This window comes from Miscanthus floridulus, chromosome 10 (assembly GCF_019320115.1).
Source record: "Miscanthus floridulus cultivar M001 chromosome 10, ASM1932011v1, whole genome shotgun sequence".
NCBI lineage: Eukaryota > Viridiplantae > Streptophyta > Magnoliopsida > Poales > Poaceae > Miscanthus > Miscanthus floridulus.
Window position 1 is genome coordinate 10195149 of NC_089589.1, and position 144179 is coordinate 10339327.

The following is a 144179-nucleotide window of genomic DNA, read 5'->3' on the forward strand; positions in this document are numbered from 1 at the left end:
ACAAAACACAATCCCTGCAGGAGTGGCTGTAAGCCAAGTCTCAACAAACCCTCAGGGAGAGTGCTCCCACTCTCCCTAAAGGCTCGGGGCCTACTGTCGGGTACCATAAAATGGGGTACCCCGAGCGTACACAAAAAGAGTCACTTAAACCCCATCAACAACAAAGCTAGAAGATAAGTCGTGGGTTAACCACCGGCCCCGTCCGAGCCCACCGGCTCTCCGCCTCGCCTTAGGCCTCGCATGGGAGGTCTCGACGCCCTGACGAATCTCCGCCTCGTGCGAGGCCTCTCGCGGGAGGCCTCGATAAGGAGCCCAATCTCCGTCTCGCCCGAGGCCCCGTGCGTACAGCCTCGAACGAGACAGCGATTCTCCGTATCGCTCGAGGCTGGCTTGGCAATAACCCGTCGCTCCCGCCTCGACCAGTCTTCCCAACAGCGCGTCACGTCCCATCAATGCATCAACCACCCCCGCAATCTCAGCCGGACGACGGCTCGACACCACGGAGTGGCCGACGGGACAAGGAGTCGCATCAACGCCATACCGGCTAGGACAAGGCGCGGCGGGGATTACCGGCCACTGTGTTCTGGCACTATGCCCACGATCAGCGCCTGCACTACACTATGCCCCATAACCCCCGCCCCAAAGACAACGCGGCATGGGAAGTCTAGTCCGGGTCATCATCGCCTCAGAATCAGCGTACAAGATCAACCGCTCCCTCCGAGCCTCGGCACTCTACGTCAGGGCCTCGGCTATCTCGAGATTCATGTCTGCCGAGACCCCCCACGACGGTTCGGCCTAGGCACCAACCGAGCCTCGGCTTCGCGCACAGTCAACCTACAGTGACCCGCACGTCGACCGTCACGCCCACTTCGAGGTAGCCCTGGAGCTCCCACGACGCATAGGATCGGATGTGACCAGCGCGTCGCCCCAGTACTTCAAGGACGGACCACTCCGATGGCCACGCCACCATAGGAACAGGCTACAGGGCTCGGACACGCCGCCTCCGGTCGCACAACGCCGTGTAGTTAGCACACGTACTACCCTTATCCCCCTTCAACTATAAAAGGAAAGGACCTGGGCCATTTCTAGGAGAGGAACACACGCGCGCACAAGCAACACTCTGTAACACGCACGTTTTCCCGCTGCCTGAGAGCAACGTCTCAAGCAGCCCGCACCGCTCCACGCCGAGACATGGGACTAGCTCCCTCTCTCACCCAGCTTGTAACCCCCTACTACAAGCACTCCGGTGCAAGGAATACAAGATCGACCTCTCAGACTGGACGTAGGGCACCGATTGCCTGAACCAGTATAAGCCTTGTGTCTCTTTGCAACACCATCCGGGATCGGGAACACGCAGTACAAATTCACTAGTTGGTTGAGGACCCCCGGTCCAAAACACCGACAACTACCATTCTCAGGGACGCCCATTCAAACAAAAATGAAATTTGGGCAATGCAAATTGAACCACTGCACTGACATTTCGATAGTTCTTCCTGGAGCACTTGAAAAACCTCCTTCCAATGTTATACTCAGACTGCGTGGCAGTGGCAGCAAAAACCCTCATGTCCTTGCAATCCGGGCACATTATCAGTGGCAACCCGGTCACATCATCAATTGGTGCCTGCAGCTTGACAGCAGTGGGTGGAGGTGCTGTAGCAACAATAGCAAGGGGTGCGGGTTCACCCTAGCTGCGGTTGATCACCGAGTGCGAGCAGTAGATGACGATGCCTGCGACATGAGCCTGAGGGAGCAGGGATTGATTAGGCCTCACACATAGGCAACGAAAGGGGGAAAGGGGAGGAGGATGAGGGTGGCACTGCCACAATGGCACACCTGGGGACTCGGAGCACGCTGCCGGCCAACGAGATGGAGTCGCCGCTGGTCACTGAAAATCCGCGCTCCGCCGGGCGGCCTTGCATTGGATCTGCACGCTGGCTCTGCGGTTTCACAAATTCTTTTGAAGACATAGAAATCTGTAACTCAAGTCAGTGTGAGTTAGTTATCGATATGTCTAGGGTAACGATTATTTTATGACAGAAGATCTCTCTATGTTTCACATCGTTCCATTATACTGTTAGGGATTGTAATTTGTGCATACGCACAAGAAGCACATTTATTTAGATTGGATACACAGTGTAAGCTAGGCACACCAGATAGATGGTCAGAATTAAGCTAACAAAGTCATTATAAGATCAATCGATGAGAGAGATGGAGAGCATATATACCTGGAACTTGTCGCGGGGGTTGGTGGGCGTGATGACGATGGCGTCGTGGAGCACTGTGAGGCAGTATGCCTCGTCGGCGTAGCAGAAGATCCTGAAACAGCTGTTGCTGATCTTGGCCTGCTGACAGACGCGCGCATGCAACCCCCGTCCGTCACAAGTAGCTAGCTAGGCTTGAATAATTTCATTGATCCAGCGTCAACTGAGCGAGCGTCGACGACTGTAGCTAGACTGTGCGACCAGCAACCATTTTGGCTACGCTACGCGGCGGATAAGCAAAGCATATTCCCACACACATCGATCTCATCCTCATTCTGTACCCATCCATTTGTTCTTTGTTTGTTGACTTGACATGGGCAGCTCATATTCGCACTACCGGAGACGGCTTCTTTGCTGAGTGTCCTAGACTTTGTCGAGTGCGTTTTATCGGGCACTCGGCAAAGAAGCTGTTTGCCGAGTGCCAGAGAGAAAGCACTCGGTAAACAATAACACTCGGCAAAGAGGTGGTTTGCCGAGTGTCAGGACAAGACACTCGGCAAAGGATTGCCGAATGTCTTATCCTGACACTTGGCAAAGAGGCTTATTTGCCGAGTGTCAGTCATTTTTTGACATTCGGCAAACCATATTTTTTTCACTTTTGACCTCCAAACTTTTTCTGCAGTCCTCATACAATACCTGGTACTCCATGTTCCAATGTGGCACATTTCTTGGACTTTTTCTATATTTCTTTAATTTATTTCATTTAATTGAATTTTCTTGGATAATTCAAATTATAATTGCTAGTCATTCAAATAATGAAAAAAATGAATGAAAAAATGATATTCATGTTATTTAGTATAATGTGAGGCCGTATCCAGGAACAGACCATCAATTTCGAACATCTTGTTCATGAAACATGACCACGAACTTATGATCGGTTGTTTTTAAATTCTATAAAAAGCAAACGAAGTCCGAAAATCATGAAACTTGTCAAGATATCATATGTGGAGGCTGTGATAAAAAATTACGAAGGTTACGCGCAAGTTGTCCGTACGATGCAAACGAAGACCGAAAATCTTGAAACTTGCGCGAAACTTCTTCGGAGATTCTTCGGTTTGCAAGCATAGTACGTGACAACTTGCGCGAAACCTTCTCAATTTTTTATCACAGCCTCCACATATGATATCATGACATCTCGACAAGTTTCAAGATTTTCGGTCTTCATTTGCTTTTTATAGAATTTAAAAACAACTCGACCGTAAGTTCGTGGTCATGTTTCGTGAACAAGATGATCGAAATTGGTGGTTTGTTCCTGGATACAGCCTCACATTATACTAAATAACATGAATATCATTTTTTTCATTCATTTTTTTCATTATTCGAATGACTAGCGGTTATAATTTGAATTATCCAAAAAAATCAATTAATTGAAATAAATTAAAGAAATATAGAAAAGTCTGAGAAAATGTGCCACATTGGAACATGGAGTACCAGGTATTGTATGAGGACTGCAAAAAAAAATTGGAGGTCAAAAGTGAAAAAAAATATGGTTTGCCGAGTGTCAAAAATGACACTCGGCAAATCAGAGCCTTGCCGAGTGTCAGGAGAAGACACTCGGCAAAGGGATTTTTTTTTAAAAAAAACTCTCTTTGCCGAGTGCCAGTCTGGGTGGCACTCAGCAAAGAATTTTAAAAAATAAAAAAAATTACTTTGCCGAGTGCCAGATCGGGGGCACTCGGCAAAGGGGTGATTTAACCCGCCGGCCCAGCCGGCCCACACACACCGCACACACGCACACACGCACGCCCGCGCCAGCGCCGCCCCCCCCCGGCCACGGTCGCGCCGCCCGCGCCAGCGCCACCCCCGACCGTGCCCGCGCCACCGCCGCCGCCGCCGCCGCCGCCCGTGCCGCCGGAGGAGGAGGAGAGGAGGAGAGGAGGAAGAAGGAGGAAGAGAAGTAGGAGGAGGAACAAGGAGGAAGGAGGAACAAGGAGGAGGAGGAGGGGGTGCCTCGGCAGCCGTTGCCACATCCCCGGCGCTTCCCCAGCCGTCGCCTTGTCCATCGGCGCCCTGGCCCCTTCACCACCGCCGCCCTACGACGCCCACTAGGTATGCCCTACCGCCGTCGTCGTCGTAGTATTACTAGTAGTTGCGGTAGTAGTAGTGGTAGAGTAGCAGTGGTGGTAGTCGTAGGAGTTGTAGTAGTGGTTGTGACATTGTTATATCTATGTGGTTGGATATAATCTTGTGCATGTCGGCCATCGTGCCGTTCATATATATGTGCATGTCGGTCATCGTGCCGTTGGTTTTCTTGCAGGTTTTGGAAACCTCACCGTGCAGGGGAGGTGCTGCCAAAATTTTGTATTGATAGTTGTATGTTTCTTTTTTTGCAGAGAAGAGCCCGTCGGAGCGGAGCCGGAGTACCTCGGCGACCCCGATCACCTTCCTCGCCGCTATGAGTCTGCCTGCACCGTGTCGCCTCACCACTGCACCCACCTGCCATGGCCCCGCTAGCCTGACTCCACTGCCACCCTAGGTATAGCCCCTCTTTCCGTATCATGGTCGTAGATCACGTAACCTAGTTAGGCGTCTCCCGTTCGAAAGAGATACGGTTGGAAATATACAGATATTTCCATATCTAAAACTGTATCTATTTCGAATTGTCCACGTTTTTTGGACAGCCCGCGGATGCGTAGGTGGGGTTAGTTTCCATAGTCTGCTCTGATCCAAGACAAAGTTTCGGCATCATCTCCCTATTGTTCTCCGGATACACACTCTCCCTGGTAGGACATATTTGAAGAACAACGGGGAGGTGCTGCTGAAATTCTGTCTCGGATAGGAGTAGAGCATGGAAACAAACCTCATCTATGGATCCGTGGGTGAGATTAGGACCTATCCTCACCTATTAGATAGTAGGAACGCCGTGTAGATGCTATTGATGTTTATATTACTCGCCGCTATATATGTTAGAGGATGGAGGACTGAGTGGATGTACATGGGCCACGCAAGTCAGGGTCAGGTCACCAATGAATGGATCGACAAGACCGATGCTTTCTTGGAACGGGCATTTGGCGTGGCTGCTAAAGGAGTGAGTAAAATTTGCTGTCCCTGTAGCAAATGTGCAAACAGGAAAAGACAAACAAAGAAGGTCATGGGGGAAAATCTTTGGAAGAATGGATTTACGGCAGACTATACCTAGTGGGTCTACCTTGGTGAAGTCGATCGTATGAGAGAGGAGGTGGTGAGACCATGCGTCGAGGATTATGATGCTGATGCCGGGGTAGCAGACATGTTAAATGACTATCACGAGGCACAGTTCGCTGAAGGACATACGGAGGAGGAGCCAGAGGCAACCGCAAAGGCGTTCTACAACATGTTTGCTGTGGCACAGAAACCCCTTCACGGCCAGACAAAGGTTTCTCAATTGGATGCCATTGGATGCATAATGGCGTTAAAGTCCCAGTATAGCCTGAGTCGAGACGCCTTCGATGGTATGTTGAAAGTTATTGACAGCCTGCTTCCGGAGGGTCACCTTCTGCCAAAGAGCATGCACGAGTCACAGAAACTCCTTCGTGCACTTAAGATGCCATATGAACAGATACATGCTTGCCCGAAGGGGTGCGTCCTATTTAGGAAAGAATACGTGGAAGCAAAGTACTGTCCAAAGTGTAAATCCTCTAGGTTCCAAGAGGTAGATTCTGGTGATGGTCAGAAGAGGCAGCTTGACATTCCCATGATAATCCTATGGCACCTTCTGTTCATACCGAGGATCCAATGACTATACATGACCGAGGAATCTGCAAAACAGATGACATGGCACAAAAATGGCAAACGATACAATCCTGACAAGATGGTACATGCATCCGATGGTGAAGCATGGACCCACTTTGATGGCATTCATCATGAGAAAGCTAAAGAGTCTCGTAATGTACGTGTTGCGCTGGCAACAGATGGGTCCAATCCTTATGGAATGATGGCTGCCCCATACACATGTTGGCCCGTGTTCGTTATCCCCCTCAATCTCCCCCCCCCCTCGGCGTATGCTTTCAACGACAGAACATATTCTTGTCGTTGATAATTCCTGTACACCCGAGGAATAATATGGGTGTGTTCATGGAGCTTGTGATTGATGAATTGGTCCATGCTTGGGAGGAAGGGGTATGGAGATACGACCGAGCTACAAAGAAAAACTTCAAAATGCATGTTTGGTACCACTACTCCCTGCATGACTTCCTGACGTATGGGATATTCTGCGCCTGGTGTGTTCACAGGAAGTTCCCATGCCCAATATGCAAGGAAGGTCTGAGGTTCATTTGGTTGCAGAAGGGTGGCAAGTATTCATCGTTCGACAAACATCGGCAATTCCTCCCTCTTGACCATGCATTCAGACAAGACATCAAGAACTTTACGAAAGGTGTCGTAGTGATAGACCCTGCACCACCAATAATGACGGGTGCCACGGTTCATGAACAGATAGATGGTCTCATGGTCAATCTAGAAGGTGGTTTTGTGGGATATGGTGAGCAACATATGTGGACTCATAAGTCAGGCTTGACTCGGCTCCCCTATTTTGATGACCTTCTCCTTCCACACAACATTGATGTAATGCACACTGAAAAGAATGTCGCCGAGGCACTTTGGGAAACAATCATGGACATTCCTGGCAAGTCAAAGGACAACGTTAAGGCTAGAGTGGATCTGGCAACGTTATACGATAGACCAAACCAACATATGAAGCCTCCTAGTCGCGGCAAGACATGGAGAAGGCCTAAGGCCGATTTTGTCTTGAGCAAGCCCCAAAGGAGGGAAGTACTAGAATGGATCCAGATGTTAATGTTCCCTGATGGGTATGCAGCTAATCTGAGAAGGGGAGTGAACTTATCTACTATGCGAGTCTTAGGGATGAAGAGTCATGACTACCACATATGGATTGAGCGGCTTCTTCTGGCGATGGTTCAAGGCTATGTCCCTGAGCATGTCTGGCTAGTGCTGGCAGAGTTGAGCTATTTCTTTCGCCAGCTTTGTGCCAAGGAGTTATCTTGGATCGTGATTGCTGACTTGGAAAGAATGGCACCTATGTTGCTTTGTAAGTTGGAGAAGATCTTTCCACCCGGCTTCTTCAATCCGATGCAGCATTTGATTTTCCACCTCCCATATGAGGCACGAATGGGGGGCCCATGCAGGGCCGTTGGTGCTATCCAATCGAGAGATGTCTAAAGGTTCTTCGAAAGAAATGTAGAAATAAATGCAAAATCTAGGCTTCCATTACAGAGGCATACATTCTGGAGGAGGTGGAAAACTTCACAATAACATACTATGGTGACAACCTCCCTAGCGTGCATAATCCACCTCCTTGTTACAATGCTGGCAAAAATAAATTGAACCTCAGCCTTTTCCGAGGGCAACTCGGAAGCGCAAGTGCATCGACCCCCAAGACCTTGAATCATGAAGAGTGGCACCATATCATGCTATACATGTTGACCAACCTTGACGAAGTGGCGCCGTACATGCAGTAAGTTCTGAACGAACTTGTTAAATACGTCGTCACTATTCTAGATCCAACCCCCTTGTTTCTTGTTGGTACAGGGAATTTCTTCATGAATTCTGGTGTCAATCAAGGGATCCTACCCCGTAGCAGCTAGATACCCTTCTTAGACAGGGTGCGAGAAATGGAATGTCCGATTTCATTTCTTGGTTCAAACGGAAGGTACTATCCAATTTAGCTCGTACTTAGTTTGATATTCCAAGTTACTCGTACGTGCGAATAATATAACGATGTATCCTGCTTGAGCTTGCAGGGCCAGAGGGATGCGTCTATGCATGCCGAGTTGAGATAGGTTGCCGATGGCTTTGCCTATAGGGTCAGGTCATTTTCCTGTTATGACGTGAATGGATATCGCTTTCGCACAACAAGCTACGAGCAGAGTCGGCCCAATCGAAGAACCACAAGTTCCGAAGTTTTTACGCCCGGCGTTGATGAGGTTGAGTATTATGGAAGAATTGAAGAAATATACGAACTCAAGTTTCATGGTTCCCAACCTTTTAATCCCGTCATATTCAAATGCCATTAGTTTGATCCTGAAGTAACGAGACGGACATATTCTAATCTTGGGCTAGTTGAAATTTGACAGGATTCTGTCTTACCAGGAGACGATGTCTATATTGTGGCCCAACAGGCCACGTAAGTTTATTATCTCCCATATGCGTGTTAAACCAAAAGGCGTCTTAAGGGTTGAGATATTGTGCACAGGAGGACGCACAGGAGGACGCGTAGGAGGAGGCACAGGAGGATGTGTAAGAGGACGACGATACAGCAGGGGGTTCCACTTCCTCTAGTTCGTTGAGCGTCTACTTGCGAGGTCCCGCGAGCCCCCTCAGCGACTGATACCTCGTGAGAGATGCCCGCTGATTCGACCCGATGGGGAAAAGTAAGTAACTTTAGATGTTATCACTACTTTATATGATATGTTGAAAATCAAAATAGAAACTAATAATTTTTCTTAATCACTTGGGCAGGAACTGGACGATTGTGGAGAGTGGAGGTGCTCACACACGCCAAGTCAATGGCATCCTCGGTCTTCTGTGCAAGGAGCCCTTCCCTGGACTGGTTGAGTACACCGAAGTGACGGGGCCGGCCTACTCGTTTGACCACTACGCCGCCACCCCCGATGCCACAGATCAGGACCACAGGGTATTCAACAACAAGGCAGAGCAGGTGAAGCAAGAGCTGTGGGTAAGTCTTCCTCGCACTACATTGCTCAATACATCGCATTCATTGGACATTCTTGAAATAATGAATGGATACATCATGTTTGTATGCAGGATTTCTTTAGATGTCAGGACGGACATGAGGCCAGGGCAGATGCGGTGGCTACCAAATGCTATAAAAAACTGGTCGTGGACATGCATTATGAGGAGCGCATCCAGGCCGTTGTAACTTACCACGGGACCATCCTTGAAACGAAGGTCACCAAAAGGGACGCAAGAACCATGACGCTGACCCGGGACCAGTACCTGCAGGTAAATACAGAACATTAATATTGATTCCTTTTGAGATTAAGTAGGCTTAATTTCACCTTCTGATATGTCATGTACTTGATGGCCTATAGATGATTCCTTATTGGTGCGCCGCGCATCCCCGGTGCTGGGTACAGATGGTGGACAAGTGGTGCTCACGTGAGTGGGAGGAGACGCACAACTTGTGCTAGGAGCGGTGTTTGATGATGCCAGGTGTAGCACACCATCAAGGCAGCCGTAGCCTCAGTAGATACGCAGAAACATGGGTACGCGAATTCATTTATTTATTCTAACGCTCAATTCTGCACGATTTCTAATCATCTTGTTGTTTTTCTCACAGTCGGCGTCACATGGTGGCCAGCCTTGCTCTATCTTCAAGGCATTTGCTATGGCCCACAAGGGCAAGGCGACGTCCGACGTTGACTACAACCCGAAGGACGGGCCTGAGGCGTACAGCAATGCGACCGTCCACAACCGCCTCAGTGAGTACACATCGATGGCAAGAGAGGTCCATGGGCCAGAGTACGATCCGAGCACTGAGGACCTTGATGGAGAAGTCATCATGAGGGTGGGAGGAGGCAAGAAGCAAGGGCGGTACTGGATTGCCGGCGGTGCAATCGACTCGGCCGCTACTCCCAGTCTCTCCTAGATTCAAGCAAGAAGCACGAGCACGAGCCCGACCATACGACCTTGGCAGGACACTTCACACCACCGAGTGGAGGCACTCGAGGTTATTCCTGGTTTATTCATCGTTCATTGGTTTTTTCATACCTTTCCTTTGCATTATTGTAACATTGGGGTGAATATATTGTAGGCCCAGCTAGAACAAGAGAGGAGGATACAGGAGCAGATGCAGGCGTGGAGAGGGCAGAGGCCGAGCGGGAGGCCTAGCAGCAAAGGATGGCGGACATTCTTCAGTACATGCAAAGTCTTGGCGCCGCTACGGGTGTAGTTCCGCCACCTTCGCTATTCGCTCCACCTCCGCCTCCACCTCCTCACTATTCCACTCCTGTGAGTATAAATATTTTAGTTTGTATGTTCATGCTTACGGTCAAACCTAGCGGAGTGTGAAAGTTTTATTCATGTATGGTATATATTTATCTTGTCTCACACATGCAATCTCTTCTCCTTTATGCAGAATCAATCGGCGGCATCAAATGATCCTCATGCTTCAGCGAATCCTTCACCAAATTAGTCTCATTGGCCATCTTGATGATGATACTTGTGGTTGTTAATGGTACTTCTATTTGCAATTGTGGTTGTAGATGATGGAGCACTTGAATTACTTGTGAACTTATTTGTGTTATATTGTGAGACATGCGACGTTTGTGATATATATGTGACGTTTGTGATATATATGTGGTGTTGGTGATATATATGTGCTGTTGATGATATATGTGATGCTGGTGATGTTTGTTATATATATCTTATGTTTGTTTGGATGGGATGTAAAAAACAAATAAAAAAGGCTATTTTCAGTCACTTTGCCGAGTGCAATGGCCATGACACTCGGCAAAGTGACTACCTGGAAACATGCTTTGCCGAGTGCAAAGGCCATTGCACTCGGCAAACATCATAGATTTGCCGAGTGCCACGGGCAAGGCACTCGGCAAAGGTCGCCTATTTGCCGAGTGTCTTGCCGATGGCACTCGGCACAGCGGCCACCTTTGCCGAGTGTCTGAGTCAATGGCACTCAGCAAAGCGGCGACCTTTGCCGAGTGCTTGACCTTAACACTCGACAAAGCCGCCGTCACGGTGGCGCTCGCTGTCATGGTGACTTTTCTTGGCCGAGTGTCATATTAGCACTCGGTAAAGCCTTTGCCGAGTGCCCGATAAAGTGCACTCGGCAAAGAGGTCTTTGTCGATAAACTGTTTACCGAGCGCCCTTTACCGAGTGTAACACTCGGCAAAGGCTTTGCCGAGTGTATATCGGCCTTTGTCGAGTGCCTGAGGCACTCGGCAAAGAAGCTGAATCCGGTAGTGGTCGGCGGGGGGCCCGAAGACGGTGCCCACGGTGGGGCCGAAGACGGGGCCCGGGAAGTGGGTGCAGAGGTAGGAGAGGAGCGAGGGGCGGTCGAGGCGAAGTGGATGGGTTTGTAGTGCCTGCCCTAGGGCAGGGCACGGGGTACGACGGCCGAGGGCCTAGGCGGGGGAGGGGCCTAAGCCTAGGTATACAAACTCATAGGCCCTATAGTCCATTAAGCATCATCAGCAAACTAATGAGAAGACAGAAGAGAGGCAGAGAACTGGCCACGCGGCCCAAGAAGACAACGTCGGCTTTTCTTTCCCAGGCAGAGAAGAGGTGAGGAGACACGCCGCACACTCCTCATCGTGACTCACAAGTTCGCAACGCCCGCCGACGCACGGACGCAGAGCCGGCAAGCCGTGCCTCCACGGAGAGCTGGACTGCCGGGGATATGGACACAGCGCACGACGGCAGCGACCAGGCAAGGCTCCACGACGATGACATCTTGGTTCCTGCCTTCTTGCGAATTACGATCGTCGATCAGTTGTTTCAGTCCATGTCCAAGCCCTAGGTTTTTTCTTTGTTCATTTTTAATCCAAAATAATTATTTGTACATTATTCTAGACTTCTAGTATTTTGTACTCATATAGTCATGTTTTTCTTCTAATTTAGCCATTTAGGTGTTAGATTAAAAATATATTATTGGATTGTTTTTGCTTTGCAAGTAAAATTAGCGCCTATATATTATAAGATTTTAGAGGGATCGTCGCAACGAGTTCGTCATAGGGCCCTCAAAATCCCAGAACCGGCACTGTGGGTTTGCCGGTGCTCATCTGCCCGATGGCGGTGGTGGAGTTGGAAACGGAGTCGGCGGCGATGTAGGCGGTGTGGTCGAGGAGGACCCAGCTTGGGCTCAGCCCGCCGCCTTCCTCCTCCTGGATTGAGAGGAGAGGCGGAACGAGTTCATCCATGGGGAAGGAAGGCGAGAATCCGATCAGATACGACGGCCTCCACTCCACTACAGCCCGGGGGATTTGGGGAGATGGGTTAGGGAAACAAATGGGACATTTGGCTGGGGTTATTATTCTAAAGAACATATGTTCATTGTACGCGGATGAAAAACACTGTCCACTCTCTCATAAATTCCTCCCGATTCATCTAGATTCCTCCAAATTCCTCATAACGAATAGGCCCATTGTCTCTAGACCTCTAGAGACAAGAAGACTTAAATGATAAGCAAGTAACAATATTGTGAAGTCATGGTTGTTCATCTAGAAGGTTTGTCAAAATAAGCATATCTCTATGGAGAAAGTTAAATCTGCCCTGCAGGGCATGTGCCCTCGCACATGTGACCGTTGGATGAAGATTTCGTGATCTGTGCCTCCTTTACTCCAGCTCGAAATACGAATCTATTAAACTTCAAATACCCCGCGATATACTACGCATATACAGTGGGCCCCCACACATGATTGGGGCTGACCGGTCCGGCGTGGGTTGGTCTTATCCTCCTCTCTCTCTCCTGCCTTTCTGTCCCAACTCCCAACGAGGAAACAAGTCTCCGTCGCCATCGCCGGCTCCGACGCCGCGTCGGTCACCGCCTGCAGCTTGCCGCCGTGCCATAGCAGACACCACCAGTCACTTCTTCCCCATTCCTATTGCCCTTCCTTTCTTTTGAGCCAAATCGCAGGTTCACATCTCTTCTCCCTCTCATCTAATCACAGGTCGCCGCTACCGCCGCCGCCATGGTAGCTTTAGGGTCGCCACTGCCGTCACCGTCGTTGCCCCTACGAGATGTCCCTGGGTTACTCTACTGGTGATGTCGTTAAACCCCTTTTTTCTCTACTGCTCTCACCCAGATCCTACGTTTCTCTATTAGGGTTTGTTCAAATTCGATTTTTCTTTAACTAGTTGGCACGGATCTCAAAAACAGCATCGAACGGCTGCATGTGTAGGAGCATGAGCCCTCAAGGGCAAATTTTTCGCATCCGTATCTCTATGAGAGCAGGTTTCAAGGGGCTCAAAACAGCATCGAACGGCTGCATGTGTAGGAGCATGAGCCCTCAAGGGCAAAATTTCCGCGTCCCTATCTCTACGAGAGCAGGTTTTAAGGGGCTCCATTTCACTAGATACAACCATTTCGTTTTACCCTATTTAACACAAAACCGCTCATAGAGCCGGTGAAGAAGCCAAACCAAACAAGATTAATACGGTTGGTCCTCTCGGTCAAAGGTAGGGAGGAGGGGCCGGGGTACGTAGCCCAAACACCAGCCATGCACACATGCATGGAACGGATGGAGGTAGGCCACTTCAAATTTGGAGCTAAATTAAACAACACACGCATAGTATATGGCTTATCCATGAATCTCTCTTGGCCTTACGCCTACCACAACATCCGCTATTTATAGACAAGAATCAGAAATTCCTGACGTCCATCTTCTTGGTTATTATATAGACTATATATTGCCTCTCTCAGCACTACCCAATTGCTTGTTAGCATAAACAAATTACATACACCTAGCAATGGCGGCCAAGATCCTCCTCCTACTCATGGTCGTCGTCGTCCTTTCCGCCGCCATCGATACGGTATCAGTGCTCGCGGAAGAAACCGATCCGCGGGCACTGCCGGCGGAGTGGGCGACTGCGAAGAAGTACAAGGCCACCATGGACGTGAAGACGCGCCAGGCATTCGACGGCGTGGTGGCCGCCGCTCCGCCGGCGAAGCGGTCCGAGGCCGTGGAAGCCGTGCTGCAGCAGCAGCTCAACATGGACATCTCCCTGGGCAAGGCGACGGCGTCCGGCGACGAGAACAACTTCGTGAGCGTGGCCGGCGCGTACGAGAAGGCCGCGGACGCCGTCATCGCGGCGTCGCCCGCGGGGAAGCTGGGCACGATGGCGTTCGCGTTCAACGGCGTGGTGGCGCCGGACCCGGGCAGGTGCCCCGCCGTCGACAAGGCCTTCTGCGAGACGTACGCCAAGACGGAGAAGGCCTTCGCCGGGGTCATCGCCACGGGCGACACGCCGCGGATCAGGCTGGGGATCACGGACCTGGTGCTCAAGCAGAGGCTCGCCACCGACGCGGCCATCAACAAGGTGTACGCGGAGGGGGACAGGGACAGGATCGCGAGAACCCTTGCTGCCTACGCGAAGGCGGCCGACGCGGTCGCTGCGGCCGCGCCTCCTGAAAAGCTCAGAGTCATGGAGCTGACCTTCTCGGCGGTGGCCGCCGCCGCTCATCTGCAGGCTGCTGCTGGTGGTGCTGCAAAAGCTTAATAAAGCTTAAGGTAGAGCTCCTGCATGCAACCACGTACGTGCTAAGGAAGATGTGTTTCGATCAGTAAAAAAAGAAAAGAAAAGAAAAATCCTATCCTGTGTGCCGTGTTTTTGTTATTTCTTCTTTCCATTGCTAGAGAAACGGTTTTCTTTGTTTGGCATATATAAGCGGCAATACATGCATGCATGCACCTGTAGTAGTGTGACGATAAAGGTACTACTCCTGACTTGTGTAATTGTAACAGAAATGCTATATCACATCCATGTCTTTTTGGTTGTGTTGGCACACGTTTTTTGTGGCCGTTCCATGGGCATTGTGTGTCCTTGCGTCTGTCTGTTTCTTTCTCTGATTTGGATGGCCCACCTTCGGTACTGTTTTAAATTGGGAGTCACACCTGTCTGGCTGCCTCATTTCCCCATCGTCTTCCTCCCTGCAACGCTCTCCCTGGTCGGAGAGGCGATTCTTTCTAGGTTCATTGCTTCTGCTTTTTCTTCCTTCGATTCCATGGAATCTTCGTTGTTTGGGTTTGCAGGATCTGCATTCCTCTGGGCCACCGTCGATTCCGCTGCTGCTGAGTCATCCTCCCGTGTCCGCTGCGTCGCCAGCGACGACGACCACCGTGGCGAGGTGCTGCAGCCGGCCCGCCCATTCAAGTCCGCATGGCTCACCCCGCCTCCACCTCCCACGTCACGCTGTCGCCCCCCGCGCTGTTTCCTGTACCACCGCCCCGCCTCAGCTTCTGTAGTTGGTAAATCCGGCGCTGTAGGTACCTTGGTGATTCGAAGTCATACGTGAAGTCATCCATGGACCCGGTGCCGATGGCCCCTTGTTTAGTTGTGATATGGTTGCCGCAGGGGTTGTGGCTATTGATTTGGTTGCGGCTAGGGGTGCGGGGGCGCATGGGCTTTGTTCGCAAGCAGGCATATGATCGTCCGCGGCCGTGGTTCCTTGCTCTGACGGCAGGTATGGCGGCTGGGGGCGCTTGGTTGATCCTTGTTCAATGTCTGAAGTGGGTGCATCAGGCATTGGTGCTTGCCCAGCTGCTTCCTGATGGATATACTCTGGGCGCATTACACGAGCGTAGCTCGAAGTGGAAGGTCCGTGAACATCTAATTCAGGTTCTGGGCGTACTGATGTAGAGCATTGACGTTGTAGGAAGTAGTAGTGCTAAGTAGTATGTTGTGTGAATGTGTCAATGGTGGTGTCTGCTTGGTAGCCTAGGATTAGTACTTGTTAGCAAGAGCTGAGCTGAGCAAGCAGTGATCTAGAATGGCTGCTACTTTCAGTTTCAGCATTTGTTGCCCGTGCGTTTTGTTTGGCGATGAGTTCATTTTTTGGTAGCTCGGCTCAGTCTCATGCATGCTGCTCTGTAACGGTAACGGTATTGTTCTGCACAAGTTAATAACTGTTCTGCACAAGTTAATAATTGTATTGTATCACTGATCTATTTCATTTTGAATTTGCTAAAGGCAGAGATGTCATTCTTGCTATTTAGTTGTAGAGACCTTTTACAATGGTTGGGATCGCTTCCTATCGTCTCCCATCGCCTACGCAAAATAGTCATTTTTGTTGATTTTATTCGTCCAAGGGCAATACGGTCATTGCGCACACCCCTCTCACTCCAACCCCACGCCCCCGCCGCGCCCTCTCCCCCCACGCCGAACCGGTCCGACACTAGAAGTTTTTCAAAAAAATGAAGAAGATGATTTTCATCTAACTATACTACTTGAATCATACACCCCCTAACTGTACTGCTCAAAACATTTTTTTTGCAATTATGCATTTACCCTTTTACCCTTCACTAAAAAAAGAACTACGAAAAAGGAATTACCACTCCTCTATTTGGGGTCCTAATCTCCTCAATTTAGGAGGCGACGTGACGCATATGGGCCCACCGACCATAGACACACCTATCGCCTCCCATCGCCTTACTCCCATCGCCTCTCATCGCTTTCTCATGTTCTGGGCAATGTTATCCTAAACGCTAAACGATAAACAGTCGGTCACCATTTGTTTAGCGTTTAAACGGTTTAGTCGGTGTTTAAACGGATTAAAACAGTCTACACAGTTTTACACAATCTTACCAAAATATGCATACTTTTTGATGTAAAATCAATTATTGTAGCATTTATACATATTTATCCAAGTAAAAATCAATTATTTTGGTATGTATATATATTTATGCATGTGAAAAGAACCAAATAAAGATATTTATGCATGTAACATATCAAGTGTACATATTTATAAATATAATAAACTTAAGTATACAAATTTATCCATACAAAACTGAACTAAATTTACCTTGTGTTCGTCTAAACAGCCGTTTAAACAACTGTTTAGCCTGTTTAATACTGTTTATGCTGTTTAGACCGTTTTTTCGTTTTTTGACCGTTTAAACGATCAACCGTTTAATTTTCGTTTACCCCCTAAATAAAACAGTTTACCACCGTTTACCATTTAGTGGCCGTTTAATCGGCCATTTAGGCCGTTTAGGCGAACACTGGTTCTAGGCCCACCAACCATAGACACACCTATCGCCTCTCCAACCATTGTAAAAAATTTCTTAGTTTATGCTATGATTATTTCTTTCTTTGAAGCCCAGTACCAACTTCAAGCTATTTATGATCGAGCCATATATTATTTGTGTTCATCGATTTTTAAATTGTCAAGTTATTGAACGAGCATCCAGTTACTATCTTTCTCAAAAATGTATTTCGATGACACTTGTTGCCAGCAGGGTCAATAGTGTAGACAAGTTTTGCAGCTGTAAGCCTATATTGGAGCCTGGGACAAATTCCACATGACGATGCTGTTGTGCTTGTTCCCCATGAGCACTCTATTTTCTCTATTTAGTTTTCTATATGTGCCATATGGGATCAGCTATTTGGCAACAACATTTAAAGGGAAAATGTGATTACAGGTTTGTTTATTTAGGATGCTTAGTTTAGTTGCTGAGGATATGAAGCCTGCTGGATGAATGCTTAAGGGCTTTGTGAACCACGGATGAGAAAGGGCATATGGTAGTGAGAATTGTGGCATTTCTTAGGCAACTGTAATTATTTCTTCCAATAACTCATCAACTCAAAGTACATAAAGTGTTCCGTAACATTGTTTCAGCATTGAGTTAACTTTGTATCTCTTGTTCATACTCTTATGAATATTTTTCAGGTGCAAATTCAGGTAGAAGGAAGAGGAAGAGGAAAAACAACGCATCACAAACTTCCAATCCTGATAGTGTAGCTTCTAGGACTCGACGTGGACTATCTCAACTTCTTGGCAAATCCCCTCTCAGTTGCAGAAAATATGATGATGTTGAGGTCAATGTTCCTACATCTTATTCATTTTCCCTTAGTTTTGTATTTTCTAAATTGATGGATCATGTGCATTCAAAATTTTCTTTTGTTGATTATGTTACTATGTTTTGAATAGTGATTTTAGTTTAAAATTATTTTCCTGAATAATGTATTTGTGAATTTTAGGCAAGTGTGCTGGATCATACTAGAAATGGAGGTATAAAGGATAATCCTATAGTTGTTGAAGAAGCCCCATTGTTAACTTCTTTTCTGTCAGATGACCTCTCCTGTTTTACTTTATGTGAAATCAGTTTAGGTACCTCCTCTCATGTATGCAGTTGATGCTTACCAGGCATTAGTTTTGTAGCTATCATCTTGCATACATGAAGAATCATGGAATGATTCATGTACATCCTCATTGCTTAATACCACCCTTCTTCAAGCTTTCAGTCATATGCTTTTTTTTCCACCTGTCCACTATCATGTTAGACTTTCTATTCTACACTTCTTGTGGCCTTGTAGGCTGTTTGGATCTTCACTATTGTTTTGAACAAGTCAACGGGAGCATGTGATTTATAGATTTTAGTTGTTTGATTGACTGATCAGAAGCAAAAGATCGTTTTTCCTTAATTTAAAATTTACTGAATGTCATAAATGGGATATCACTGTTATTGTTGTAGTTTGTGTTTTGTGCAATCTATTCCCTAGGATCTTTAGAGTGTTTTTTAGGGAAACACCATTATTTTCCAAGCATACATGCAGCTTGGAAAATATGCTCAAGATACTTTTCAGTTGGTTTGGTCATCTGTTTATTGTGATTTGTGTCTGTCCATACCTAGTTTTTGTCCTTGTCGTTTCATAGAAAAAAGTTGTCTCTTGTGATTTGTGCTAACACATCTTGAACTTTGTTAATTGTGATTTGTGCCAACACACATCTCTTATTTGTCCTTATCTTTCATAGAAAAAAATGTTTCATGTGATTTATGTTAACACATCTTGAACTTTGTTAATTGTGATTTGTGCCAACACACCTCTTTTTTGTGCTTGTCCTTTCATAGAAAAAAATGTCTCTTGTGATTTGTGCTAACACATCTTGAAATCTGTTAATTGTGATTTGTGTCAACACACACCTCTTATTTATCCTTGTTCTTTCATAGAAAAAAATTGTCTCCTATGATTTGTGCTAACACATCTTAAAATCTGTTTATTGTGATTTGTGTCAACACAGACGCACAAACTCAATTTTGAGTTCACAAAACCTCACATGTTGGAAAATATGCTCTAGCTACTTTGTTATTGTGTTGTTGCAATACTATAGAAATAAGATGCATCCACAATATACCACTTAATTTTTAAGTGCTCTGTTACTAATAATACCTGTTGTTGATGAAAATCAGACAAATAAAACATTCGGTTACACAATTGCAATCACCAACAATGTAAATTGCAGCTATTGGCCACCGTAATTGTAGTTCTCAGCATATTTAATTGTAGCTCTAGGCATAATTTAATTTAAGCTTATAACATCATGTTCATTAAACAAATTACATAAATTAATTGGCCACTCAAATTCACTGTATCCCTCCTTCTGATTGATAAATTTCGCTTCCATGTGTTAATCATATTTGATTTCTGTGTCCTCAGTGTTTTGTTGCTTCAGGATCAATGCTACCATTTGATGTTTCCTTCCTCTCTTTTTTTGGCTTCATTGGGGAGCCTACAAAATATTATTAGTTCACATAAATAAGAATATGTGCATTTTGATTCAAATTCTATTTGTATGTACTGAAAATTTTTCTATGCTTCTTTGTTACTTGTGTACCTGTACTACCTGTGTCATTTGTTTTCTTCTTTTTCTTCTTTTTTGCGGCCACCATCTTCATCTTTACTTCTTCTATAAATGGCTTGATTATCATAGTTTAGGTGGCCTTCCCTTTCTCTGAATTTTTTCTGGATCATCTATTTTAATCTGTTGACCTCTAGTTTCTCTTGCTATAGTTTCTGCTTCTTCATTCTCTTGCTAGATATTCTGTGCTTCACCTGTTTGTTGAGCAGATAACATTTTATCTATATTGATTTTCATCTTGTCGAACTCTGCCATAAGGTATTCCATAGCTTCCTCATTTTTTGATGATTTTGAATTCAATATTGTTGACTTCCTGGATAATATTGAAAATTACACTCCTATTGTGTTGAATTTACATAACTTATATGGGTGTAATTTCCATATGTGTGCATTGTAATTTTTGTATACTTGCAGTATAATTTTTACATGTCTATTCGTGTCTATCTGATTATCTTCCTATGAGTTTCTGATCTGTTCTAGCATAAGTTCAGTGAAGCCTCTCTGCATTCAAATATATTCTAGTTTAGTAAGAACCTTATTTATCTTGGCATTTTTAAACTAAGCAATGACTTGCTCACCTTTTTGTATCTGTATGTATTTGAGAGGTCGACATCAGAACCAGCTGCATCATCCATAGTTTAAATGCTCTATACTACTTCCTACTTCCAGTATCAATTTTGCCCTATTGTTTACCTGCATTTAGAAATAAATGATGTCATTAGTATAAAGTTGGAGCATCAATTATATGTAGGAAATGGTGATTGAGCACTTGGCATAGAAAATGGTGATCCAGCAGCATGCCAGGACCATTTGTATGTCTGCAAATACTTGGTTGAGGAACTAGGGTGTGATCGAAATATGGCTGCAAGTGGAGGTTCATGTGAAGGTTCTTTCTAGCTTTTTTGTGATTTTGGAAATTGTATGCTCTCATATGTGTAATTCTTTGGCACCTGGCAGTGTGAGATATATAAATTGCATTTTTATGTTTTTCTTTTGTAGGTGCAACATCGTTGGTGGCCTCTGCACAGTCAGGTTTTATATCCACTGTGAAGTATCTGCTTGATCATGGTGCTGGTCTAATAAAAGCAGATGTAAAAAGGACGAACAGTTCTACACCATGTTGTATGTACATGTATGTGTCATCAAGGTTTTTTAGTCATGCTTGTGTGGTTGTGTGCCAGTTTGTCTTTATTTCTATGTACACCATAGAGTGGTTTTGTAAGATGGTGCAAAAGCTAGCAGCATCCGAAAATAGTTGGGTGCTGCTACATGCTGCTATTTACCTAATCCTCTCTATTGTGTAATGCAATGCATGGGAAGATGTCTTTGTGTTGGTTTCTTTGTCCTTCTGTAGGCTTGTTTCTAGCCTTTAGACGACATCACAACCCCAAATGTTGGACCCGCTCCTTGTGCACAGTGAGCAACTAGGGTCACGCCCTGCTGTTGGAGCATGCACAAGCAGCAGGCCATCTTTGCCATCCTGAATGTGTTTATTGCTCTCATGATTACAGATTCTATGGATCTAGGTTGTCCTAGTCTTTGATCTGAGCTGCTATTGTTTTTTGTTGTTTTTTCAGAAAAATAGATTCAAAAGATTGGGATACTAACCTTTGCTGATGAGGTATGGATCAGTCTTGCAGTGCTTCTTCTTGAAATTTCCTGTTCTTCTTCTTTGCAATCTGATGTCTGCCCCTTTCCCCTGCTCTGCGTGAGAGCCTTTCCTCACGCACAGCATATCTGTTTTTTTTTTTGCTTTCCTTGTCTCCCAAGTCTGTCTGCATGGGCCTGAATGCTTCTCTCCCACGCATAGAAATTACATCTAACAACAGCAACAGATCAGCTCTGCGTGGGCCTTTTGTGTGAGCCTTCGTTTGCTGTTACAATTGCATCAGATTTGTTTCCTTTTTTTCTTTCTTTTTTTCAGCCATTGGATTTCAATCTAACGGTGGTACAATTCATGTGCTACAGGTTCCTGAAACACACGAATTTGGCTCTGTTGGAAATCGGGTGTTCTACATGCAAACAACAACCGAGTGGTAGCTTGTGGTAAAACACACGGTTTTTTCTCTGTTTGAAATCGAGTGTTTTATAGACAGCCAACAACCGAGTGCTAGTTTCTACTAAAACACACGGTTGTACAGTACACAGACTCAATTGTAATATATACAAACGAGTTTGTGTTGCTAGCCATTCTCTTTGTTGTTTTTATTTTTGTTGTTTGGGGGTATATTTTATGCATGTATATATGCAACTCGCGCCCCGTCGGAAGTGGGTCGGGGTCTGTAAGGTTACATTTACATATAATAACCTTCACAAATCTCGTCGAGAGAAGAGTATAGCAACAAGATATTCATATGAAGTTTGATGAAAACAAACTTTATATCAAAATTATAGTCCTTGATGCAATCTAAAACTTTGTAGTTGAGAAGTTTTTGATCCGAAACTGGTTAGAATCCCAAAATATCTTACTATTACTAATTAGAGGCCCCAAGCAGAGTACCATGCTAATTTTCATCAGACGCGTTAGAAAAAAATTCTTTAAATTCTTACAATAATTAGAACCATCTGACCTTTAATTTTGTAGACTCTAATAATCATTATCACCAATAATAGCTATTGGATCTATTGCAATTTATTATATTATAAAAAAAATACCTACCACTGTCGTTATGAAAAAATATAAAGTAACCTCCTAATTTTGCATCTAAATTACCCACCTCGCCATTATGAAAGTTAATTCAAAATAACCCCTAAATTTGTATATAAAGTACCCACATATGTCATTATGAAAAATAATTCAAAACAGCCTTCTAAATTTGCATCTAAATTACCCACATTTGCCATTATGAAACATAATTCAAAATAACCCCTAACATTGAATTGAATCTAAATTATCTATCTTTCCCATTACAAAGATAATTAAAATAACTCTTAATTTTGTATCTAAACTATCCACATCTGTCATTATAAAATATAATTTAAAATGCCCCCAAATGATTTTATAGCATGGTAATAAAGACAACAATTACTTGGTAACTTCATAATGCAAATGCAAATAGTGCAATGCAATGCACGAATTCACTTCTATCCACATATATTCCAACGAGAGAGAGAGCTACAACCATATATATTGCTCATTTGAACATGTGTTGCTACACCAGTACTTACGGCACCAATCCGGCTACGGTTTTTTCAAAAGCATCTCAACGGGAAAAGTATGCAAATGCAATACTGCAATATATGCACATTATATACTCCAATACTCCATAGTTCATAATTGAATAGAACAATACCACAAGCTATAAAATAGCAATCTCCATCAAACTAAATAATTAACTTCAAATTTCAGTCGGCTGGTATGAGTTATTGAAGTTTAATGGGAGGCAATTCAAACAATAAAACCAAAGCATATGGGCCACGACGCCATGTTTACTTACCTTTACCAATAATAATAAAAAAGCTAGACATGCTCCAGTAGCAAACCACCTCATCACAAGCAAACCTCAGTACCGGCACCATCATACAAGCAATTACCAACAATGAAGAACAAACTAAAGTGCCCAAACCAGTTCATGCATGCATCTACCGTTGCACTACCTTTCATGACATTAGACTGCCTCTTCTCTTTTCATATACTTTTAACCATACATCCAAAATTGCAAAATTTACCATGTAAAATAAAACTTCATTATCTATAACATTGTTATAATAAGATCTAGCATATGAGATCTCCAAGATGGCATAAAAAACACTGAACATTTATGACAACCAAAACATAACAACAAACTTAATTGAACATTTATGACAACCAAAACATAACAACAAACTTATAAAATTCATAACTGGAGCTATACTCATTCGAAAAATGTGTTCTTTGCCATCTAACTATTTCGTGAGTTTGTTTTTGGCCATGCAACTCTAAAATCAGAATACTTTGACCACTGAAATATCAGTAAATGTTAATTTTGGCCATCTAGCTGGTTTTAGATGTTTTTGTTGTACTTCCGGGGAAAAAAATTTATGATTTATTTTGTACCTCATACATATAGTTTTAGGGACTGAAAATTAATAGATGTTGAGCTGGATCTGGCCAAGGCATAGAGAAGTTTGTTCCCATTTGGTATGCCAAATGAAAGTATAGTCTACTAAAACAATTTAAAAATATGTTTGGTCGATGTATCTAATGAGAAAAGGTAGGGGATTTTCTTTTATTGCTTTTATATATATATATATATATATATATATATATATATATATATATATATATATATATATATATAGATTGGTTGGTCTTACCAGTCTGAAACTTGCAGATTCAGATTTTTAGAATCTAAGGTTATTTCTTCTTTCTGTGTTATCATAGAATTCTTGTCCCTATGGCTTTGACGGCGTACGTCGACACTTATGGTGGCCACTGCCATGGAGGTGGGCGCGGCAGCGACACACAGTAGCATGCTGGATACGCTATATATGTGACATGGAGGCGAACTACAAACACCAAAACCTGTAGTATGTCCCTTACTGGAAGGACAGAGTCATTAGTATATCTTCTGCACGCATGCACACGGCACAGGCATGTCCATCGACCATTGTTCGTTGACCGATTCATCCTTTTGCCTGTGGTGAGACTTCAGCTACTCGCCGGAGATGCTCAACTCAGTGGTGACGACCAGGCTATGACGCCAGCTCCAGCGCTAAGTAACAACATCTCCGCCTTCCGCAATCGACATGCAATTGGAATATTGTGAACTAGACTTAATTCGTATCCAGATACAACTCGCTAGCTAGTAAACACGGGCCAACCGAGAGGAAATCAATTTTTATTTGTATTTTTTTTTTAGTCCGGATATGGGCATCTAATCCGAGATTTTGTTCAATGTTAATGACGGACGAAGAGCAGATAGGACGTCGACGCGAGCTGTTCTAACTCATATGAGCGCGTAAGATGAATCCAAGTCACATACAAGACATACACAGAGACACAGAGGGAGTGCAGTTTGGTAATAAGTAAAGAATGGGGCGGAAGAAACACTCCACTATATATCCATGTAGTCAGGGGGAGGTGGACGAAAAAAGGATGAAATTTTGGTTCTATATTGATATAAACTAGTAAAAATGCCCATGCGTTGCTACGGGGGACGTATAGTTTATAGTCTAGTCACTTGGATGACATAAAGTTCAGAAGATTTGTTCAACAATCATGTCATACGTTTTCATTAATCTTGAAATCAAACTCTACAACATGCCCGGACATGCTCTACTCGAATTCATATAGGTAAAGGACGTTTGAAGTTTTATCCAATGATGGAGTCATGCATTTCAATTTGTCTTGGAATCAAACTCCCCACCGTATCTTAACACAATACTCTAACTCATAAAAGTACGGGAGAGAGCAAATGATAACAAAAACACTAATATTTACTCAAAATATATAATAACCTTAATTTTCATACTATCCAAGTGTTGGTATAGTTAAATATCTATTTTTGTGACTTACTATGAGGACCCATAAGAATTTGTAGTTCATGTTATTAAGCCCAAAAATATTTATGCGGTCGACCAAAACAGGAAAAAGAGCATAGCCGAGGGAGATTTCTATTCATATTCATATTTTTTTTCTATTTGGATTATAATTCCTATTCAGATTACTCGGAATCGGAGAGATCTAATTGGATTATAATTCCTATCTATCCAGACTACCTTAGTAGTCATGCATGTTATATAATGAGAAGGGCTATATGTGGTTTCCATATTCATGAAATTAGTTAAGGGAGGGCCGGACGAAAAAAAAAATAGACTCTCGAGAAAAGATAAAAAGAAAAGATAAAAACAGAAAATGACCGGCTGCAGGAACCGTGGGAAACACGGGATAGACAAAAAAAAAAAAAAAAAAAAAAAAAAAACTGACGCAAACAAACACAAGACGCACGGACACGGCTGAGCGGGCCAAAAAAATGCATGGACGTTTAACGCACGGACGCGGACGCGGCGAGATCCTGGAACGAGCGGCCCAGCGGCAGGACGGACACGGCAGACGGACGCCAAAAAAAAAAAAAAACTACGCACGCAAGACGGACACGGCAGGAGGCGAGAGCAGGGCAGGGCATTCGGTGGAATCGTGGAAGTGTACTCGGATTAGGATTAAGTTGGATGAAAAATTATTAGTGCCAGAAATTTTGCCTCTTTAGTATTAGGTACAGAGGTACAAATACAGATACAGATAATGGGCATGACTACGATCTACAAATAAAACACTAGGAACAACTATAAATAAGATCCAAATAACTCCAAATCTAGCACTAATGTGAACCTTATATTTTTAGAAAAAATCAGGTGCAGGTTTCATATTTTCTGATTAAAAATAAGCTAGTTACAAATTTTAGAAAATAAATTAGCTTTTATTATTTTCAAATACAAAAGCACCATTGAAAACAACTAGATGGTCAAATTTGTGTGGTATTGATAGTTCAGTGCTCAAAGGTTTCCAGTTACTCCTCCTGAAACATAGTGTAATGTGACTTCTAAAATTAGAGAAAACCATAATTTGAGGAGAAACACCTTAATTGGGTTTAATCTATAGATACATGCATCATTTGAGAGTTTTCTTAAGTTGTCTTAAAATAGTTGGAATGCACTGTATTATAGGACGGAGGGAGTCAAAGATAAACCTTACTAAAAATAAAGTAGGTGCAGCTTCTGTAGAAATATGATCAAAAACAAACTTGGACGACAATAGTTGTGTGACCAAAAATAGAATGGGGACAATAGTTGTGTGACCAAAAATAGAATGGACTTCTCCATATTAAAGAATAACATTTTTCCTAAGCATACATGTAATAAAGATTGTTTCTTTTATACACTAATGTGCTGGAAATACATGGAGGTCGGCAACGTGGTTCGTCCTCAAGACAGGGGCGTGAAGGAGGGGCATGAACTATGTATATGCGGTACCCCAAAAGCTAGCACGCAATGCATGGAGGTAGCTAATTTTGGACCCCAAACGTAACATAAGCTCACCCACGAATCTCCATTGGCCTTAGTTACGCTATATATATCAGGATCCACTATTTATAGAAATGCCATCCATGGTTAAAACGGCTGGCGATTGAGCAACTCATCAACGTAGCCCAGCAAAACATCATCTTCTTCTCTCCCAATCAAGTCCTAGCGCAGATATATTATGGCACTAATGGCCAAGATCCTCCTACTGATCATTGTTGCTATTACACTCACCGCAGAAGCAGCTCCAGACTCGGCGAAGCTCAAGAGGGCCTTCGATGGTGTCATGGCTGCTGCTCCACCAGTGAAAGATTCCGAAGCCGCCGAAGCCGCCGAAGCCGCCGTGATCAAATTCTAGCTGTTGTCGCTCTGGCAGAGAAAACAGGAGGTAAGGAGAAAGTTGTAAGGGCATAGATAATTATTAGTAGTTATCTGCTAATAATTATCTTTTTTTAATCCAAACAGGTATAGATAATAGACTAGCTAATTTTTAGGTGGACAGCTAGATGACAACTATCTCACTAATTGGATCAAATCAGATAATAGCAACTAATAGGTGCACTACCAGAGCAGAACTTTTTTCTGACGGCTAAAAACCGTCAGGAAAGGCATGAAAACCGTCAGGATTGTTATTCCTGACGGCCAGCCATCAGGAAACTACCGACAGGAACAACTCGACAAGAATAACAGACTAATCCTGATGGCTGGCCGACAAGAAACTTCTCCTAAACGATAGATGACGGCAAAACCGTCAGGATTTACCATCAGGAATATAAACCGTCAGGAGTGTCTTCAACCTCTCCTAACATGGCTCCTGACATGAATAATAAATTATCCGACAGGAATCTACTATGGACCAAAAAGCTTTACAATAACCATAATTGTATAAAATACAATTCTAGCATGTATGTAGGCACATGTTACATGCATTCACAAGCCATGATATACATTAACCAGCATTCACAAGCTGTGATATATACATTAATCAGCATTCACAAACCATGATATACATTAATCAGCGTGTACCTATATAGGTCTTTCCCGGCCGACAGGAATAATATAGGTCTTTCCCGACGGTTTTCTTGGCCCGACAAGAACTATACCCTGTTCGTATCGGTTTTTAGAAAACCGTCAGGGATATCTAGAACCGACATGAATAATCCTGAGTTAGTTGTGTATCCAAACACCCTCCGAGCTAGATAACTTGTCAATTGTTAGCCAGCTAATATTAACTACGTGCTATTATTAGCTAGATAATTACTATCAACTAATGGATCCAAAGTCCAAACTAGATCTTAGGACAGGTCGGGTTACTCTCGTGCTTCGTGTCGCTTCAGGTTATGACCTCTAGATGCGCGAGGCACGTCATGCAGTGGTGTGCCGGCGCAACAAGTCCTTCCTTTGACACAAGCACGACTCATGGCATGTTGGTTCGCTTTCGTACCGTGATGATCCAAGCACAACCATCGGAATATATTTGCTTCTTTTTTTATCCACTCATGATACAGAGAAAAAAATTATATGGACATTTTAATGGTTTTCATAATTCATTAAAAATTTATAGGAGAGGTATGACAATAAATATAGACAATTGCGTAATATAGCGTTACAAGGTTTTATTGAGGAAACCTAGATAAGTAGGAATCCTATCTCTACAATCCTTAGTATGGAATCCTAGTCCTAATCAAATAGAAATAAATCTATGTCTCTCTCTATTATTAAAGAGCTAAAAAAAGGTAAAGAAAAAAAACATATGTAAACACTATAGGAATCGGCCAGTGATAAAACAACGGACACCTCAACGTACGGCCCATGTACATAAATTAATTAATTAAATTAATTGGAGTTTTTACTCTATCTCGGTTTCCCGTGTAATAATGATTAGATTTCTATTGGATCACTGAACCCCCGTGTAATAATATGATTAGATTTCTATTGAATCACTGAACCCGTGACGGATTTAACCAAACCCAGGGCCGTCGACGAGGTGCTAAGCATGATCTTTCTTCTTTCAGTGATATACATCACTTCCATCTAACAGCTCGTAGAAGCCGCTCCACCACCGGCGAAATGGAGGGCCGCCCTAAAGGCCTTAGACGCCATGGACGTGAAGATGCGGCAAGCTGTTGATGGCGTCGTCGCCGCCGCTCCACCCGCGAAACAGTCCGAGGTCCAAGAGGCCGCCATGGCGGAGAGGCTGGATGTTTCACTCGCCCTCGCCCGGGTTGAAGAAACAGGAAATGAGAAGAAAGTCGAGAGCATGGCGGCTTCCTATGAGAAAGCCGCCGACCTGGTTGTTGCGGCGCCACCGGCTGACAAGTTCAAAGTGATGAAGGAGGCCTTCCGCGCGGTAACAAAAGCAGCAGCATTATGAGCAACACGTACTTTGTTCATCGATCGACCATTCTCCATTCATCGACAAGGCAGGCAGAGACCTGGTTATTTGTCTCGAGTCTCTACGTGCGTGTGATTGTGTCCACCTCAATACAGCAGACACACACACGTTTGTTTCTCATAATATTCCTTTCAGATATATAATTGCAAAATTCAATGTATATGTTTTTTTTATTTGAAACGCTGATATGCATTGTACGTTCATTGACCTGCACGCGGTACGTTCATTGCCTGCGTAGGAGCATTTCCGTAAAAGTATTAATAACACTAACTACACTGAGCAAAAAGCCTAACGTACTACTGTTGCAAGCATGCTCTCTTTCTCTACATAAGCTCCGTTTGGTAGAGATTATTGAACAGCTTCACAAAGTTGTTTTTGCTGCTTCTATACTAAACGGGTGCATTTCAAAGCGCTTCACAAGAGAACCTCCACATGGCCTTGCAAAGTGCTTCTCTACTTACAAAATGCGCTTGCACAAGCGCGGGGTGTGGGAGGAAGCTGAAAAAACCAGCTTTGCCCAGCTTCACCGCGCTCGGATGGGCCCAGCGCGGCCTTGGGCAGATTTTCCACCATGCCAGCGCAGGCAGGATAGACGGCGCCTCGTTGGGCGGGGGCAGACTCGCTGGAGCGCCAGGGTGCAGCCGTCGTGGTGCCCTGTGCGCGCAGCTCGAGCGCCGTCAAGCGCGGGGCTCCGGCGTGGAAGAGCTCCGATCCGTGCAGCGCCGGGGGTGAGCTGGACGAGGCGGTGGCGGCAGGGCGGTGGCACAGGCGAGCAGGACGGGGCGGGGCGGCGGCGGAGGCGAGCAGGATGGGGCAGGGGTGGCGCCGGAGGCGAGCAGGACGAGGCTCCGTGCGAGAGGGCCAGCTGAATGGATAAGGAAGAGATGGAGGACGGAAAAAAAGAAAGAAAAAGGGGCATTTTTATCATTTTCATACTTTACCAGAAGAAACCGTTTTACTAAATGGTTCATTAAATAGGTTCAACTCTACCGAAAAAACTGCTTTTAGAGTCAAAGCTAACAAAAATTGTTTCATCGGTGAAGCTGAGCTGTACCAAACGGTCCCATAGATATACCTTCCTAGATAAAAAAAAAAGGAATATATACAGGTCACACATCTCCTCTGCTACAGCATATTGTGTGGTCACGCTCTTCGCCGCATCCAAAGATCAAGCAATCAGATCAGATGATGTGCAGGCAACTTAACCAACAAAATAAATTTTGGTCAGTAAACAGAGGTGCAAAGAGTTTGAGGATTTCAGACAAATAAGCATGAATTCCAATCGACAGATATCACGGGACGGAGGGAGTATATATTTTTAGTTATAGTTATATAATAAAATGGCCTGGTCTGGTTTTAGCGCAGATTGCAGCCCGCTAGCAGGTTTATTTCTACACAGAGGATCCGATATGCTAAATAAGCATGAATTCAAAGAAAACAGGCCCAAACGTGCTTGACTGCTTGGCAAAGATTTGACCCAGCAGGCCTCAAGAACCAAGAAATAGCAAAAGCCCAAAACTGCACAGCGCACACAGGCATAGCAAAAAGGATCTCTGCTCTCCTCCCCATCTCCCACTCCCAGTAAAAAAAAACAAACACTGGGGAACGGAACGGGGCGGGCAATCAGTCAGTCAGTTCCGGCTCGAGCTCGCCGTTCCGCAGTGCGCGTGCGTGTGCGGTGCTCACCACCGGAATCCGGGGATCGATGGATTTCCCTCAATAAAAATCACACCTTTTTCTATCTGCTTCCGCCTGGTGCCGGAGGGAGACGCGGATGTCTTTTCTTGGAGTGAGTTGGGGCTGCCGTCCACCGACCACGGAGCGCGGAGGCAGTTGGGAGTAGTCGCCCTACCGCTCTAGCTCCAGCAGCAGGCGCTCCAATCTAGTGCCCCTGCAGCGGCCGGCCCGGCCCGGCCCCGCCCTGGGTGACGAGGACGACGACCCGGCCGCCTCATGGAAGGTACGGCTCCGAGCTCTCTCTCTCTCTCTCTCTTGCTCTCGCTCTGCTGGACTTGGATTCCTTCTTTGGGTAGATAGCTTTCCTTCATTCTAGATCTGCCGCGGGGTTTCCCCGAGCTGTACGAGTTTGGGCGCGCCCGGAATTTTTTTTCCTCGGTTGAGGCCTGCACCTTCGTCGAAGCAGTACAATACACATGTACATCAAATTCTGGTTGGATTGCCTGTGCTGCTTTTTTATTATTATTTTTTTGCTTGATTCTTGGAGTGGATATATGGCGGTGGGATTTGGGAGAGCAGCAGGCAAAGGTTCGATTTGGTATCGCCAAGTTATGGCTTCACACCCTTAGGATCCCAACCTTTGATTTTAACTTCGAAAATGTGATGCTTGATTCAAGTCTTGTCCCTAATAGAGTGCTTGTGTGCTTGATATGGAGCGAAATGAAACCCTCTTACATACTATATGGGTTTCCTGTGAATGTTTTGCTGGTGATATGTATGCCTGTAGTATGCATAAGATTAAGTTATTTGAATGTCAGTCCAATTCAATTTGAGGATTACGCGACTCTGTTAGGTTTGAGTATCATGTGTGTGATCAGTGAACGAAATTGACATGGGTATTCTACCATGCAGAAAGGAAAGCAAGTACACTCCTGTGGATTAGTTTCAAAATGATACGACATAAATACCATCCACGCCTCGCAAGTCACAAGTGCAGTTGAACAATACCACAGTTTAGAATTCATTGTACATTCAGCAGCCTAAGTTTCTGAGTTTTTGTCCAATTCAAGCATAGATGCCATGTATGCCTGATGCCTTGGTCCGCAGCAATGCTATGTTTTTGTGCCCCCCTCCTGTGGCAGAATATAAATGAAGTAAAGGTTGCAAAATGTAGGAATGTCAATACAGTTCAGTTCATTCGGAGTACAAAGCAGAAGTCGGTATCATATATTTTGAAACGATAAACATCTACATTTCCTTTGTAACAGTGGCTATCATGGTAAAATCTTTAACACTGATAGACTATCAGGTTTCACTGTTTCTTTTTGGGTGTTGAAATATTATGTAGACTGTTGCCATTTGCTATTTGCTACTGAGGTATCAGGAGCAACAACTAAGCAAGCACACATGGACATGATCATGTGGCACAATTTCCACAGAACAATCCATCTATTTTAGTCGCTATGTTCATGTAAAGTTTTTCAGAAGGAATGAAGCATAGGATGGGATTATTAGATTTGGTTGCTCAGAATTCTGGTTGTCCCAAATAAAGTTACTACTCATATTTGGTTATTTCAGTAATTCTTGGGTTTCTGGTAATTATTGTTGTAAACTCAGGTTGGCTTGAGAAGTTGTTTTTGTTAGTAGATTGGTGATCGTTCTCTGATCCTAATTGTCATGAACATTGGGTCCATATTTAAGTTTCTATATTTTTCTTTGACCAGTATGGACTTGTTGGGTCCATATTTAATTCATGCCCATATATGATTGTACTGTTATTGGCATGTAGGTATTGACTAAAGCTAGTAGGCAATCTTTGTAATGTAACTTGTAGGTGACATTATTTTTTCTGGTCACGTTTTGTTTCATGCTAGATTTGCTATCTTCAGTACCATATTGTTTATATGTTACTCTGTTTGATTGTGCATCTTGGATCCTATAAATTCTCAAAGCCTTTATATTCAGTTACTTGAACATCCATTGCATACAAACTTAACATTTGGTAACTGAGGGATTTAACGCCATTTTTGCAGACCCAATCACCTGACCACATATCAGTCGGTTCAGTGCCAAAAAAGTCCAGTACTTCCTCACGAGGTCGGCACTGTAATTTCTCGTCATCAACATACAAAGATTTTCTCCAGAAGTTTGTGGACAGTGAACTTTTTAACTTCAAGCCTTGAAGGATTGGTTCTCTGGTCACAGTGAAGATTGTGGTTTCAGGAAGCCAGCTTTTGATGTTCCTTTCGACCTTACTGAATTACAGAATTTTGATTATGCTCTGGAGGGTGTTACTTTTCAGCAGCTAGTAAGGATGCCAAATGCTCTATATGCGTCAACATCAGATGTTTTTGAAGCTACTGCATATCTTGCTTTGGAGGATTTCCTTCATGCAGGCATTAAAGGATTGTGGGAAACTTTCTGGGGCCCTGATGAGGCAATGCCTTCCTCAGTTGCCTGTATACACAGCTCAAGTTCCAAGTTTTATCCTGCTGAGAAGGCTATTACAGTGGAAAACTCGATGGTGTTTGTGCAACTTCTGTACTGCTGAAGAATTTGAAGAATTCACAAGGAAGATGGGATCATATTGTCGTGTTGGTTTTGTTGAGACCTGATATTGGAATGGTTTCTGCACAGGGTGACCAGAAGCCATCTCCTGCAGTCTTAGGGGAGGCACTGTTCTTTGCTTTGCGTGTCCTACTATCTCAAAGCCTTAGCAGATCCTCCACTGTTCTTCGCAATTCAGATTGTATTTACTTGCTTCTTGTTGATTCACAGTTTGGAGGAGTGGTAAAGGTCCAAGGTGATTTGAACAAGCTGGATTTTGATCTGAACAATGTTTATTATGGTGCTGCTGAATGGATAAAGAAACATGCCAAGATTTCAGTTTCTTCTATACATCGAGTATGGAACAAACTTGGGAATGCTAACTGGGGAGACATTGGGACCCTTCAAGTTCTCATTGCTATATTCCTCTCAATGATCCAATTCTATGGGGAGCCTAAGTATTCTCTTGATGAACTTGCCACAGAACATAGTTCAAGGCTACAAAGTCGAAGATCAGAAAGACGTTTAGTCGACAGACAAGCTAATGGTCATGGTTTATTTCAGTTCCAACAACCAAGTTATTCTCCTGAAATTGTTGAAGTACAGGAGGAAGTAGCTGTTGATGTGAAACCACAGGAAACCTTGAAGCTTGAAATAGGGTATGCTGTATTGATGGATGATGCTTACATACAGAAAGGTTTTCAAATCGATGACATCCTAACAGACAGTGATCCTCCTATTTTTACTTCTACTCCTGTAGAAGAACCTACCAAAACCTATTTACTGTATGTAGGCTCCAGCCCTTCTCATTTGGAACCGGCATGGGAGGATATGAATTCCTGGTACCAAGTGCAGAGGCAGACCAAAGTACTGACTTTGATGAAGCAAAGAGGCATTTCAAGCAGATATATACCACAGATGGCATCTTCTGGGCGGGTCATCCATCCAGGCGCATGCAATAAGCCTAACTCAAATGGAAATTGTGGTCATCCATGGTGCAGTACTCCAATCCTTGTCACCTCACCAGTTGGTCAGACCATTTCGAATCTGATACGGAATGGATTGTTCGGTGTTGAGGAGGCACTGAGATGTTGCCATGACTGTTTATCCGCTCTTGCTGCAGCAGCATCTGCAGGAATCCATCACAGTGATATCCGGCAAGAGAATGTGATCCGTGTCAGTAATGGTTCAAGCCATCCATATTTTGTGCTTATTGGATGGGATCATGCTATCCTAGAAGATAGGGATCGGCCTGTAATGAATCTGTTCTTCTCATCTACGTTTGCGCTCCAGGAAGGCAAGCTATGTGCAGCATCTGATGCAGAAAGTTTAATCTATCTTCTATATTTCTCTTGCGGTGGAGTTTGCCCAGAGCTTGACTCGGTTGAAAGTGCCCTTCAGTGGAGGGAGACATCGTGGTCGAGGAGAGTTATACAGCAGAAGTTGGGCGACGTCTCAGCAGTGTTAAAAGCTTTTGCGGATTATGTGGACAGCCTTTGTAGATACCCAATGAACTATGACATGTGGTTGAAAAGATTGCGAAGAACAATAAATGAAGATCATGGGAAAGAGGTCGACACGTCATCATCAAGTTAATACTACGGAACATTTTCTTGCAAAATCCAGTATGTGGAGGATCAAGAGTGATCAATCCATTACTTTTTGTTGTTGTAGATAATTTATTTGTGAAAGGTGGTCCATAGGTCATAGTTGTGTCCATCGTCTCTGCGCCATTTCTTTGCCCCTTTGATAAGGGTATTTAAACAATGGGAACGTATCTGGTGCAAACCAACCATCCCGTGCAACCTTGGAAACTACGAATCAGGGCCACAAGATGCTAATCCAATGGACATGGTTAGAGGTGGGATTATTTTGCGCTTAAGCCCCCCAACCAGCCGGTCACTTTTCCAATACCCCCCTGCCCCCTCGCGTCCGTTTCTGGTTGGAAAAGTGGCCGGCTAGGGGGGGGGGGGGGGGGGGGGGGGGGGGGGGGGGGGGGGTCTTAAGCGCAAAATAATCCCACCTCTAACCCTGTCCATTGGATTCGCATCTTGTGGCCCTGATTCGTAGTTTTCAAGGGTGCACGGGGTGGTTGGTTTGCACCAGATACGTTCCCTTCAAAAATTGCAATCTGCTGCTGCTATCCTCAATGGGATCACTGTTTACTATTCTGTGCTCCCACCTTCAGCGGTTCACAGAGGAGTGCAGTATATAGATCCTTGAGGATATCAGCAACATGATGTAGTTTGTAAATGGTCTTTGGTAAATTGGTGAGCCTCTGCTCTGGTTGCCCTCTGCGATTCTGGTTCCATTTTATTTGGTGCTGTGCTAGGCTTGTGGATGTTAACCGGTAGGTAAATGCGGACCTAGAGATCGTGGTATAGTCGATTAATTTTTGGCACTTTCTGTTTGTAACTGCTCCAGAATAGATATGCGGTTAATGGTGGTGTGGCATGGTATCATTTATTTTTTTAAGTTGGCTAAATTATTTGTTGGGTGCAATGTTAATTGTTAAAGGTCATGTAAATGGTGTTCTATTGATTGAGATATCCTGCCACTGGTGTTCTTAGATCTCTGTCTGTATGTGTGTTTACAGATTTTCCCCATGCATCAAGAAATGCCTCCTAGTGGTGATGTCTTTGTTTCCAACAAGAACAACATAAATATAAATATTTTTATTAAGTTTAGATGGAAGAAAGTAAGTCTCAAATAAAAGAGGAGATTTATTATCAAAATAAAGCAACCACTAGTCTATACTAGGCCTTGAGACTCTTCCGTTTGTAGTCACTTTACATGAAGCAGAATGAGGCGCTCATCTCATCCACTTGTATGTCTTCGATCTAACTTGATTATGAGTCAAGTGACCATCTTGATCGTTGGTGACCTAAAACAGCTTAACGACAGTACCTTGAGTACGGGGATACTCAGAGGGCTTATACCAACATATGGATAAATATGCCTTTGGTGGATGCAAGAAGGAAAATGGGTTGTTTGTTCAGCTTTGCGAAAAGTATGGTGTTTGTTAAAGAATGACATGTTATGTTCAACATTTTAATTACTTATGTTAAACTACACTATTAAAACTAGACCAAGTTGAACAAACCAGTAGTCATCATGTGCAAATAGATATGCAGAAAAATAGAGGGTAAGTTAGAAAATGCAGAAAACACATCTGTTTGTGTCTGAATTACTGATCAAAGAGGATGCTATTTAATAACAATTTCCCATTCAAATCAAGTACAAAGTTCTATAATAACAACATGAAGAGGGCACGGAAGGTTGGCATCATGCATTTGTTCTTTCTCTCTTTTTTTCAGGAGAATACTATGAGAGCCCTACTGAATATCTTTACTTATAAATAAATAAATATAAGGTAAATTGTTCATGTACAAAGGTCTGAAGGAAGAAATTTTAGCAGACATCAACTGATGCTATTCTGATCGAATCTAAACACTAATTGTGGTAGAAATTTATTCGACACTCGTTCCTTCTCCATTTGGAAAGCATGGTACTAAATGGAATTTCACAAGGGCGCTCCTCTGTTCCAAACAGTGACTGTACTAAGTTCCTAAGGAGATTACTGCATTCTGAACATGCCCTTGAATGCATGATGTAACTTATTCCCAAATCCCAATGACTTCAGTTCACTGCCACTTCAGGGGGCAGTATTCAGTCGATTCCCGTCTTCCAAAGCTCTTCAGGGTAGGGAATTCATTATAAAAAGCATGATTTCAAATGGAACACAGACACAGTAGTGTTTCTCGTGATATCTGTCTGCACAGTATACATACTTTCTCTTGGTGGCAGGAAACCCCTTTGCAAACAGGGCAAATGAATCAGACGACAAACAGTGAGTAGTCACAGAGGTTAATCACCACCTGGCAGAGCTCCAACTGCTGATATGCTGAATGTCATTTCAGAGCACCTTGAATGTTTTCATAGTGCATTCATAAATTCATCTGTCTAACAGTAACATTTGGCACCTTGGATAGGTTAGCAGAATTTACCAAGCCTCAGTTACGAATGTCAGAATCGGTAATTGTAAATTGTAATGTGGCCACCAATTGGTCCCGTCAGACCTGAGAAAATGAAGATCATAAACAGGACTGTACAGATCTCATATGATCTTATAAGTTTATATATACTTGCATTTGAAGCTTGAGCCCTAGCTACTAGCTATATTTTAAGTGTGTGTTTCTCGTATTGCACACGCCCAGAAGGCCAAAATGCATCTAGTAGCAAATAGGTTAGGAACAACTTGGAACCAGTTGCAGAGTTTATTGTTGCTGGTTCTTCTTGTATGAGCTTCTGAGACATAACCAGTAAAGTGGCCGCCAAATTTTGGTCCCGTCCTCCCTGAGCTCTTTCGGGTGGTGAATTTCTTTCAAAGTATCTGAGCTCAGGTCATACACAAATGACCACTCTGTTAGCGTGCCGTCAACAGAACGTGCTTGAAGTGCCAAAAGCCATAGACATGGTTTCTCTTGATAGCAGGGTACTCCCTGGCAGAAAGGGCAAAGCTTTCGCCACGACCGAGGAAGAGAGAGTGGTCGCCGAGGTCCGTCACTCTGTCGCGGAGCTCCAGCATATTCTCCAGCGTCCATTCCGTCTTATACACCTCGGCGAAGGACGGGTGGCCGCCCACCACGCGCAGAATGACGAGCAGCAGCTCGCCGGCGCACGTCACCATCTGCGCCCCGCGCATGCCGTGGTAGTGTTGGCAGCTGCAGCGCCGGAACATGTGTCGGCTGATGTTCATGAGCCAGACGCGCGGCGGCGCCGGAGCCGGCGGCGTGAGGCTGATGTCGCAGACGACGAGGACCCACCTCCAGTCCATGTAGTATACCCTCCCCCCGTGGAACGCGACGGTCTCGATCCCCGCGGTGGCTCGCTCGGGCAGGACGCTCCAGGCGGCGTCCCCAGGCCGCCAGAAGGACTTCTGCGCCCCCTGGTTGCCTTAGAGTTGGGTCGCGACCGCCACCCAGTCCGACGACGGCGACGCGAGCGGGTCTCCGGAGAGGAAGACCTGGACGAGGTCGCCCAGGGGCGGGAGCCGGAGCTCGGCGCCGGAGGCCGGGTCCCACAGCACGAGCCGCGTGGGGGACCGCGCGCTGTCGCCTAGGGCGAGCCAGCCGAGAGACGCACCGAAGCAGTACGGGATCCCGGCCGGGGGGTCGCGGATCTCCACCTCGTGCTAGACGCGGCGGTGAGGGAGCTGCCAGACGGAGTAGCGGCCCGGTGCTGGCACTGGCAATCGGCTGCTCCGGCCCGTGCGGCGGGCCACGACCCACGGGCGGAAGGCGGTCGGGGGAGAGGTGGAGGCTCGCCAGTGCGCGCAGACCTGGTGGATGTGGAGGTGGTCGGCATCCGTGGACAGGTGGTGGGAGATCTGCTCTAGGAGATCGCCGGGGAGTGAGGACCAGCTGGAGCCGCCGGTCGCCATGCCCATCATGGCCATGGGGACACAGATGCGGGGACGTTTCATTTTGAGTTGCGACTGACTTTTCGATATTATATATAAGTATTTTTATTTATATTTATATATACATAGTCTCCATGCTTATTAGTGCTGGTTTAGTTACCAAAAAGTTTCCCAAAAAGTGCTACAGTAGCCATCGCATCGAATTTTGCGATACGTGCATGGAGCATTAAATATAGACGAAAAAAACTAATTGCACAGTTTGGTTGGAAATTGCGAGACGAACGTTTTGAGCCTAATTAGTCTATGATTGAACACTAATTACCAAATAAAAACGAATGTGCTACAATAGCCAAATTTTCAAAATTCGCGAACTAAACACGCACTTACATTATGATATCCTATAGTTTCCGACTCCGATCCTGATCCAGCTACTATTAGGAAAACAAATCCGGTTACAACCAGAAAAACGGAACCCTTATCAGCGGTCACCGTGGGTGTTGTAATTAAAACATATGGATTCTAACCCGAAAGAAAAGATCGCGGAGAAATCCTAATTCTAAATCAGTTTGTATGCGAGCTCTTACCAAACGCTAATGGCCTATAATTGGATATACCTTATTGACTTTAATGCAGAACTCCGCAGAATAAAGGTTATCAGAAGACTTAACAGATTATTATTACTCCTGTGGTGGTGGAAAGGCTCAGCAATCACATGAAGCTGAAACTAAACTGGACCAATGGTTGATATATACCATGTTTCAGAAGCAGCAAGAGAATTCGTCCATATGATTTTTCCCCATCATTGCATCATGGTTTCAGAAGCATATGCTGATATGAAGTTAGTTAATGCAATGATTAATTTTGCATGGTTTATCCTGCCTTGCATATTACAGTACATTTTTATAATAAGGGGCCGTTTGGATCCCTTCATTTTGAAGGAATTGGAATCTACTCAATGGATTAGGTTATTTGACTTAGAATTTAACATTCCACGACTTTCTCAAGCTCATAAATAAGCCTATCTCACATTTTGAAGAAATTGGAATCTACTCAATGGATTAGGTTATTTGACTTAGAATTTGACATTCCACGACTTTCTCAAGCTCATAAATAAGCCTATCTCAAATTCAAAGTGTGGGAGATGAAAATGGATTCTATAGATCACCGTGCTATTTCTACTCTACAACTTATAGCATGCTCTTAAACTCGTTTTATTACCATATAAGTATCTCCCTTGTATGGCTAACAATAGTATACAAATATATTTGATATACAACCATGTTAGCTTAATTAATCTGTGCCTAAATTATAATTATTAAAATGAATTCAATTCCAAGGATCTAAATGGGGCCTAAGAGAAGTTTTGTACTCAATTGCATATGCTACTTGTTCTTCCCTGTCCTTCCCTTCCACATTCTTTATTTTGCTGCCACAATATTGGCTTCCTACATAGTGAACTCAAATATGCAATTTTTGGCATGTTTTACAATTAGCTGATTAATGATTGTTTTTTAGGCAACGCATAGCACATCGAGAGAGGCATTTAGACGAAGTGAGAGGTAAACTCTTCTTGAGCATTTCATCGAACACTCAGAAACATGGCGATCAATCCCCTACCTTGTGCTGGTGGACGCTGGTGAAGAGGTAAGGTAGTCCCCGGCGAGCTGCAGCCTCTCCTTGGCGTCGGCCTCCGTGCCGGTGGGGGCGCGGAACTCGGCGGCGACGAAGTCCCGGAAGTGCTGCCGGGAAGCGCCGCTGCCGACGTGCTTATGCACCGCCTTCAACACCCGCCAGTACGCCGCGGCGGCCGCCATCTGTCCGCCGGTTTCCTTGGATTGAAGCGGCGTGAGACGAGGGGCGACGGCAGAGAAGTGTGTGTCTACTGACACTTAGATTTACCTGGCTCATACTACTTTTTTCAATCATTTTGGGAAAACTTTTTTGAATGATTTGAGTCACTGTTACGGTCGTTGTGGAATGTGAATTACAAGAAAGAATCAGCATTTGCACAAGCTCATATTATTACTTTTACAGAAATTCCTCCGAGCGCATCCTTATTTCCATCATGATGCAGCGTTGCAGTCTCAGCAAATCATGTTTCGTATAAGCGGCTGTTTTAAGGGGTTCAGTTCTGCAATTTGAAGCAATCTGCAACAAGTTCAAAACCTGGACAGGCCATGTTAACAGACTATTTGGGAACAAAACACTCATTACAACAGAACCTAGGAGCATGTGGCATCATTCCATGAAGTCAATGAAAGGTGAAACAATTGCACACGCATCAGTGTTTCTTGTTGCAAACAAAGATAGTATCACCATCAAGGCATTTCTTGATGCATGGGGCAAAGTAGTACCCCCACAGCCCACGCACACAGAGATTTAAGAACAGTAGCAGGATAAGAGTTTGAGCAGTTCAATAGAACATCATTTACAGGACCTTGAACATCGCACCCAACAAATAACTCAAACATCGCACCCAACAAATAACTTAGTCAAGCTCAAAATGCTACCATGTAACCTCTATTCTAGAGCAGTTACAAATTTACCAACTGATTGACAGTTTAGACACTTATCACAAGAAAAACAAAATCATCCTGAAGCCTACCAGAAATCATCCTGAAGCCTACCAGAACCGAATAAAGTGGGACCAGAATCTCTGAAGGCAACCAGAACACAGGCTCACCAATTTACCAAAGATTCACAAAATACATCATGTTGCTGATATCCTCAAGGATCTCCTGTGTGAAGGGCTGAAGGCAAGACCACGGAATAGAAAACATTAACAGTGATCCCATTGAGAATAGCAGCAGCAGAATGCAACTTTTAAAATACCCTTATATCCAAGAAATGGTGCAAAACGATGAACATTACTATGACCTATGGACCTTTCACAAATAAATTATCTACAACAACAACAACAAAAGGTAATGGGCAGATCACTCTTGATCTTCCAAATTTTGGGTTCGCAAGAAAATGTGCTGCAGTATTAACTTGAGGACGTGTCGACCTCCTTTCCATGATCTTCATTTATTGTTCTTCGCAGTCGTTTCAACCAGATCTCATAGTCCATCGGGTATGGAGTTCCACAAAGGCTGTCGACATAATCCGCAAAAGCTTTTAACACTGCTGAGATGCCGCCCAACTTCTGCTGTATAACTCTCCTCGACCATGACGTCTCCCTCCACTGAAGTGCACTTTCAACAGAGTCAAGCTCGGGGCAAACTCCACCACAAGAGAAATATAGGAGATAAATTAAACTTTCTGCGTCAGATGCTCCACATAGTTTTCCTTCCTGGAGCGCAAATGTAGATGAGAAGAATAGATTCATTACTGGACGATCCCTATCTTCTAGGATAGCATGACCCCATCCAATAAGCACAAAATATGGATGCCTTGAACCATTATTGACACGGATCACATTCTCTGGCCGGATATCACCATGACGGATTCCTGCAGATGCTGCTGCAGCAAGAGCAGATAAACAATCATGGCAACATCTCAGTGCCTCCTCAACACCGAACAATCCATTCCGTATCAGATTTGAAATGGTCTCACCAACTGGTGAGGTGACAAGCATTGGAGTACTGCACCATGGATGACCACAGCTTCCATTTGAGTTAGGCTTGTTACATGGGCCTGGATGGATGACCCGTCCAGAAGATACCATCTGTGGTATATATCTGCTAGAAATGCATCTTTGCTTCATCACAGTCAGTACTTTGGTCTGCCTCTGTACTTGGTACCAGGAGTTCATATCCTCCCATGCTGGTTCCAAATGAGAAGGGCTGGAGCCTACATACAGCAAGTAGGTTTTGGTAGGTTCTTCTACAGGAGTCGAAGTATAAATAGGAGGATCACTGTCTGTTAGGATGTCATTGATTAGAAAACCTTTCTGTACGTAAGCATCATCCATCAATACAACAGATCCTATTTCAAGCCTTAAGGTTTCGTGTGGTTTCACATCAACAGCTGCTTCCTCCTGTACTTCGACAATTTCAGGAGAATGGCTTCGCTGTTGGAATCGAAATAAACCGTTACCATTAGCTTGTCTGTCCACCAAATGTCTTTCTGATCTTCGACTTTGTAGCCTGGAACTATGTTCTGTTGCCAGTTCATCGAGAGAATACTTAGGCTCTCCATAAAATTGGATCATTGAGTGAAATATTGCAATGAGAACCTGAAGGGTCCCAATGTCTCCCCAGTTAGCATTCCCAAGTTTGTTCCAAACTAGATCTATGGAAGAAACTGAAATTTTGGCATGTGTCTTTATCCATTCAGCAGCACAGTCATAAACATTGTTCAGATCAAAATCCAGCTTGTTCAAATCACCTTGCACTTTTACCACTCCTCCAAACTGTGAATCAACAAGAAGCAAGTAAACACAGTCTGAATTGCGAAGAACAGTGGAGGGTCTGCTAAGGCTTCGAGATAGTAGGACACGCAAAGCAAAGAACAGTGCCTCCCCTAAGACTGCAGGAGATGGCTCCTGGTCACCCTGTGCAGAAACCATTCCAATATCAGGTCTCAACAAAGCCAACACGACAATATGATCCCATCTTCCTTGTGAATTCTTCAAATTCTTCAGCAGTACAGAAGTTGCACAAACACCATCGAGTTTTCCACTGCTAATAGCCTTCTCAGCAGGATAAAACTTGGAACTTGAGCTGTGTATACAGGCAACTGAGGAAGGCATTGCCTCATCAGGGCCCCAGAAAGTTTCCCACAATCCTTTAATGCCTGCATGAAGGAAATCCTCCAAAGCAAGATATGCAGTAGCTTCAAAAACATCTGATGTTGACGCATATAGAGCATTTGGCATCCTTACTAGCTGCTGAAAAGTAACACCCTCCAGAGCATAATCAAAATTCTGTAATTCAGTAAGGTCGAAAGGAACATCAAAAGCTGGCTTCCTGAAACCACAATCTTCACTGTGACCAGAGAACCAATCCTCAAGGCTTGAAGTTAAAAGTTCACTGTCCACAAACTTCCGGAGAAAATCTTTGCATGTTGATGACGAGAAATTACGGTGCCGGCCTCGTGAGGAAGTACTAGACTTCTTTGGTGCTGAACCGACTGATATATGGTCAGGCGATTGGTCTGCAAAATTATGTCAAATCCCTCAGTTACCAAGTGTAAAGTTTGTACAGATGGATGATATAATATGAAAGCTTCGAGAAACTCTAGGATCCAAGATGAGCGATGAAACGACAAGTAGCAGATAAACAATAGTGTACTGAAGATAGCAAGTGTACCATGAAACAATACATCACAAGGAAAACTGGCACATAGAAGTTACTCTACAAAGATGTCTACTTGGTTTAATCAATCAATACCTAAACACAATACCAGTACAATCATATATGGGCATGGTTTTCTTGGAGATTTTTCTGGAGGTACCTAACAAGTCCATACAAGTCAAAGAAAAAAGCATAGAAACTTAAATATGGATCCCATATTCAGGACGATCAGAGAACAATCACCAATCTACTAACAAAAATGACTTCCCAAGTCAACCTGAATTTACCACAATGATCACTAGAATTAGAAACCCAAGAAACACAGAGAATCAGAGATAACCAAATATGAGCAGTAACTTTATTTACTGGACAATAGAATTCTGAGTAACCAAAAGTAGTACTCCCATCCTATCCTTCATTCCTTCTACAAAACTTTACATGAGCATATCCCTCCACCCCCTACCCCCACCACCACCATCACAAAAAAAACAGGGAAACTTGATAAGTCTGCCAGTGCCAAAGATTGTACCATGGTAGTCACTCATGCAAGGACACTGTAGATGTTTACGGGTTTAAAAATGTACGATATCAACTTCTGCTTTGTATATATCTCAAATGACTGAAATTCCAAATGAACTGAATTGACAGTCCTACATTTTGCAATCTTTACTTCATTTATATTGTGTCACAAGGGGGCACAGGAACATAGCATTGCTGCTGACCGAAGTATACATGGGATCTTATGCTTGAACACCACACAAACTCAGAAACTTAGGTGGCTAATTGTGCAATGATGAATTTAAAATGTGGTATATCCAACTGAACTTGTGATTGGGGAGCTGTGGATTTGTAGTTTCCATAATACCATTTTCAAGTTAACCCACAGGACAGGACTGGACTAGACTGGACTTGCTTTCCTTTCTGCATAGAAGAATATACCCATCTCAATTTCGTTCACACAATCCTGATTCCTGAAACCTAAAACTGAGTACGATACATTCTCAAAATGAACTGGTCCAGCCTTGAAATACGTTAAATCTTATCAGCAAGCACACATCAGCTGCAAAACATTCACAGCCCACCTCATAGCATGCGACACAGCTTACGTTCGCCATGTATCAAGCTAACTACAAACCCCGCGCAGCAAGCACCGCATTCGAAGAAACGAAGCTAAAATCAAAGGTCGGGGTCCTAAGGGTCTTAAGCCTGCGAAAAATTGAACCTTTGCCTGCAGCTCTCCCAAATCGCACCGCCACATCCTCTCAAAAGAATCAAGAAAAATCAAAGAGCAGCACAAGCAATCCGCCCAGGATTTGTTGTGCTTCGACAAAGGTGCAGGCTTGAACCGGGGGGAGAAAAATCCAGGCGAAACAGCGCGGCCCAAACTGCTACAGCTCAGGGAAACCCCGGGGCAGATCTAGAACGGAAGCTATGAATCTACCCCCAAGAAGGAAACTAAGTCCAGCGGAAAGCGATATAGAGGGGCCGTAGTTCGTACCTTCCATAAGGCGGCCGGGTCGTCGTCCTCGTCCCCCAGGGCCGGTCCCGGGCCGGCGGTGCTAGATTGGAGCGGCTGCTGGAGCTGGAGCTGGCGCGGTAGGGCGACTACTCCCAACTGCCTCCGCGGAGCTCCGTGGTCGCTGGACGGCCGCCCCAGCCCCAAGAGAAGACATCCGTCGCCCTCCGGAAACAGACGGAAGGAGATGGAAAAAGGTGGGTTTTTTATTTCAGGGAAAAATCGATCGGACTTCTTCGGTTTCTTCTCTTTCTTTCCACCGATCCCCGAATTCCGGTGGTGAGCGAGAGACGGCAGAGCAGAGAGCTTGACTGGCTGCGACGCCCGTTCACCCCCTTTTCCTCCCTCCACGTCTCGCCTGACTCGACCCCAGTGGACCTTTTTTTTTTATCTGGGACTCTCAGAGCAGAGCAGAGCTCACCTTTTTGTGCGTGCAGGTGCAGTGCAGTGCGGTTGACGCTCCGTTGGCGTGCACTTAAATCAGGCTTTTTTTCCATCTCAAACAATATTTTTATCTTATAAATTCCTCTGGTCCTTCGAACTATCCAAATTCATTCCTCCGGCCGAACACCCCCTGAGTGTGCGTGCGCTGTAGCTGAGCTGTGCTGTTTTGGGCGTTCGTTTCGGTGTGCTCTGTTTGTTTTTAGAGAGGGACTCTCTGTTTGTTGGCTTGGCTGCAAAGATGAGATGGATTATTTGGCTATTATTTATTTAGTACGAAGTATATCCTCTGTGCAATGCTCAGCTGCTGTGGGTTTAAGTTTTGAATAATAATTTGCAGCCTTGCAGGTAGAAATTAAAAGAAACTGCCCGCCCACTGCAAGATGTAGTAGGTTTAACTAATCGAGCTACCTGCTGATGACCAATGTAATGTTGGGCAGCCATGTGTGGGTGGCGATTGAGTATAAGCCACGGAGAATTTTTTATTTATTAATGGAGATGTGTGTGCTCATGCATCACTCTCGAGGGGGTGTCTGTGTGGGTGACAAGCTGACATGCATGCCGTTCCAATAGAAGACAGCATGATAGGGGGGATGGCAAAAGAGAGGCATCACGCACGCTAGCTAGCATCGTTGAATTGAATGCAGCGTCCATCGATCCATGCTAACTAAATGGTTATTAAATTTTAGGAGCTACTAGATGGTTTAGTAACTTTTAGTAACTTTAGAGTTACCAGAGAGAACTAAAGTCCTTTTAGGGCCCGTTTGCTGGTCTGAAATTTGACTGAAACTGACTGAAAACACTGTTCTAGCTGAATTGTTGTGAGAAAAAAACACTGTTCTGGCTGAAAAAACAAGGCGAACAAGCCGAATATGGGGTAAGCCGAACATGACCTTAGTCACATTTAGTCACAGTGTTTGATAAAAAAGTTATTAAAACGACTAAAAACTACTAAATTTAGGAGCTACTAGGTGAACCAAATAGGCCCTGAGTTGCTGCTAACTAAAAGGTGATCCGCATGCATGCACGCACGCGTAGTTTTCTACACGCACAGTACTGTTGCCTTTTGAGCACGCTGCTGAACAGTAGCTAGCAGTGGACACCCCCACCCCTCACATGGACACATACACGTACGTACATATATGTACAGAGGATTACATATACGATAGTACTCCACAACTGTATGATGATGGAGCAGCCACTACTACTGGTCTACTACTAGGTTATTAGCCCTTCTGATGAGTTCTGTCAGTGATCTTTTGTGTGGTGATTGGTCGGGCACGGGACCATCATGCGCAATGATCAATGGAAGTTGTCAGCGTGTCCATGTCATGCCCTGTCATCAAACCATGGGCAGGCACAGGCAAGCATGCATGCATGGCCATCATTGCGCATTGAGATTAAGGGACAATGAGACATTAAGACACTTGTGTGTTGTATTGGGACAGATAGAGACACACACGTCAAGATCTTGGAAAGCCATCTGGATCTATATCACTTGGAAACCATCATGCTACCTAGCTAGCTAATACTGCTCCATCTGTTCAGAAAAGATGGAATTTCTAGAATAATGGTAAGTGAAACTGTTTGAGGTTTACACTACGTGAAAAACGGTTTGTAGCAATGGAACGAATTTTTTGTAGGGGCGGCTGGTGATGGAGCCGCCCCTACAGTGACGTGCTCGGGAGCTCAGACACCAGCCGCCCCTACAAATGGAACAGCAGAGGCGGCTGGTGATACGAGCCGCCCCCTACAAATGAGTCTGATTTGTAGGGGCGGCTCACTCACCAACCGCCCCTGGAGTTGCTATTTGTAGGGGCGGTTGGTGATTGAGCCGCCCCTACAAATGCCCGCCCCATATTGGGAGAAAAATATCTCCCTCGTCCTCTCGACCTCAGCCCGAGACGCCACCTCCGGTTTTTCCCTCGCGTCGCTCTCTCCCGTGGCGTCTGCCGCGCCACCCTCTGCCGTCGCCTCCGCCACGCGCCGACGTCGACACCGCCGAGCGCCGCCTCCGCCTCTCCTCCCCGCGGAGCGACACCTCGGCCTGGGCGGCCGGCCTCCGGCGCGCCGCCACGCCGACCTAGGGTTTCGGCGCGGAACCGGCCTTGGCCCGGGCTCAGTGGCGCACCGGCGCGGGTGGCCTGCTTGAGGAGGTGGAGTGCCACGAATTCATCTGTAGATCGATCTCGTCTCCTCAGCTCCCCTCTCCCTTCCGGCCTTTCCCTTCTCCTCCGCATCTTTTTTTTCTTGTTAGGGTTCGAGGTCAGATGACGGCGGAGGCTGCTTTGGTGGTGGCGAGGGCTCTTCCAGTTGCATCTCTCCTCACCCCCTTCCCTACACGGGGCACGACCCCAATGTGACCCTCGCCGCCGGCCTCCCGCACTCGCCCTCTCTTCCCCGAGGCTCGTTGGACGGCTGGGCATGGGAGGCAGCTGCTGGGGCGGCGATCGCGCATGCTAAAGGCTAGCAGTAGGCCGCACGCTGTGGCTAACTGCACGGATCTAGCCTGTCAGGATGCGGTAGCACCGCCTTGCTGGCTCGTGGCGGTAGGCGGCGGCGGCCGTGCTGGCTTGTGCCGGGAGGCGGCGACAGCCACACAGGCTTGGGCCCAAGAGGAGGCGCCGCATCTGCACTTCATCTCTGGAGATCCCGACCCATTGACTGCTCATCCGTGCGCTTCGTCTCTGGAGGTATGTGTGTACTTATGCATCTTGATTCGTTAATCTATTAATTCTAGATAGTTGGGTGAGGAATCTCACTGCCCTATGCAAACATGCAGTACATACATAGAAATTTTTGCTATATAAGTATCTTAGTTAGTCATACAAACCTACATGTTTCTATACATTGAGAATCGACAGGATATCTTACATGTATACATGTATATAGAGTGCTAGTGCCAGAGGTAACATGTTCTTGCTATGTAAACAGACTTACAGAGTGGTAGTGTATAATTTGAACTTGTTTTCTTCAACATGTTTTTCTGTTGTCTTTACAGAACCTGTATACAGAGTGCTAGTGCTTGATTATTCATAACATGCTCTGGCTAAGCACTTGGCCCTTATCATGTAATTTTAGCAATGCCATTTCTTTCAGTGTATGTGTGAGTAGCACTATTGTTTCTGTTTCTTTTATTATTTTGGATTGGAATATGTTCCTTGTATGATCCAAAGCTACTAGCATGCGTGTTCAGATAGCTTTTTGTTTTGTCCAACAATAGCCTGTTCAGATAGCTTTAAATTTGACAATTTTCACAGAGTTGATTGATCAAAATGATCCCTGAACTTGGTAATTAGTTTATACTATTGCTGCAATAGAGCCAAGCTAACCAACCTTAGTTAAAATTTTGATTAGTAAATCTCTGATTCACTAGCTTGCATCATGCAGAATTAGCACTGAGTCATTTGTGCCTAATCATTGGCTAGAGAATACATAAATGGGGTCCTTTTCCCCTCTTTTTATTTTGGAAATTGGGTTTGATTCTGAGAATTTGGGTTCCATAGTGTTGTTCTCATCATTCCAGGTTCATTTTTGGATGTCTGAATGCTGTGAGCATGAATTTCAGACCTGATGCATGCTCTTAGTACTATAGGTTGCATGCTGTCTTTTTTTCGGAGTTTCTCTTGCCAAAAGTTTCTACCTGTGATGTATATTGGTCCTCATTTACTGCTCTGAAATTGTTGTTGTTGTTGAAATTGCACTCTTTTAATTAAGTGATAAGGTCAAATGCCATTTTATGGTCCTCAGATGGGTACTCAGATGGTCTTCTTTCTCTGTGTATGCTGTATATGCCTGTATACAGAGTGCTAGTGCTCGATTATTCATAACATGCTCTGGCTAAGCACTTGGCCCTTATCATGTAATTTTAGCAATGCCATTTCTTTCAGTGTATGTGTGAGTAGCACTATTGTTTCTGTTTCTTTTATTATTTTGGATTGGAATATGTTCCTCTTTATTGAAGTAGTTCTTCCTGTGTAACTAAAATTTGTTTTTTTTTTGCAGGCGCAACTGTCTAAAATTCAGAAATTCAATATTCAAGTTGACAAGTTAACTTAGGTTGTCCTTTATGTGTGGCATAGATTTCAGCATGTCGTCACTCTCCGGCGCCATCTCTTGAACAAGACAACAGTATGTATGTGCTGCTCCAATGTTTCCATGGCTGATAGTTTATTTATTAGTTTAAATCCTTGTATGATCTGAAGCTACTAGCATGCGTGTTCAGATAGCTTTTTGTTTTGTCCAACAATAGCCTGTTCAGATAGCTTTAAATTTGACAATTTTCACAGAGTTGATTGATCAAAATGATCCCTGAACTTGGTAATTAGTTTATACTATTGCTGCAATAGAGCCAAGCTAACCAACCTTAGTTAAAATTTTGATTAGTAAATCTCTGATTCACTAGCTTGCATCATGCAGAATTAGCACTGAGTCATTTATGCCTAATCATTGGCTAGAGAATACATAAATGGGGTCCTTTTCCCCTCTTTTTATTTTGGAAATTGGGTTTGATTCTGAGAATTTGGGTTCCATAGTGTTGTTCTCATCATTCCAGGTTCATTTTTGGATGTCTGAATGCTGTGAGCATGAATTTCAGACCTGATGCATGCTCTTAGTACTATAGGTTGCATGCTGTCTTTTTTTCGGAGTTTCTCTTGCCAAAAGTTTCTACCTGTGATGTATATTGGTCCTCATTTACTGCTCTGAAATTGTTGTTGTTGTTGAAATTGCACTCTTTTAATTAAGTGATAAGGCCAAATGCCATTTTATGGTCCTCAGATGGGTACTCAGATGATCTTCTTTCTCTGTGTATGCTGTATATGCCTGATTGGAACTCAGATGGTCTTGTTTCTAGTGAACAGAATACTTACGGCTGATTGGTGAGTCATGGTCTATTCCCACTAATTTTCATTTATGACTGAGACTATGCGCAGATTTCTGTTAGAGAATCTTCACCGAGCTGCACTATGTTTCTTGCATTTGTTTCTGTCATTTAGATATGAATCTGAATCATGCTTTTTTATGTTGCCAGTTGGTGACCTGAAGCAACAGATGTGGGATGCCAAGAACATGATATGCGCAGCTGACCCACGACATGGGCGCTACCTGACAGCATCAGCCATGTTCCGTGGGAAGATGAGCACCAAGGAGGTGGACGAGCAGATGCTGAATGTGCAGAACGAGAACTCGTCCTACTTCGTGGAGTGGATCCCGAACAACGTGAATTGTAAATTTAATTTTTTTAGGCGAAAAAATGATTTGTAGGGGCGGTTGGTACTGTAGCCGCCCCTACAAATCGATTTGTAGGGGCGGCTGATGTTCCCAGACCGCCCCTATAAATCGATTTGTAGGGGCGACTACAGTACCAACCGCCCCTACAAATAGATTTGTAGGGGCGGTCTGGGAACCGCCCCTACAAATACATGATTTGTAGAGACCCTTGTGTAGGGGCGGCTGGGCAAACCGCCCCTACAAATGGTCTACAACCGCCCCTAAAAATCCTTTTTGACGTAGTGTTAGTCAAATTTATATAAAAAGATATTGGTATTTATTTATCATACTAAATAAATAAGTATCATTAGCTTCATCGTGAAATACATTTTAAATTGTATATTAATCAGGAGTCATATACATGCATGTTTGTAATGTTTCCTATAAACGTAGTCAAATTTAATATGGTTTGAGTACTCCATCTAAAAAATGACGCAATTCTAAAATAGTGGTAATCAAGTCAAATGATTTAAAATTTAAACAAATTTATCATATGCCAATATTTATCATGCTAGATTAATATCACTAGATTCATCACGAAATATATTTTTATAGCATGCCTATTTAAAGTAGTACATGTTGATAATACTTTGCATAAACTTAGTTAAATTTAACATGATTTGGTATTGACCAAATCTAGAATTGTATTTTTTTTATATGGTTTCTCGGTGGACATCTCAGTACACATCATCGTCACCACTTGAAAAGCTTTATTCCGCCCAAAGACAACTGCAATGGTCTCGGTCATAGTCAGAGCTAGGTAGCTTTATTAGGTCAAAAATGCACTAGTACATAGGAGTAGTTTCAAAAAAAAATGCACTGTTACATAAATGGCGACGACCTGCAAAGTGGCAGCACGCGTTTTGATCAGTTTTGGGCCTGCATCTAGATCGCTACTTAACTGGACCTGCTTGGCAACGAGTTTTGACCCAATATACTCCCTAAAAACATGAGTCGGGCTTAAATTCTTTTCTTCTCCAAGATGGGCCGTGTAACATTCCTTGTGTGTGCGGTTGGTCCAAGGTGTTTCCATATAATTCTGAGTGCAAAAAGATCTATTCTATCTCACTCTGATTTTCCTCCTCGAACTCTAAAACCAGACATCTTACCTCCCACACTCTCAAACCATTCAAATTACCTCACTGCTCTAGTTTGGAATGGTTTTGAAGGTGATTTTACCCATTTTAGTTAAAAAAATTTGGTAAATACCCGACAAGGTTTTAAAACCACAAAAATGTCTCCAAGCTTTTAAAAAATCAAAAAAATAATTCTAGTAATAGATTTGGATACGAAAAATCCAAATGTAATATTTAGAGCTCATGAAAATATCTCTAGATGCTTGAAAAAATAGATTTAGCACTATGAAAATGGAAAAAATATCTAGAAAAATATAGAAACTTGCAAAAATAATCTAATTGATATGTAAAAGTGTTTAAACTTTGCATGGAAAACTCTTTGTAATTTGCAAAAAGAACTTCGTCTCAATAAATGTGACCAGGTAATCACTCAAGGATTCATACCCCCTATCTTATTCCTCAATTTATTCTTCACATAATTCATGGAGGAAAAGATCCTCTCTAGTAGTTACTAGTGGATGTACGAGCATTTCGATTTGATAAGATTTGACAAGCTTGTAAACAATTAACTTCATGTCTGAAATGATCTTTTGATTCAACTAGAAATGATAGATTCATAGTCCTTTGTTTGTAGTCCTTACCTTTCTTGCTGCCTTCCACTTGGCTACAAGTCGTTTGGATGTCCCTTGGTGTCCTGACCACCACCCCTTCGTCCCTCGCACTTGCTACTCCCACGGTTCTAGCTGCGACGACTGTCGGCCGCCACAGGAGCTCCATCGTCCATCAGACCTAGTACTTGCAAGTAGCCAATGGGAAATTGGCTGATTGGAGATGGTCAAGCACAACCTTATGGGCTGGCCTAGGAATGGGAGGAATGCAGTGTTGTTGTTTTGAGATGCTCTTACTCCCAAAAATAGAGGATTAAACCCAATATATATGATACATATGAGTATAGTGGATGCATACTTGATGTATTACATAAAAGATGGGCATTTCTAAGAATACCTAGGAATCACTATAGCTTTGCCCCTGCTTTTATCCATAGCCAGAAGTTGTACGAGAAGCTTTATGGAGTGATGGACCTAGCTCTAAACGAATTGCAAAGTCCATGGGCAAAGACAAATGCACAACCCCAGTCTGAGTAGGGTTGTGCCTAGGGGAGTGCAGGCGGTGCGACAGAACAGGGCCCCAATTTCCAAGGACCCATATATAATTTCGAGACTTCAGCCAACAGGACCAGCTAATCTGTGGGCCAAATCTTCTTTCTTTGCCAAATCACTAAATATCTGCCATCCGTAGTTGCGCGTGATCTCTTTGTATTTGCTTCATTGTAACTAGAACTCATTATCACTAATACGTGATTTGTACGCACTTGTAAATGCATATGATTTTGGACGTGCAATCAACTTCATAGATCACCCAAGATCTGTATAGATAGATCCTAAGGCCCCCTTTGGCAGCGCTCCCGTGACTTCGCTCCCCACGAGAATCAGCAAAGCGCTTCGAAAGGGCTCGGTTCCGCAATGCTCAGCGTGGGAAGCGCTCCCGCCACTCCGCCCAACTTGCACTGCAGGTGGGGAGCAGAAAAACCCGCTCTTGCTCCATTTCGCTCCCTTGTCTCTCTCGTGCCCCTCCGTCGTGCTCTTCTCCACGTACCTCTCCGCCGGGCAGGTCCTCTTCATCACGAAGCTCGCCGAGATCCAGCCTGCGGCCATCGATTTTTCCGAGATCCATCCCACCACCGTCGACTTCGCCAAAATCTAGCACGACATCGTCGACCTTGCCAAGGCCGCCGGACTTGCGAAGCTCGAGGCCGCCGACCTTGCCTCCTCCTTGTGCTGCCACAAGTTGCCCTCCCTTGCCGGGACTAGGGATGGGAGCGGGAGCCGTCGAGGGAGCTCCACCAAACAACACCGGGAGTAGTGGAGAGCTGGAGGGAACTGAAGCAGTGGGGAGCGGCCATGGGAGCAGGCTGAGAGCGTTCCCAAAGGGGGCCTAAATTTATCTACTAAACTTTTAATACTTATGCAACATAAGATTGTTGACCATGCTTAGGGATGGAAAATGGGTCGGGTATGCTGCAGGTGGAGTAAACACACCCACAACAGCACTGGCAACATATTGTCAGACCTAGGGTTCAAATTTTTAGTGAAATTCCAGCCATAATTTGTGAATTTGGTTGTTTTCAAAGGCGACCAAAACTATGGATTTCAGATAGAAATACCGAATAGGATTTGTGTTAATCAAAATTCAGAAGTTAGCATCTATAATCTAGTGGAAAGCTTCCACCGCCTTGCAGGAGGTGTAAGGATCAAATCTCAAACAATTCTGTTTTTTTATTTGAGCACCATAAAATTAATTTATTTAATTTTCTTTGATCAAAATTGATTTAATTTCCTTTGAAATTTAGCACTGGTCACATCCTCCATTGCAACACCTCACAGTTGCAATTTGGTACATGCATCCTTGTCCATGGGTCGCTCATGAGTTTGGGGCACCCGTCAAGTGTGTTCATCTATATCGTCATGATTAATCAATAAGTAATAAAAATAAAAAAGACAAAAATTCCTGTATCTATATCGCACATCTAGTCATCTACCACATATCACTCATTTATATTTGAAATGGACTAAAATTTAAGACCTAAATGGCAAACATGCATGTCGTTACATCTAGACATGGATACTTGGTTACGTAGCATGCATGTTCCTTATATTTCGGGCCCCGATAGACACTCACGGGTGTGATCTAGCATCCGCACATAACCCTCATTCATTTCGGGTTCCGACTCGATGAGACTTGCGGGTGTGACTTGGCTTGCGTACCAGCACCTGCGGATTGAATTACCATACTTTACCATGTTTGGAGCATGGATCGATGGGCTAGTTTGTGTCGAATTTTTTGAAACATCTAGTAATCCCCTCCAAACTTATTTCACTCTGGTAACTCCTACTCTTCTGCTACTACTGCTAGAATAGAAGAATACAGATGCGGGAATCCATCCTGTTGTGACTTGTGAGTTGTTTTTTTGACTTGTGAGTTGTGACTACATTGCCATATCTTGCTAGGATGTTGTGGCTGTTCTCGGCTAGTGGCGCCGTGGGGGTCGTCGCCGGAGTGATCATGCCGGCGGAGGCCCTTCCAGCCTGAGGTAGTCGTACATGACCCCCAAGAAGGGCCCGAACGCCATCGTCTGCGTGATGCTGATGCTGTTCTCGCCTTGCCGCAGCAGGTAGCCCCTGATGGGGAACTCGAAGCTCCACTGCACGCCGCCGTGGATGCCGTGCCGCGTGATGGCGTTGCCGTTGCCGAACTCCGGCGTGCTGAACACGGCTTCCCTAGCCACTCTGCCGTTCACGCGCACCTTATTTCAAAGACGAGAGCACATTGTATCAGCAGATAGATATGCATGTTTGGCTGATTAGGTTACATGTAACATGCAGGTGTAACGTGAGTCTGGACATTTAAGCAGCTGCAAGAGCAACGCAGGGTGTAGGTGCCGTTTGCCACGACATGGTCGAGGTTGAAGCGTATCTGCCGTGTCGTTGGTGTACTGACGTTGCCATCCATCCTGCAAACAGAAAGATGCATGTTTGCATATATATAGATGCAGTTTTACCGTAAGGGTTGTTGTTCATATATAATAGGAGGATTAGTGGATTACCTTGTGACGTGTGCGAAGAACCAGTCCTTTGAGTAGTCGCTCTGACCAACCGTGAAAACGAGGTCATTTCCAGCAGGATGCAGCTCGGCGTACCTCTCCCACAGGCCGTACTGCCTGTACCCGTCTTTCCCCACGAAGAGCTTGCTGGCGTATCTGGGGTCGGCGTCGGGGACGAAGAACTCCGCCGCCGTCCGATCCGGGACGCCGATCTCCCACAGCGTCGGGCCCGACCTCGGGGGCACGAACACGAGGCTACCAAGGTCAACGGCGGCACCTGGCGTCACGGTCACCGTGGAGGTGTGCACGTAGTCTCCGAGGAACCGGGGAACCCACGCGTCGAGGCTGTAGGTTCCAGCCCGGACGCCGCCGATGCTGAACCGGCCGCTGGCCGTCGCCCTCGTCCAGAACTGGTAACCCTGCAGGTGTAGGCCAAAGCAAAAGCATCATAGCTTTCATCGATCAGAACGTCTGATATATGTGTGCAACAAACTTGCAGGCACGGTCACCGCACCTTGCACTGTGTCGCCCAGGAGCCAGGCTGCCCGCCGGGCGCGGCGAGCCCGACGAACGCCGTTGCAGCAGGCACGTCACCGCCCTTGCTCGCGAACGCGTCCCTGACCAGGAGAGTGCCGGTAACCGTGCCCCTGTCGCCCGCCTTGGCGAAGTCCGGCGACTCCGGGAAGCTGTACGGCCAGTTGCCGGCTTCCGCTCGCGCCTGCGCCTTGGCGTCGTCCCAGAGAGCTCGGCTGTCGCTGCCATTGTTGGGGCTGGAGTTGAGGTAGATGAACACCGGGCCCATCACCTTCTTCCAGTACTCGCCGTCGCCCAGGTTCAGCATTATGTCGATCCCAGTGTAATGCGTCCCTAGAAACACCTGACAATGCATATACTAACAATTATCAAAACATAGTATTGTACAAAAATACATAACCTTCTAAACTTTTTCTTAATTATTAGTGACCTAGAAAAACATAGTATTGCTTGCTGGAGCCAGTGTTGGATAGCGGCTACCGCTAGCTGCAGTGTGTTGGCTACTGGCCACCTTGGGGCTTATGGGAGTCACCAAGTGGGGGCCTAGGGCTGGGGGAGCCATTGATCTGAACGCTGATCGCATCCAGAGACATATCTTATATCTATGCGGTTAGGGGTGGTGGATAGGTGGTCACGGAGCATATTCAGATTCACATGGTGGGGCCGTGGCCCGTGGGTGCTGCTGCTGGACTGGGGCTGAGGAGGAGGTGAGCAAGGACAAAGCAAAAGCATCATAGCGGGATATGTTGAGCGGCGCCACCACGAAGATGAAACCTCCGCCTCCGTTAGGGTGCTGCGGGGTGGGGTCATCCTTGCAAGGCTAGTCCTTGCTGGGGGCTCACCCTAGGCTAGCAGGGCAGAGATCCGCCCCTGGTTGCTGTCATAGAGTATTGAATATTTATAATGGAAGAAATAAAGTATAGAATGTTGGGACCGAAATCACACGCACGGGTGAGCAGACTGCTCGCCGACGCTCTTGCACACACACTACGTCTGGAGTTAGAAGAGGAGAAAAAATAGAGCACACACACAGCAGAGGCATCAGCGTTGGCCGGAACTCAGCGGAGGAGAATGCAAAACTGAACTCTCTGTTTACTTAGTTGCAGTGAAAACAATATATACAACTCTACCATCTAGTCCATAGTACACTGACATGTCCGACTGCCATGTTGCTACAGTGACTAGAAGTGACAGCAGCAATGACTTTGGCATCTGCCCCTGCTGTGGACATAGTGTGGCAGGAGAGCCTTTCGGCGTCTGCTCCTGCCACATCTACAGTGCAGCAGTAGGGGAGCCCTTCCAGCGCCTGCCCCTGCCATACGTATAGAGGGAGAGCAGTAGATTATTTTACAATTTTTCTCCTAATCCTGCTGCTAACCCGAGAACCTACACCATGCCCATCATTTTCTTCAGCTCCGAGAACCGAAGACGGCCGAGCGGCTTGGTGAAGACGTCCGTTAGTTGCCGACCAGTTTCGACGAATTTGATGACGATATGCCCTCCATCGATACAGTCTCTAAGGAAGTGGAACTTGACGTCGATGTGCTTGCTCCGGTCGTAGAGAACCGGATTCTTCGCAAGGACGATGGCGGGCTGGTTGTCCACCATCAGCGCTGGTGGGTGAGCTTCCCGGCCGGTCAGCTCGCCCAGCAGCCGACGCAGCCACACAGCTTGGCACGTCGCTGTGGCCGCTGCCACATACTCCGCCTCGCACGTGGACAACACTACCACCTTCTGCTTCAACGACAGCCATGAGATTGGGGCCGACCCGAGGACGACGAGCACGCCGGAGGTGCTCCGCCGTCCGTCGATGTCCCCTGCCATGTCTGCATCGCTGAAGACAGTGAGCTGCAGCCCACTTCCACCGGTCTTGGGGAAGACGATCACCTGATCCACCGTCCCCTTGACGTAGCACAGCGGCCGCTTCACCGCGGCCTAGTGATCCTCTCGGAGATCCTCCATGAAGCGGCTGACGTAGCCCACGGCGAACGCAATGTCCGGCCTCGTGTGGACTAGGTAGCGCAGACCACCGACGATGCTCTGGTAGAGTGTTGCATCCACCTTCGCCGCGGTACAGGCATTCATTAGCTTCAGCTGCTCCTCCATCGGAGTTGCGCACGGCTTGCACTCAACAATGCGGCTCCGCTCCAATAGCTTCGAGGCGTACACGCTCTGACCGAGCGTGAGCACCTCCTTCCCCTGCTTCACCTTGATGCCGAGGTAGTAGGAGAGCGCGCCGAGATTGCTCATTCAAAAACGAGCCGCCATCTCGTACTTGAAGCTGTCGATGTCCTCCGCACGCGCGCCGGTGATGATCAAGTCGTCCACATACACGCCATCGCCGTGTGTAGAGCGCGTGATTGGATGCGCATCGCATGAACCCAAGCTCGCCCAGTGTAGCGTCAAGCTTGGCGTTCCATGCTCTCAGGGCCTGTCGCTGTCCATAGATCGCCTTGCGCAGTCGGAGCACCTTGTGCTACGCTCCCTTGATGGCGAAACCCGGAGCTTGCCTGACGTAGACCGTCTCTGTCAGCTCGCCATTGAGGAAGGCCGATTTGACGTCCAGGTGATGGACACGCTAGTCCTTTGCCATTGCTAGAGCCAGTAGCAGTCAAACGGACTCCATACGCGCTGCCGGTGCAAAGACTTCCACGAAGTCGATGCCCTTGCTCTAGACAAAGCCACGGGCGACAAGGCGCGCCTTGTGCTTGACAATGGCCCCGTGCTCGTCCCGCTTGACCTAGTACACCCACTTCAGGCCGATCAGACGGCATACTGGAGGTGGATCGATGAGCTCCCAAGTCTCGTTTTCCTCGATCGCCTTCATCTCCTCCAGCATCGCCCGTCGCCAGTTGGTGTCGTGCTCGGCCAGCGCAAACGTGGGTGGCTCTTGTACACCCACTTCAGGCCGATCGGACGAGAAGCAGCTCTGGGTCATTGAGCAGTCGACTCGCAAGGCATGAGGCCTCTATGCCGCCGACGATGTCGTCCAGCCTGCGGAACCGCACCTCCTCACCGTCGTGGAAGGCATCCATGAACTCGGTGATGTCACTTGGAGGTGAGGCGAACTCGATCGGTGTCGATGGAGTCCCCTGTTCTGCCGGAGTGGTCAGGACGACACCTGGAGTGCTTGGCACCCCGACTGCAGTGCTCGACACTAATCCTGGACCGCTCGTCACCACTCCTGGAGTGGTCAGCACCATTGTAGGAGTGCTCGGCACCAGCCTTGGAGTGGTCGGAACCACTGCAAGACTGCTTGGCTCCTCCATGGGAGCGCTCGGCACCTATCCTGGAGTGGTTGGCACCACTGCAGGACCGCTCGGCTCCACTCCTGGAGTGCTCGGCACCCCTCCCGGAGTGGTCGACACTGCCCCAGGAGTGCTCGGCTTTGCTGTTGGAGTGGTCGGCACCACCTCTCCAGCGTCTCCACCACTGTGGATGACCAAGTGCTTGACGACGAAGGTGCTGGTGAAGCCGCCAGCTTCCCCCGTGCCCAGGCTGTCCTAGTCCCAGGTTGCCTTCTCATCGAACACGACGTCGCACGAGACAACAACCTTGCCTCCACATGGGCCATAGAGCTTGTACACCTTGGTACCCTCCTCATAGCCTAGGAGCACCATCGGTGTGCTCCTATCCTCCAGCTTGGTGAGGACCGGCTTTGTCTTCATGACGTGGCCAATGCAACCGAATGTCCTAGGGAAGGACACGCTCGGCTTGCGCCCATACCAAGCTTCGAACGACGTCATGCCTGAAAGGTCCTAATGGCTAGAGGGGGGGTGAATAGCCTATTAAAATTTTTTACAACAACACTTAACAAACCGGTTAGACAATTATGAGGCGAAGTGAGTGTTGCGCTAACCTACTAAAAATGCAAGCCACCTACCACAATTCTAGTTTATGTAGTTTCTATCCACACAATAACTATGTCACTACACTAAGTTAGTGTGGTCTCAAAAGCTAACTAAAGAGCCACACTAACCAAACTAACAAGCTCTCATAACTAGCTACACTAAAGGGCTTGATAACTAGTTTGCGGTAATGTAAAGAGAGTGAGCAAGATGGTTATACCGCCGAGTCGAGGAGTGAACCAATCAATCACAAGAATGAATACCAATGAAGACCAATCACCTCGGAATCAAATGATGACACAATGATTTTTACCGAGATTCACTTGCTTGCCGGCAAGCTAGTCCTCGTTGTGGTGATTCACTCACTTGGAGGTTCACGCGCTAATTGGCATCACACGCCAAACCCTCAATAGGGTGCCCCCCAACCAACACAAGATGAGGATCACACAAGCCACGAGCAATTCACTAGAGTACCTTTTGGCTCTCCGCCGGGGAAAGGTCAAGAACTCCTCACAATCTCCACGATCGAAGCCGGAGACAATCACCAACCTCCACTCGACGATCCTCACTGCTCCAAGCCATCTAGGTGGCGGCAACCACTAAGAGTAACAAGCGAATCCCACAGTGAAACACGAACACCAAGTGCCTCTAGATGCAAACACTCAAGCAATACACTTGGATTCACTCCCAATCTCACAAAGATGTTGAATCTATGATGGAGATGAGTCGAAGGGCTTTGGCTAAGCTCACAAGGTTGCTATGTCAATGCAAATGGCCAAGAGTGAGCTTGAGCCAGCCATGGGGCTTAAATAGAGAGCCCCCATGAATAGAGCCGTTTGGCTCCTCACTGCACTGAACACGGGGCGACCGGACGTGCCAGTTAGATCGACCGGACGCTGGGACACGATGTGTGCCACGTGTCCCCTGCTTCAAATGCTGATCGCCCGATCTCAACAGTCATCAGTACGTTTAAGTTATGACCGAACGCGCTGCTGCAAAGCCGGACACAGGACCTCAGCGTCTGGTCGTTTCTAGTAAGCATCTAGAAGCAAAAAATCACGACCGGACGCGTCCGGTCATGCCCGACCGGACTCACCCAACGTCCGGTCACTCAATGTCTCCCCTGTGTGTTGCATGTGTCATCATACGTAATACTGACCGGACTCAGGCCCTGAGCGTCCGGTCATTTCTTGCGCCAGCGTCCGGTCATGAGACCAAAACTGCGCACTTACTGTTGCCACTGACCAGACACGCCGGTCCTACCAAGACCAGTGTCCGGTCACTTACAGTGACCACGTTCACTTGGGTTTAGCCACCGAACACATCCGTTATACTCTGTGAAACCCTATCTTTTCTATACGGGCGGACACTCCGCCGGTGAAGTTTCTTACCCTTGCTCAAATGTGCCAACCACCAAGTGTATCACCTTGTGCACATGTGTGTTAGCATATTTTCACAAATATTTTCAAGGGTGTTAGCACTCCACTAGATCCTAAATGCATATGCAATGAGTTAGAGCATCTAGTGGCACTTTGATAACCGCATTTCGATACGAGTTTTACCCCTCTTAATAGTACGGCTATCGAACCTAAATGTGATCACACTCACTAAGTGTCTTGATCACCGAAACAAAATGGCTCCTACCATTTATACCTTTGCCTTGAGCCTTTTGTTTTTCTCTTTCTTCTTTTTAAGTCCAAGCACTTGATCATCACCATGGCATCACCATCATCATGTCATGATCTTCATTTGCTTCATCACTTGGAATGTGCTACCTATCTCATGATCACTTGATAAACTAGGTTAGCACTTAGGGTTTCATCAATTCACCAAAACCAAACTAGAGCTTTCAATCTCCCCCTTTTTGGTAATTGATGACAACCCTTTCACAAAGATACGAATTGAAATTCAATTAAATCCATGTTGCTTGTCCAAGCATATTTACTATGTGTAAAAGGATATGGACAAGTTTCATTAACCCCAAATGGTAGCAATTGCTCCCCTTACATATGTGCTAAGAGTTTGGATTGTAGCTTGCACATATGCTTAGATAGGAAATATAGAAGACAATGTCTACCAAATGATGCTAAGGTATAAAAAATGGACCTTTGAAGCATGATACCAATCGGAGTGCACCAATATACCATCCTTAGCACCATAGTTAGCTTGATACCACTTGGAAATGAAATCACTAGATAACCTATCCATGCTAGTTTTTCATTTCATCATTCAAACCTACAACTAGCATATACCACACAAGCATGGATATTGAAATTTAAAACTTGTGCCATGCAAGCAAACATATGAAATGCACATTCAAATGCACCATACAAGTTCATGAGCTTGCTCCCCCTACTTGTGTGCTCAAAATTTTAATTGATCCCTTCCTTTGTCATATCTCTCCCCCTATGTCAAATTCTCCCCCCTTTGTTGTCTTTTCACTATCTTTGTACACTATTTCTCCCCCTTTGTCATCAATGACCACAAAGGTTTAAATTATAGATAGGTTAGAATTATCAATGTCAATCAATGGGGTGAGGATCATTTTCCCAAATTTGGTTCAATCTAGAATACTTGCTAAAGACATTTAACTCGGTTTGATCCAATGACAAGCTTCTTCACACCTCCAAATAAGGGTTATCTTGTACCATGTCGAGTTAAACACTTAGAGCTCATTTTCTAGATCAAACACTAGGTTTATAAGCCCACAAACATACCATATGCTACCACTAGATCAAATTAAGCATAGAAGCAATAGTGGTACCATACAATCATAAAATTCATTTGATTTTTATGAATGAGCCTATTAAATATGAAAGATATCTAGATGCACTAAACAAGTCCTTAGCAAGGATGTATGCCATGCCAATCAACTTTTACCTTGGATTGCTCGAAGGAGAGGCATGTCATATAGGTGGGGGGGGGTGCATCAACACATATTTGAGAAATCCAATATGTTCAACTCATTTCTTAGCTTGCAAAACCTTTTCTCATCCAATGGCTTGGTGAATATATCGGCAAGTTGATCTTCGGTGCCTACACTCTCAATGCAAATGTCCCCTTTTTGTTGGTGATCTCTTATGAAATGGTGGCGGACATCAATGTGCTTTGTTCTTGCATGTTGAACCGGATTATTGGTCAACTTGATTGCACTCTCATTGTCACATAGCAATGACACTTTCTTGAACTTGATTCCAAAATCACTCAAAGTGACATTCATCCAAAGTATTTGTGCACAACAACTATCGGTGGATATGTATTCGACTTCGGCGGTTGATAATGCAATACTATTTTGCTTCTTTGATGACCATGAAACAAGTGATCTTCCCAATAATTGACATGGTGCTCTTTCTTTCAACCTTGCATCCCGTATAATTTGAGTCAGAGTAACCAACTAGCTCAAACTTTGCTCCTTTGGGATACCACAAACCAATATTTTGTGTATGCTTCATGTACCTCAATATTCTCTTTATAGCCTTCAAATGACTTTCTCTTGGTGAGGCTTGAAATCTTGCACACATGCATACACTAAACATGACATCCGGCCTTGATGCGGTCACATAGAGTAGGCTTCCAATCATAGACCGATACAATCTTTGATCCACCATATTTCCACTTGCATCACTATCCAAGTTGCCATTTGTTCCCATTGGTGTGCTAATGGCTTTGCTATCACTCATGCCAAATTTCTTGATCATGTCCTTGATATACTTGCCTTGACTCACAAATGTACCATTCTTCAATTGCTTGATTTGAAGACCAAGGAAGTAACTTAACTCTCCAATCATGGACATCTCAAACTCATTAGCCATCATCTTTCCAAATTCTTCACAAAAATCTTGATTGGTTGATCCAAATGTGATGTCATCAACATAGATTTGCAATACAAATAAATCTTTTTCAATCTTCTTGATAAAAAGAGTGGTGTCAACATTGCCCATCATGAACCCTTTAGAGAGTAGGAAGTCCCTCAATCTCTCATACCATTCTCTAGGTGCTTGCTTCAAGCCATACAATGCCTTCTTCAACTTGTACACATGGTCGGGCTTCTTGTCATCTTCAAAACCGGGAGGTTGCTCAACATATACTTCTTCATTGATGTAACCATTGAGAAATGCACTCTTGACATCCATTTGATAGAGTTTGATGTTGTGGGCACAAGCATAGGCTAGCAAAATTCTAATTGCTTCTAATCTAGCAACCGGGGCATATGTTTTACCAAAGTCAAGACCTTCAACTTATGTATATCCTTATGCTACCAATCTTGCTTTGTTCTTTACTACTATCCCATCTTGATCTTGCTTGTTTCTAAAGACCCATTTGGTTCCAATCACATTGTGACCCTTTGGTCTCTCTACTAATTTTCATACTTGATTTCTTGTGAAGTTATTTAACTCTTTATGCATAGCATTCACCCAATCAACATCCTTCAATGCTTTATCTATCTTCTTTGGTTCAATGGATGACACAAATGAGAAATGCTCACAAAATAATGCCAATCTTAATCTTATTTGTACACCTCTAGAAATATCACCAATTATAGTGTCCAATGGATGATCCCTTGTAATATTTGTTGGTTGGAGCATTGGAATTTGATTGCTTGTATTTACTTGATCATTGGGTTGAGATGATGTACTAGCCACTTGATCTTATTCATTATCATGAGAGCCACTTGTACTAGCTTGATTTGTATCATCTTGCACATTTGAGTTAGAGAGCACTTGCACTTGATCATCTTCATCATCATGCACTTGCCTAGGCCTCAATTCACCAACATCCATGTTCTTCATGGCATTTGAAAGTTGAATGCCTCCAACATCTTCCAAGTTCTCATTCTCTTCTTGTGAACCCTTGGTTTCATCAAATTCAACATCATGAACTTCCTCAAGAGTACCACTTTCCAAATTCCAAACTCTATATGCTTTGCTAGTGGTTGAGTACCCAAGTAGGAATCCTTCATCACATTTCTTGTCAAACTTGCCCAATCTTGTGTCTTTCTTCAAGATATAGAATTTGCAACCAAAGACCCAAAAATATGCAATGTTGGGTTTTCTACCATTCAAGAGCTCATATGGCATCTTCTCTTTCAATGGGTGACAATAGAGGCGGTTGCTATAATAGCAAGCTGTATTGATAGCTTTGGCCCAAAAAGATTGACTCACGTTGTACTCACTAAGCATAGACCTTGGCATATCAATGAGTGTTCTATTCTTCCTCTCAACAAGGCCATTTGATTGTGGAGTATACTTGGCTGAGAATTGATGTCTAATTCTAAATTCATCACATAACTCATCAATTCTAGTGTTCTTAAACTCACTACCATTGTCACTTCTAACTCTCTTGATAGTTGTTTCAAACTCATTGTGAATGCCCTTGACAAATGATTTGAATGTTGCAAACACATCACTTTTGTCCACTAGAAAGAATACCCAAGTGTATCTAGTATAATCATCCACTATCACAAAGTTATATTTGTTTTCACCAATGCTAGTGTATTGAGTTGGCCCAAACAAATCCATGTGCAATACCTCAAATGCTTTACTAGTGCTCATCATGCTTTTCTTGGGATGGGTGTTTTCAACTTATTTTCCGGCTTGACAAGAGCTACAAAGCTTATCCTTCTCAAACACAACATCTTTCAAGCCTCTAACCAAGTCATGCTTAACCAATCTATTCAATTGTTTCATTCCAACATGACCAAGCCTTCTATGCCATAACCAACCCATGCTAGACTTAGTGAACAAATATGTAGATAATTGAGCTTCACTAGCATTGAAATCAACCAAGTATAGATTCTCATATCTAAAGCCCTTGAAGATCAAGTTAGTGCCATCTACACTTATGATCTCTACATCATCTACCCCAAATATGCATTTGAATCCAAGATCATACAATTGAGCCACGGATAGCAAATTGAAGTTCAAGCTCTCTACTAGCAACATATTGGAAATGCTCATGTTATTAGATATTGCAATCTTAACAAGCCCTTTGACCTTGCCTTTGCCATTGTCACCAAATGTAATACTATCATAACCATCATTGCCATTGGTGTTGATTGAGTTGAACATTCTTGCATCACCGGTCATGTGTTGAGTGCACCCACTATCAAAAACCCAATGCCTTCCTCCAGCTTTGTAATTGACCTACAAAAGAAGATCAATTCTTTTTAGGTACCCAAACTTGCTTGGGTCCTTGAAGGTTAGTGACCAAGCTCTTTGGCACCCAAATGGCTTTCTTCTTTGAGCCCATCCATGGTTTACTAATGAACTTAGCCTTTACACCATTTGCACCCTTGGTAAGCATATAGAAAGAATCAAGCTTAATGGAGGATACATTAGCATTTTTGCTCTTGTTCTTACACTCATGCTCTTTATGACCAAATTGCTTGCAACTAGTGCAAAACCGACCATTGTTCTTCACAAAACTAGTCTTGTGAGGAGCAAAGGTCGCCTTGCCTTTCTTGGGGGTATAGCCCAATCGCTCTTTATTGAGAGAAGCTCTTTGGCTACCCAAGCACATAAGCAAGCGGTCCTCACCACCATAGGCCTTAGCCAAGGCGTGAGTGAGCTTATTGACCTCCTTCTTGAGGTTCTCATTCTCAACCATTAGTGAGGCATCACAAGTGAAACCATCACTCCTAGATGAGGTGAAAGTAGAAGTACTACAAGAAGGGTTAGCGGGAGCAACAATGGTAGGCATAGATAGTGATTCATCAATTATATCACAAGTTAAGCCTACATTGCAAGTCTCTACATGCTTCTTTTTATTTTGCTCATCAAGCAAAGAGGAATGAGCCTTTTCAAGCTTTTTGTGAGCCTGGCTAAGCTTCTCATGGGCTTCCTCTAGCCTCTCATGAGATGCATTGAGCTCATCAAAGGCTTCTTTAAGGGCTTTTAGTTCCTTACGCAAGCTTTTGCATTCCCTTCTCTTAATGCCAAAGTGTTCTTTAGCATCTTCTAGCATGTTAAATAGTTCATCCTTAGTAGGTTCATCATCATCATCACTATCACTATCATTATCATTTTAATGCTCCTAATCACTTCCATCATCACAAATTTGTACCTTAGTGGCCTTAGCCATGAAGCATGATGGAGTGTCGAAGAGAGAAGGCTTCTCATTGATAGCAATGCTTACAAGTGTCTTCTTCTTGGTGGTCTTGTCATCATCACTATCATTATCATCACTTGAGGAAGCATCACTATCCCAAGTGACCACATATGAACCACTCTTCTTCTTCTTGAAGGTCATCTTGTCCTTCTCTTTCTTTTCCTTCTTGTCCTTCTTCTTGTTCTTCTTGTTATCATCTTTGTCACTATTGTATGGGCATTGAGCAACAAGATGATCTTTGCTTCCACAATTGAAGCACCTTCTTGACTCTTCCTTGTTCTTGGATGAAGACTTCTTTCTTCTAGCATGGTAGCCTTTCTTCATCATGAACTTGCCAAATCTCTTGACAAAGAGAGCCATCTTCTCATCATCATCATCATCCCATGAGCCATCATCTTCACTTGATGTTTCTTGCTTTGCCTTGCCCTTGAATGATGTGGCCTTGAATGCCACACTCTTCTTCTTCTCATCTTTTTTCTCCTTCTTTTCTTCCTTCTCATCATCATCTCTATATGTATCATCGGTCATTATATCTCCCAACACTTGGTTTGGTGTCTTGGTGTCCAAACCACTTCTCACTAGAATAGTGACCAATGTGCCAAATCTTGAAGGCAAACATCTCAAGAACTTGTGGGAGAAGTCCTTGTCCTTCACCTCTTCTCCAAGTGCTTTGAGATCATTGACAAGCACTTGAAGCCTATGAAACATCTTTGGCACACTCTCATCCTCCTTCATCTTGAAGCTTGCAAACTTCTCTTTGAGAATGTATGCCTTTACACTCTTCACGGCTTGAGTGCCCTCAAATGATTCTTCCAACTTCTTCCAAGCCTCATGAGCCATCTCAATATTCTTGATTTGCTCAAATGTTCTCTCATCAATTGCATCATGAATGGCACTTAGAGCAATGCCATTGTTTTGGAGAAGCACTTCTTCGGCCACGGTGGGATTCTCCAGATCATCAATCTCAATTTTGGTTTCTACCACCTTCCACACTCTTCTATTGATTGACTTAATATGTGTAGTCATCTTTGATTTCTAATATGGAAAATTTGTGCCATCAAATTAGGGTGGCTTCTTGGTGTTGTTGATTAAGCCATTTTTACACCGAAGGTTGTTAAGCCTCAAATCACGGTGACCTCGGCTCTGATACCACTTGAAAGGTCCTAATGGCTAGAGGGGGGGGTGAATAGCCTATTAAAAATTTCTACAACAACACTTAACAAACCGGTTAGACAATTATGAGGCGAAGCGAGTGTTGCGCTAGCCTACTAAAAATGCAAGCCACCTACCACAATTCTAGTTTATGTAGTTTCTATCCACACAATAACTATGTCACTACACTAAGTTAGTGTGGTCTCAAAAGCTAACTAAAAAGCCACACTAACTAAACTAACAAGCTCTCACAACTAGCTACACTAAAGAGCTTGATAACTAGTTTACGGTAATGTAAAGAGAGTGAGCAAGATGGTTATACCACCGAGTCAAGGAGTGAACCAATCAATCACAAGAATGAATACCAATGAAGACCAATCACCTCGGAATCAAATAATGACACAATGATTTTTACCGAGGTTCACTTGCTTGCCGGCAACTCCGCCTATGTTGTCTCAACATAGCAGGTCCCAAGCCCTGGTAAAGGAAGAGGGTTGTGATAGGCGTGGCAAGCCAACGTTAAATCTAGCCATTCTAATGGAGATGAAACCCGAAAGAAAATCGTTGGGGTGTAACCCTCTTAGCGACGTGCCATATCAGAACCCGGGTATGGTGTTAAATGAGCAAGGGCCAGGTCGTCACCCCCGTGACGCGCCATGTCATGATCTGGGCACGGTGTCAAGTGATCAAGGATCGGGTCGTCGCATCCTTAGTGGCGCGCTACATCGGCGCCCGGGTGTAGTGAAAAATAAGCAAGGGTCTTCACATCTGATTTGATGGGTGCGAAGGGTAAGGAAGCTAGTCGAACCAACTAGGATCCGTTTAGGCAGTTGGAATGTAGGGTCGCTTACAGGTAAGTTAAGAGAATTAGTTGATACCGCGACTAGGAGGCGTGTAAATATATTATGCGTTCAAGAGACTAAATGGAAGGGTCAGAAGGCGAAGGAGGTGGACAATATATGTTTCAAGCTTTGGTACACAGGGACAGCTACGAGTAGAAATGGAGTAGGAGTTTTGATTGATAAGAGCCTCAAGAATAGTGTGGCAGGAGTGAGAAGGCAAGGAGATAGGATTATCTTAGTCAAGATTGTCATTGGTGATATGGTCTTGAACGTAATTAGTGTGTATGCCCCCCAAGTAGGCCTCGACGAGAGTGCTAAGAGATAGTTCTAGGAAGACTTAGATGGCCTGATTAGAGCTGTACCCAGTAGTGAGAAGCTTTTTATAGGAGGAGATCTTAATGGGCATGTAGGTACTACAAGCGCAGGTTTCGAGGCAGTTCATGGAGGTTTTGGGTATGGTAGTAGGAATCAGGAGGGGAGGAAGTTCTGGACTTCGTGGTAGCTTTTGACCTAATGATAGCCAACACTTTCTTTAGAAAGAGAGAATCTCATCTAGTGACCTTCAGTAGCGGACAACACTCTAGCCAGATTGACTTTGTCCTCACAAGAAGAAAGGACAAACGAGCATGCTTGGGTTGCAAGGTGATACCAGGGGAGTGTGCTATTTCTCAACATAAGCTTTTGGTGGTAGACTTTCGTTTTCAGGTGCGTGCCCGTAGGAATAAACAAGCTAAGATTGAAAGAACAAAGTGCTGGAAACTGAAAGGGGAGACGTCAGAGGTATTCAGGGAGAGGGTTATCAAAGAGGGCTCTTGGAAGGAAGAAGAGGACATAAACAACATGTGGGAGAAGATGGCAACCAACATTCGGAAGGTGGGCTCAGAGGTGTGTGGAGTAACCAAAGGAAGTGGAGGCGAGGCTAAAGATACTTGGTGGTGGAACGAGGAAGTCCAAAGGGCTATTAAGGAGAAGAAAGACTGCTATAGACGCTTGTACCATGATAGGAGTGTGGACAACATAGAGAAGTACAAGGTGGCAAAGAAGACTGCAAAGCGAGTTGTAAGTGTGGCAAAGGGTAGAGCGTACGAGGATCTTTACCAACGTTTGAGTATGAAGGAAGGAGAGAAGGACATTTATAGGATGGCTAGGGTTCGTGAGAGAAAGACAAGGGACTTCAACCAAGTTAAGTGAATTAAGGATGAAAGAGAGCATCTCTTGGTGAAGGAGGATGAGATCTGACATCGATGGCAAGAGTATTTTGACAAATTATTCAATGGTGAGAATACGGACACAACCTTTTAGTTGGATGACTCTTTTGATGACACCAATAGGCGCTTTGTGCAGAGAATCCAAGAATCTGAAGTCAGAGAGGCGCTGAAAAGGATGAAAGGAGGTAAGGCAATGGGACCGGATGGTATCCCAATCGAGGTGTGGAGATGCCTCGGGGACATAGCTATAGTATGGCTAACCAAGCTGTTCAACCATATTTTTCGATCGAACAAGATGCCTGATGAGTGGAGGAGAAGTATATTGGTACCGATCTACAAGAATAAAGGGGATATCCAAAGTTGTACTAATTACCGAGGAATTAAGTTGATGATCCATACTGTGAAGCTATGGGAGAGAGTTATCGAGCATCGCTTGAGAGCAATAACGTGGGTCTCTATGAACCAATTTGATTTCATGCCCGGAAGGTCAACCATGGAAGCCATTTTCTTAATAAGACAAGTTATGGAGCGGTATAGGGAGAAGAAGAAGGACCTACACATGGTTTTTATTGACCTAGAGAAGGCTTATGATAAAATACCAAGGAATGTTATGTGGTGGGCTTTGGACAAACATAAAGTCCCAACGAAGTATGTCAGGCTCATTAAGGACATGTACAACAATGTTGTGACTAGAGTTCAAACAAGTGATGGAGACACGGATGACTTCCCGATTAGGATAGGACTACATCAAGGGTCAGCTTTGAGCCCTTATTTGTTTGTCTTAGTGATGGATGAGGTCACAAGGGACATACAAGGGGACATCCCTTGGTGTATGCTTTTCGTGGACGATGTAGTGCTAGTTGATGAAAGCCGAACAGGAGTGAATCAGAAACTGGAGTTATGGCGGGAGACTTTGGAGTCCAAAGGTTTTAGACTCAGTAGAACTAAAACTGAGTATATGAGATGTGACTTCGGCACTACTATTCAGGAGGAGGAAGATATTTGTTTGGAAGGTCAAGTAGTGCCTAGGAAGGATACCTTTCGATATTTAGGATCAATGCTACAGAGAGACAGGGATATTGATGAAGATGTTAGCCATAGAATCAAAGCAGGGTAGATGAAGTGGCGGCAATCATCTAGTGTCCTATGTGACAAAAGGGTACCACAGAAGCTAAAAGGCAAGTTTTATAGGACGGCGATTAGACCTGCTATGTTGTATGGTGCAGAATGTTGGCCTACGAAAAGACAATATGTTCAACAGATAAGTGTCGCGGAAATGCGTATGTTGCGTTGGATTTGCGGTCATACAAGAAGGGATCAAGTTCGGAACGATGATATACGTGATAGATTAGGGGTAGCACCAATTGAAGAAAAGCTTGTCCAACACCGGTTGAGATGGTTTGGACATGTCCAATAGAGATCTCTAGAGGCATCGGTGCGTAGTGGAATCCTAAGCCAGGATAGTAACGTGAAGAGAGGCAGAGGAAGACCGAAGTTGACTTGGGTAGAGGCAATAAAAGGAGATTTGAAAGGATGGAATATACCCAAAGACTTAGCCTTAGATAGGAGTGATTGGAAGATAGCTATTCACGTGCCTGAACCTTGATTGCTTCTATTGGGTTTTAACTCTAGCCTACCCCAACTTATTTGGGACTTAAAGGCTTTGTTGTTGTTGTTGTTGTTGTTGTGTTCACTTGCTTGCCGGCAAGCTAGTCCTCATTGTGGCGATTCACTCACTTAGAGGTTTACGCGCTAATTGGCATCACACGCCAAACCCTCAATAGGGTGCTGCCCAACCAACACAAGATGAGGATCACACAAGCCACGAGCAATTCACTAGATTACCTTTTGGCTCTCCACCGGGCAAAGGTCAAGAACCCCTCATAATCTCCACGATCAGAGCTGGAGACAATCACCAACCTCCGCTCAATGATCCTTGCTGCTCCAAGCCGTCTAGGTGGTGGCAACCACCAAGAGTAACAAGCGAATCCCGCAGCGAAACACGAACACCAAGTGCCTCTAGATGCAAACACTCAATCAATGCACTTGGATTCACTCCCAATCTCACAAAGATGTTGAATCTATGATGGAGATGAGTGGAAGGGCTTTGGCTAAGCTTACAAGGTTGCTATGTCAATGCAAATGGCCAAGAGTGAGCTTGAGCCGACCATGGGGCTTAAATATAGAGCCCCCACGAATAGAGCCGTTTGGCTCCTCACTGCACTGAACACGGGGCGACCGGACGTGCTGGTCAGATTGACCGGACGCTGGACCCCAGCGTTCGGTCACGCGATGTGTGCCACGTGTCCCCTGCTTCAAACGCTGATCGCCCGATCTCAACGGTCATCGGTATGTTTAAGTTGTGATCGGACGCGCTGCTGTGAAGTGACCGGACACAGGACCTCAGCGTCCGGTCGTTTCCAGTAAGCATCCAGAAGCAAAAAATCATGACCGGATGCGTCCGATCATACCTGACCGGACTCACCCAACGTCCGGTCACTCAACGTCTCCTTTGTGCGCTGCATATGTCATCATACGTCATACTGACCGGACTCAGGCCCTGAGCGTCCGGTCATTTCTTGCGCCATCATTCGGTCATGAGACCAAAGCCGCGCGCTTACTGCTGCCACTAACCGGACGCGCCGGTCCTACCGAGACCAGCGTCTGGTCACTTACAGTGACCACGTTCACTTGGGTTTAGCCACGGGACACGTCCGTTATACTCTGTGAAACCCTGTCTTTTTTGTATGGACGGACACTCCGCCGGTGAAGTTTCTTACCCTTGCTCAAATGTGCCAACTACCAAGTGTATCACCTTGTGCACATGTGTGTTAGCATATTTTCACAAACATTTTCAAGGGTGTTAGCACTCCACTAGATCCTAAATGCATATGCAATGAGTTAGAGCATCTAGTGGCACTTTGATAACCGCATTTCAATACGATTTTCACCCCTCTTAATAGTACGGCTATAGAACCTAAATGTGATCACACTCACTAAGTGTCTTGATCACCGAAACAAAAATGTCTCCTACCATTTATACCTTTGCCTTGAGCCTTTTTGTTTTTCTCTTTCTTCTTTTCAAGTCCAAGCACTTGATCATCACCATGGCATCACCATCATCATGTCATGATCTTCATTTGCTTCATCACTTGGAATGTGCTACCTATCTCATGATCACTTGATAAACTAGGTTAGCACTTAGGGTTTCATCAATTCACCAAAACCAAACTAGAGCTTTCAATGCCCTCCAGGGCCTTCGTGGGTGCGCGGTTTAGGATGAACACCGCCGTGGTCACCGCCTCACCCCAGAACCTTGCCGGCATGCTCTTTGCCTTCATCATGGATCGAGCCATGCCGACCACCGTCTAGTTCTGCCGCTCTACTATGCCATTCTGCTGCGGCGAGTATGACGTGGTGTGATGTCACCGTGATCTGTCCTTAGCACATGCAACTTCTTCCCGGACTCTGTTTCCTCCCATGCCTGGAACTTCTTGATCGCCTTTGCCGCCTTGTCCTTGCTCGTCAGGAGTTGCAGCCACATGTAGCGACTACAATCATCCATGAGTAGGAGGAAGTACCGCCAACCACCATTTGTGGCTGGCGTGATCGGCCCGCAGAGATCATCGTGGATGAGCTCGAGAGCATCCTCCATGCGATACTTGGCCGCCTTTGGGAATGGCAGCCTCCTCTGCTTCCCCACCAGGCAGCTATCACATAGCTCGCCTACGTGCTTGAGGTGGGGCAGCCCTCGGACCATCTTTTCCAGCTGACCGAGCATGTCGAAGCTGAGATGTCCGAACCATGCATGCCACAGCCATGGCTCCTCGGTGTGCCATTCCGCCAGGCACACCGGCTGCTCCACCTTCAAGTCCCGTAGGTACAATCGATTGCCTGAGCATTTTACCTTCTCGAGAAGACGCCGCTCCCGATCTCAAATCTTCAAGATCCCGCTCTCGATCAGTGCCTCACACCCACGCTCGTCCAGCTGCCCGATGATGACGATGCTTGAACACAGCTGCGGGATGTAGTACACATCCGTCAGCGCGCGGTGCTCACCATTTTGATAGCGAAAGATGATTGTGCCACGGCCTCGAATCTCCACCTTTGAGCCATCACCGAACTGCACTGACCCCGTTACACCGCCGTCGAGCTCGGAGAAAAATGCCTTGGAGCCAGTCATGTGGTTGCTGGCACTGGAGTCCAGGTACCACCTCTGCTCCACTTCGCCGGCCACTCATCTAAGATGGACTTGGGCGCGCGGCTCATCGAGGTCGATGGCCCTCTGCCAAGCAGTCCCCTGCTCGGCGGTCGCCACCTCCTCTGCTTTCCCCTTTGCCTGTACGTTGTGTAGCGCACAGAACGTCGCCATCAGGAGAGTTGGCTTGTCATCCTCCACCTTCATCAGGTGAGCTTCAGCCTTCTTCTCCTTCTCGTTTGGGCACTCCTTGGCCCAGTGGCTAGTCTTCCCACAGCGGCAGCAAGTGTCCCTGCCCAGGGGCTTGCCATCCTTCTTCTTCTATGGGGCCTTGCCACGGCGCTTCCTATCGCCACCGCAGCTGGAGGAGGCTTCCCCGGACTGCTTCTGCCTCTGCCGAGTAGTCCACTCCTCCTCGGTCATTTGTAGCTTGCTGCCGATAGATGTTGTAGTCGCCCCTATGCGGTCGTCCACTGCCCGCAGATGTCCTATCATATCCACAATCGAGAGGGTCAACAGGTCCAGCATCATCTCAATGGAGAGAGCGATCTGGGTGTACTTGGGCGGCACGACACGTAGGTACTTGGAGACTGCCTCCTCATTGTTGATGACGACACCATGCGCCGCCAGCTGACTGATGAGGGACTACAGCTTGAGGGCGAAGTCCTCCATCGCCTCCCCGTCGTAGAACGTCAGTTCGTCGTACTCCTGCCGTAGTTGCTGCGCCTTCGCCTTCTTTGCGTGGTCGAACCTGACCCGCATGGCCATGAGGGCGTCCCAAGCTTCCTTGGCGGAGTCTTTCGACCCCAACGGATCCCGGTACTCTAGAGGCACGACGGCTAGGATTGCCTCCAGCGCCGAGCAGTCCTCCTCTTCATCTTCGGTGCCCTGGTCAACCGCCTTCTAAGCTTGACCTTCATGATCACCGACCACTCGCCGTAGTTGGTGCGAGTGAGGACAGGCTAGTTGGCTCCGCCAACATCCTGCACGGCCCTTTGAATGATCACCTCACGACGCACCGGCGACCGGGACTGCCGTAGCGACTTCTCGTCACCGCCCTGACTGCCGTCGCCCTCCATTGTCGTAGGCGGACACCCAACCTCGCTCTGATACCACTTGTTGGGCCCGAAATCACACGCACGGGTGAGCAGACTGCTCACCAGTGTTCTCGCACACACACTACGGCTGGAGGTAGAAGAGGGAGGGAGAACAGAGCACACAAACAGCAGAGGCACCAGCGTTGGCCGGAACTCAGCGGAGGACAATGCAAAACTGAACTATCTGTTTACTGAGTTGCAGTGAAAACAATATATACAACTCTACCATCTAGTCCTAGTATACAGACATGTTCGGCTGCCATGTTGCTCCAGTGACTAGAAGTGACAGCAGGGCTGACTTTGGCACCTGCTCCTGCTGTGGCTACAGTGTGGCAGGAGAGCCTTTCGGCGCCTGCTCCTGCCACGGCTACAGTGCAGCAGCAGGGGAGCCCTTTCGACGCCTGCCCCTGCCGTGCGTACATAGGAAGATCATCAAATTATTTTACATAGAAAACCTTTTCACAACATCATTTTTCACCGCCGAAATTTTTGAAACTGACGGTGAAAAGTTTACATGGGACCCACAACTATCTCAGCCTTATATTGTTTTTCTCCTAGCCTCTCATCTCGTCCCACCATACCCCTCCCCCTTTTCTTTCATTGTCCTCCCCCACACCGTCCTCCCTTTCCTTCCATGTGCCCCCTGCCTTCCTCCCGATGTGCCCCCCGGCCCTCACCCCTGGCCGGCTGTGGCCGATGCAGGTGCAGGCAGTGGCCGAGGGCCCGTGTATTTTATATTAAATGTTTTTATTCAATTTTCACCACTGGTTTCATACTGATGGTGATTAAGTTCCTTAGCATCGTCTACATTTACTGCCGAAGCGCGAAAACGACAGTGAAAGTGGGTCAGGAACCGATAGTGATGAGTATTCTAGTAAGAAGAAGAAATTTTCTTACGGCCATGGAGACGGGTCCAACGTGGGAGGTGAGCTCCTGCTTCATGGGGCCGCCGCTCTTGAACTCGTTGCTGGGTGTGATGACCCAGAAGCCCATGGCCGGGTTGGTGCGGGTGCGGGTGCGGCTGCGGCTGCGGCTGCCTCTGATCCAGCCTTGGACGGCGTTGTCCTTGTTGTCCAGAGAGTACTCGTACTTGTCGTCCACCTCCCTCTTGAACTGTGGCTCCATGGGGTCGACCAGCAGGACGGCCTCCTTGTAGGCCAGTGGAGAGCAACGTGGCGCAACTCTGTCTGCTGCGCTGGGCATGTACCTCTGTATATCGTCTGAGATCGCCATGTAGTTGAACACCTCTCTCTCTCTCTCTCTCTCTCTCTCTCTACAAAATAACTTATTCTATAGCCACTTTGAATTACGATAATTACTATGTTAATTTATAAGATTATAGTAACTTCTTACTAAGTGGTTTACTATAATGTTACGGTAAATATCTCATGTGTTATAGTAACCCAACTATCGTAAATATGTATTGACATTATCGTAAATTAGTATATAAAATTATCGTAAATGGAGGTGGCTACAGAATAACTTATTTTGTAGCTAGCTACTGAATATACTCTCCCTATATATATAACTACTACCCTATAGTTGGCTACAAAATAACTTATTCTATAGTAGCCACTTTGAGTTACGATAATTACTATGTTAATTTACGAAATTATAGTAACTCCTTACTAAGTGGTTTACTATAACATTGTGGTAAATATCCCCATGTGTTATAGTAACACAACTATCGTAAATATGTATTGATATTATCGTAAATTAGTATATAAAATTATCGTAAATGGAGGTGGCTACAAAATAACTTATTTTGCAGCCGGCTACTGAATAGCCTCTCCTATATATATATATATATATAACTTATTCTGTAGCCACTTTGAGTTCGATAATTACTATGTTAATTTAGGAGATTATAGTAACTCCATATTAAGTGGTTTACTGTAACGTTGTGGTAAATATCTCCATGTGTTATAGTAACCCAACTATCATAAATATGTATTGACATTATCGTAAATTAGTATATAAAATTATCGTAAATGGAGGTGCCTACGGAATAACTTATTTTGTAGCTGGTTACTGAATATACTCTCCCTATATATATATATATATATATATATATATATATATATATATATATATATATATACTTTTCTATGGCTGGCCACAGAATACCCAATTCTGTGTCCGGACCCAACAGCGCACCACCGACGCCCGCACCCACCGCACCGGCTTTTAGATCCGCTCAGATTAGCCGGTTATTGTTTATCCTCACCGGCTCTTTCATCGGCTCCCAATCCAGCCGGATCCCACCCTCCTATTGCCGTAGCTCCGCCTTCGCCGCAAAAATCGTCGCCTCCGATGCTACATCCCGCCTCCCCTATCCCCTGATTGCCGCAGCTACCGTGTACGCCGCCAAAATCACTGCCCCCCGACGCTATGCCCGTCCTCGAATCCTTTCCATTGAAAAGAAGAGCTGAACCAAGATCCCCAAAATTACGTCTGGGTTGTCCCGCATAGAACCAGCTACAAAAACACCTCGCTGGACCCAATCGAGTTACAAGCAGCCGGCGCAAGCGTACTGTGCAGTGCAGCGGCGACCCAACCATCTCCATCCAGATTGCCAAGGTACTCTCCAGTGCTGAGCCAATCCTTGAGGTCTTTCATGCCTGCATCTCATCCATTCCTGTTAAATCCCCTTTAAATCACAGTTTATTTGATTACTGCATTTCATCCATCCCCGCTCAATCCCCATTCAACTTGGTAGCACCCCACCATCACAGTTTTTTTAAATCCGATCCCCTTTCAATGTTCCTGTAGTTTCACTGTACACCTTTTTTTTGTTTTTTTCTTGATCTAGTCAGGCGTGACCATCTCTGAGAATACTTGCTTTTGTTTTATTGTTTCCATGTGTTAATTAAGTTCGGTCTTACAGAATACTAGAGTTGTTAGTTTATCAAGATTTTTTTTTCTGTTATATGTACCGCTGTTTAAGTTTCCTCTGGGATCTAGTAGTATTTTATACTGTATTTTTTAATCATATTATAACCTGGAAACATTTTTTAATAAGCTACATGTTTCTTGTAAATTATTTATCATATTTTTTTATGAGTAAAGTGCACCAGCGGTCCCTAAACTTGTACCGCGGTGTCATCCCGGTCCCTAAACTCGCAAATCGACCGTTTAGGTCCTCAAACTTGTTCATCTGTGTCATCTCGGTCCCTAAACTTGTTCGGCTGTGTCATCCCGGTCCCTAAACTTGCAAATCGATCGTTTAGATCCTCAAACTTGTTCAGTTGTGTCATCCCGGTCCCTAAACTTGGTTTTGAGTCTCATCTGGGTCAAAACAGGGTGATCTAAATACTTTATATCAAAAAATAATTCATAACGTTTACATATGAACTCGAATGAAGACAAACTTTATATCAAAATTGAAGCCATCGATGCGATCTACGACTTTGTAGTTGAAAAGTTTTTGAATTAAAACTGTTTAGGGTCCCAAAATATTATTATATGTTTATAGATTTTGAAATTCGAAATTTAAAATTAAATTTTGGGACAATAAATCACTTCAAACAAAAAACTTTTCAACTACAAAGTTGTAGATAGTATTGAGAACTATAACTTTTATATAGACCATATCAATATCCAATATTGTTTGTTAATTTTAAATTTCAAATTTCAAATTCCAAGATTTTGAAATTTGAAATTTAAAATTATCAAACAATCTTGGATGTTGATATGGTATATATGAAAGTTATAGTTCTCAATACGATCTACAACTTTGTAGTTGAAAAGTTTTTTGTTTGAAGTGATTTAGTGTCCCAAAATTTAATTTTAAATTTCGAATTTCAAAATCTATAAACATATAATAATATTTTGGGACCCTAAACAGTTTTAATTCAAAAACTTTTCAACTACAAAGTCGTAGATCGCATCGATGGCTTCAATTTTGATATAAAGTTTGTCTTCATTCGAGTTCATATGTAAACGTTATGAATTATTTTTTGATATAAAGTATTTAGATCACCCTGTTTTGACCCAGATGAGACTCAAAACCAAGTTTAGGGACCGGGATGACACAACTGAACAAGTTTGAGGACCTAAATGGTCGATTTGCAAGTTTAGGGACCGGGATGACACAGCCGAACAAGTTTAGGGACCGAGATGACACAGATGAACAAGTTTGAGGACCTAAACGGTCGATTTGCGAGTTTAGGGACCGGGATGACACCACGGTACAAGTTTAGGGACCGCCGGTGCACTTTACTCTTTTTTTATTTTTTAAATCAGTCTAACGTTATATTTCTTACGCTATCAAATATGTGACTCAGTGCAAAATATTTCTCGTAAATATTACTGTAAGTTCTCGTAACTATTCTTAATGCAAAATCTTGTAAAAAATTCTCAGTACAAATTCTCGTAAATATTTATTACTGCAACGTATTCATACTATTGTCGTAAATATGCTTACCACATGGTTTACTGTTGATTCTTTCATAGGAAATGAGGCCTCCTAAACTTGTTCAGGGGAGATTGAAATCATTCACCCTGCACACCACACAGGAGGATTTCAACATTGATATAAGTGACATCACTGGTGTATCTCAGACACTACGACTTGCTCCTTCTTGGCTTCCTCCACTTGCTCCTTCAACATTGATATAAGTCGTAGTGTCTGAGATACACCAGTGATGTCACTTATATCAATGTTGAAATCCTCCTATGTGGTGTGCAGGGTGAATGATTTCAATCTCCCCTGAACAAGTTTAGGAGGCCTCATTTCCTATGAAAGAATCAACAGTAAACCATGTGGTAAGCGTATTTACGACAATAGTATGAATACGTTGCAGTAATAAATATTTACGAGAATTTGTACTGAGAATTTTTTACAAGATTTTGCATTAAGAATAGTTACGAGAACTTACAGTAATATTTACGAGAAATATTTTGCACTGAGTCACATATTTGATAGCGTAAGAAATATAACGTTAGACTGATTTAAAAAATAAAAAAAAATGATAAATAATTTACAAGAAACATGTAGCTTATTAAAAAATGTTTCCAGGTTATAATATGATTAAAAATACAGTATAAAATACTACTAAATCCCAGAGGAAACTTAAACAGCGGTACATATAACAGAAAAAAAAATCTTGATAAACTAACAACTCTAGTATTCTGTAAGACCGAACTTAATTAACACATGGAAACAATAAAACAAAAGCAAGTATTCTCAGAGATGGTCACGCCTGACTAGATCAAGAAAAAAACAAAAAAAAGGTGTACAGTGAAACTACAGGAACATTGAAAGGGGATCGGATTTAAAAAAACTGTGATGGTGGGGTGCTACCAAGTTGAATGGGGATTGAGCGGGGATGGATGAAATGCAGTAATCAAATAAACTGTGATTTAAAGGGGATTTAACAGGAATGGAAGAGATGCAGGCACGAAAGACCTCAAGGATTGGCTCAGCACTGGAGAGTACCTTGGCAATCTGGATGGAGATGGTTGGGTCGCCGCTGCACTGCACAGTACGCTTGCGCCGGCTGCATGTAACTCGATTGGGTCCAGCGAGGTGTTTTTGTAGCTGGTTCTATGCGGGACAACCCAGACATAATTTTGGGGATCTTGGTTCAGCTCTTCTTTTCAATGGAAAGGATTCGAGGACGGGCATAGCGTCGGGGGGCAGTGATTTTGGCGGCGTACACGGTAGCTGCGGCAATCAGGGGATAGGGGAGGCGGGATGTAGCATCGGAGGCGACGATTTTTGCGGCGAAGGCGGAGCTACGGCAATAGGAGGGTGGGATCCGGCTGGATTGGGAGCCGATGAAAGAGCCGGTGAGGATAAACAATAACCGGCTAATCTGAGCGGATCTAAAAGCCGGTGCGGTGGGTGCGGGCGTCGGTGGTGCGCTGTTGGGTCCGGACACAGAATTGGGTATTCTGTGGCCAGCCATAGAAAAGTACATATATATATAGGGAGAGTATATTCAGTAACCAGCTACAAAATAAGTTATTCCGTAGGCAACTCCATTTACGATAATTTTATATACTAATTTACGATAATGTCAATACGTATTTACGATAGTTGGGTTACTATAACACACGGAGATATTTACCATAACGTTACAGTAAACCAATTAATATGGAGTTACTATAATCTCCTAAATTAACATAGTAATTATCGAACTCAAAGTGGCTACAGAATAAGTTATTTTGTAGTCATATATATATATATATATATATATAGGAGATGCTATTCAGTAGCCGGCTACAAAATAAGTTATTTTGTAGACATCTCCATTTACGATAATATCAATACATATTTATGATAGTTGGGTTACTATAACACATGGGGATATTTACCACAACGTTATAGTAAACCACTTAGTAAGGAGTTACTATAATCTCGTAAATTAACATAGTAATTATCGTAACTCAAAGTGGCTACAAAATAAGTTATTTTGTAACCAGCTACAGGATAGTAGTCATATATATATACCCTATTTGGTACCCGGGTATTGAATAGTTATTCGGTACCCAGTCCCACCAAGCGTAGGCATAGGTTTTTTTTTCCTCCGTATGGGTGTTTGCCAAGCCGGTTTTCTTTTTTTTCCCTTGACTGAATTTCTATTTTTTCGTTGGTTGAGTTTCTTTTTTTTTTTTTTTTTTTTGCTTTGACTGAGTTTCTGCTTCTTTCTTTTGCGTGGACAGAGTAGAGAAGGAACGTTTTTTCCTTTCTTTTGCATGGACAGTAGAGAAACGAACTTTTTTTTCATGTGCAATGCGTCAGTGAGCAGGGCTCGCGGCCATACTATCTATTCAGTTTGTGCTATGTTTTAAATTATTAATCCCCGTATCCCAACAAAAACAGTGACTTTTATAGTTAACTATAAAATTGTTATAAGTATGTTTGTATCAAGAACAATAAAATTGGCAAATGAAAGAATGTGCAGCATTTTTTTATTCTTGTCTAGGATGCATAAAAGTAATTTCATGACAAATGGTGTCGTTAAAAAAACTCCTAGTCTTGCAAACATTATCTGTTACCAAAGTAACATGAAAATTTGTAATTTTAATACAATTCTACTGACTACTTGACTGATCGTTGTATGTTGTATCATGCGGTCGTGCCCATGTACAAGGAATATACAGCTGCAAGCGTTATTATCGGTTATGCTGCAGCAGTAGCATTGCATAGGGAGCAGAAGCAGAAGCAAAGCATGAACCACCCTTTTGAAAGCTGGTTAGACAACCCTGAATGCATCCTGCATGATCAAAATCATCACAAGTAATAATACAATTAGTTCAGTACAACAATCTCCACCTAATATATTTTTGCTTAAGATTGTTTAGCTAGCTGAAAATTACAAATACTTATAATAATTGTTTCTTTCATATGAATATGGTAAAAATGCATGTCATCCATGGAGTGTCTCATCTTTTCATAGAGAAAAATATTATATGCAAAACGTCTCTTTTAGCTGAGTATATCTTAAATGCGTGTCACACATGCTATCTCAAATAATCTTCTCATATCTGCAACTGCAACATGTCCCAGTAATTTCAGCATGCTTGTTTTTACAGGTGACACATATCAATCAACAAAAGATGGTAAATAACTAAATATCAGAAGTGTATATGAGAAGCAGTAACATATTTTTATGAGCAAACGAAGTATGGTGATAGCATAACTTCTTGTGCAGTAAATCTGTAATATCAACAAGTGCATACATAGATCTAGATAAATCATAAAATCAATGCCACATTTATGACTGGAGACAGTGATCAGTCCAAACAAGTGTCTCCAGCATACCTATTTCGTGCTAGTGGCACACCAGTGTTGCTGGAGTGCAGAAGAAGCCGACGTCTACTACTGGTGGAAGGCTAACTAAAATGATAAAAAAATAGCCATAACTAGTGTTAATGATTTGGAAGCTACAAAAGCCATAAATTAAATGTGTAAAATTGGAAAATTAGCAAGGCTGAAAAAACAAGCTAATTTCTAATGGAAACAAATGCAAAATTTATACTCTTGTAAATCTTCAAGCATAATTAGCCACACAAACAAATCAGTAATAGTAGAAGAAACTACCTATGTGAGTAATCATGGGGAGTAGATGGAGGGTGCTTTGATGGCGAGCGCATGGGATCTGCACAAAAAAACAAAGAGAGAGAAAAGAGGATAAATAACGCTGATAAAACTATTAGCTCTAGTACATGATGTACACCTCTATTTTATTCTAAGCTCAAAAGGATTTTCATAATTCAAGATCTAATACAGGAATCATGTTTGATTACTGATTAGATTCACAAATAGATGAATGATTGCATGAAAATAATGAAGAGACATATATGTTAACTATACACTGAGATGCCATGTAAAACAGGGGAAGAATATTAAAAAAGAACTACTAGCATTAAACCACACTAGTTGGCAATACCCTGATTTTTCTACATGCATGTATGTACACACCTCATGTCAATATATTAATGGATCCATACCAGATGCAAGCATATGCAAATAAGGATGCAATCTAAGCTATGTTTGCAATCTCATTAATTTACTCTGTTTTATATCTTACAAGTCTAGCTTTTTTTAAGTTGCCTGATTAATCAGCCTACAATATACGACCATCGCAATATCACTTCAAAACCCCTGAATTACTAATACTGCTAGTCGCCTACGTAGTTCTACTAGTAGAAAAATAATCTAGGCAAGCACTGTGTGTATCACTTCAAAAGCCACCCATTCTGAACTGTTGGACCAAATATGATTGAAAGCATGCACTTGTGACTTGTCTATATAAAGGTGCTGATCAAAATGGCCTTCTAGGGAGCTTGTGTTTCTCTCTTATGGATTACGGTTTCTACTATTTGAAGGCTTATGCAGCGAGGCCAAAACAAGTAATACTATTCCTAGTATTACTAATTTACTATTAGTTCCAGCTTCTTATCGATCAGCCATTGTTTGCAAAAAATTGAAATAATGTTAGTCTGATTTCTCACATAAAACCTCATTAATTGTAATTGCAAGATATCTACTTCTGGATGTAATGCAAGTATAGAAGACATCACTGTAAGATATCTATTGAAGTACTTCTCCCTGATATGGCTAGCCTCAGAATGCCTCTTCTCCATAACCCAAGGCCTAACAAGTTAAGAGTTCAGTTATGTACTCTGAATAAAAATCTAAATTCTGTGAAAATATAGAACAAGCGTGTAGCTGAGTGAGAGCATGTTGGAAATCAGAGCTGGAATTATCAGTCTATCAAATACAATTTGAAAGGACAATTGCACAAATTGTAAGACAGAGTTGTTATGCCATGGTTGCTACTTGGTAAAATTACCATTTTCACCCCATCCATTAGTTTTCCAAAAATATAGATTAATGTTAAAATTGATGTAGCACATCAAAAGCTTTGAGTGATATAATTTTAGTTTATTCAGACAACCCTTAACTCGACAGGATGCATATTACCAAAAGAAAAGTAGTATGTCAACTAACTAAAACTCTTGCGAAAAAAACTAACTAAAACATCGTGCCTCAATATTCTCCAAGTCTCCTAGTAACAATCAAATGGCACCTGAAATTCAACAATTCCCTCCATGAGATGCATAAAGTTACACTAGATTTATTCAAAATTGCACCTAATATATGGAGCAGTAGTAAATGTCGCACACGTCTTCCATGTAAATCCAGAAATATGCATTCTGCGAGAACATAATCATTGTCAGCTGTCAAACAATCACAAGAATATTGCAGTTCTTATTAATAAATCAAACTGCCAAGTCTTGTGCTCATATAAATGTCCCAGCAACATAGTAGTAATTAAATAAGTGAATAACCCAAACAAATTGTATGGCCAATCAGAAAAGCACAATACGTGAGACATTACATAATTCAAAAGCTCATAATACAAAGTCTAGATCACTTAGATAATGCACGCTAAAAAAACACTGCCAAAAGCAGGCTAGCAGGTCACACCTCACAATCACACTTGAGACATTAATCATTTCCTAATTTTCTACTAAAAACTGAAATACTAATACACAAATTCAGTAGAATATGCGAAACAATTAGCTAGCTAATTGAATAATCATAAATCTGGTAAGATGATGGTGAACTGCATGCACTGCACAGAAGTTAGAATCGGACATTTTTGAGCCAACTAAACAAGTTCAGAATGGCAAAATAACCTTCACTAAAAACTTTACTATATGCAAGGTATCCTGATAACAAATAATTAAATATATGTTGATGGGAAGACCTACGTACCTTCCAAAAAAAGCACGTGGACCATAAAAAATTGGTTATTTGCACCGGAACACATGTGTGACTAGAAAAACATCAATTATTATATGCAAATCTAGCAAGTTAAAGTAAGTTTTCTCGTCACAGATAATATGTAGATGCAAAAACCTCTTATCCTCCAACATGACAGGAGCAAATAATAAATAATTAAATTATTTGCACACTACCATAATTGAAATCTTGTCATGTGTGAACTGAAAAATTAGGGAACCATGGATAGAAACCTAATGTGTGACCAGAAAAAGCACTATATGCAATCAGGATTTTGAGTTTTGTTGTTTAGGAGCATAATCCAAGTGAAGAGCACCAGCCAAGCTGTGCATGTGGGGAGAAGTAGCTGAAGGCAGGAGTCACAAAGAGTCGATGCTGGAAGTCAGCAGCGGACGATATGGGACGTGCGGTTGTAAATAATAGTAATTTATATAGACCAAATTTGTCTACAATTTATGCATGAACTGAGTTGTAAGAACACTTGCATGCAGTAAATATCTAGTACAGAATTGATATTTCCACAACATTCATCTGTATAAAATCTTAAAATACATTGATCTGCACATACTAGACTGCCGCATAATGATCAGAGAAATTGGATTTTTAGGGGATACTAAATAAGAAAATTTATCAAATGAAACAAAATTCAGAACTACGAATAATCATACTTGGCTACAAGAGCCAAACCCTCCCTCCTATCAATGTATAACACACAATTATTGGTTGTGGATACTCACAATCAAAACATCAGCATCAGTATATTGAGAGGGTTTGAAGGTGGCTTTGGCTGTGGCGCCACCTACTAATAAGAGTCAAAACTAAATTATCCACCAGTCATGGTTCGTTATACAAAATAAAATGAATAAAGTCTGTGTCATAAACCCATGTATGAGTAGCAAGGTTAAAATAAAATACAGATGCACCTATAATAATCACACAGAGTGGTGAGCCTGGAATAGACTTACCAACTAAGACAGAGCGTGTCAAGCATGCATACCTGCATTTGCAGAACAAAAATGAACTTCATTTCATATTGCAACAAATATATTTCTCATAATAGCTATGTTTCAAACATCACTTCATGCCATAATATTTAAGATGGATTTAACCATACATTTCTAACAGCATTTAAGATGGTTTTTCTCATAATATGTGATTAGTTTCCAATACATTTGTAATGCTAATCCGAACTACAGGACCTCCGAGGTATTAGTTAGCATGAACCTACATACACTATTATGAAAGGGACATTTCACTCAAAAGTGAATTGATGCTTAGCTACAGTCGCTACTACCTGAGATAAGAGCAAAGCTACTGATGTGCTGCTGTCCACCTGCTTTTGCACAAGAACTGAGCTGATGCTGGAAATCGATAAACAAAGGACCTCCCGTCCCATGGTGCTCTTCTGAACTGCTGAAAACTGCAAGCAAACAGAAGGTAGGATGGATAACTCAAATTATGTATGTATAGTTTTATTTCTGACTTGAACACTAGTGATCACTCAGCTAAAAAAAAGAACACATAACTCAAATTAGCGGTTGTGCATATTCTAGCATGATTTTCTTTTTGGACATCTAATCAATCAAACAGCATGATGACTAGCTTCCATGATGAGTGAGGCTCGAGGCTAGGTTTTACCCAAACATGGCAACAGACCACTAAAAATGTGCTATTAATGTGCTTATGTAATCCTGCTTTAACCATTGCATGAGCATAGCAGCTATTGTTCACATAAGCATATATCTCAGATCTATCAATAGTTCTGGAGTGCATTACTGTTCAACCCTTATGTATCTATAATCTCTCTTGATTACCTCGTATGCTGAGGTTTAGATAAAAAACAATATGTGGATAGATTGTTTACAGCAAGTGTTGGTAGCCAAATCATTTCTCGATGGGATTGTTGACTTACTATGCTAGAATTGCATATTACTAGATTGTGAAAAAGACATCCCTTGGTTATTTTTAAACAAGAATTTAGGTTAGTATAAAAGTTTTCTCAACACTTAATTGCTTTAGAAAATATGGTTCAGATAAATTTTAATTGCATCAGTCTGAATAGTAAATATATTTAGGCCTTGTTTGGCATGGCTCCAACTCTGGGTGGAGCTGCTCTACTCCAGAACTCCAGATGGAGCCAGCTCTGGGTGGAGTTGGAGTTGTCTGATGGAGGTGTTTGGCTGGGAGGGTGTCTCCAGCTCCAGAAAAGAGGAGTTTGAAGGTGAATTGTCATTATTGCCCCCAACTTATGGTCCCACCTGTCATCCTCATATTCCCCTTTTCTTATCCGTTGAGCGGATCAGAGCTCGATCAGAGCCTTTCTTCTTCCTCGGGCTCGGGCGCGCGGGGTGAAATCCTAGCGGCCAGGCGCGTGGCCGTCTAGGGGGCGTGGCAGTCGACCTCAGTGGGCGACCTCGGCTTGGACACGATGGTCTTTCTTCTTCCCGGACGCGTGCAGGAGGAGGAGGGCGGGCGCACGTCAGTGGAGCTCCGGCGGCTTCCAATGCCATGGGGAGGGCGGGCAGGCGAGCGGGGCATGACTGTCGGCTCCCGTGGCCGGAGGCACGGGGCGGCATAGCCATTGCTGTCTCTCGCGAGGAGCTTGTGCGGGGCCGGCGTGGCCGGAGCTCGCGTAGCCGATGTGGCCATGGCTGCCTCCGCGAGGACCTCCGGGGAGCGTGCAGAGCCGGTCGCGTGGCGGCGCGGGGAGCGCGTTGGTCCGGTGCGGCAGCGCGGCCGGCAAGGGGGCGGGCGTGGCCAGCGTGGGCAGACGGGCTCGCCGGTGATGTCTTTGCGACGACGAGCTCGGGGCGTGTTCGCGACGGAGATGCGAGAGGAGAAAGAAAAGAACATAACGGTTCGCAGCCAAATGTGTGTAACGAGTGGCAATGGTGGGTAATTACCCATCAACTCCACGAGGAGGTTTAAAAGAGGAGGTTTTGGAGCAGCAAAAGAGGTGCTCCAAAACTCCATCTCCATTTGCACTACAGCTCCATGGAGTTGGTAGCTTCATGGAGTTTTGGAGTTGGGGTGTTTGGCTATATTTTTTTGTTGGAGTTGCTGGAGTTGTGGAGTGGAGCCATCCCAAACAGGCCCTTAGTCACAACTTTGATGGTTAATCTTTTCTTAGTTATCATTTTGGGTTTTGTTACTAGTAAGAAGAGAGATCAAGCGCACTATATAAAGAACAACTGAATATATCTGAACAGTAATATCGGCGTCCCTCTAGTAATTAGCCATTTCTATTTTTTTTGTTGCACCAATAAATAAACTATTCAGATGTGATGATTTTAGGAATGATGTACATGCTATGCTTACTACAATTCAATGAACTTCAAATTATTTTGTTCGAAGTTGCACATGCTATGCTTACAACAATTCAACCAACTTCAAACTAGAGAAAGAAAAGCAGGACCAAAATAGTCCATGAACATGAGCTTTATACTGTGATTTTTTATACAATCCTAGCAGTAGCAGCAGCAATGCTCACTTGAAACAAGAGCAATGGAGGGGGGAGAATGGAGGCGGAGAGTAAGGATTAAGGAAGGAGTAGTGACTGGTTGCATACCATCCGATGCTCGGGAGCAAGTGGGGAGGAAGAGCATCTGGAAGACGAGGTGGCTTTGAGGGAGTGGAAGGCGGCGAAGCAGGCGATGTTGTCGAGGTTCTCGGTGACCGCCTGACCGGCAGCCAGGCGTCACGCAGGTCGAGCCACGTGAGGTCACCGACGTCCTCTAGGTACCACGCTCGCTCAGATCTCGCCGCAGCTGCCCGCAGGAAGATGAGCGGTTCCCAAGGGCGCTCCACCATCACCTGCTGCTCGACGGAGAAGGGACGGTGGTGGGGAGGTGGAGGATAGTGAGCCTCGCCTGCCGGGAGGTGGTGGGGATCACACTCCAGTGGGGTTAGGGTGGCGCCGGAGGGGCTGGGGTGAGGTGCTGCGGCAGTGGGGCTGGGAGTGCGGACGGGCGGTGCTGGCGGAGGGAAGGAAGGAGGAGACCGAGCGGAGGGGGCGGACTAGAGACAGGGTGCGGCGGCGAGGGCGGTGGTGAGGCGCGGCGCCGGCGGGTGCGGGGTGGAGCCGGCAGTAGTGCCGGTGCGGGCGGACGGGGTATGGAAATTGGAACCGCAAAAAATCGTAGGTGGGTGGGGGGAGCTGAGCTGCTGCGCTTGACCTCGTTGGTGGGCTGGGCCTGTGAGCCTCCGGCCGGAACTACGGTCAGGCCTGTTTGACTGCCGCTGAGTACTGAATAGCTATTTTGTACCCGAGTAATACTATATATATATATATATATATATATATATATATATATATATATATATATATATATATATATATATATATATATATATATATATATATATAGTGCCACTGCTTGCCACCCACTCCCACTACAGAAGAAATGCTAGGAATAAACCATGTGTTGCGCCACCTTTGTTATTTTTCTCTCCGTTTGTTTGGAATTTGTACGTACGTGGGATCATAGTGGGAGACAGAGGCGTGCGAGTTCCGGCCAGTTCATGTTGTGTTCGCGTCAACACAGGCGCACATTTGTTTCTCATATAACTTTTTTTGATTTATCATGCATTTTTCTATTCTTTTTTTGAAACATTCTTCATGCGCTGCGTTGTTCTTGTTCATTGTTCATGGTCACTCCTTTAACATACACTGTACTGCAAGAAGAATAATAATAGCAACACTGGCAATCACTGCCTGATAGCGGACCCATAGGGTATGCCGGGCCTGTTTGACCGGTTTTTTTAATAAAGAATAGTTCATATCCGGCTTCATCTACCAACAGGTAGAATCAAGCCAATTATTATAGGCCATCATACGAGCTATAAAGAACTCTATCTTACAGCCACACACAGATAAACAAAGTAAAGTTTGGCTAGTTAATGCTAGTATAATATACGTACTCCCTCCGTTCCTTAATATAAGCCATATAGTTTTTAGCACCAATATTAACGCACGGCTTAGGGAAGGATGCGAGACTGAGGAAAAAAAGGAAAATCAGGCCATCTTCTCGCTCCTAATCAGATTGCTTCCTAAATCTAAGAGATTAGTTGGGGCATGTGCAATGTACGGTGGGAAGGTTTCCAAACTAATCGACGTGAGAACTGAAACATACTTATATTTTGGAATTTTCTTTAGAAATCTATATGGCTTATATTAAGGAACGGAGGAAGTATTAGACATCTGTTTTTTTTATAAATAAAAGAAGAAGAAAAAAGTCACCTGGATCATGACCCCACGGAAGCACGAAGGCCTAGGATGCGGCGGCCCACGCAGCAAGAGTAGCTTTTCGTAGTATTCTAATCTTTGTCTCAATCGCCGATTGGGAGATTTGGAGGCGGGAAGAAATCACCGAACAAGCCGCCGCCACGACGGCCTGGCAGCTGACGCCGACGCCGTCCCGGTGAGGTGTGACGCTGTTACGGTGACCGGAGCCCTCCACTACGCTGCGGGGGGGGGGGGGGGGGGGGGGGGGGGGGGCATTTTTACTGTAAAGGCGGCTGGGGTTGGGGGCGTTCCTACAGTGGGCGTCCTCGGACACCAGTAGCCCAGCGGTTGGTAACCTGAGCCGCCCCTACAGTTGGGGCTGATCTGTAAGGTAGCTCAATCACCAGCTGCCCCTGTAGTGCCCACTTGTCTTTTTTCAAATTTCAAAATTTAAAAGGTTTAAATTTAGTCAAATGATAAGATAACCAAAATAAAAGTTGTAGATCTTGATGAGTTGAACAACTTTTATATTCATCACTTTTACATATGAAATCATTTAGGGTTTGAAAATTTAGTTTGAACTTGTTAAATTTTAAATTTCAAATTTTAAAATGTGTAAAATATTGTCACATCTAAGTTTGATCAAACTTAAATGCTGAAGCACGATTTTAGAAATTTTTAGGAAAAAAAACCATCACATTTGGAGTTAGTATGAGGGAGAACAACTGGTTACAAAGTTTACCCATAAATTAAAAAGAGAAATCACACTGTTCTAGATAATCCTTACATGATCATAGTGAACAGTGTGATTTCTTTTTTTAATCTGTGGGTCAACTTTGTAACTAGTTTTTCTTCCTCGTACTAACTCCAAATCTGATGATTTGTTTTCTAAAATCATTCTCTATCAATTTATTTTGTTGGTTTTGTCAATATATACATATGAAAAGTTTGAGCAATTTAAATTTTGAATTTCAAAAAAATGCAACTTCAGACAAGATTTTGGTTCCCCAAATGATTTCAGCTGAAAAAGTGATAAATACCAAAGTTGAATAACTCATCAAGATCTACAACTTTTGTATTGATCATTTCTTCATATGACAAAGTGGTAACGACATTGTTCACAAATGTGACACATCTCTCATAAGGTTTTATAAACTATATGAGACATGTGTAAGATTAGTGAATAATGTGTGCTAAGAATTTATCAAATAAAGAAATTACCAAAATAAAAGTTGTAGATATTCATGAGTTGAACGACTTTGGTATTCATCGCTTTTTATGTTGAAATCAATTTGGGTCTCAAATTTTGGTTCGAACTTGTCGTTTTTCAAAATTTCCAATTTGAAATGTTCAAATTTTATCAAATGACAAGATGACTAAAATAAAAGTTGTAGATATTAATGAGTTTAACAACTTTGGTATTCATCAGTTTTTATGTTGAAATCATTTTGGGTCTCAAATTTTGGTTCAAACTTGTCATTTTTTAAAATTTTAAATTTGAAAGGTTCAAATTTTATCAAATGACAAGATGACCAAAATAAAAGTTGTAGATCTTGATAAGTTGAACAACTTTTGTATTCATCACTTTTACATATGAAATCATTTAGGGTTTGAAAATTTAGTTTGAACTTGTCAAATTTTAAATTTCAAATTTTAAAATATGTAAAACATTGTCACATCCAAGTATGATCAAACTTAACTGCTGAAGCATGATTTTAGAAATTTTTAGGAAAAAAACCATCACATTTGGAGTTAGTATGAGGGAGAACAACTAGTTATAAAGTTTACCCACAGATTAAAAAGAGAAATCACACTGTTCTAGATGATCCTTACATGATCATAGTGAATAGTGTGATTTTTTTAAATCTGTGGGTCAACTTTGTAACTAGTTTTTCTTCCTCATACTAACTCCAAATCTGATGATTTTTTTTAAATTTTCTAAAATCATTCTCTATCAATTTATTTTGTTGGTTTTGTCAATATATACATATGAAAAGTTTGAGCAATTTAAATTTTGAATTTCAAAAAAATACAACTTCAGACAAGATTTTAGTTCCCCAAATGATTTCAGCTGAAAAAGTGATAAATACCAAAGTTTAATAGCTCATCAAGATCTACAACTTTTGTATTGGTCATTTCTTCATATGACAAAGTGGTAACGACATTGTTCACAAATGTGACACATCTCTCATAAGGTTTTATAAACTATATGAGACATGTGTAAGGTTAGTGAACAATGTGTGCTAAGAATTTGTCAAATGAATAAATGACCAAAATAAAAGTTGTAGATATTCATGAGTTGAACAACTTTGGTATTCATCGCTTTTTATGTTGAAATCAATTTGGGTCTCAAATTTTGATTCGAACTTGTCGTTTTTCAAAATTTCCAATTTGAAATGTTCAAATTTTGTCAAATGACAAGATGACAAAAATAAAAGTTGTAGACATTAATGAGTTTAACAACTTTGGTATTCATCACTTTTTATGTTGAAATCATTTTGGGTCGCAAATTTTGGTTCGAACTTGTCATTTTTTAAAATTTCAAATTTGAAAGGTTCAAATTTTGTCAAATGACAAGATAACGAAAATAAAAGTTGTAGATCTTCATGACCTCTACAACTTTGATGTTTATCAAATTTTCATTTGAGATCATTTGGTGTCTCAAAATTATTTTAGTAGTTTTGATTTTAATTTTTTAAAATTTAATTTTTTTCCCAAATTATTTCGACCGTTCGATCTCCACAACCGACGACACAGATCTCTTGGATCGGATTCTACCGGAAGCTAATTCTCCTGCTTCGCCTTACCTTATCCGGCTTCTGCTCAGCTTCTTTCTTGCTTCTCCCGCTTCTCGTCGGAATCCACCCAAACAAATATATACTCTGATTCATCTTCTCCTTCACGAAGCTTCTCTTCCCCTCCTCTCTCTCGTGTTCGCTCTCTCTCGCTCTCCCTCTTCGACGTGGGGAGGGGGCCACAGCAGGCGCGAGCGTCCGCGCCGGTGGTTGGCGCGACGACGGCAGCCACCATCCTCCTCCTCTGTAGCCCTCCCTCGCCTACCTCTCATCTCCGTCTCTCCCGCCCTTTTCTCTCTCTCTCTCCTTCCCTCTCCAACTGCCGCCTGCTGTGAGGCGGCCCCCTCCCTCTCCCACATCCTGCGCGTAGCTCATCAACACTAGGTTCATCCACCACCGTTCCACCGCCTCCTCCACCATCTCCCTGACCCCAACCGCCGCCCCCGCCCCATCCACCGCCGTTCCCCAGGCTACGACGGCGGCTAGGGTTTGGGAGCGCTCGCCCGCGGCCGGCTGCCTCGTCTCAGACCTCGACCTCTGTCCTTGCCGGGCTGGCTAGGGTTTAGGAGCGCTCCTCGGCATGGCCCGTACGTCTACTCCCCCGGCACGCGGCTAGGGTTCGTCGTGCGGCTATCCCCGCCCCATCCTCACCATCCTCTCCGACCTTGATGCCATCTCTCTAGGGTTACCGCTCTGTTTCACGCCATTCACCGTGTATATATCCCTATCCCCGCCGTCTCCCTTCTCAGTTGCTCACCATTCGCTTAGCTCCGGCAGCAGGTGCTCTTCCCCTCTGTTCATCTTTTTTCCGTTTTTCCGGTGTTTGTCATTGATTCAAGCCGGCCTAATCCCCTCCCTCTGTGGTTGTTTTCTAGGTGCTATGGATCTGAGTTCTTGAACAAGCAAGTGAATCTGGTTCTCCCCATCGCCCCTCCCTCTATTTTGTTCATCTTGTAACCCTAGGTTCTTGGGGAATAGGTCAATCCCTAATTATTTCATTTGATACTTGATGCAGGCACAATAGATCTGTCATACCTTGTTTGTTCATCTGCTTTTGATTGTGGTGCTATCACCACATCTGTTCGGTATAAGCAATCCTCCTCTTTTGAACCCTCCCCTCCTTCCTATTCTAATTATTGTAGTAGTACTTGATGGATGATGTCGGTGTTGTCTAGATCTGTGAATGAAATATATTTCTGAGCTCATGTCCAAGTCAATGATGTTGCTATTTTTACTCTGAGCATTTGTCCAATGCCAATGATAATTTGTCCATGCTTTTCATGATTTCTTTCAGTAAATCTGAGCACTGTCCAATGCCAAAGATTTTTTGTGATACTACATTTGACCTGAGGCTTTGGACATGAGCAATGATGATTATTTGTTTATGTGATACTTTAACTGAGGCTGGAGGCATGTGCAATGATGTTTATTTGTTATTGGCTTAATTTACTTGAGGCTACAGGCATGTGCTATGATGTTTATTTGTTATTGTCTTAATTTACCTAAGGCTGCAGGCATGTACTTTGATGTTTATTTGTTACTCTCTTAATTTACCTGAGGTTAGAGACATGTGCAATGATGTTTATTTGATCTTATTACAATCTGAGTGGGGTGTGCCAACTAAACTAGGGGATGCCTGAGGAGATGAATGTTGACATGCTTGCACCTGATGAGCTTGTGTTCCCTGGGATTGGTGCGCCTACTAGGTTTGCTGCTGTTGGGGCTGGTTTGCCTGCTAGGGCTATGATGTTATTTGTTCAACCAAGGTTGAGGATTCCCACCCAAAGCTGTATGGGGCTGTGATGTTCATGCTTGGATTAGCTGATGAGGCCATCTTCTTGACAACAAGCCCCAAGGTACTACTTTTGTGAACATGAATGCAGATCATCGTGTGCTGTGGCTGAGAACCTTCTTGGCCAAGCACTATTACAACTGAGCTGCTTGCTGGTCCGTTGGTTGATCCATCTTTTGTGCAGTGCCTGCCGTCTCCTGGTGGTATTTTGTATGCATGGTTTGGTGCAGTGGCTGCTCTCTCCTAGTGGATGCATCTGGTCTTCTCTAGTGGCTTCTTTTGTGCATAACTCACTCTTGCTGGGCTTGGTTGTGCAGTCGGCTTACCCATCTCTGTGCAGTTGACATGTTCCTGCATTCTTTTGTGCAGTTAACATGCTACCCTCTACTAACTACGGCTAACTGTGGCTTGTAGTTAGTGACTATATGCCACTACACCCTTGCATTCTTCTTTGGGTCAACCTACCTGATGCTAGTGTGTGTATTTGCCTTGGCAGTTTGATCATGTGACCCAGCCATTCATTTGAACATCTTATTGTTAACTCTTCTAAGCATATTACCTACATTCTTCTGAGGACATGTCTGTTGCCTGTGATGTATTTTTCATATAACTGAGTACATGTCTGTTGCCTGTGATGTGTTTTTCATGTAACTGAGCACATGTCTATTGCCTGTGATGTGTTTTTCATAGAACTGAGCACATGCCTCTTTGCCAATGATGCTTACACATGCCTCCTGGTGGTATTTTTGTTACTACACTTTACTTTTTGTTACTACACTTTACTTTTTCTGCAGCTATGGCATGGTATGTTGTTCATCGTAGGAAGGAACCTGGTGTGTACTCTAGCTGGGACAAAGCACATGTTCAAGTCGATGGTTTCCAAGGGTAATTGCTACAAAAAAAATCAACTCAAGAGAGGAAGCTTTTCAAGCATTCTATGGCCAAGGACAACATGTGAATCCACCTTAGCTCGAACCTGCTGGACATGATCAGTTTCCTCTGCGGCACAATTCATTTGAAGTTAAAGATGTAATAATCGTAGTCCACTTTCATCCCCTCTTATCTTCTTTACTACCAATAATGATAGACTTTTGTGAATTATGACTTGTGATGATGTTCTAAATAATGGTCTTGTGTTTGTGGATGTATATATGTATATTTGTGGCGATCAGATTCAAATTTGAATTATATATATATATATATATATATATATATATATATATATATATATATATATATATATATATATATATATGTGTGTGTGTGTGTGTGTGTGGTCAGATTTGAATTTGAATTATTTATTTTTTTGCTAGAAAATCCACTGTAGGGGCGGTTCTTGATTGAACCGCCCTTACAAATACACACAGCAGGGGCGGCTGGTGATACAGCCGCCCTTACAGAAGTTTACTACAGGGGTGGCTGATACAGCCGCCCTTACAGAAGTCCACTACACGTTTTATATTGACCGGATAGTGTTATCTGCCATTGGATCCGACAAACATATCAATTGATTGACTATCCACCATTGGATATACCTATCACACCTGCTTCTAGTTATAAAACCAGCGTCCGGACGCCTCCACAGATAGAGGAGGTCCACTGCATGTGCTGGACACTAGTAGTTCCACAAATTGGTTCACCATTTGTGTCTAGTCTCAGTATCTGCTCTCTGTCTCTGTGAGAGAAAACTCTCCTCATATAGCTTTCGTTAGTAGTCAAGATGGTGCACGAGAGGTATTAGAAGAATGTTTGTGAATATGTAGCCACGGCGAAGCTAGGGCACACTGACAACAATAATGCAAGCGTGATCTGGTTGGTTGTTAATTTTGTGGCAAGCCCGAGGCATGGGTTCATCATGGCTAGCAGTCATAATGCATCCCGGTTGGCTCATCACAGCTCGTAGACCACTACTACAGAATCGATTTTTAGGGGTGGCTCGTAACCATTTATAGGGGCGGTTTTGCCAGCCGCCCCTACTGAACCGTCTCTACAAATGATACATTTGTAGGGGCGGTTCCCAGGCCGCCCCTATAAATCGATTTGTAGGGGCAGCTCGTATTACCAGCCGCCCCTACAAACAGGTATTTGTAGGGGCGGTTCAATCGAGAACCGCCCTTATAGTACATTTTTCCGCCAAAAAAAATTCAAATTTACAATTCAAAATCGCGTTGCTGAACGTCCCGCGATCAACGTTCTGAACCGCGTTCGCGTTGCCGAATGCCCCGTGACCAACGTTTCGAACCGCGTTCGCATTGTCGAACGCCCCACGACCGCGACTACAAGCACAAGAGTATTCTATAAACTGCAATTACAAGTCCAATTCACAAGAATATATACAATCCATCATTAAATATATAAATTCCATACACATTCTTATCAATGTCCTAGAGCTAGCCTTTCAGTCTCACGAAGGTGTTGGTACTGAGGATTTGTACCTAACTCAGACTCTCGGTCATGGTAGGTGCCTCTAACGTGTACAATCTGGTCCAATATAAAGTTACAAAGGTCGACGACGAGCTCTAAGAGTTGGTCATCCTTGTATGGGTCTCTTTTCATTCCTTTCTCTTCTCTCCACTACAAGAGAACAAGTTTCGGTTTAGTATTTCATACCATGTATGAAGTTTTTATACTACGGGTGAAGAGGTTCAAACTTACCCTTAAGGGGTGTCTCCTGTAGGCACCGGTGTCACTCATCATAGAACATATATAGTATCCACAACGTACACTCCTAGGCCTCTGCTTGGGGCATTATGTGTTTTGCATATGTAAATGTTAAGTAATGCTTTTGACAGCCATGTAACGGAGTACTGAAGAAGTAAGTTACACTTACCGCACATAATGTTTTTATAGCCAGCTTTTCCTTCCTTGCTGGATCATGCCTTCCATGATGATTAGTGACATAGAACCTAAATGCCCTGTTTGAATTATTTTAGCAAATACAACTTGTTAGTATCCAAAAGTGAACGTTACAAGTATGTATATAAACATATAAGCTAATGAGGATTGTCGATATGTATACGTCTTGAGAATCGATATGAAGTCTTTGTATGTCACCGTGTCCCTATCTAATGAATCAAAGACCCATGCCATGCTCCTCCCGACATCGACGGCTATACAAATCCAGTGGTTGCTGCATGGATTTAATCATAGAACTAGATAAGCTCTTTTGCATCGAATAAAATATATCGAACAAAGCTTTAAGTATAGAGTTGAACTTACTCAAAGTTGTATGGTAGCCATATAGTAGAGTGTTGTTGGAGATTTTTGAAAGCCATGGCAATGTATGCCGCAACCTTAAGGGACTCTTCCCTTAGTTTTGCCATACGGATGCGCTCTTTCTCTCGAAGAGTCTTTGCAGCAGCTAGCTCTTTGGCATCCAGTGTCCACTGTTTAGGGTAATTAAAATTGGTTTGGGCTATAGCTTGAGGGTCTACATACCCGGCTTTCACACTTGGCATTTGTTTGACAATGTGCATTTGCATTCTACAAATCATGGCGTGGGTTAGTTACAACAAAATTCAAAGATTACATTCATATCATATCAGGAGGACAAGGACTTACAGGCACCACGTGCGAATTAGATTCATCTCCATTTCTCCCAAGTGAAAGCATGTGTGCATGTCATTGAAGTCAAAGGCAATTTTCCCGGTTGGGCTTCCAAATGTGCCGGTGGGGAAGCATGCTTGTATGATATCTATGCTCGTTGGGAGAACACGCAAGTACCAATCATGGAACCTTCCCATTCCAAGTGGTAGGCATTGGATGTCCCGGTTTGGTAGGAAGGGCTTGCCTCTTTCATATGTTTTTGGGCAATCCTTTGACCATTCGATGGCATCAACATTTGGATACTGCTTTGTAATTTGGTGGAGTTTGCTAGTGATGGCCTCCTCAGAACCCCATGATGGGACTTTTTTAACTTGGTTCTCAAGCTTGAACTAGTCATGGGAATACCACTTGGACACCGATGAGACGTCTTTGATCAGAACATAAACTAGCCTTATGTTGATTGGAATCTTCTTTCGATGTTCCCATTCAGGCACGTCCTCATCTTCTTGTGCATCACCTTTTTCAGGAGGCACTCATTGTTCATGTATCAGTTGTGCTTGTTGAGAAGACTGTGTCATCTCATCATGCACTTGCTCGGTACGAGCTGGAGAAGGTTGTGGCATCTCATCAGGCACATGCTCGCTCAGAGGTGGGGAAGAATGTGGCATCTCAGGAATGTGGGGGTCATGACATGGTGAAAATATCTTCCCAACCTCAACAGCTCGCTCCAAATTTGGGAGAGGGGGAGGCGGCGAAGAAGCAGTCAATATAATGTCTTGTTTGTGCTAGAGGATGAACTGCCCCATAACATCTTCGAGTAACACCAGCCCCTCAGGAGTTGCGTAGTCTATCCTCCACTATATGAACTCGGGCTTCACTGTATGCACCTCGACCCTAGTGTAGTTCGGCGGTATCTTATTATTGTGGTGTAAGCCACCGGGAGGATGTGCCACACCCGTTGCCACCTCCATCATAGTGTTCTGCCAGCCGCTGAGAAACACCAAGGTGCAACTAGTTGGTTCCCATATGCGATCGACTGGGGTTGTGGCTATAGTGGAACCTTGGCTGCTAGGAACTTTCGGAGGGTTGCCAACTAATGCCAGTTCTCTCGGCGGCGTCACTAATATCCATGGCTCCGTAGACAGTCCTTGCTCCTCTAGCGCCTTCGCAACTAGAGCCTTCACTTGGAGCTCAAGACTAGTCTCCCGGTCTCGGCCATATTTCTTGTACATGTGCCTGTCCTCTTCGAATCCTTGCTTCCAGGTCATCCTTTTCCCTAGCCCCCTGGTGCGGCCTGTGTGCTCCTTGTTTCCTAAGCCAAGGCTAAGCTTGTCTCTCTCTCTGGAAGGATTGAATGAGCCCTTCTCCTTGTCTTCAGCATATTTCAGTATCCTTGATACCACCTCTTGGGTCTCTGACTTATCAAACTTAAGATTACTACCGGATGATTCTGTACTCCTCGCATATATCCAGTTCCTTGAGCGTACCTTCAAATTCGTTATATCGATATTCTCAGCAGCTACGACCTCTTCGTCCATCTTCCTAAACTGTTTTTCCTTAGCATAGTAGCCACCGGGGCCTACATGATGGTGGTGTTTGCTCCTCTTCGCCAGCTCGGTGTTACGGGCACTGAGCTCCAATGCTTCTGGTGAAGTCTTCTGAGCCACGAGCTCCTCCCATTGACTAGGAGTTATTTTGCCGAACTCGTTGAAGGAAGTTAATCCCTTTTGGATATACTTCATGTTGAGCTTCGACCTCCAACGTCGGAATGACTCTCCCATCATCCTGATAGCATTTTTTTACCAATTCGTGCTTACCCTCTAGAAATCAAAAATTGAGTTTCAGCTGCCAATCCCATAGTGCATTCTTTGTGTTCTCTAGTACCTCTTTCCAGTTAGGGATTGCTGGGTTCAATTTATCTCTTAATAGGCCCCGTTCGCATTACGGAATTGTCCTCTTAATTCCTTCGGCTCAAGGATCTCCCCTGCTGGCCTGACTTCCGTTATCACATAGCATGCCTTATCTAGATATAGATTTCCTTTTCTATCCCTTCATTTTCTCTTAGGCTTGGTAGTCGTGGTTGTGTCTTCAGGTTGTGGAGCAGAGACATTGTGATCTGTCTCTGTGGTTGTTGCCTCTGCTCTCCTTTCCTCTACTCCGTCTTGTCTAGCGAGATGTCGCGGACGTCGACGTCGCCTTTTCCGAGTTTTAGGAGGGACCTGTATATACGATAGGTCAAAGTGTTAGCAGAGGTAACACAGCCAAAGCTTTAGCAAAATTTACAAGCTAAGGCTTTCCTCCTTATTCGGGTCAAAATCTTTATCCAAATCTTCCTCCGTTGGCCTCCTTCTGGCTTCACGTGGGAAAGGATTCTCGAGACTTTCATGTCCCTCTTCTGAGTCATCATCATCCTCTTCTTCTTCGCCTTCAGCAGCCTCTCCTGCTCTTCCTTTTGCTCCCCCTTCGTCCTCGTCACACTACTCCTGAGTAAGCATCACTTCTAGATCCTTTTCTAACTCGTTATCAAACTACTCATGAGTTAGCTGGTCCTCTAGTGCTTGCTCCTCATTGGTTGGGTGCTCATCATGCTCGGGGCATCGAGCTGCACTGTCTGGCGTCCATAACATTATTTTGTGCTTTGTTCTAATAGATGCAAGAAAGTGTGCTTTAGGTACGCAAGAAGGTATAAGAAATCAAAAAGGGCTATAAACCAAAGTAGTCCTATAAAACAACAATATATAAAAAAAAGAGTAGTAGCAGTGGTAGATGCCTCAGAAACATGTCAATCATCATCTAATCTTGAACTTGGAGCATCAAGGCATCATAACAGAGAAGAGAGGAGAAGGTAATGTAGGGGCGGCGGCTAATGATGCCAAGTTCCTCACAAGTTCTTGATCATCAGCTCATATTCCATATAATGTATGGACTTGGACAATTTCATCATCGGCAAAACAAATGAGAGGAGAGGAGATGGTAGATTTGGCAAAAAAACCAACAGCTACTTAGCAAACATAGTGCAGCAGCTGATGGCAAAAGACATGACAACAAGTCCTGGGCGAGTCCTGGGAGATTTGGCAAAAAAAGCACCAGCAGCCAATAGTTAGTAGCTAGAAGTAGCAAGTAGTAGTAGTAAATAGAAAGTAGTTGAGTAGAGTAAGTGTAGCAGTAGAGTGGTTGTAGTAGAGTAAGAGCAGCAGCCACATAGGAGTAGTAAGAGGAGGAGTAGTAGGAGTAGTAAGAGGAGGAGTAGTAGGAGTAGTAAGAGGAGGAGTAGTAGTAGTAGGAGGAGTAGTTGTATGGTAGGAGGAGGAGGAGTAGTAGTAGTAGCAGCAGCAGCAGCCACTACACACCAGCAGTATATAAGCAAAAAAAATAGAGAAGGAGTGGTAGTAGTAGAGTAAGAGCAGCAGCCACTTAGGAGTAGCAAGTAGTAGTAGTAAGTAGAAAGTAGTAGAGTAGAGTAAGTGTAGCAGTAGAGTGGTAGTAGTAGAGTAAGAGCAGCAGCCACTTAGGAGTAGCGAGTAGTAAGAGGAATAGTAGGAGTAATCAGAGGAGGAGTAGTAGGAGTAGTAAGAGGAGTAGTAGGAGTAGTAGGAGGAGGAGTAGTAGTGGTAGGAGGAGTAGTAGTAGTAGTAGCAGCAGCAGCAGCCACTACACACCAGCAGTATATAAGCAAAAAAAATAGAGGAGTGGCAGTAGTAGAGTAAGAGCAGCAGCCACTTAGGAGTAGCAAGTAGTAGTAGTAAGTAGAAAGTAGTAGAGTAGAGTAAGTGTAGCAGTAGAGTGGTAGTAGTAGAGTAAGAGCAGCAGCCACTTAGGAGTAGCAAGTAGTAGTAGTAAGTAGAAAGTAGTAGAGTAGAGTAAGTGTAGCAGTAGAGTGGTAGTAGTAGAGTAAGAGCAGCAACCACTTAGGAGTAGCGAGTAGTAAGAGGAGTAGTAGGAGTAGTAAGAGGAGTAATAGTAGGAGTAGTAGTAGTAGTAGTAGTAGTAGTAGTGGTGGTAGGAGGAGTAGTAGTAGTAGTAGTCCATGTCTTTTGCAACATTCTTAGTTCATTGTTTTATGTTACTTGGGCACAGTCAAGAAAGGAATATGAACAGCAGGTGGCCAATGAAGAAGCGGAACAGCTCCACAGTTTCCTCTTTGCTACCTGCAGCGTTTCATAGCTCTAGCTATAGACCTGACAGCAAATTTAAGTTGCTACATAGTTGCAGCGGCTGCAAGCTACACTGAACTAAAACCAGGCTGCAGGTAACTTGCATATAACAAAAATAGAAACAAAAAATTGCACCAAAGGCTGCTGGTGCTAGGCGGCCACCACTACTAATGAGCAATGTTTTCCTAAACGGTAAACGGTAGACAGTCGGCGAGGTCTCGTGTAGCGTTTAGACCGTGTACACGGTGTGTCCACGGTTTTACACGGATTACTCGTTTTTACTTTATTTGTAAAAATAACTATAATAACCTGTGTATATATTCCTATAACATAGATAATATTTGTATATTCAAATAATTTTATTATGAAAGTATATTCCACAACTAATCTAATGGTACTTATTACACATCATAAACATTTGTAATATTTTGAAAATAACATAGATAAATTATTTTCAAAATATTACCCAGTGTTTGCCTACACGGCCGTGTAGACCGATTACACGACCGTTTTTTACCGTTTACACGGCGATTCCGTGTAACCTACCGTTTATGGTCTAAACTGCACGTTCGGCTACCGAGTAGCGATTACACACCGAGTAATCGGTCTACACGGCCGTGTAGGCGAACACTGCTAATGAGTGACACCATTTTGCATATAACAAAAGTAGTACTAGGTGGTTTGTAGCACTTGAACTTGCAAGGCCCACACCACTCGTGTTACGCGAACCAACAGAGGAAATGCACATGTCTTATATAAAGATGTCTATAATGGTAATGGGGTTATGAACATTATGATAAAATATCAAACTAGATGCCAAAACAAGATGAACTATTTATATGGCTTATTTTGGAACCAGAAAACTGATTCCCATTGTAGCAACGCATTGGCTGGCGCGTGCGTGCGTGCTTTCATCTTATCTTATAATAATGTTATATCCTGTCCATAGAGTTGAGAGAGCTTCTGACAGCAACAAGTTAAGAGTTGGTAGGGAAGAATGCTAATTCCTGTATCCGTGATGGAATTTTTGCTAGCTAAAAGAAAATACTAGTCATGAACCATAAGACTTCTAGTCATAGCTACTCACTTGAGATACATATATAGTTGTCAGCTATTTTAAAGATCAAACATGTTTTGTCCACATTGGGAAGTTCTTTCCCTTTTCTTTCTATAATAAGGATCTGTTTAGATTCAAACAACAAACTGTTAGAGGAGACCAGCTAATAGTTTTTTATTAGCAGGCTATTAACTAACAACTAACTATTAGAGGAAACCAGCTAATAGTTTTTTTATTAGCGGCCTATTAACTAACATATTAGCTTAGCTCTATTTGGATCCTCTAGGTAATAGTTAGTAGTACTTAGCTAAATAGTAAACTAGCTAATAGTTTTTTAATTAGCGGGCTATTAACTAACAACTAACTATTGGAGAAAACCAGCTAATAGTTTTTTTATTAGCGGCCTGTTAACTAACATATTAGCTTAGCTCTATTTGGATCCTCTAGGTAATAGTTAGTAGTATTTAGCTAAATATTAACTAACATATTAACACCAGTTAATAATTTGCATTGACTATAAATAATTTATTTAGTATTAGCTAATATTTTTTATTAGCTAAATAATTTATTTTGAGCTATTAGTTAGACTATAGGTTAGCTAGGGTGTTTAGATCCATCAGAGTTACTTTTAACAGCTAACAATTAGCTTATAGGATACAAACAAAACCTAACTCATACGATCGAGAGTATCATGCACATGTTTATAAGCTACTAGTAGACGTGGCAAGTGGACACCACTTGCAACCAAAAGAGATATAATGATGTTAATAATTTTCAGTCCCCAAAGATTAGAGATGATTTAGGGCAAATGGCCGTTTCAGGTTGTTATTATTTTATATTTCATAAGTGTTCTCAATCAATATAATAAGCTCGGCCACTTTAGCTGGTTGCATTGTCCTGTCAAATATTAATAAAATCTGAATCTGTTAGGCAGCTACAGGATAAATCCAGGGACAATGGTTTTTTCCCCAATCCGAGCTTAGAACAGAGAAATCAAGAATCTCCGATCTCAAGAAATAGAGAAATCATGTTTCTAATTGCAGAATTAACCGATCAATCAATTAAGACGCCCAATTAAAGAAGAACATTAGGGCATCCAGTACCAAGATGTAGGTCTAAGCCCCAGACAAGATGGCACGGCGCAAGGTCTATATATATCCATAGATAGATAGGTACCGAGAGCTAGAGAAGTGGAAGAGTGTTTGCCGGTGGCGGAGAAGATGACGAGGAGGCCGCGCATGGGGCGCCGGGAGCCCGCGTCGTCGGCGTGTGGGGGCGGGACGCCAGGGGCCGGGCGCGGGGCACCGGGAGCCTGTGTCGTCGGAGCGCGGGGGCGGGCGCCGGGGGCCGGGTGCGGGACGCCGAGCGCCGGGGGCTGGTGCGGGCGGGCGCGGGCGCGAGACCGGTGGCGGAAACCCTAGGCGCGCAGGGCAGCCTGACGGCGTCGGAGGAAGAAGACAGTGCCCAGACTAGATGACTCCCGTGCGCCCTCCTTTTTATACTTGGGACTATTTGTAGGGGCGGTTCATGATCCAGCCGCCCCAATAAATGCATTTGTAGGGGCGGTTCCTGATCCAGCCCCCCCTACAAATGCATTTGTAGGGGCGGTTCCTGATCCAACCGCCCCTACAAATATTTTCCATTTTTTTAATTATAAATTCTATATTTTTTATATCATAAAAACACAAAGTAATATAAAAAAATTGTGTATCTGCACAAATATAATATTTTGTATTATTCTATATATGAAGAAATATATATATAAACAATTTTAGTCAAAACAATATAGAAAACAAAAAAAACAAAAATTAAAAATTTGAATTTTAAAACTTTGAGTACAATTTTATGACATTAAATGAAATAAAATGAAAATGTTGTAAACATAAAAGTTACATAACTCATCAACATGTACAACTTTTATTTTGGTCTTCTTGTCATGTGACTTTGTTTGAACGATTCAAATTTTGAAATTCAAATAATTTCAACTTGAAACAATATTTTGAAAGAGTAAATGATTTCAGATGAAAAACTCATGAATGCCAAAGTTGTAGAACTCATCAATATGTACAACTTTTATATTGATCATATTTTCATTTGACCAAATTTGAACAGTTGAAATTTTGAATTTCACTAAATGGCAACTTCAAACAAGATTTTGAAACCTTAAATGATTTCAACAATAAAAGTCGTGAACATAAAAGTTGTTGAACTCCTCACTATCTATAACTTTTATTTTGGTCACTTCTTTATATGACAAAGTATTAATAAACATTGTTCATAAATTCACATATAACTCATAGTTTCATGAACTATACGAGAAACATGTTGATTTGTGAACAATGTTTACTATCACTTTGTCAGATGAAGAAATTATCAAAATAAAAGTTGTAGATCTTGATGAGTTATACAACTTTGGTATTCATCACTTTTTCAGCTGAAATCATTTAATGGTTGAAAATCTCATTCAAACTTGTCATTTTCTTAAATTTGAAAATTTAAAGTGCTCAAACTTTGTCAAATGAAAAGAATGACCAAATCAATACACTAACTTGATAGGGCAAGATTTTAGAAAATTTTAGGAAAAAATCATCACATTTGGAGTTAGTATGAGGGAGAAAGACTAGTTACAAATTTTACCCAGAGATGAAAAAGAAAAATCACAACTGTTCATGATGATCAATGATTAACAAGTGTGATTTCTCTTTTTAATCCATGGCTGAAACTTGTAACTAGTTTTTCTCCCTTATACTAACTCCAAATATGATGGTTTTTTCCCTAAAATTTTCTAAAATCATGCTCTATCATTTTAGTCTAGTCATCTATCTTTGTCACTAATTTTGAACAATTTAAATTTTAAATTTCAGAAAATGACAGCTTGAAACCTAATTTTCAAACACTAAATGATTTCAGCTGTAAAGGTGATGAATATAAAAGTTGTATAACTCATCAAGATCTCCTACTTTTATTTTGGTCATTTCTTTATTTCATAAAGTGTTAAGTGATTTCATAAAATTTTAGTAGTAATAGAGTGGATGTTCAAATAGAGTCATGTGGATGCTGCAAAGGGTAGTCTCACACACATGCATAAAATGTAGTCTCACACACATACAAAAATATGTAGTCTTACACACGTACATAAATATATAGTCTCACACGCATGCATAAATGAAGTCTTACAAACACACACTTACACAAACACTCCACGTTCAACAACTAGCTAGCCCGCTGTAACGACTTTCCCCTTGACACCTTTTCGTTCCCATGGCATTATGTCTTTGGGGAGGTTCTTTTCCACAACACTGATCTTCTTAGGAAAGTCTGTGAATAGCGGCATCTCATCATAGTTATTGTAAGCTTCAACATCATCCACGCCATCAACTCTAATAATGTGCTGTTTCCCGGAGGCAACCACGTGCTTTGTCTTCTTCTTCGGGGGGAGGTTACTTTGTGGGTCAGACATATAGAAAAGTTGTGCGACACGTGAAGCGAGCACCCAAGGGTCATCTTGGTAGCCTAGATTCTCGAGGTCTAGGACTCTCAATCCGATCTCGCTCAGTAGGTGTTGTTTGATCCAGCGGCATCGAAACAGGGCCACCGTTGTATCCCTTCCATAGTCAAGTTCCCATATCTCTACAATGATGCTAAAGTATTGGATCTTTCGCCCTAATCCATCGAGAGCCCCTATTCGAACGCCACTGTTTTGGTTCACATATTTACTATCCTTTGCGTGGGTATAGTATGTATACCCATTGATGTCATAAGCATTCCAAGATGTCACTTGTCTCGATGGCCCCTCCACCAACCTACTGATGGTAATAGAGTCTATGGTTTCTCCAAGCGGTATGTTTTGGTCCTTCAACCATATAGTTAGTCGTTGCTTATGTTGTTTCATGACCCAATCATCCGAACGGCTATTTCTCTCCGCCATAATGATAGCCAAGTGTTCATCAATGTACGGTTGCATCAGTTGTGTACTCTGCAAGACACTGTAATGTGCCCGACTCACCTCTTTGTAATCATGGTCGATGAACACTTTTCTACCACTGGTGCCCTTCCCAGCCAGCCTACCCTTGTGACAAGAATCGGGTTTACCAATCCCTTTCTATACTTTTAGGTACTCTTGACAGCACTCGATGACTTCTTCAGTACTGTAACCCTCTATCATGGAGCCCTCTGGGTATGCTCGATTATACACGTATCGACTTAGAACCGACATGAACAGCTCGTAGGACCACATTTCATGCAAGTAGCAAGGGCCTAGCGCATGTATTTGATGAACCAAGTGAATCATGAGATGTGGCATTATATCAAAAAAAGCAGGAGGTAAACACATCTCCAGTAGGTTTTGTGTCTCCATCACAAATTCATGTAGGTCACTTAGCTCTTACTTGCCAATCGTCTTCTGTGAGATCTTCGAAAAGAAGTAGCACATGCGGGTGATGGCCATTTTCAAGAACTCTGGCTTTATAGCCCTGATTGCAATAGGTAGAAACACTGTCAGCATCACATGGCAATCGTGAGCCTTATAGTGTGTTATTGACAAGTCCTTCATCGACACTAGCTTCTTCACATTTGCTGAAAACCTAGTCGGGACTTTGATCTCCCTTAGGAAAGTGCATATAGCTCTCTTCTCGTGTGGTGTTAGGTTGAAGCACGCCGCGAGCAGAGTATATTTTCCATTAGCCTCAGGTACCGGGTGAAGCTGTGCCATCACATTTAGCTGCACCATGTCTTTCCGTGCCTTCAGACCATCCTTTGACTTGCCTATGTCCATCAAGGTAGCAATGAGACTCTCAAAGACATTCTTCTGCATGTGCATAGCATCAATGGCATGGGGGACCTCCAAGTCTGGCCAATAAGGCAGATACTGGAAGAAGATCGATTGTTTCTTGAAAGGTACGCCTTCGACAGGAGGTGTGCTTCTATCTCTATTCATCCCATCCAGATTCTTCTTTCCATAGACGACGCGTATGTTTTTCACCATTCTATACACGTGTTCTCCGTTATGACGTCTCTCTGAAGGGGGTTCAATCTCCAGGGCGTTGTCATAAAATCTAAAGAACAATTTGCTGTGGTACTTGTGACTTGTCTTTAAGAAGCGTCGGTTCCTTAGGTAAACTATCTTCTTGGATGCATCCAGGTACACCCATGTAGTACCATCCAAGCAAACCAAGCATTCTATCTTCCCTTTGATCTATCCAGATAAAGCAAACAACGTAGGGTAATCATTGGTAGTAACAAATATTATTGCTCTACATATGAAGTCCTCCTTTCGGAACGCATCGTACATTGGCTCCCCATGCGTCCATAGCCTCTCCATTTCTTGCATCAAAGGCTCGAGGAACACGTCTATATCAATGCCTGGTTGTTTAGGGCTAGAAATAAGAATAGCGAGGAGAAGGTACTTTCTCTTTTGACACAACCATGTTGGGATGTTGTACATGGTCAAGATCACTGGCCATGTGCTGTGGTCGCTCATCCTCTCATTGAAGGGATTCATTCCATCGGTGCTCAAGCCAAACCGTACATTCCTTGGGTCATCGCTGAATTCTTTGTGCTTCTCGTCAAACCTTTGCCACTGACTACAATCAGCCGGGTGTGCAATCTTATCATCATCCACCTTGCGCTCATCATCCCACCATGTCATGAGTGTGGCTTCTTTAGGGTTTAGGAAGATATGTCTCAAGCGATCGGTCACTGACAGGTACCACATTACCAAGGCAGAAATTCTTCTCTGCTTTGCATCGTTGCCTAATGGAGTGTCCACTGGGGGCTAAAATTCTTGTACCACCTTTTTTGTACCCTTCTTATTCCTCTTTTTCCCCGTGGAGGGTTCGTCCCCACCGTAAAGGTCATTGTTCTTGTACCGGCTGGCCCCACACCGGGGACATTTATCCAGTGACTTGAACGTTTCACCACGAAAAAGTATACAGTGGTTGGGGCATGCATGGATTTTTTCAACCCCCATTGTCAATGGACTTATGACCTTCTTCGCTTGGTATGTGTTGGTAGGAACTGAGTTTGGTTGTGGCAGCACCCATGACAGGAGATGCAATAGATCATTGAAACTACAGTCTGACCAGCCATACTTAACCTTTAGGATGAGCAGCTCAAGCACAAAACCTAGCAATGTCCAATGTGTCGGACAGCCCTTTTTAACACCATACACAGTCTCCTTCAATGCTTTTGTCACCCTTTCAAATTTTCTAGACCTTTTGGGCTATTTAGTAAAATCTCTGGTCCAAGGGCTTGAATCATGTCCTCCAAATCATCTTCATCCCCGACACGTGCTCCACCATCATTATTGGCACCACCTTCGTCATTACCATCCCAACCACTAGCATCACCACCTTGTTCATTACCAAACTCGAAATCCATTCGTGCATCAAGCTCTGCTGAATATTGGGACATGGATTCTATGGTTTCGTCGTCGTATTCCTCCTCATCCTCATCATTAACAATAACCATTTTACCATGATGAATCCACACCGTGGAGTCCTCAACAAATCCTCGCATAATCAAATGTGATCTGATGATAGTCATATCTGTCCATGCTTATTCTCTTTCAATGTCGTTGCATGCTTCTTTGCGGCTTCAACAAATTTATCCACCTCTTCACGGAAACCTGCCTTGAACCTTAACAAACCATACATCCAAGAGTTCCTGTACTCCATCTTTTACAACAACAACAAAACAAATATTAAAGGACTACTTATTTAGATATATATAAAAATAAATCAAAGTAATAATTACTTGAGAATAATTGTATATACTTCACATATATATGAATATAAATCTAATATAATTACATGAAGCATACAAACACACCATGGTAGAGGAAAATTAATTAATGGCCCATTTATCCATAAATAATTAAAATACATATTTATTGATTACAATAAACAATTTCAAAGACAACAATTAGCAACAATTATACTTTACCCAATATCTTTCATACAAACCCTAGTCCAATTTCATCAAAAATAAACTTACAAAAATGAAATTAATAAAAAAACCAAACCCTAGATCTAGATCCACATGCACATGAAACATCCATAAAACTAACTAATTGTTCACTAAAATCAAGAAACATGGACCAAATAAGGGTATGATCTTGTTCCCCTCCCTAATTTACCCTAGTACATTTAAAACTTGGGTCTAATTTGCTTCATAAGTAGCTCAAGCATCATAGAAGAGAGAGAAAAAACAAAACTCTAATTACTCACTAACCAACCATTAAAACTTCAAAAAAAGTATGAAATAACATTTTCTTACCTTCTAGAACCTCTTCACCAAAGAATTTGAGACCAAAACCTTCCCCCTTAGTAGAGCAATTTTTTGGAGATGCCCAAGGCCTCCCCACCTTTCTTTCACGGGTTGGAGTGAGTGACCCGAGAAGGAAGAAGGTGCTGCAGCTGTTTTATATGTGGGTCATTTGTAGGGGCGGCTGGTGATTGAGCCGCCCCTACAAATCGGAGCTATGTATACGGGGGCATTTGTAGGGGCGGTTCAATCACCAGCCGCCCCTACAAATAGCAACTCCAGGGATGGCTGGTGATTGAGCCGCCCCTATAAATCAGACCCCATTTGCAGGGGCGGCTCGTACCATCCGCCCCTACTGTTCCATTTGTAGGGACGGGTGGTGTCTGGGCACGCAAGCACGCCACTGTAGGGGCGGCTCCATCACCAGCCGCCCCTACAAAAAAAAATCGAACCGTTGCTAAAAAATATTTTTTACGTAGTGGACATAGCATGGCTCCGACTCCCCCACTGGCATGCTCTTGCACCTTCAAGACAACCGAGCTCATAGCTGTGAGTTCCTTGTACTCCATCTTTTCCGACAACCAACGATCAACAAAGCAAAAACAAAAGACTAAGTGAGATGTAAGAATCATTAATAATCTAGAAGAATATAATTAGTATATACCAGTATAATTCTGGAACGTCATTCTTATTTGAAGTTATAAATAATTGTTCAACCTTTTCAATCATGCTCTTATCCTTAAAAAAACATATACGCACTACATATTCTCGGTGCAAGAGAGAATAAACAACATAATTAACCAACTATTGTACTACTAAACAAGTATTTTTAGTTTCTTAACTCAAATAAACAGTTTTAAAGAAAACAATTAGCACCAATTAATATCTTACCTATTATTGTTCATGTAAATTCAATCCCGTTTATTAAACAATATTATAAATGTTGACAATAAAAAAACTAATCCAAAACGCTAGTTCTAGATCAAACCAATCCCGACCTAAAAACAAATAAATGGAGAGCTAAACCAAGACATGGCCACTAAAAAATCATAGAATCTTGTTCCCCTACTAAATTCACCCTAATACCTTCAAAGATTTTGATATAATTCGATCTATAAGTCCCTCAATCACCATGGAAGAGAGACAAAATGAACCCTAACTACACACTAATCTACCGCTAAAACTTCAAAAACAGGCTTGGAATAGCATTTACTTAGTGTCGGATGTTTGGGCCAGGGTACCCGCACCGCCTGTATATCTGGCCACGACCAGTTATCAGGCCAGAAGCCATGGCAAACGAGGCCCATGAGGGCTGAATGAAGCAACCAACTTGAAGATCAAGGCACGCCGAGAATATTCGGAGCAGCGTATCTGGAGGATAGCATAGGATCAATCCATACGCATTCCGTGTAACAAACTAAGAAACCAATATGTTACCCAATCGCCCTCATTGTAACCCTACCCCCTCAGTCTATATAAGGGAGGGTAGGGACCTCGCAATCGGGATCCATCTCATTCCCTTTCATCCCATCTACTATGTAGCTAGGAGCAACAGCCCCTATAGCCGACCATACAAATACGAGAAGAGCATCATCACCCCCCAACTGGACTAGGGCACCTCACGTCACCCGAACCAGTATAAATCTTATGTCTCATGTGTTACTATATGAATCCTGTTACGCGAAGTAGTTGCTAGGCATTGCCGGAGCTAAATCATCTGATACTTACCTCCTAAAGCCTCCATCACCAAAGGAATAAAAATCAAAACCTCCCCCCTTAGATTTGCATTTTTTTGGGTAGCCCAAAGCCCCCTTCCTTCCTCCTAGGGTTACAGTAAAATTCCCAAGGAAGAGGAAAGAGGGCAACTACATATAACCTGCAGCTTTTGTTGAGGCTGCTCTGTATCCAGCCGCTTCTACAAAAATTCTTCGGGAAAATGCTACGATTTTTAAAGGTAGTTGGTAGTACTAGTGGATAGATACAGAGCCGCCTCTAAAAATGTATCTTTAGAGGCGGCTTATATTGCCGGCTAGTTTAGAGGCAGCTACTGATTGAGCCACCTCTGTCCAAAAAAAATTCCTGTTGTTGAAAATTGTTTGTATAGTAGTGATTCACAAAATGTTTGTTCCATTACTACAAATAAGATTTTGTGAGACACTGCCGAAACATTAACGGAGGCGGTCACAAAATCCAACCGCCACGTAAAATGCCTGAGCGTTTTCGAAGGCAGAAGTTTTCATTTACGGAGGTGGTCACAATTAACCGTCTCGCAAAATACATTTACGGAGGCGGTACCTAAAATCGATTTATGGATACGGGCCTCCAAAATCAGGACCGTCTGCGTAAAAAGGACCGAGGCCTAGCAGGCCCGTTAGTTATGTCCACATATATAAGCATGACTTAGGGTTTGGGAGCCTCTCACTTTCTGCGCCCGACACTCTCTCCTCACTATGCGGTGGCCTCTCTCTCCCTCGGCGGTGGGCTGCTCCCCCAGCGCTGGTGGCTGCGCTTGTAGCGGTGGTGGCCCGCTCCTACCCATGGCCTCCCTGGCACCGGTGGCAGCGCTCGTGCGGAGGCGGTGGCTGTGCAGCCGGCGACGGCGCTCGTGCAGAGGCGGTGGGCGCGACGCTGCTCCTGGTGGCGGATCCGTTGGTGCCGTGGCCGGATCTGGTGGTGGAGCATCTAGATCAATGGTGCGGCGGTGAATCTGGCGGCGGCACACGGCCTCCTCCCCCGGCTGCGGCCTCCACCACCAAATCTGGCGGGGAATGGCGGGATAGGGCGGTTCTAGCATGGCGTGCTGCCTCCTCCCCCGGCGACTGCCCTACCACCAGATCTAGCGGTAGGCCCACTCAGGAACAGCGGCGGCGCCAACGCTACGTCCGGGGCCCAGCTGGCCTGGGCTCGGTCGATAGGCTTTTCTTTTTTTATTATTTTTTAACTTATTTTCGCAGGTGAGCATTTGGCCTTCTGGGTTAATCCACATTAACCAAGACCTTTCGACGAAGGCCGTTGCTTTGCCCGCCTCCGAAAATACAAAATGCCCGCCTCGGATAAGAATACTGTAGTATTGTTCACTAGTTAGTGAGAATCAGCACCACAGACACCGACGCTGAGATTAAATATAATAAGGTCTGTTGGACCAGCAAAAACAAGCCAACACAGGTTGTGTATGCCTAGCTAGTCAGCCAAGGTATGCGAACTTTTCTACAGTAAATTTACAAAGCTACAAGCTACATGGTGCACGTTCTATTTCATCAAACAACCTACAAGCCCATTAAGGAACACCTATTTTCGAAATCTCCATCTTACACTCAGGTAAGCAAAATTGACCATTTTGGAGCCAACTGAAAGCTCTAATTGTCCTCGGAGCTCAAATTCATAACCAAATTTCACCCCAGAAGGCTACTAATACTATCGTACAACTTATGTTCTAGCTCAGAATGCATAGCAGCAGTAACCTAGGCAACAAAAGTCCATCTCGTTCCATCCCAAGCATACAAATGCTACAATATAATTCACGATATATTAAAGCAGGCAAAATTGCAGACCTTTATCCACTACCGGACAGAGCATCTTTGCCGAGGGCCCGAGGATTTGCCGAGGGAAAATGCTCGGGCACTCGGCAAAGAGTCTTTGCTGAGGGCCTAACCCTCGGCAAAGACTCTTTGCCGAGGGCCAGACCCTCGGCAAAGACAAGCACACGGCAACAATAATTATTTACCGAGGGCTAAGCCCTCGGCAAAGGGCCGGCCCTCGGCAACACCGCCTGACACGACGTCCATCCCCTGCCGTCAATCTTTGCCGAGGGCATCACCGTTAGGCCCTCGGCAAAGACTTTTTAACCGTTTTTGAAATTTTCCTTTTAAAAAATTCTTTGCCGAGTGCCCCTGGACCAGCACTCGGCAAAGACAGTCTTTGCCGAGTGCCAAGCTAGCACTTGGCAAATTTTCATTTTTTTTTGTTTTTTTGACCCCAAATTTTTTTTGGGTCCGCCTACATTGTTTACAACTTCATGTTCAAATTTGGTGCTTTTTCTAGTTTTTTGTTATATTTGGTTGATTAATTTGATTATGTTGAATTTTTATATATAATTCAAATTTGAACTGCAAGTGCATGGAATATTGTAATCTAGTGCTTGGAAAAATATTATTCATGGTATTTGGTGTATGTTGAGTCTCTATCCACGAACTCGCATCAAATTTCGCGCATCTTCTTCACGTAACATGACGAGCCACTTGCCGGAAAAGTGTTTTAAAATTATATAAAGTCCATACGAAGTCCGAAAATCATGAAACTTATTGAGGTGTCATGTTATCGCATGTGTAGGCTGTGGCAAAAAATTGAGAATGTTTCGAGCAAGTTGCGACGTCAGATGTGGAGATGTCTAGCTTTTAGGCATCCGACGTCACAACTTGCTCCAAGCTTTCTCAATTTTTTACCACGGCCTCCACATGCGATAACAAGACACCTCGACAAGTTTCGTGATTTTTGGACTTCGTTTGGATTTTATATAATTTAAATACACTTTTCCCGCAAGTACATCGTCATGTTACGACAACAAGATGCTCGTAATTTCATGCGAGTTCCTGGATACGGCCTCAACATACGCCAAACATCATGAATGCCATTTTTTGAATGACCAAATTCTATTATTTCATGTACATGCAGTTCAAATTTGAAATAGTATGAAAAATTCAACGAAACAAAACTAATTAAGGAAATAAAGTAAAAAAACTAAAAATTGTCCCAAATTTTGAAATGGAGTTTTAATTACTGTAGCAAGGCCCCAGAAAATAATGGGGCGAAAAAAACAAAAAAATTTAATTTGCCGAGTGCCAACCTTGGCACTCGGCAAAGAAGCCTTTGCCGAGCGCCAGGTCACAGGGCGCTCGGCAAAGAATTTTTTAAAAAAAATAAAAAAAACCTTTGCCGAGTGCCGCTAGGCCTGGCACTCGGCAAATCTTTTAACCTAAAGGCCCAGAATGGGCCAGCCCAACCCCACCCCCTCCTCACTCGTCTCCCACTCGCCCCCGCGTCGCTGTGCCGCCGCCGCCGACCCCGCCGTCGTCCCCCTCCGGCGAGGTCCTGCCGGGCCCGCCCCGACACCCCCGTCCCACGCCCCCCGCCCCCGTCCCGCGCCCCCTGCCCCCGTCCCGGCGGCGCTCGCCCCGGCGCTCCCGCCCAGCCCCGGCGGCCCCGCGCCGGTGGCCCCACGCCCGCGCCCCGGCGGCCTCGCGCCCCCGCCCCAGCGGCCCCGCACCCGTGGCCCCGTGCCCCCGCCCCGGCGACCCCGCGCTCGCGCCCCAGCTACCCCGCGGCCGCGCCCCCGCACCGGCGGCCCCGCGCCCGCGCTCCGAGTCCCCGGCCGCCGCCCCGAGCTCGCCGGCACCCCGGGCTTCGAGCTCCCCGGGGATAGCGACCTGGCCGGCCCCGAGCTCCCCCGCCGGCCCCGAGCTCCATAGGCCCCGCCGTGCCCTGCGGCCAGCCAGTAGAGGGAGAAGGAGAGGAGCAAGAGGAAGAAAGAGAAGGGGAAGGAGGAAGAGGAAGAAAGAGAAGGGGGAGGAGGAAGAAGAGGAAGGTGCCGACCCGACCGCCTGTCGATCCCCACACCGTTCCGACCGCCCGTTGATCCTCGCGCTGCTGCGGTCATCCCTGCCATCGTCGCTGGCCCTCGCTCTTGCCGTTCTTGCCGCCAAGGTAAGCCCTACCCTTGTAGTGTTAGTAGTAGTAGTTAGTAGTGTTAGTAGTAGTTAGTTGTAGTGTTAGTAGTAGTTAGTAGTGTTAGTTGTAGTAGTTAGTAGTGTTAGTTGTAGGGTTAGTAGTAGTAGTAGTTAGTAAATAGTAGTAGTTAGTAAGTAGTAGTGGTTGTTAGTAGTAGTTAGTAGTGTTAGTTGTAGGCTTAGTAGTAGTAGTAGTAGTAGTTAGTAAATAGTAGTAGTTAGTAAGTAGTAGTGGTTAGTAGTAGTAGTTGTTAATAGTTAAGTAGTTCTTAGTATTAGTACTGTTAGTAGTTAAGTAGTTGTTAGTAGTAGTGTTAGTAGTAGTTGTAGGGTTAGTAGTAATTGTTGTTGTACTACTTCAATACTTTCATCTGCATGGAAAGAGAACTAAAGTACATGGCTCCTCTTGATATATTGGTGGTTGTTGGCCTTCGTGCCCATGTTTGGTATATATGTGGTTGTTGGCCTTTGTGCCATGTTTTTTGCAGGTTTTGGGAACCTCCCCGTGCAGGGGAGGTGCTGCCGAAATTTTGAGTCGACACTAACCATTTTTGCCCTTTTTTGCAGGAGGACCTATGGGGGGGACTCGGCGACCCCGATCGTCTTCGTCGTCGCTGCGGGTCTTCCTGCACCACGTCGACTCGCCACTGCACCGACTCTCCACCGCCCCGCTACCCTGACCTCACCGGCACCCTAGGTATAACCCCTCTATCCATATGTGGTCTTTGGTCACGTAACCTAGTTAGGTGTCTCCTGTCCAAAATAGATACAGTTGGAGGTATACAGATCTTTGTATATCTGCGACCATATCTATTTCGGATTGTCCACATTTTTTGGACAGCCTGCGGATGCGTAGATGGGTTAGTTTCCATGGTCCGCTCTAGTCCGAGATGGTGTTTCGGCATCACCCGCTGTTGTTCTCCGGATACACACTCTCCCTTATAGGACGTGCATCGGGAGAATAGCAGGGAGGTGCTGCCAAAATTCTATCTCGGATAGGGAGCGGAGCATGGAAACTAACCTCATCTACGCATCCGCGGGTGGGATTAGGACCTATCCTCACCTATTAGAGAGTAAGAACACCGCGTAGATGCAATTGATGGTTACATTACTATGTGCTGTATATGTGGAAGGATGGAAGACCGTCAGTGGATGTACACGGGCCGGAGAAGTAGGAGTGACTTTGACATTGAGTGGGTGAATGGGACAGATGCTTTCTTGGAACATGCATGGAGCTCGGGTGTAGCTAAAGGACATTCTAAACTTTGGTGTCCCTGTAGCAAATGTGACAACAACAGAAGGGTAGACAAGGTGACCATGGGTAAACATCTTGTGTACAATGGTTATACGGCTGGCTACCACCGGTGGATCCACCATGGTGAAGCAGATCGTATAAGAGCGGAGGTGGTGAGACCACGCCTCGAGGCTTTTGATGATGATGCTGGAGTAGCAGACATGCTAGATGACACTCACCAAGCTCACTTCACAGAAGGACGTGAGAAGGAGGAGATGGAGGAAGCCGCTAAGGCCTTCTACGAAATGTTGGACTCAGCACATAAACCCCTTCATGAGAGTACAACTGTTTCTCAGCTAGATACCATTGGACGTGTTATGGGGTTGAAGGCCAAGTTAAATCTGAGTCGCGAAGGCTTTGATAAGATGTTGGCCGTGTTTGGCAGCATGCTACCGGAGAAGCACATTCTGCCGAAGAACTTGCACGAGTCACAGAAACTACTTCATATGCTCAAGATGCCATATGACAAGATACATGTTTGTCCGAAGGGGTGTGTCTTATTTAGGAAAGATCACAAGGATGCAAAGTACTGTCCAAAGTGTAAATCCTCAAGGTACCTGGAGGTAGACTCTGGAGATGGCCAGAAGAGGCAGCTTACGATCCCCGCGAAAGTCCTATGGCACCTTCCGTTTGTGCCGAGGATCCAATGGCTTTTCATGACTGAGGAATCCATGAAACAGATGACATAGCATAAAGAAGGTGTACGGTACAAGCCATGGACGATGGTGCATCCGTCCGATGCCGAAGCATGGACATACTTTAATGACAAACATCCTGACAAAGCAGCTGAGGCTCATAATGTACGTGTCGCGCTGGCAATAGATGGGTTCAATCCTTATGGACAGTTGTCTGCCCCATACACATATTGGCCTGTGTTTGTTATCCCCCTGAATCTCCCCCCTGGCATCTCCTTTCAATGGCATAACGTCTTCTTATCGTTGATAATTCCTGGACACCCAGGGAGTAATATGGGTGTGTACATGGAGCCTATGATTGATGAATTGATCGACGCTTGGGAGAAGGGGGTATGGACATACGACTGAGCTACAAAATCATCCTTCAAGATGCATGTTTGGTACCACTACTCCCTGCATGACTTCCTGGCGTATGGGTTATTCGCCGCCTGGTGTGTCCATGGGAAGTTCTCGTGCCCAATATGCAAGGAAGCTATGAGGTTTATTTGGTTGAAGAAGGGTGGCAAGTATTCGTCGTTCGACAGGCATCATCAATTCCTCCCTTCTAACCATCCATTCAGACAAGACATAAAGAACTTTACGAAAGGTGTTGCAGTGATAGACCCTAAACCGCGCATGAAGAGTGGTGCTGAGGTGCGTGCTCAAATAGATGCTCTCGTGCCCAATGAAGGAGGTGGTTTTGTGGGATATGGTGAGGAACATATGTGGACTCATAAGTCTGGCTTGACGAGGCTCCCCTATTTCGATGACCTTCTTCTACCACATAACATTGATGTAATGCACACCGAAAAGAATATCACCGAGGCACTTTGGGGAACTCTCATGAACACTGACAAGTCTAAGGACAACATTAAGGCTAGAGTGGACCTAGCGACGTTGTGTGATAGACCAAAGCAAGAGATGCGGCCTCCTAGTGGCCAAAACAAACAATGGAAAAGACCTAAGGTCGATTTCATCTTGGAACCCGATCAAAGGAGGGAAGTACTAAAATGGATCAAGACGTTAATGTTCCCAGATGGATATGCAGCGAATCTGAGCAGGGGAGTGAACTTAGGCACTTTACGAGTCAACGGGATGAAGAGTCATGACTACCACATATGGATTGAGCGGCTTCTTCCGACGATGGTCCGAGGCTATGTCCCTGACCATGTCTGGCAAGTGCTGGTAGAGTTGAGCTTTTTCTTCCGTCAGCTTTGTGCCAAGGAGATATCTCAGACCATCGCTCAGGACTTGGAAAAAGCGACACCTGTGTTGCTCTGTAAGCTGGAGAAGATCTTTTCACCCGGCTTCTTCTTGCCCATGCAGCATTTGATTGTGCACCTCCTGTCCGAGGCACGTTTTGGGGGCCTGTGCAAGCCCGGTGGTGCTATCCAATCGAGAGATGTCTAAAGACTCTTCACAAGAAATGTACAAATAAAGCCAGAATTGAGGCTTCTATTGCATAGGCAAGTCTAAGGGAGGAGGTGGCAAACTTCACAACACTATACTACGAGCCAAAACTTTCTAGCAATCATAATCCACTCCCACGTTACAATGTTGGCGAAAATGAATGGACCCACAGCCTGTTCCAAGGCCAACTCGGCAGCGCAAGTGGATCGACCAATAAGATATTGGGAAATGAAGAGTGGCGAAGTGTCATGCTATATGTGTTGACCAACCTTCCCGAGGTGCAGCCATTCATCGAGTAAGTTCTCAATGAACTTGTTTCAATACGCCCTGAATATTCTTCATGCAACCCCACTGATTCTCGTCCGGACAGGGAATTTGTTCGTGAGTCCTAGCATCAATCAAGGGATCCTACCTCGTAGGAACATGACACCCTTCTTTCTCGGGGTGCGGGTGCGGGGAGGCCTGATTTCATTTCTTGGTTCAAACAAAAGGTAATGTCCAATTTAGCTCCCACGTTCCATATTCCAAGTTTCTCGTTCGTTCGATTAATATAACGACCTATCATGCTTGAGCTTGCAGGCCCAGACTGACTCGTCCATGAGTGAGGAGTTGAGACAGGTTGCAGGCGGCTATGACGTTAGGGTGCAGTCATTTACTGGTTATGATGTGAACGGATATCGCTTCCACACAACAAGATATGAGCAGACTCGGCCCAAACGGAAAACCACAAATAGCGGAGTTTGCACGCCCGGCACTGATGGCCTCGACTATCATGGTAGAGTTGAGGAAATTTATGAACTCGCCTCAAGAATGCACGTTCGCAAAAAATCGCTTGACTTATATATGACTTGGAACATGTGACCATGATATGGCGTCTCTCAGGATAAAAAAAAACTTTTGATATTTTTTTCCTGGGCGTTTTATATTTTTTGGACATACGGCTTGTCGGCCTTAAATTTGACTACCATAGAGATAGGCCATGCATCTTGTGTTCAAAGAGAAAATGGTAGTGCTATGGCCACCGGATCCTATAGAATTAAATATCTACTCTAGCTAGAAGGGAGATACTACTAGAGGAATAAATTTAGGAGACATGCTCTCTTGTTAATTGAGTTCATTTAGTCGCAAAAATATTCAATGTACATAAGAATATTAATATAAAAAGATAGCATCTTAATTATATATTGTCACAAATGAGTGTGTCGTGAGGCGTTTATGGTTGAGGGCTAGGTTGTGGGTTCCTCAAAGACACGGCTTCGGAAATGACCAATTAATTTAACCGTGTTGGTTGGCCGGAGGTGGACGCGGTGCCCGCCTCGGTAAATACAAAATGACCGCCTTTAAAAATCATTCCGGTAGCAGTGAGACCAGGCCTGTCATGGATCGGTGGATATATGAAAATACATATAACATATATATTATTATATTTACAACAAGGCAATGAAGGTCAAACACACGTGTATATACACATCGATCCATCGATCGGTCGTACAAATACAATACACAATACAATACATCAAGCTAGGCATTATATTAGGAAGCACGTGCATGCATGCATGCATATCCATCCATGCATGGGGTGGTTACGTACATACAATATATATACTGCGGGCATGCATGCATATGCTGTAGGAAAATTAAAGATGATGCCGTAGGATATATACAGTATGATAGATGGATATGGATTGAGATTGGGTGCATATATTACATATATGCAGCATGCATTATTGCAAGTCAACGACCAACCAGCACGACACCTTTGCTTAGTTTCTCTTGCTGAAGCAGCAGCCCTTGGCGATGACCCTCGCTCTCCACGAAGCTGCAGGTAGCGAAGCTAGCTGGAAGGAGTGAAAGAAGAACCCAATTAAGCAGGAGGTAAAGCCCTAGACCTCGACGAGGCATGCAGTTACGGCAGTTGCTTTGCAGCTCCCGAGGTCAAGCAGGGACAGATCCTCCTCGACCTCGAGCAATAACGCCGCCGACGCTGTGGCGGCGGGCCGGGGCAGGCGGAAAGTCGTCATCACCTCCTGGCTATGGCTGCTGGTGGCGCTTCCGGCTGCTGATCCCGGGACCGGGCCAGAAACCATCAGCAGGATCATATACATCAGTACGACGACGAGCGTCACGCCAGTAGTAGTAGACGCCATCGCCATGCTGGATCATATCGGTGGTCGAGAGCATGTGTTGCTTAATTATATATTTATATATATATTATTATTATTATTATTATTATTATATGCAGGCGCGCACATGTGCCAGCCACCACTTGTTCTTCTTCCAATAAAATAAAAGCAGAACATGCATGCTGTACATATCCCAGTGCATGGGGCATGGCGCCCCTCCTCCTCGAGTTCCTGCTCACTAGCTTGCATTGACTAAAAATTAAAAACCCTTAGCTTAACGGACATCTTAATTAATTCTATCCACCCTTAGAGATCGATTCACTCGATAGTAGTAATGCAGTACACCATCGTATACGGCCCTGTCGCCTCCAATTCCCCCACATTTACATGCATCTCTGCGTGCAGTGCTTGCCCCATGTAAGACTACACACACAAAATTAAAGTACCATGCCAACCAATGAACAAAGTAAATTAAGCTAGTAGGCTCGCTCCTCCTATATTGCCTACAAATCCTATTGCCATGCTAATTAATTATACCTCTGGCTCATCAGTTTTGGCTTCATTAATTGGATATCCATCACTTGCATTAGGCAGGGCAAACCATCCATCCAACTACGGTTTTTAATTATTTTGGCATGAAAACAGACGTGAGCAATATTAGTTCCCATCCCATCCCGTTCCGTTTTCAGCCCCGCCCATAAATTTTCGTATTCAATTGCGAGATAAAAAAAATCACACGAAGCGGACGGGACGACGGGTTGTGTTTCCATCCGTTTCGCGGAATCTCGTTTCTAGGCAAGATATTCAACCCCACATTTAGTTAATTACTAAAATATATGGCATGCAAAGCTTCAGCAGTTATATTAATTACTGCAGCAACCTTTTTTGATGAACGTTAAAAGACCCTTTATTACGTCAAATATTACTTCAAGGATAGATTCAGAAAATGTCTTCCCAATGCATGGGAATTAAATTCAAAACACCGTGAGGGAATTGAACTTCAACGACAAGGCTGCTAACACGTCAAATAGGCACACCCATGCCATGTCACGATCATCTTAGGTTAATTAAATTTTCCGTTCCCAGTTTGCGTGTTTTTCAATCCCCTTTCATCCCTAGCTACCGAGGTTGACCCAGAAGGGCAAGCTGACTTGGCATGGTGGGCCAGCACTCTGGTGGAATCCCTCGTGGGCTCGATCAGCACGCAGGATCTCTCTGCCCTTTTTTTTCGACAAGGATCTCTCTGCCCTTGGGGCGAGATACACCACCCATTGCATGGTAGCGGAAGTACGTAATGATTAACTTCCCATATTTCTTCCATGAGCCTATATATAGTGTATGCACTATGGGAGAGGCAAAATTCCCCGAGTGTCGCAGGCTTTCCCGAGTGCCAAAAATCGGGCACTTGGCAAAGCCAATCTTCCCCGAGTGTTGCACTCGGGAAAGAATAGCTCTCGGGGAAGAGAGGCTTTGCCGAGTGCCGCAGAGTGCCTAGCACTCGGTAAAGAGCGGCACTCGGCAAATGCCCTCTTCCCCGAGTGCAACACTCGGGGAAGAGCGGCACTCGACAAAGAAAAATGTTACTTGACGGCCCAGCCCGCCCACGCCGTTAAAACTAAAAAAAATTACTTTGCCGAGTGTCGCACCCTGGCACTCGGCAAAGAGGCTGACTTCCCCGAGTGCCCTGTCATGGCACTCGGAAAAGGGCCTCTTTGCCGAGTGCCGGAGAAGGCACTCGTAGAAGAAATTTCACACGAATTCGATCACCCACGCTAGAACCGTGCCAATCCGGCCCAATTTCCGTTTCCCCGCCAGCCCACGCGCGTATACACCCCCAAAACCCTAAAATCGCCCCCAAATTTACCCAATCTCCCTTTGTCCCTTCCGGCGGCGGCTCGCACGACGCAGGGGCGCCTCCTCGCGGCTCGCGCTCGTCGGCGGTCGGCCAGCCCTCCAAGCGTGGCTCCTCCTCCGGCTGCAGCTCCTCGCGCTGGCCGTCCTGGACGCGAGCGCGCTGGACACCTGGGCGATCCACGGCGTCGTCTGACTCCGACGAGCTCCCGACCTCCCGCTCGACACCGAGCACGCGGACGCGCAGCCCCCGGCCCCCGCACGCGGACGCGCAGCCCCCGGCCCCCGCACGCGGACGCGCCGCTCCCGGGCTCCAACTCCATCCAATCGTCCACCCTTTTCTGAGGTATTCTGAGGCTCTTCGTCTTCATCATCCTCGCTGTCATGAACGCAAACCTGGCCTGTTGATTTCATCTCTCCAATGCTAATTGATGCCTCTTTGGCAGGTGAATCCAGTCCGTAGGTTACTAGGATCTATCAGCTATCTTGAACACAAGGTAAGCGGCATAACTCGAGTTTTTTTTAGAGCATCTTGCTTTGTATCTTGCCGCGGATTTCCAACCAGCAAGCAGTCCGGAGGCTTGCGGCTTCTGAGAACCTGTCACAGGAACATAGCATTATCATCTGTAACGGTATAACAGAACACTAGAACAGAGACGCGGCAGACACGTGTGTTGTGCTTTGTGGTTTACTTGGGTAGTAGATGCAAAGAATCAATGTAAGAAAATAGTAATCTGAGATTTGTAGCTGACAACAGTACATGCTTTCGTAAGAGAAGTTTCTGTAGATTCTATCAAAAAAAAAATGCTACTGCATAGTTGTCTAAGATTGAATTTGAACAGGCTTCTGATTTAGCCATATCTGAATGGGTTTATAAAAGGTGTGTAATTATTTGATTTTGACTCACCTTGCCCCAGGTTCAATGCAGCCCAATGTTCCGCGAGTGACCCAACTGCCTATGGCTTTTGTCAGGAAATCGAGTACCTAAATAAGTTGAAAGGAAAAGGCAATATCATACAGCTGATTGATTACGAGGTACCAAGTTGCTAGCATTATCTCCAAACACCTTTTTTTATATACATATATTTGTTTAGTGTTCTATAGGAAGAGGATTCAGTTGCTTCGCCATCTAAACAATGATAGCATTATCCAAGTAAACCACTGCCCAGGATTTCTTTCTTTGAATTTCCTGCCTCCGGTTGAACATTTTTATGTAAGCCTTTAAAGTTTGTTAGTTTGCTGTAGGACCATTATTAACAAGAATGAATGGAAAGTATCAATAATCTTTATTATCATGCAAGCACCATGCGTGTTTAATACTGGTAATTCTTTTCAGGGTTTATCGCATTAGACACTTGTGCATAATTATGGTGTTGTTTAAAATTCTGAGTTTCTTGTGTTTATTAATTCTCATTCATGCATATCATGAATGGTCACAGTTGTGCAGTACTCCCTCTAATGCTGTTTCTGGGTCTAGTTTCACATTGCCAGGAGATTTTTTTTGTTTTTTTTGCCCCATTTTTTTGTGAGGCCTTCTCACATTATTTAAAACTCCTTGTTCAAATTTGGGATGTGTCGGCCTTCGTGCCGGAAATGTGTCCGCACATGATTTGTTGATGTGTCGGCCTTCGTGCCGGAAATGTGGTTGTCGGCCTTCGTGCCGACGTTTTTCTTGCAGGTTTTGGAAACCTCCCCGTGCAGTGGAGGTGCTGCCGAAATTTTCAACTTTTCTTTAAACTCCTTACATTTTTATCTTGTCACTCACGTGCAATCTCTTCTCTTTTTTGCAGCATCAATCGGGGGCGGCGTCGAACCATGTCGGAGGGTCGCCGGCATCGCACGTCGGGCCATCCCCACCTGGACACTCACCGGGATCGCACCCTGGGGCGTCCCAACCCTCACAGTAGCCGTGAGCTGCCTGCGGAGTCGTTTTTATGTATTGAACTTATGAACTTGGAATAGTGTGTACTTTTGAACGTGTGGTTTGTAATATATTGTGGATTTCGGACAAATTTGGTCGTTTGTGATATATAAATGTGGTTTGTGATATATTGTTGTTGATTTGTGGTTTGTGATATATATATGCTTTGTTGTTTACATGGAAAAGGAAAAAACAAAAAAAAGAATTTTTAGAGGTGGCTTCCCCGAGTGCCTGAGCTGCGGCACTCGGCAAAGAGAGTTTTAAAAAAAAACAAATTTCTTTGCCGAGTGCCTGAGCTGCGGCACTCGGCAAAGATTATTTAAAAAAAATTCAAAAATCTTCCCCGAGTGTTGCACTCGGGGAAGAAAAAAAAAGAAAACGGCGTCGGCCTTCGGCCAACGGCATCAAATCTTTCCCGAGTGCCAGCACGGCACTCGGCAAAGCCTTCCCCGAGTGCACGATTTTCGACACTCGGGAAAGACGACTTTGCCGGATGAGGATTAGCCGGAGGGTCTTCCCCGAGTGTTGCACTCGGGGAAGGCTTCCCCGAGTGCAACTGGGCCTTCCCTGAGTGCAACTGGCACTCGGGGAAGCCACTGGCTGCTGTAGTGATGCGGGCCCTCACGTCGATGGCATCTATCTAAACACTGTTGTTTTTGCATGCGCCGTGCTCCTGTTGTCCTTTTCACTGGTACGAAACATGTATCCATTGCCTAAAATATATATATTGTTGATGCCGAATTGGATCACACACGCACCAGCTAGGGCAAGATCGCTCGGGTCGCCACGAACCGAAGAATGCAGCAAAGATATGATCACACTTACGTGGTGAAGAACGGAGAGGTTTACGATCAAACCACTAAAGAGTAACCAATCACACTTGTGTACGTGACGAAGAACGGCTAGTTTCCAGGCAAACTAGCAAAGGAAGAACTGTCGAAGCTCTCGCCCAGGAGGGACCCCATTGGGGCAAGGATGTTGTAGGGTCGCCCTAAGTTGGCCGGCAAGCCTAGAGCGCCATCCTTGGTCGTCGGATCAAACGATGAACAACATGGGGATAGAAGAGACAGGGCAAAGAGAGGGTTTGTGTTGTATTTTGATGATTGTGAGTTGGGATCCTTAGGCGGCCATGATCCTCTCGTTTATATAGAGGGGTGATCTTATCCAGTAGGAAAAAGTCCTAAACGTAATCTCCAAGTGTCTCCCACATCCAAAATAGGTCCAAAACATATTTGAAAGTCAAACCGGCTCGGAAACAACAGAAAAGTTGGCTTAGCCGACTTGGAAGTCGGCGTAGCTGGTTTGTACGGGCCATGAGTGCTGTTTCTGGGCTCAAAACAGGGGGAGTTGGCTTAGCCAATGTCCCGACCCAAAAATCGTGACAATTTTTCACAAGCATCTTTAATATAAAATGCATCTAAAAATTCACATTATCAAAAACTAGGTAATTAATTCTAAACCTTTTGAGCATTTTGTGCATTAAATTTCAAGTTTGGAAACTAAAGTGTGAAGAAACCAAAAACAACTTAACACTGTTGTTTTGGCGGATCGTCCGTCCTCACCATCAGACCATCCGTCAAGACATCTCATAGACTTAGAATAATTGTAACAAACTCGTGCGCCAGCGGTTCGTCCGTCACCCACGGCGACTGTCCGTCAGCTCATGTTGACACCTGTCTCATGCAACAGGTGAGGTGTCATACACACACACCCCATCCGGACCCACATGTCATACCCTACCCACACCAACACCCCCCCCCCCCCCAAACCAGCCCTCTCTCTCCCTCTTTCCATTCCATTCACGTTGGTAACCAGGAACCAGAGAAAAGAGAGAAGATGAAGGGAGGAGAAGAAGGAGAAGAGGAAGGGGAAGGAGGAGTATGCCCCCCTGCTGGAGCCTCGCCGGCAACCACCTTGACAGCGCCGGAGTTGGAGAAGAAGCTCTTCCCCAAGCCATTTCTTCCTCAAGCTTCCATGGAGCGCCCCCCCCCCCCCCCCCCCCCACTCACACACATCAATCTCCCTCCCTAGGTCGTCCGCAACCAAGCTGCTCAACTGGAGCACCCTAAGGCCATGGTGAGCGAAAGCCTTCTCCCCCGCCATCCCCCTATGTACCGGCCTCCCCACCGAGCTCTTGCTCCATCCATGCAGGGCCACCACCACCATGGATAAGCGCGAGCTTCACACACACCATGAATGTTGAATCCAACACTTGGAATAGCTTCCTTACATCCTTAGCAAGCCACAGAAACAAACCACACTCGATTCGGAGTCTGAAAGCCCCGGAAATCATCTCCAACATTTTAGCACTGCTGCTGTTTGTCGGTTTGCGGAGGGTCCGTCATTTTGGCAGAGAGTCGGTTGATTTATAGTCAAAACCCGAGAGCAGCCTTCAATCACCGGAGTGTCCTTCGTTCTTGGCGGAGTGTCCGCAAAAGGCACGGCAGCCCAGCCCAAACTTATAAAATTCATAGAAAATTCATTTAAATTCCAAAATTTGTGAAACAAGTTTTGTTGTTTTACTTAGAATATTGTCTATCATCTAAACATAAATTTGACACCAAAAAGTATATTCTAATTTTGACTAAAATAATGCATTTTTAATTTATAAAATGCATAACTTAATCTCTAGTTCTCTAAAAATCATGAAACTTGTTTTGTTAGCTTCCTTTAAGCATGTGTTGTTTATGAGACATGTTTTGTGCAGCACATCAATGCATGTCTTCATGTCATCTCATTTAGGCATTTTTATATATCCAATCTTGGGGAGAATGTGAAATAGATTATCTATAGTATCATCTTTGCACTACAAACACATGCACCTTGTTAGATGTACTTTGAAAACACCTTAGTAACATCCTTGCCTATCCTAATGATCATGCAAAGACTCTAGAGTGAAATTCACATTTCGAGATGTATGAACCTGCCCAGCATTTGGCGGAGAGTCGGTCACGTCTGGAAGAGAGTCCGTCAAAATGCTACAGACCAGCTGTCAACACTTAGGCATAAAAACTGAGTAATTACACGTAGTGTCCGTCACCTAGCACGAAGTGTCCGTCAGCCACATAGAGACTTGACCACCAGAAGATGCTAAGTCTTTATAATTCGCCGGAGAGTCCGTGGGTCTCCACGGAGGGTTAGCTGATTTATAAAAACTGAAAGTAGAGGACAGCTAGATCATGTCTGGACCTAACAGAGTGTCTGCCGTCAGTGTCGGATGATCCGTGAAGTCTAACAACACGAAATCCACTGAGTACCATTACTGCCAGACTGTACGCCACCTGGGGCAGAGTATATATGCGTCAACTTAAACCGATAGCATAATAGTACCAAGTCATCAACACATATTACATATTACCAAACAATGTTTATACAACATCGAGGCATAACATGTCATGTCATTTACTTTATGCATTGTGTTCATGAACATCATATTTATTTATGTGAAAATTTCTTATTTGGCCCTGGTTTAAAGTTGTCTTTCTTCCTTGGCCCTGAAACAAAATTTCTTACCCATTTGGCCTCACTCGAAGTTTCGTTTTCTAATATGACCTTACCGTCATCTCCTGCCTCTAACACTGTTAAGTGGCACATAAAATGACCAAACTACCCCTGAGACATTTAGAGCTCTAGTTCTTTCAGTATAAACATCATTTTCACACATCAGTTTCACAGTGCACTAGTTCGACGCATACATCAAGTTCATATTAAAAGCGACATTGCAGGCACATGAAAGTCACAAACTGAGCCTCCTTTTACTTCTTGTGCTCATTGCAGGGCTAACAGGATTACATATTTTGCTTCTTGTGCCCATCGCAGGGCTATCAAGTATCAGTGTCTTTATGGCAATGTCTTTAGCTATATTCTTCCGCTTTGTCTTTGTCTTAGCCTTGGCCTTCACAGTTTTAGATGTTGGTGCTGCACCACTTGTAAGCTCCGTAGATGGTTTAGGTTGATTTGAGCCTTTTTTGGACCTGTAAAAATGCATGTAATGGGGCATTCATTTTAGTTAAACTTGGAGAGATATACTGTATAGAACTAACAGCTTATTGATTAATCTCTAAAAACTATGACAAAATCAAATCTGCTCATAAGCCATTTTTATGCGAATTTCCATGCATTTGATAAGAAACATGTTCTCATTGTGTACAAAATTGACATCTTAGTAAATCAGCAAGAACATGTTGTTTGTAATTTTTGCCTGCTCACTGCATTTCGCTTTCTGGAGAAAAGTTAGCTTGGGAGTGGCAGCTGGGCTTGTTAGGTTCTACTATGTACTTGATCAACATGTTGAAGTGAGTCTTGCTATGTGCTACAGATGTTTCCTTTCAGATTTTGGAGTTTCTATGACTCAGATTAGTGAGCAGAAGATAGTTTTAAGCTATATATAAGCAGGTAAATTTGCTTCAAGGGACAAGGGTAGCTCGATGCTCTGCTGAAAACAGAAAGCTCGATGCTCTGTCTTTCTGTGTCTGTGTCTGTGCTGCACTGATCTATGAAAGTGAAATCTGCTGAAAACAAAAAGAAAGCTGCTATGCCAGCGAAACCAATAGAAATCAGTAGCAGTACCTTGCTGATCCTGCAGATTCAGTCGTGCCTTGTTTGAACTTTTTCTTAGATGCAGGCTCAATGCTTTGTCTCCTCCTACAAATTCAGATTTTAGTAATCGAAAAGTTGAGCAAAAAAATTGTACAAATAAGAATCATACCCTGCTGATCCTGCAGATTCAGTCGTGCCTTGTTTGGACTTTTTCCTAGCTGCAGGCTCAATGCTTTGGCTCCTCCTACAAATTCAGATTTTAGTAATCAAAAAGTTGAGAAAAAAATTTGTACAAATAAGAATCATACCCTGCTGATCCTGCAGATTCAGAAGCGCTACGCTTGCCTTTTTTCTTAGTTTCTGGTTCCACGCTAAGGCTATGGTAAATATAAATGAAGTTACATTCAAAGCATGTTTTCATATAATGATGAACACAAGATTTTTAGTTAACCTTGCTGGAAAAGACATGGATCGTGTTGTTGTTTCATCATCCATCGGCACAATGCTAGATTGAGATGCTGCCTTCTTCTTCTTCTTTGGTTCCCTACAAGTGAAAATATTAAGTCAGGGCCACTTATCTTTAAATTTCCTCTCTTCTATGGTACTGAACATATATACAGACTTTTATTACCTCAGTGCTGCTAAAGCTTTCTTGTCTTCTGGATTACCCTTTTTACATGTATGCCAGTGATGCCCAACCTCCAAACAAATAGGACACTTATGCTGTCTTTTTTTCTTGTTCTTGTCAGTGCATCCTTTGAACCTTTGGTTCCTTCGCCTACCAGAAGTGGGTTTTAAGAGTGGAGGATACATGAAAAATTCATGTGTTGCTTTAGGCCATTGAGTCTTGTCAGGCATAGCTGGGATTAATTGAGCATATGCTACTCTAAATTTGTCAACAGAGTAATAAGGGTCCACATAGTTATCTAGAGCTGCATTGCTAAGTGATGTAATAAATGCTATGGCATGTCTACATGGAATTCCAGAAACCTGCCATTGCCTACAAGAACATGTTCTATCAAGCAAGTTTACCACAAACCGAAAGCCACTACCCCCCAATGCAGTAACTTCTCCCACTTCCTCTAAGCATTCCTTAACTTCCAACTCCAACTCCCTGCTCTGTTCATTCAATTTCTTAATTATATGTGGGAGAATCAAGCCATCTAGCTTCCTTGAGATTTTTCTTCTTTGGTTCCATTTGCTCATCAGCAATTGCCTAATCTTGTCCAAGAAATCATCCAAATTCAGGGACTTGTGTTCCTTAATCCAATTATTAAAGCTCTCAGCTAAGTTGTTGGTTACATAGTCTACCTTTGATCTAGTGGAGAACTGACTCCTAGTCCACAACCTACTATGGCATTTCCTTAGGTATGCAGTTGCGGCTGGTTTTTCTTTCTCCATTGCAAGCCAATGCTTCTCAAATACATAGGGGTTCCATGAGTAAGCTACTTCCCAAAGATGGTCATCAAACACTTTTCCATGGAACTTCTTCTTAAAGTTGGTCACTAAGTGAAACATGCATTCCCTATGTTCTACTTGTGGAAACACCTCTTTTACACCATTCATGATTGCCTGCCCTGCATCAGTACATATGGCTAAACTGTTTGGTGAACCAATAGCATCTTTGAGCAATTGCATAAACCAGATCCAGTTATCATTAGTTTCAGAATCAAAAACCCCAAAATCTACTGGATACAACCAATTATGGCCATCAACACCCGAAGCACTAGCCAATTGTCCCTTGTACTTGCCAGTTAAGAATGTACTGTCTATAGCTAGATATGGCCTGCAACCAGAAAGGAACCCCTCTATGCAAGGTTTCAAAGCAAAGAATAGCCTTCTAAATCTGATTTTCTCATTAACTGTGTGATGATCAATAATTACCATACTACCTGGACAACATTGCTCAACTGCTAACTTAAACCTAAATAGATTATCAAAGCTGCTGTCCCAATTACCATAAAGCTGATTTAGTGCTAGCTCCATACCCTTATACACTCTCATATAGTGAATGTGTACCTTGTGGTGCTCTTTTAGTTTCTTCTGCAGTGCTTTTGCTCCCAAAGTTGCATCATCAATGAGCCAGTCCTTCACCTTCTCACATCCAATGCTTGGTAGCATTCACTACCTTCTTTTTTCTTCTCGTGCTAGAACATGTATGCTGAAATGAATTCTTTTTTACCTGAAATGAAATGTTGTAGTTAGAAACATTTAAACAATAAGATGGCAAGTGTACACAATGGTAGGATTATTACCATTATAGTATGTTTGTCTTTTGTTGTTGAAGCATGTATCCTCCACGAACATTTGTCTTCATTTTTCCTTGAACAAATACCTGTGAACCTTTTTGGTGCACTTTTCACAGTTCTATATTCAAACTCATTTTTTATTGCATGTTGAGATAATGCCAATTTAAAAGTTGCCATGTTGGGATATGTTGTGCCTTCTGTCATTGGAGGGTCTTCTTTATCATATTCTGTGTCTAGGACATGACCTTTCTCATTGTCGTCTCCTACTAAATCCTCGGCCTCCTCTATTTCAGACTCCGAGTCAAACCCTGACTTCCCTAACTCAGACCCTGACTCAACTTCATCCTCATCATCTTCTACTAGAACATATTGCTTATCCTTGTCTTTGGCAGAATAAACAACTAGGTCCAAACCATGTACAGGTTCATTGTACATACCCTCATCATCTACACCAACATGTTCGTTCTCTGGTTGTGGATTTCGTAGATAAGCATCCTCACTATCCCACTCAGTGATAGGATGGTATTGCTCAGAAGGATCACAATATGCTATGAACATGTCCACAACCTTTGTATTCATGTGTCTCTCAAACATTAACATCAAGTCTTGGTCTGTTTTAACTTCTGGAAAGCTTTTCAAAATGTGGTCATGATATTGAAGATGAGCAACTTCCATGTAACCAGGTGGATATTGCTCTATGATTGATTGAATTAAGTCCTTTAAATTTGTTCTGTCACTATCCACAATTTTCTCAAAACAAAAACATCTCAGATCCTTCCTAGTTTTCTTTGGATTACCAAGATGTTTAAAGTTCAGCATAAAAGTGGATTTAGGATCCATCCTGTGAGCAAAGTAATTGTAAACTTAAGTCATTTATACAAACACACAAATTAGAGTCAGTGATTGTTAACTCACCCTTCAAGCCAATCTGCTTGTACTGCAGATGCACCACCTCCTCCAATGTCTAGGTCCTCGTCTGCACCTCCGTCGGGCTCCATTCAACTCGTGCTGGCGTCGTAGGCCACTGGCACACAGAGAGCCGAAGTCCAGGCCAGCTTCACCAAGAGGCGGAAGAAAAACGACGGACGGAGCAAACACACGAGATCGGGAATGCAGCCGGTCAACCTACAATCGGGAAAAGTTAGTGGAAAAAAGAGGGAACTTCTGTATTTGAGGAACTCGTGGCTGGCAGTGTCAGATGCGAGGGGAAGGGAGCGTGAAAATTGAACAGAAACCGAGCTCAGCGAGGGGATGGAGGTAGAGGGAGAGACGAACCGTGGCGAGACGGCTGCGCGCGCGGCCGCCGGCGGCGACTGTGCGACGGGAGTGGAGGTCACCGCTATCTCCAGGGCGTCACGCACGCTGGCCGCCGCGACCCCAGGATGCTGCGCGCCCTGGTCGCCTCGAGCCTAGGCCGCCGCGCGCCCTCGCCTCCGCGAGCCCAGGCCGCCGCGGGCCCTTGCCTCCGCCTGTCCAGCCGCCTGCTGAGCCTGCGCGCCCTGGCCGCCGCCTCGCAGTACCTAGGGTTAGGGTTCTTTTTGTTTCAGAAGAGAGCGGGCTCGAGGGACAGAGACGAGACCAAGAGGTCTGAGATAGAAGAGAAAGAGAGACACGGTTCAGTTAGGGGTATTTATGTCTGTTCAATAAAAACTGACGACTCGACGATGGCAAACTTCGACAGATCTCACGGTAAGACTAGATTGGAAAACAAAATTTCAAGTGAGGCCAAATAGGTAAGAAATTTTGTTTCAAGGCCACGAAAGAAAGATAACTTTAAACTAGGGACAAATAAGAAATTTTCTATTTATTTATTGCACCTTGCACTCACATAGGAGTTGAACCACACACCGAACCTTTCTCGCCTTATGCTATCTCTCCTATGTACTCTATTTCATGCTTCCTATAATGTCATGCATACATAAGTAACTCATACATGTGCATACATATAGGTACGCGATAACGGAGAGACATCAAGTGATGTTCCAAACTATTGGGACATTGCTCTTCCAACAAGCAGGGCACCCCACTACTATGAATCCTATTTTGGATACTAGTTATTTGTTTCATTATAAGTTGTGCATTTCATTTAAATATGATCAACAACTCATTCTTGCTTCACTAATTGAGAACTACTCACCTAAGTAATCATAGCCTTTACTTAACCAATGGGTTTGGGAATCGCTTAATGCTTAGTTGCTTAGTTTCGTTAGAAGTCGAGTTTTAGAAGGGAACTCACTCTCGCGCGTATAGGATGTTATTCTAGGCTAATTAACTACTAAAACTTGCAAGGGTGACAACTTACCTAAATTGCTATTTAAACATGGCCAAGGACCAACCCCAACTTGGTTTATACATTTGATGATCAACCTGGTAATTTCTACTCATGCGAGAGGTAAGGTCACTGTGAGTGTTGGATCTCAAGTGACATAGCTCACGGAGCAATTAAGGACCGTTCATTGGGATAGTGAGTCCGAGTAACCACCCGTACAAACCACGTACCACAAATGGGGGTGGTAAGTAGAGTAACTAATTGCGACTAGCTTGTTCATGAAACTAGCATGAAGGTGGCGCTGGGTAGATGGTGGTAGCATTATCCGGGAACTTATCAACCCTTTCGTAAACATTCTTGGCCGGATTAGGGAAAGGTTGGAGACGTGAGGAAACCCTTACTTGTCGCTCGGGTATGGTGGTTCGTCCCGTTCTCTGTGTGGGTACAATTGTACACCTCTGTTGAGTTCTTTTGAAAGCCTGAAGTCCTTCAGGACGGAACCGGTTGTTCTTACTTCTAGACCCATTGTAGTGCCGATGATGACACTTGATTATGAGATTAAATATAATGTTGATCACTTTAATTATGTTACTCATTACTATTTGTCAGGAACTTATAATTGCTAATTAATTTAATTATGAACCATGAGCATGCCATCCTTTTAATAAACGCCATGCTTTTATGCAAATTTACAAATGCCTATTAATCCCTTTTCATGCATCAAATATTTATATGTTGGAATCAAGTTGTCACACCCTAAAATTTTCAATTTTGATTTGTGAATAGAAACCACTAAATAAAATAAAGTATTTCAATGGTGATATAAAATTTCCCAAGATTAGTTTAAGTATATGCAAATTTAGATATAGGAAAAAATGGGTTTCCGAAATTTTCTAAACTAATTAATTTAGCGGGGTTTTGCTTAATGTGATGCTTGCTTGTTGTATGACTTTGTGTCTGTGAGTAAAGTTTTCAAAACGCTTTTAGTAAGTCACTTATCTTTTTCCGGCTTGTCTCTGTCTTCAAATTCATTGTTTCCCAGCCTTAATCCTTTTATTTGGAGCTTTCCAAATATCTTTTTCTTCTACTGTATATAATTTATTTGAGTTCATCATCCATCAATCCATCCCTACTATCTTCTCCGGAAGTTTTTTGGATTTCTTTGCAAATCTTTCTCCCTTTTATCCAAGAGCAAAATCTAATTTTGTGATGCTCGAGGCCTCCCTCAACTTCATCCCTCAAGTCTATGTTACGGTTCAAATTTCCTGTGCCTCCTCCTGGTCCTTTTTCGAGGCCTCGTGCATCTTCCGCAAGGCATCCTTCGCCTCCTCAAGCTCTTTCGAAAGTAGCTCATTCTCTCTCTTGAGCTCGGCCACCTCCACATGCTCGGCTTTCAATGCTTCTTGCGACTCAGCGAGGGACTTGCGGAGATCCATCTCTATCGCACCGCTCCGACGCTTGAGCGCCCGTGCGTATAGAATCGTCCACATACCGCGCTTACCTCTGCATTCATCCGCAAGATCATCCACACTTCTCCCAGCAAGAAGTATCTCAACATCGCGTATGCACACCATCCGGGAAACACCACATAAGAACCTTCGCTCCTCTTCATTTCCAACCAGGTGGCAATAACCAAGCAAATCAGGGCTCGTATACAAATCAATATTGTCATCATCTGCCCCCAGCATGTTGCTCATATGGACGACGGTCTGGTGATCCGCACTACCGAAGGATGATCTTGTTCGGGATGGGAGGGAGGAGCGAGGAGGAAGGAGGATTTTGTATTGTACATATAACACTGTCGGCTAAAGCCATGAATCGACGGTGACATATCACTGCCGGTTTAAGCCACCACATATCACTACCGGTTTAAGCCACCAGCCGACAGTATCACTGCTGCCCGTGGCTTAAACAGGTAGTGATATACAGGCAGTGTCACTACCGGTTCATAGCTTGAGCCGGCAGTGAAAGGACCTTTATTGTCGGTCCGTAAACAACTTGATGGGCCGGCAGTGTAAGTCAGTTCTTTAGTAGTGAAATACCTTTTGTCTCTGGATTATTATTGTATATTTCTTTAATTCGAATGAAGCCTAGTAACATGCATAGTTCATATGAACTATATATGCAGTAGCCCAAACACCAGGCACGCACGCAATGCATGGAGGTTGCTAATTTTGGACCCCCTAAAGAGACGCTCACCAGAGAATGTCCCTTGGCCTTACGCTATACATCACCATCCACTGTTTATAGAAATGCCATCCTCCATTTCCATTGTTAAAAAGGCGAGCGATGCATGATCGAGCAACTCACTCATAGTCCGCAACGTCGTCGATCTCCTTCAATCCCCTGTCTCAACCAACCAACTGTTAGCACACAAATAAATGGCAATAATGGCCAAGATCCTCCTGCTTATCCTCCTCGTCGCTACTATCACGCTCGTAGAAGCCGCTGATCCACCGGCGAAATGGAGGGCCGCTCTAAAGGCCTTAGACGCCATGGACGTGAAGATGCGGCAAGCCGTTGATGGCATCGTCGCCGCCGCTCCACCCGCGAAGCAGTCCGAGGTCCAAGAGGCCGCCATGGCGGAGAGGCTGGATGTCTCACTCGCCCTCGCCCGGGTCGAAGAAACCGGGAACGAGAAGAAAGTCGAGAGCATGGCGGCTTCCTATGAGAAAGCCGCCGATCTGGTTGTCGCGGCGCCACTGGCTGACAAGCTCAAAGTGATGAAGGAGGCCTTCCGCGCGGTAACAAAAGCAGCAGCATTATGATCGAGCAACACGTATACTTTGTTCATCATCGACCATTACATCTCCATTTCCATTAATTCATCGACAGGGTATGCATGCATGACACTACGGAAGAAATGATAGCTAGGAATTAAATTAAATTAAATTAAATATAAGGGACGGCCCTATGATGCCATGTTTGTTATTTTTCAACCATGATGCATTTGTTAAATAAACAACGGTATGTTCATCCATTCATCGACAAGGCAGGCAGACCTGGTTATTTGTCTGGAGTCTGTACGTGCGTGTGATTGTAGTGGGGACAGAGGTGTGCAAGTTCTCACGTTGGCCCCGTTCGCTTCGTTGAAAAAATAAGCTGAAATACTGTTCCGGCTGATTGGTTGTGAGAGAAAAATACTGTTTCGGCTGAAAAAACTAGTTGAAAAAGAGGTGATTGTCCACGTACGTCAATACAGCAGACACACGTTTGTTTCTCGTAGTATTCCTTTCATATAATTGCAATTTTCAATAAATGATTTTTTTGTTTCATCTAACCGTCCAATTAAATTGACGGACGAGACCCACCCAGCAACATACAACCCTGGCTACGTATATAAGGCAAAAGGACTTCTTACTGTTACTAATTAGAGGCCCTGATGGAGGCACCATATTAACTCTCACGAGACGCGCTAAAAAAAAAGATAAAATCCTAGAAATTCTCACAATAATCAAAAACATCTAGCCTTTAATTTGATAGACTCTAATCATCGTCTCCGATAATAGTCATTGGATCTGTTGTAATTTTGTAAAAAAAAATCCACATCTGCCATTATGAAAAATACATAAAGTAACCCCCTAATTTTATATCTAAATTACCTACCTCTGCCATTATAAAAGATAATTAAAAATAACCCCCTAAATTTATATATAAATTACCCACACTTATCATTATGAAAAGTAATTCAAAATAACCCCCTAAATTTGTATCTAAATTACCCACTTTGCCATTATAAAACATAATTCGTAATAACCCCCTCACATTGCATCTAAATTACCCCTATGTCTCTCAAATTTATATGTAAATGCTAATATATGCTATTACAAAAAAAATCAACATCGATAGAGTACGACACATATATATTTCTAAATTACAAGCTTCCACAACTGTGAAATTAAATGACCATGATGCTACGTTTGACCATCTATACCAAGTAAATATATATACATTAGGATAATTATTTATTTTAATATGTTATAAGCTTGGAAAATGTTTAATTAACAAACCACATAGCAATAACATATCACTGACAATTCACTTTAAATTATACAACTGTGAACCAAGTAAACATATACACATTAGGATAATTATTTATTTTAATAGCTTATAAGCATGGAAAATGTTTAATTAACAAACCACATAGCAATAACATAACACCGACAATTCACTTTAAATTATATTAATACTCCATAATAATCAATTTCATAAGTTGTTATTTTAGATAATTTTATATATTTTAATTGAAACATTATGTCATATCCATATTGGTAATTTATTTTTTAGCACTCTATGATATATAAAAACAATACTATACACATATAATTCTGTGATATAACAATTCAACAAGTTCGGTGCTAAGGTGCAATCTGAGTTTCAACTTAACTATCATGCGAAAAACAATACTACTAGGACATAAACTCTTTTTAATAAAAAATAAATTTTGAACAAAACATAAAAAACTAGAGTTTCTACTTAACATGTGGAAAAAATTGTACAACTTGATTAAAGGTTGAAACCTAAACTATAATTCGTGGAGTCACAGAAAGGGATGCAACAAGATTTTATATATCTTAAGATTAGATTCCAACTAAATACATATCATGGTAAAAAAAATTAAATACAAGAGATGCTAACTAGATGTCCTTAATGGAGCTTCTACTTTAATCCTCGCGAGAGACAATAGGAAAACAAAAAACCTAGAAATTCTCACAAAAATCTAAAACATTTGACTATCAATTTGGTATAATCTAATCACCATTGATAATAATAGGTATTGGATCTATTATATTTTCTAAATAATTACCCACCTCCGCTATTGCGTGAAACAACATATTATAACTCATGATTCTATATTTAAACTACCCACATGTACCATTAAGAAACATGATCTAACGCATATCTCAATTTACGTCTAATTGCCCACGTACTCCTATTATAGTAGATAATTTATGTAACCCAATTTTCATCTTATTATTAAAAACTTAAATTTGTTCTCAAATCTACATATAAAATATAACCCCCATATTAAGATTTGTGCATTGCCCACTTGTCTGTGTTACTATATTAAGATTTGACTAATTAAGCATGAGCAATGAATATATATGTTATGTTTCATCAAAAATATTATTTCCTTAACAACTCATATACTAATGATACTAACAAATTTTGTAAAATCATATTATTAATCATGACATAATTTATATAGGTTGTTACTTTAGATATATTTATATATATTTTAAATAAATGTTTGGCATGTTTATATTGATATTATAATTGTAACTGCACATATAATTTCTTGATAGGAAAATTCAATCATCTTCAGAATTGTGCGAGACTACTGGTGGCTATATTTTTTCGGACCTTTAACATTGCTTTAGAGTAAAAATTCATTATAAGGCTTAAGATTTAAAATTCTCTTGATGTTAGCACTGCTACCCCCATCCAAGATCTCATTTCAAGCTCTAACACTTATCTTAAGTGATATGATGCAAGTTTTGAATAATTGCGTATGCTATTGTAGTATTTAAGAATGTATTCTATGACCTAAAATTCTTATTTTAAAACAGTGCAAAATGAGAGTCAGTAAAAGATACAATAAGCACAAGAGTTTCAACTTGAGGAAAAAAACCTGTAGGGGTCAATAAAAATAAAATTTGAAAAAAATAGATTCATGACTTCATAAAATATGTGATGCAACATGGGCCACCAGAGTTAATGGCAAGGTTTCAAACTAGCTGTATATTAAAATATACGGAGGTGTCGTGCTAATTAAAATATGAATATGGATGAAAAATATATAAGTCAGTCCCTTTGCAAAAAAATAATAAGTTTTTGATAATTAGATATAGTCTACGAAGTATGTATTGTGTCTATTTTGTTGGAAATAAACTAAAAAACATACAATTTAATATAAGTAACTTTGCATTTGTCGAATGTATGAAATAGTATATCTTTTATAATTCTAGCCCGTACGAGAGCACAGATTGATGGACTAGTATACATAATTTAAAACGGAGGGAGTGACAGAAATTGACCTGGTTCGTCCTTTCGAAAGTATTGCTTGATTACCTAAAGCATGCATCATCATTTCACAATTATGGGGAAGTCTTCACCCACCAGGGCCAGAGGCCCCCATATGTTTGCTCTCACGGTCTCACCAGCAACACCAAGCATGCCTTCACTGTGCACCTGTGTAATGCAACCTCACTCCCTTAGTTCACTGCACCCTCTAAGAGCCTGTTTGGCACGGCTTCTCCTGAGCGTCTCCTCCAGAGGAGCCGGAGCCGTTTTGGAGGAGCCACAAATTGTGGCTCCTCCAAAACGGCTCCGGCTCCTCTGTTTTTTACTGAAAAACGGCTCCTCCAAGAAAACGTTTGGCAGGGCTCCTCTGGAGGAGCCGGAGCCGGAGTCGGAGAGGAGCCCTGCCAAACAGGTCCTAATTCAGTGGCATAGTTATATATAGCCACTTCCAAACACAAGGAGCTAGTGGTATATTCAATATGGATTAATGAATAGGCAAGGTCCTTAATTTCAACATCGAGAACTTCACTAGCACTGCTGCTTGCGTCATATATACACCTAAAAAATATGCATTTGGAATCTTGTCAGTCGGCAGCAACTTTTTGCCTGACAAATTATAACATATACAAACATGCACTTCAACATACCTGGAATACTAGTGTCGTGTGCCCACTAATGATAGAGACTTTTCACTGTGTGCCATTATAAAAGATCGTAATTCTCTGTGTGCTTCTGGAAAAATTCAGCGGTCTTCGGCGCCACTACTCCAACTTTTTCGTGTCCTTAATGCCACTTCCGTCAGTTTGGGCTCTAACGCCGTCAAACTGCAGGTGTGAAAAGACGAAAATACCCTTAAGTCTAAATATGTTATTAATTTTTTTAGCATCTTAACGACTTCAAATGAAAAAACTCAAAACTAGAAAGTTGTAGATCTCGTCGAGATCTATAATTTTCATATAAAATTTATTTTCATTTAATTCCGCAAAAAAATATGTTTTGATATGATTAATATATCTTAGAAAAATCATCATTTTTTTGCGGAATTAAATGAAAATAAATTTTATATGAAAATTATAGATCTCGGCGAAATTTACAACTTTCTAGTTTTGAGTTTTTTCATTTGAAGTCGTTAAGATGCTCAAAAAAATTAATAACATATTTAGACTTAAGGGTATTTTCGTCTTTTCACACCTGCAGTTTGACGGCGTTAGAGCCCAAACTGACGGAAGTGGCATGGAGGACACGAAAAAGTTAGAGTAGTGGCGCTGAAGACCGCTGAATTTTTCCAGAGACACACAGAAGATTACGATCTTTTATAATGGCACACAGAGAAAAGTCTCCTAATGATAGCATCCATTGTAGCTTGAGTAGATACTAGCATGATGGGCACGTCACGCTGCGCCGGCCTTTTCTATATGTGAAAAGAAGAGTCTCGTGGTGTAGGGGTGAAAACGGTATAGATAATTTTTTACCGTATTTGAGACCCAATTCGTAAAGAGGAGTTTCTATCTGTCCATATCTACAATATTCATATCCGAATACTAAAATCGCATATTTATGATGTCGATACACAATCGTATCCTATCCGACGTAGCTGATACTATCAAATCCGAACAAAAATATGAAAACAAATATAATACCGGGGATATATGTCCGTATGCAATCCGTTTTCATCACTACTCGTGTATCAAAAAAAAAGGAAAAACAAAAACAGAAAAAAAAAGTCATATCAGCTATAGTGCAAAAACACGTGGAAGGCCTCCATTTTATTCGTCGTTAAGGAAGTATAGTATTCGAGACCTGATCCGTTTATGAGAGTTCACATCTGTCCATATCTAAGTTCGAATATTTAACATTCGATATCGTATCCATATCCGAATACTAAAATCGTATATTTATGATGTCGATACCCAATCGTATCCTATCTGACATAGCTGATACTATCCGTATTCGAATCCGAATCCCAACAGAAATATAAAAACAAATGTAATATCGGTGATATCTGTCCGTATCCGATATGTTTTCATCCCTGCTCGTGGAGAAAAAGAAGGAAAAAACAAAAAAAAAACTTAGGATACTTTTTTATTAATCTAATGATATTTATTTGTTATTATAAACATTGATACTTTTTTATCTACAGTTGACTGAACTTAGGATACTAAACTGTACTATGATAAAAAAAAAGAAT

General features: G+C 43.7%; 6 protein-coding genes, 1 long non-coding RNA gene and 2 pseudogenes across 12 annotated transcripts; 5 read left to right on the top strand and 4 right to left on the bottom strand.

The window, feature by feature from the left end:
• The first annotated feature begins 13604 nt into the window (after positions 1-13604).
• Positions 13605-14740, top strand: LOC136487682 (uncharacterized protein OsI_030282-like). Its single transcript, XM_066484783.1, has one exon. The coding sequence runs from the start codon at positions 13705-13707 to the stop codon at positions 14452-14454; it is 750 nt and encodes a 249-aa protein (XP_066340880.1). The 5' UTR covers positions 13605-13704; the 3' UTR covers positions 14455-14740.
• A 16946-nt stretch (positions 14741-31686) lies between these two features.
• Positions 31687-40557, bottom strand: LOC136486217 (uncharacterized). 3 transcript variants are annotated; one of them, XM_066483090.1, is made up of 3 exons: positions 40252-40557; positions 37196-37291; positions 36492-37108 (listed from the first exon to the last, which is right to left on the bottom strand). In XM_066483090.1, the coding sequence occupies exons 1-2, from the start codon at positions 40446-40448 to the stop codon at positions 37216-37218; spliced, it is 273 nt and encodes a 90-aa protein (XP_066339187.1). In that variant the 5' UTR covers positions 40449-40557; the 3' UTR covers positions 36492-37108; positions 37196-37215. The 3 variants fall into 3 exon arrangements, with proteins under 3 accessions (XP_066339185.1, XP_066339187.1, XP_066339186.1); XM_066483088.1 differs by lacking the exons at positions 36492-37108; positions 37196-37291 and adding an exon at positions 31687-31798; XM_066483089.1 differs by having other exon boundaries at positions 36492-37291.
• LOC136487117 (uncharacterized) lies at positions 31942-35148 on the top strand (annotated as a pseudogene).
• Positions 37335-40208, bottom strand: LOC136486216 (uncharacterized; annotated as a pseudogene).
• A 455-nt stretch (positions 40558-41012) lies between the features above and the next one.
• Positions 41013-45775, bottom strand: LOC136487635 (uncharacterized). Its single transcript, XM_066484739.1, has 2 exons — positions 45370-45775; positions 41013-43731 (listed from the first exon to the last, which is right to left on the bottom strand). The coding sequence occupies exons 1-2, from the start codon at positions 45374-45376 to the stop codon at positions 41621-41623; spliced, it is 2118 nt and encodes a 705-aa protein (XP_066340836.1). The 5' UTR covers positions 45377-45775; the 3' UTR covers positions 41013-41620.
• Positions 45776-47696: 1921 nt separating this feature from the next.
• LOC136487636 (uncharacterized) lies at positions 47697-51433 on the top strand. Of its 4 annotated transcripts, none has more exons than XR_010767318.1 (4): positions 47697-47984; positions 48086-48521; positions 49834-50708; positions 50861-51176. It is a non-coding gene; the product is annotated as an uncharacterized lncRNA (long non-coding RNA). The 4 variants fall into 4 exon arrangements; XR_010767317.1 differs by having other exon boundaries at positions 47697-48521; positions 49834-49963; positions 50608-50708; positions 50861-51173; XR_010767316.1 differs by having other exon boundaries at positions 47697-48521; positions 49834-49963; positions 50668-50708; positions 50861-51161.
• Positions 51434-55296: 3863 nt separating this feature from the next.
• LOC136487992 (uncharacterized) lies at positions 55297-78441 on the bottom strand. Its single transcript, XM_066485058.1, has 6 exons — positions 78305-78441; positions 76720-77095; positions 56351-56713; positions 55840-56255; positions 55626-55746; positions 55297-55539 (listed from the first exon to the last, which is right to left on the bottom strand). The coding sequence occupies exons 1-6, from the start codon at positions 78439-78441 to the stop codon at positions 55297-55299; spliced, it is 1656 nt and encodes a 551-aa protein (XP_066341155.1).
• Positions 78442-116899: 38458 nt separating this feature from the next.
• LOC136487993 (vegetative cell wall protein gp1-like) lies at positions 116900-117379 on the top strand. Its single transcript, XM_066485059.1, has one exon. The coding sequence runs from the start codon at positions 116900-116902 to the stop codon at positions 117377-117379; it is 480 nt and encodes a 159-aa protein (XP_066341156.1).
• A 20978-nt stretch (positions 117380-138357) lies between these two features.
• Positions 138358-138735, top strand: LOC136487994 (uncharacterized protein OsI_031781-like). The gene has a single exon (XM_066485060.1). The coding sequence runs from the start codon at positions 138358-138360 to the stop codon at positions 138733-138735; it is 378 nt and encodes a 125-aa protein (XP_066341157.1).
• The last annotated feature ends 5444 nt before the right edge of the window (positions 138736-144179 follow it).

Coding starts and splice junctions, on each gene's coding strand:
- LOC136487682 (XM_066484783.1), top strand. CDS start 13,705: ATGGCGGCCAAGATCCTCCTCCTACTCATGGTCGTCGTCGTCCTTTCC.
- LOC136486217 (XM_066483088.1), bottom strand. CDS start 40,448: ATGGCGGCCGCCGCGGCGTACTGGCGGGTGTTGAAGGCGGTGCATAAG. Junction 31,799..40,251: donor CCAGCGTCCACCAGCACAAG/GTAGGGGATTGA, acceptor ATTCTGCCACAG/GAGGGGGGCACAAAAACATA.
- LOC136487992 (XM_066485058.1), bottom strand. CDS start 78,441: ATGAAAGACCTCAAGGATTGGCTCAGCACTGGAGAGTACCTTGGCAAT. Junction 56,714..76,719: donor TTGGACCCGTCTCCATGGCC/GTAAGAAAATTT, acceptor ATGCATTGTCAG/GTGTTTCTAGGGACGCATTA. Junction 55,540..55,625: donor GCTTAAATGTCCAGACTCAC/GTTACACCTGCA, acceptor CTTTGAAATAAG/GTGCGCGTGAACGGCAGAGT.
- LOC136487993 (XM_066485059.1), top strand. CDS start 116,900: ATGGGCCAGCCCAACCCCACCCCCTCCTCACTCGTCTCCCACTCGCCC.
- LOC136487994 (XM_066485060.1), top strand. CDS start 138,358: ATGGCCAAGATCCTCCTGCTTATCCTCCTCGTCGCTACTATCACGCTC.